General features: G+C 36.7%; 7 protein-coding genes and 2 long non-coding RNA genes across 9 annotated transcripts; 3 read left to right on the top strand and 6 right to left on the bottom strand.

Annotated features, from left to right (window-relative positions):
- Positions 1-54,612: 54,612 nt before the first annotated feature.
- On the top strand, positions 54,613-55,913 carry LOC132314115 (uncharacterized). Its single transcript, XM_059813014.1, has 2 exons — positions 54,613-54,768; positions 55,317-55,913. Exons 1-2 carry the CDS (start codon positions 54,613-54,615, stop codon positions 55,911-55,913), a joined length of 753 nt encoding a protein of 250 aa, XP_059668997.1.
- Positions 55,914-80,077: 24,164 nt separating this feature from the next.
- LOC132311538 (uncharacterized) lies at positions 80,078-85,874 on the top strand. Its single transcript, XM_059809462.1, has 3 exons — positions 80,078-80,871; positions 84,005-84,168; positions 84,640-85,874. Exons 1-3 carry the CDS (start codon positions 80,229-80,231, stop codon positions 85,732-85,734), a joined length of 1,902 nt encoding a protein of 633 aa, XP_059665445.1. The 5' UTR covers positions 80,078-80,228; the 3' UTR covers positions 85,735-85,874.
- A 1,194-nt stretch (positions 85,875-87,068) lies between these two features.
- On the bottom strand, positions 87,069-89,907 carry LOC132311537 (pentatricopeptide repeat-containing protein At4g14170-like). Its single transcript, XM_059809461.1, has one exon. It carries the CDS (start codon positions 89,809-89,811, stop codon positions 87,343-87,345), a length of 2,469 nt encoding a protein of 822 aa, XP_059665444.1. The 5' UTR covers positions 89,812-89,907; the 3' UTR covers positions 87,069-87,342.
- A 551-nt stretch (positions 89,908-90,458) lies between these two features.
- Positions 90,459-91,886, bottom strand: LOC132314114 (uncharacterized). Its single transcript, XM_059813013.1, has 3 exons — positions 91,375-91,886; positions 90,846-90,903; positions 90,459-90,527 (listed from the first exon to the last, which is right to left on the bottom strand). Exons 1-3 carry the CDS (start codon positions 91,884-91,886, stop codon positions 90,459-90,461), a joined length of 639 nt encoding a protein of 212 aa, XP_059668996.1.
- Positions 91,757-96,857, bottom strand: LOC132311536 (uncharacterized). Its single transcript, XM_059809459.1, has 3 exons — positions 96,512-96,857; positions 95,891-96,388; positions 91,757-91,886 (listed from the first exon to the last, which is right to left on the bottom strand). The coding sequence occupies exons 1-2, from the start codon at positions 96,815-96,817 to the stop codon at positions 95,960-95,962; spliced, it is 735 nt and encodes a 244-aa protein (XP_059665442.1). The 5' UTR covers positions 96,818-96,857; the 3' UTR covers positions 91,757-91,886; positions 95,891-95,959.
- A 2,268-nt stretch (positions 96,858-99,125) lies between these two features.
- On the bottom strand, positions 99,126-102,582 carry LOC132314862 (uncharacterized). The gene is made up of 2 exons (XR_009483527.1): positions 102,491-102,582; positions 99,126-99,353 (listed from the first exon to the last, which is right to left on the bottom strand). It is a non-coding gene; the product is annotated as an uncharacterized LOC132314862 (long non-coding RNA).
- A 13,749-nt stretch (positions 102,583-116,331) lies between these two features.
- LOC132314113 (protein ALP1-like) lies at positions 116,332-117,591 on the top strand. The gene is made up of 2 exons (XM_059813012.1): positions 116,332-117,064; positions 117,146-117,591. Exons 1-2 carry the CDS (start codon positions 116,332-116,334, stop codon positions 117,589-117,591), a joined length of 1,179 nt encoding a protein of 392 aa, XP_059668995.1.
- A 1,319-nt stretch (positions 117,592-118,910) lies between these two features.
- On the bottom strand, positions 118,911-129,794 carry LOC132314111 (uncharacterized protein At2g29880-like). The gene is made up of 3 exons (XM_059813011.1): positions 129,659-129,794; positions 123,598-124,056; positions 118,911-119,258 (listed from the first exon to the last, which is right to left on the bottom strand). The coding sequence occupies exons 1-3, from the start codon at positions 129,698-129,700 to the stop codon at positions 118,911-118,913; spliced, it is 849 nt and encodes a 282-aa protein (XP_059668994.1). The 5' UTR covers positions 129,701-129,794.
- A 4-nt stretch (positions 129,795-129,798) lies between these two features.
- On the bottom strand, positions 129,799-133,574 carry LOC132311535 (uncharacterized). The gene is made up of 4 exons (XR_009483039.1): positions 133,285-133,574; positions 130,322-130,475; positions 130,165-130,233; positions 129,799-130,001 (listed from the first exon to the last, which is right to left on the bottom strand). It is a non-coding gene; the product is annotated as an uncharacterized LOC132311535 (long non-coding RNA).
- Between the last annotated feature and the right edge of the window lie 10,605 nt (positions 133,575-144,179).

The following is a 144,179-nucleotide window of genomic DNA, read 5'->3' as shown; positions in this document are numbered from 1 at the left end:
CAGTATTGTTTCACTCAGTTGAACAATGTCTGGGTTATATGCCCAAGACTAGATGCAGGGAGTGGGGGCTAGATGATGAGATCAGGGAGGATCGCCGACGATTGGACGCTGAGGCTAGAGGGGTGCCATATGTGCTAGATGGACCATCTTATCCACCTCCACCTATTATTCTTTCTACCGATCCTACAGATGCGGCGGTAGCAGAGGAGGAGGATGAGGATAATGATGAGGCCATAGAGGATGAGATGGATACCTCTGATAGCCAGGCCCCACCGGGGAGGAGGCTAGTTCCCGCAGTACAGCCTGAGAGTTCTTTTCAGGTTGAGATCAGAGAGTTACATGCCCGAGTGGCAGAGTTGCAGGATGGACAGACAGTGCTGAGGCAGATACTGATGGAGCAATAGAGCATTCTTGCTAAGCTTCTTTGCTGTACTCCGTCTGCCGCTACTTCTACTAATCCTCCTCCACCTCCTATGGATTAGCTGTCTAGGGTTTTTCTGCATTTTGGTTTATTACTTCGGCACTTTTGGAGACTAGGGCAGTATTTTTGATGTTTTTATTTTTTATGCTGTATTTTTGCCATAAGTCTGTTATTTAAAAGCATTATACTGATTTTGATCATTTATATATATGTTTTTTGCTTATCTTATCCTTGTGTTGATATTTGAGCTACATATGATATTTCTCGGTTATTACTCCATATACTTGATACTCTGATGTGTGTTGGAGTTCATTGATTTTGTCAGGTACTACATACTAAGTTTAGGGGTGAATTCTCATTTGACTTCTATGTTTCATGTTGGTATATATACTTGCTGGTCTAAGGTTGTAAGGTAATATCTTTCTAACTCTCTTTTATTTTCACACATTGAGGACAATGTGCACATTAGGTTTGGGGGTAAAGGGACAAATTCAAATTTTTGATAACACAAGGTCCTGATATTTGTTGTTACAAGCATGATTTTGAGTCTGTTGATTGTCATATATTCTGTTTATAGTCTGATGTTGGTTAGAAATGGTTTGTATGTCCTAATAATGTGAAAGGGATTCTTGATTTTTTTTTTAAATCAGTTGGTAGCCTGTGGTCTGCTTTGTTAGCATGATTATTGTTTAATGATATTGATCTCTGAAATGCTACACTTTGCACATATTTACACTTGCATGAATTCTATGGGGTAAAAACTTGAATTCTTGTTTTGTTTTGAGTTAAACTGAGATGAGCAGGTGGATTTGATAATTTTGATAACCAAGGCATGAAAAAAAAAAAGAAAAAAAAGAAAAGGAAAAAGAATAAAAGGAAGGAAAGAAAAGGTACGTATGCAATAAATGAAAAAAAAATTCTTCACTAATGTAAATGAAAGAAAAAAAAAAAAAGTGAAGAAAAGAAGTAAAAAAGGGTCAAGTTCAGGTCTGTACCTAGATTGCTTGAGCAATTAAGTACTTAGGGGTGTGTTATGACACCTAATGTCTTAAGACCATCTGGTATGGGAGTCATTGGCTGACCGCTTGTTACATAAGGGGTTTAGGTTGTCTGGATTACTTGAATAATTAGGTCCGAAGGGGTGCTTTATCACTTAAAGCCCTAAGACCATTTGGTCTGGGAGTCATTGGTTGAAAATTCATTACATGGGTGATTTAGAAAGCTTAATAGACATGAACATTGCATATTATCCTTTTTGAAAAATGCATACCTTTAGAAAAAAATAATAATGCTTTGGGAGTTGAAATTTGAAAAGTTTGCCTGTGAATTGAGGAATAGTAAGGAATAAATGCAAGCATGGACAGTAAGCCACATGTTTGATTGTAAGATCACTTTTAAAGAGTTTTGGAGATTGAGATTGTTGAATAAATGATTAAACTGACATATGGGGACCATGGCTGCTAAATTGAAATTGGAAGTTAAAAGTTTTTCTGATTAATATGATTGGTTGCACTTGTTATATTTGATTGATTGATGAACTGCGGGGATATTATGATTTGAAAACAGGCTTGAATGAGCTTATTGTGCAAATAAGGCACTATTTGAGATGTTTATGGGTACCATCACTGTAAACCCTCGCGAGACTACAACTCGTCCACTAGGGGTAACCTAGGGGTTTAAAGGCTTGTTGTATAAGCTAAATGCAACCATGATTCGTACGAAAACAACTCTTTAGTTCTGTATTGCTAAGGGACTAGCAATATGTAAGTTTAGGGGTGTGATGAGGGCTGAATATTGCATATTCGAGCATCTAAATATACGTATATTAAGGCCTAAAGTGATACTTCTATCCATTGTTAGACTGATTTATGTTTAATGTGTGTTTATAGGTACTTTCCCAGATAAATGGTTAAAACCAGGACTTTATGATGAAAAGACTGATATCGAAGCTTACAGAGTTGTTGCCTGTTATCCAAAGCAAACTGAGAGCTTAAATGATGAAGTTTGGAAGAATTCAAGAACTAAAGCTTAAGCCTAAGTCCTGAGGCTCGAGCCTAAGTCCTGAGGCTCGAGCCCTGCAAGGAAAAGAAGAAAAATCAACAAGGCATTAAAGCTCGAGCCTTACTCAGTAGTGCTCGAGCCTAACCTTAGGGTGCTCGAGCCTTAGCCTTCAAGCTCGAGCATAAGGCGTTGAAATTTGAAGAGTTGATTTTAAAGAAAGAACCAAGCTCCCAGGGCCTCGTGCCAAACCTCAAGGATCGAGCACCATCATTCAAAACTCGAGCCTTGAGTACCTAAAGCTTGAGCTTAGGACTTAAAGTTCGAGCCCTATGAAGCTTGGATCGAGCAATGTTAAAAGAAGAGAATCCCAAAATATTCTAAGTGTTGAAGGAAAAAACGTTTCAGAAAATAGTTCAAGAAATTTGACGAAGTATGAAATTGGAGATCGAACACCATCTTCTGAAGCTCGAGCAATAAATCATTAAAGCTCGAGCCTTGTTCCCAAAGCTCGAGCCTGAGCCGAAAGCTCGAGCTCTACTTCCTAAGCTCGAGCCTTTCATGACATATCAGATTTAAAGTTACGGGATTATTCTTTTCAAAGTCGTATTTTCACTCTAGATGGGCCAGAAGACATAAATGCTCACCAAACCTTTATTTTCTTCTATAAAAGAAGGCACATGCCTTGATAGAAGAAGTCCCTTTTTCTCGTATTATTTAGAAGGCTGATACTGTGATGGCGGCTTTTAGGGTTTCCTTAACTTTGGAAAGTGAAGATCCTGAGAGGAGAAGTGTCATCCGTGATGATGAAGACGACTACAACACAGATGATATTCGGCATTGTCATGAGTAGCTAATTCCTCTCTTAGGACACTAATGTAACCCAATCTAGTACTATTGTTTGATTGCTTTAACTCTGAGTTATTTTTAATATATATTATGTTTCTGATTACATGACTATGAGCAATTGAGATAACTCAATTGGATTTTAATGTTTTAAATAGTTGTCGAATTGTTATTACCTTGTCTTAGATAGAACTATTCGTATTCTATTCTCAACCCATTCTTATTGGACGGTATCTGGCGAAGTCCTGCCGAACATAAGAATGGAGGTCATATAATAGTATTCCAATGTTTTTTATAAATGAATGTTTTCATAGTCTATGCTTAGGAAGGATGGATTGTTTACAAAATTAGTTAAAGTAGTTAGAGTAAGTAGGTGGATAGTCCATGCTAACCGCAGATAGGTGATAGTTAACTGCAATTTATAAAATATCTTTCTTTAACAACTAAATTGAACGAATGTTATTGAGTTCAATTAATCTGAAATATAATTTGTTAAATCCCTAGAGTTGTAATAGTTAACCATAGTATAAAGGTTGTGGTGAAGTCAAAGCCCTAAGACATTTCTCTCTCTGATCACTTTAGTTTAATTTTAGTTTATAATCGTGACAACTAATCAATCAATTCAACCAGTTACTTGTAAACTAATAAAGATTAGTTAAAAATAAAACAAAAATACACTCATCTCCCTGTAGGTTTGACACCCTCTCTATGGTACTATCCTACAAAGATTCGTGTTATTACGAGTGGTTATTTATTATTGAAGTAAAAACTGACACAACACCTAGCCGTGACATTTTTCAATCCTTACAAGCTTTCCAAGGTTAACAAGTTCATGACATATACATAATAACAATGCATGAAACTACCTACCAAGCACAAGTAGGATGAAACCACACAAACCATGTCCTATTGTTTCATGTCTACAATGGCATACACCATGTCGAATCTTCAATGTGCGATTCATCATACATACAATGATATACAATTTGTTGAATCTTTAATGTGCGATTCGTTAAACGCTAAGATTATATTATAAAACAACTAAATCAAGTTACCATTTGCAAGCTACAATTACTAAGCATATAATAACCTAGAAATAAGCTCTCAAGGTAAAAATAATTAATATCCTACAAGAGTTTATTATCTCAACAAGACAAATCTCTAGGAATTAACAAGTTGTTGAATCAAATAACTTTTCTACACAATATTTATAAGCTACACATGCTTTAAATTTCTAAATATTAATTAAATCAAGTTACTATCATGCAAGCTACAATTACTAAATATATTACAATCTAGTAATAAGCCTTTTAAGTAAACATAATTAATATTATTCAAGATTTCATCATCATAACAATAAAATCTCTAGAACTTAGGAAAGTAGTAAATGAAACAATTTATTTACACAAGAAATATATACTATACATGCTTTGAATTGTAAAACCCTAAGTCAAACATATAATTTCTACCTTTATATGCAATACAACAATTTCATAAGCATGTAATCAATGTATACTAAGTCCCAAATATATTTAAACCACAAAGGAAATAAACATACAACAACCCTTACCTTAATAGAGAATTGAATCTCTATAATCCAAGGCAAACCAAAGAATTTCAAGAAACCGTTTTAGGGTTTTGTAGAGGAGGATGAGGGGAAGCTTTTACCTTCCAAAGGTTAAGCCAAAAGGTGAAGGGAAATAGATCAAAACAATGGTGGTAGGTCTAGAATTTCAAAGCTCCTTCAATGGTGGAGAGAGAGAAAGTGAGGAAGAAATGTGCACTAGCACTACCTCTCTCACACACACTTTCCAAAACTGCACAAAAAGTCCCTCCCACCTTTGGAATTTGCAAAAAGGCCCCTATTCCAAAATATCTTCAAAAAAAATTACAAAATGGTCCTTCCTCTAAATATCTCACAAATTATATTATACAAAAGATCCCTAAGATGAAAAATAATTACAAAATTTAATTACACATTTACCCAAAAAAGCCAAAATGTTTCCAAAGAAACTATGCACCCATGCCCTTTACGGAAAAGTAAATAAGTAGCATGCTTTTCTACAAAAGTAAAATTACACATTTCATCGAAATCAAATGTAATGGATGCATGTAAGGCTGGAATCAAATCCTAACACAAAAAGTGAGGTTACGCAAAAGGAAACGATAAACGGGAAAAAGACGAAAAAAAATGCCGAAAAAAGAAAGAAGAAGATGGTACGGCCTTTACAAGGACGATACCAATCTCCCAAAAGGAAAAGTGTCAGGGACTATTCCCGAGCACTCACAACAACCCAAAGGGACAAGACCTAAACTAAAAAAAGATAACATTAACGGAAAAAGAAAATTCGTAAAATCAGGAAAAAGGAAAGGAAGGAAAATGACCGAGTCATTACACGTGACATTTGCCTGTCCCACAACAAGTGTGAGAAAAATACCAGAAGGATGCTGATATGAGTTTTCTACTAAACTAATTGTAATTATAAAATTTTACAAAATTATAAAGGTTTATAATTACCTTGGTGCAGTTATTTTTCCCTTTATGCATATAGGGTCATTGGTTAATGTTTGTGGTGAACTATCAGAAAAAGACAGTGGATTACCTTTGTTCAAAGGGAAGACCCCGTACATATATTCCATATGTTAATTTATTGGTAGGTATATTGAGTTTTAGTTGATGTAATGAATTATTATTGCCATTATATTTATAAAATCTTACTTTGAACAACATAAAGAGTTTATTGCGATTGTGTTGAATGGAGATTTGAAAAAATATCGTGTGAATATACTGACTATAATACCCCATCAGACTGGCCACATGATCTTGCAAAATCTATAAGTTCCAGCAACTACTTGCCCTATGTGATCACGAACCCAAAGGTTTTGTTCGGAACACTGATCAATCCATTCTGTGATCGTACCATGAATTCGTTCGAAAACCAGAGTAATGCCTCCCTTTATTCAGTTGTGCAAGAAAAAGAACCTTATCGCTTTCAGATTTCCCTCAAATCTATCCAGTATCTTCTTCGTCTCTCTTGCCGCATCTCTTTTAAATGGTTTAAATCTTTTGAAGGATACGAACTTGTAACTGGCCATGGAAGGATTTGTATCATTACTCAGCGAACAACGAGCATTAAAATAGTCTCGTTTGGCCAATACACTCACATCGCGGTACAAATCGCCGCCATTGGAAAATATTCACAACTTATCGGATGAGATCAATGGGTAGATGAAAGAGAGATAAGGGCAACAATTGTCTGAAATGAGGAGATGACCAATGTCTGTGTTTTAGTTTTTTTATTAAGGGTTTAATTACTAATGGTTATACCATCAATCACTCTTGCTTAACTGATGTGAGCTACTAATGCTTGATTGATTAATAATTTTAAGCTTATTGAAAATAATAAATGCATTAATTTATTTTACGCCTATTACTTGGGCATCTACCTTAAAATTGTATTTTATCATAATTCCCACAATTTTCCTTTTAGGGGTTTTTGTTTAGATGTAAAATATTTTAAGCTTAATGAAAGTAAATAAATGTGTTAGCTTATTTTACGTTTAGTACTAGGATATCCACCAAAAAATTTACCATAATACCCACCATTTTCTTTTTAGGGAGCTTTTGTTTGGATGTAAGATTTTTTTTTATTTTTTTGGTGTTTGGTTATCGTAAAATATTTACGAAGAAAAAAAAATTAAAAATTAATAAAAATAACTTACTCATCAATTTTCAGCAAGTTATTTCATACGGTCCACTCGATGGACTCAACCTTGACCTTGAGCTTTGCCAAACAACAAAAAATAGAAATAAAAAGAATATTTTATTTGAAAAGGAAAAATATTTGTCGAGAATATTATATTCTTCTATTTGATATAGTCGATTTTTGGAACATGGCATTTTTTGAGGTGGAATGTTATTATGAAATTGCTTACTGGGGAGCATGTAATAATAAAAAAATGATACATCTCCTAAATTCGTAGCATGCAGTGAATGTTGTTCGAATATATTTTATATCATTAGTCGTGATTCCAAAAGTACACTAAATCTGTAATTACAGTTCACAATGAAACTCACAAAAGTCATTATCGTTATAATTGCCCACCACCAACATAGGATTTAGAAAAAAATAGCAAAGACTAATCCTTAACAATTAACAATTACAACACTGTTACCAAATAAAAATAAATTTATTCTCAGCTTAAAAATACAATGTTACATGAATAATGAGAATTAGTAGTACAACAATTGATCGTACAAAACAACTTACCATCCCTTGAATAAATTTTGCATGTGTGTTATCACTGACAAGACACATGCAAAATAATTTACTACCCCCTCGTTGAATGTAAACTTTATGCATTGATGAAAAGCTCAGACGCCTTGGTACACGCTTGTTTGTGCAAACTTTAAATAAAATTTCAATTTGATAATATTAGACTTTTTTCACTACATGCAGATCAAAAATTTTATTTAAAGTTTGCACAAACAAGCATGTACCAAGGCGTCTGAGCTTTTCATCAATGCATAAAGTTTACATTCAACGAGGGGGTAGTAAATTATTTTGCATGTGTCTTGTCAGTGATAACACAAATGCAAAATATATATGTATATTTTGATCTGCATGTAGTGAAAAAAGTCTAATATTATCAAATTGAATTTGTTATAAAAGCATACAGTAATGTGTTAGTGGGTATGTAAGATATATATATATATATAACAATAGTGTGTATATAAATAGGGTCAAGTGTAAAAAACACTCTTATAGTATGCATATAGTGCATATTGCACCCCACCTGTGCAAAAAACACCCATAAATTATGACATTTGTGCAAATGGATCCTACTTAAAAAAATTGGACTAAAATGCCCTTAGCAACACATTTTATTATATATATATATATATATATATATAGATACACGTCGCCGGGGAGTACAGGAGAGAACTGGTCTGTGAATGGGAATCGGCGATGCGCGATGTCGGTGAGCAATGGGATCAACGCTCTTCGCCTTCTTCAGCCCCTTTTTGTTAGGAATTGGAATGGGGAAGAAGCATGAAAATCCGGCGATGTCTCCGGCGGACAACTGGGTTTTCTGGTGACCTTACACAATGTCACCTATTGTCTTCGAAATGCTTGCTCAACAATTCTGCCATTTTGAGAAAGTCATCAGTTTCTTTTGCATCAAATAGTGTCTTACATCAGAATGAAGAATTCCCTCATTTTTGTGTAATGCAAAGTGCAAAGCATCATTAAAAAATAGACCCAACATTACTCTTCATGGTTTTTCCCAATCAACGGCCATGTATCTTCACACCAACTACCAAAACATTCTCTGTTTCCGAGACGGCACAACACAAAAATTATAAATTAAAGTACATAGCAATTACGAAACCCATTTGCGCCCCCTAAAGCTCCAAATCAACTCTTGTAATTTTATATAAACCCGCCCCAAATTTCCTTGGAAGACATCAAAACCAACCAAAATGATTTCTAAAGAGTTCCCAAAATTAAAAATCAGGCATGAATCAAGTAAGATGAACCACAAATTAAGAATTTCATTTATGAGGAAGCATTAATGAGGAATTTCACAAATCTGGCGGTTATGAGGAAGCATTAAAGCCTAATTAAAAATCCGGTTAATACCAAGTATAACCATTTATGAGGAATTTCACAAATCGATGCTCGTATAGCTCATGCAACAAAGATATTTTCAAATCAATTCATACTTAAAAATCAATTTGTAAGGTCATCTTAAGTTCGATGTACAGGCTTCATGAAAATCCGGTGGCGTCTCTGGCAGACAACTCAATCGACGTGGCAGGGGAAACCGCCATTGGAGGAGACTGATTTGTAGCGGCGGAAGGCCATAAGGCGGCGAGGATATGGCGCGATTCCGGCGATGAGGTTGCTCGGCGAGGAACCACGACTGATCTGAGGTCTGGTTGGTACTATCTGAAGAGCGAGTATGAAGAGCCCAGGCCGGAGTTGGGATCTGGGCATGGGTCAAGGCCGGAGTTGAAGTACCGTTCAGGGAAAGTTAGGGAGAGGCGACAATGATCCGGCGAACTGCACTTCCTGTTAAAGGAAGAGAAAGACAACATGGAGAAGGTGGCGATTGGTGGTTATGTTCGCGGGAGAGATGGGTTTGTCGCCCATCTGTTAGAGAGAGAAAGAGAGGAGGTTATAGGACCTGGTTCAAAGAAAAAAAAAAAATAGGCTACTGAGTGCTAACAGATATAATCTATAATCAATATAAACACATATACATATATATACATATATATATGTGTTTATTTATATAAACACACATATATAAATAAACACATATATATATGTATATATATGTATATGTGTTTATATATACATATATATATATATACATATACAGTAACTCACCTTCTGACCCACTTCCTTTCCGGCAGTTTTCCCGATCGTCTGCAACATCTGTGACCTTGGCATCAACAAGATTGGTTTGGTAGGGATATTTTTGGAAGAGTAAAAGGGTAAAATGGACATTATATTAATTGAGGGGTGTTTTCGCACAAATTGAAAAGAATAAGGGTATTTTTTGCACACCTTTTTAAATAGGGGATAAAAGTGCTATGAAATGTATATTTCGAGGGTGTTTCTTGCACTTACCCCTATATAAATATTGTTGCATTCGTAACAAGTCTTGGCATGACCTAGATGCAACAACACTAAGCACTTCGGTAAGCAAGTTTAGAGGAAGATTGTCCATTTAAATATTAAGTATCGGGAGATCTGATGCAAAAATAGATATTTCAGTGCTAATAGCAAGATTGCCATAAATATTGTCCATTAATGAAATAAATGAATGCACATATTATATGTCTAGCCAACCAACTACCTAATTAATATGATATCATTACTCATGAAGTTGTGTTTACAGATACGACAAAGTCAATATCATTACAGTGTGTTCTCACGAATATAGATGCCGCCGTTAGATTGCAGCGAAGGATTTCGGTCATTGGAGATCGAAGCTACCATGATGTGAATCTTATTGCTCTGTCCTAATATATATATACCGAGAATAAACCTGATGCGGAGGATCCCAACCTATATAATCTTTACCCCTATTTTGACTTAAAGGAATCTGGAGAATAGGTTAATTATCTCCATAATTGAAAAGTCTCTTAATTAGCTCTTGATTCCAAGCCTATTGTTACTCAAGTATTGACCCTAGAGGGGGTGTGATACTCTTGGATTTTCGAATGCGGGTTGGCCAGGCCCACGCCCGAACACCCGGGGATATAAAAAATAAATTGGCAATAAACGAACACATAATACCAGAAGATAAAAAGAATAGATAAAATGCTGAAATGAAAACTAAAATGATAATCCAATATAATTAAATTCCCAGAATAAAATTTCATTAAATAATAAATTCTTTTGATACAACTAATCCTCCAAAATACAACTCGAAAATCCATATTGTGTGGACCCCTAGAAAATCCCAAACTGGTATAATAAACCAACAATTGTCTACATCTAAATATTGAAACATAAAGTAAAATCCTATATAGATTATCCAGAAGAATGATGATGATTGGTTCCTACTCTACACGATCAAAATCTACATAGACTTGAAAAATAAAGAGTGGGTCAAGCCCTCGAACAAGTCCTTTCTATGACAACCCAAATAGAGACCGGAGAAAACTAGACATCTATAGCTAACTCATGCAATAACTATATAGTCCATATATATATATATATATAGACATACACATACACACTAAAAGGGCTCCCACTGGTCTATAGGGCAACCTCAACCTGAATAGTAGGCAACATGCAAAACGCACATATAGTGGGCATGAGTACCTATACCTACCAGGGCACATAACAAACCACTATGTCCAACTTATACATCCCCAATGTAATATATGCTCTCTGACCTCTGATTATGAGACTCAAGCTCATATCATGACATATATCTATATGTATATAAAATCCATCATATCTCAAGCATAAAATAAAATAGTTAATAGGTAGGACTTAACTTATTAGTTAATCTGTCCCTAATAAACGAATAGGTAGGACTTAACTTCTTTTGGTTAATCCATCCCTAGAATACACAAGTAGGTAGAACTTAACTTTTCTATTAATCTGTCCCTAAAATGCCCCCATCCCATAATGGTGCATTAACCCATGCAATCTATAAATGATGCACATAATAAAATTATACACTAAATAATCCAAAACAAAACCATATCCTAACAATGACATCCATAGAACCAAATTCTGACATTAGTTCTCACACAAATCCAAAACATAAATATAATATGTCTCAAGATTATAAAATGCAGATATGCATTGGATTATAATCATTTCATCTTATAACAGCATAAAACATAATATCATGTTACCAAATCATAAGAAAAACTTATAATTTAATTAAGCTTCCTACATCATGTACCTCACAGAAACTGTGACGACCTTGGATTTTTCAACCCAGCGTGTCCTGTGACGACCCGAACTGGATCCAAGATGCAGAAGTAAAAGAAACAAGACAACAGTCTTTCAAGGCACAGCACACCTATAAGACACTTTGATGACCTTCCATGAGGTTATGGAACACAAATGAACCAAACAAATGAAGCAAGAATGCCAACTCGAAAAGAAATGAACCAAGGAGAAACTGGTCATTCCAAACTGAAATGGGTGCCACTGAGCACACCACTGGAAAGACAACAAAAAATGAACCAATTTAGACTCAAGAATCGCCTGATTCGGAGTCCGGACGGAAAAGATATGAATTTAAAACAAACTGGCCTCCTCCGTTTAGAGTTACCACGAACCTACCTCGCTAGAACTGGAATAACTCTCACTATAGATGGAGTTTTGATGAGTGGTTGATACCATTGGAAATCTATCTTCAAGCTCTTGAAGATAGGCTCAAGAATGACTAGATTTGAATCAGAAATGAGTGAAATATGATCCTATGAAGTCAATGCAAGAAAACTGTCCAAGGAAATTGGAAGGAGAAGTTTCCAGGGAGGATCGGTCGACCGAAATACAACCATCAGTCGGCTAAACCTCAAACGTCGATCGGCCAGAACCCAATTATCAGCCGGCCAAAATAAGGTTTTTCCTAAAAAGCCTACTGGAATGGTCTCGAGGGAAACGTCAGCCGACCGATGAAGCCTCATCAGCCGACCGACACATCTGCTGCAGCTATGAAAAGCTGCTGCAATGTGTGAAAATGGTGCTTGAGCTAATCCTAAGGTTCTACATGCTTTCTACATGATCCAAACATGTTTTAAAATATTTCCTAGCCCCGTTCAAGCGTCTAAAACTAGCCAAAGTGAGGAGGAACTCAAAATGACACCCCATGGATGAATTTTCATGAAAATTCATAAAATTGCCCAAGAATAGGTCAAAAGTTGAAACTTAAGGGTTTTGTGAAATGTGGACATGCACGCAAATGTAGAAAGACATTTAAGACGCGTTCCAATGGTCCGCGGCTTCAAAATGCCAAGAATGCAAAAATTGACCTCTCAACGGCCAAAAACGCCTAAAAAATGCTATAAATGAAACCATAATGCGAAACTTAGAATGAAATGGTGTTTGGCCCTTGGCCACATCTCATACACGATTATAGAAACCCTACGAAAAAAAAAGAATGGAATTCCCACACCCGATGCAAAAGTTATGAAGAAAAGACTTACAAATTTTTCAATGTTTTTATAGTAACTTTGAAAGTAGAAGTACGTAGAATACATATTACATGTCATTGGCCTCCGGCCTCATCTTATACATGTTGAATACAATGAAAAGAGTGTACTTATGCACACTTTACATATATGGAATCAAAGAATACAAGTTTTATATATAAGGCTATGAAATGATATTCCATGCCAACACTCGCATGAAATAGAAACTGAAAAACTAGAAGCCATCCCTCTGAACAACAAGCATCACGAACCAAGTCTTCATACCTGAACAAATCCCCCAGTAACTTCGGGGTGAGTAAACAAGTTTACTCGTAAAGAATGAGCATGCATGACTCGATTTCTTTAAGATTTTTAGACAACATGAATCATTTCAAAAAGGGATCATGTCACCTAACGTCTATGTCAAAGGTTAGACTCATGGAGCATCCTAAGCTACCATGGAGCAATATCAACAAGAATTATGATACATATACATATATGAAACGAATCAAGAATGGAACAATCCAATGAATACAACAAGTTTACAGTTAACATGAATCACGCTATTAATGTAATTAAACAAGGTTTACTATAATCTGTATAACATGATAAGGAGGATACTTAGATACAAGTTAACAAGAATTACATTATCGATGCAATTAACATGATTAGTACATACCAATTAACACGACGAAAATAACACACGAAACCAAGAGCAAGGCATAAAATCTATGCAACTTAACATGATTGGAGCATTCCAATTAACACGATAGGAATAATACATGAAGTCAAGAACAAGACATAATATTTATGTGATTAAACAAGATTGGAGTAGTCCAACTTACAAGATATGAATTATACTGTAATACCCCTACTTTTACAAAGGATAGTCCTGGAATTTCATTATTTTTACAAAGGATAGTCTTGGAATTTCATTCGTTATTTACTTGAAATTTTTAAATGATTAATTGTTTTTCCTGACTTGCTTGATGTATTTGCCCTAATTGTGATTATTTGTTTTTATTTGAATTACTTAGTATTATTTGAAGTAATTGTATTAATTGTTTAAGTTGATATGTAATTATGTTTTTGTTTAATTGTATTTCATTATTTGTTTTGCATTAACGTGTCTGTTTAGTGTTGCACACATATAGTTAAGTTAGGTTTACAGTTTTCAGTTCAACCGACCTTGGATTATAACCTAGGTTTTATGGGCCGAGTGAATTGTATTAGGGTTTAATTGAGCCTAGGGTTAGAGTGGTTTATAAATACTCATCTAAGGGGTCTGTCTAGCATTTTAGAATACCATTACGACACAGTAAGGTTGTGAGAAGTTTTAGAGACGGCTAGGAGGAAACAGAGAGATAAACTAAGGTTTCGCCGGAGAATTTAGACGGGAAAAGGCTAAAGGCAAGTTCTAACTTCATCTCTTTCCCTTTTACTCGTGTTCTTTGCATGCCTACGTAGTTCCAGGAAATCAATAAACGGAATAAAATTGACTCTGCATGTTTAGAACTCATATTAACAGTATGTGCTGAAACTTGTTACAAACTGTGTGTTCTATTTTCAATTGTGCAATTGTTCTTTTAATTTACTGTTAATAAATGTATGAAGGGGGTAGATAGGTTTTCTCTGGGTAGGTTTGAACACAAACAAAGGTGTTAGAAGCTGTAACAGAGAGAGACGGAAGTAGTGCAGGCAAACGGAGAGGAAACAAACGAACAGAGGAGAGAGAGAAGTGGAGGTGGCTCCAAAGGACCATGGAGCCGGCTCTACCATGGTCTGGAGCCAGCTCAAGCATGGTGGAGGCGGCTCCACCTTGTGGGAGCCTGCTCTCCTTGTGTGTTTTCCAGTTTTTGAGTTTTTTGCTGGTTCTGGGCTACTGCAGATAGATTTATAAAGTTTTGAATTGGTTTATGGGTTATTCTAGGGTGGTTCAATCTAGTTTAAACTCATACTAATGTCTCAGAGACTATGGTAGTACAGAACACATCATTGGGAGCAAGTATAGGACATAGTAGGAGACCTTCCAGAAAGTTGATGTTTTGGTGTAGAGGTGAATGATTCGAGCTGCTCATGGTTTACTGAGCAAGTGCTTTAGGGAATTTTATGATTTAAATTGTGTCACAGTATTATGGAAAAATAAGCATGACAAGTATGATAACTTTTTGTTACATGAGACCTTTGTTGCTAATTTCACAGTAACGGATCATGTAAAGTTTCTGGAGGTTGTGGAATGGTTTTGAATGAACATATTAAATTTGATATTGTAAATTTTATACTCATAGTGGAGCATAGGATGGATTATATCTATTCTCGGTAATTTAAAATTATTGAAGAATCATGTATCAGTAGGGCAGACCAGCTTGTTATATATTTTTTTGTAGACCTGTAATGAATTCTGGTTGCCTGTGTTATGGACTGGTTGATAAATATTTTCATTGTTAATGTTATCAACTGTGGAATAGTTTGGAACAGTTGGTATTACAATTATTACCTGTGTTGTCAACTATGGATGTTGGATTATATGCACCGGTATGGAACGGTGGCATGCCTAGGTTTGGATTAGTTTCAAAATACTAAATCCTACCTACACGGAATAAGGGAATGCATAATAACATAAATCCTACTTATAATTGAGTCAAAGAAGCTGCATAAGCTGAATAACTACTCGGATTACTCGTAAGTTATGTTAAGTCAAAGAAGCTGCACAAGCTGAATGACTAACTGGACTTTATATGGATGGGACGGACTTTAAATATATATATTATGTTACTGCGATCTGAGCTTGAGTCTCAGAGTCATCGGTTAGGGAGCGTATATGCAATAGGATGCGTAGCTGGATATGAGAGGTTGAGGTGTACCTTGTTAGGTCTAGGTACTCATGCCCACCTTTGGGTGCGTTTTCGCATGTTGCGTTCTATTCAGGTTGAGACCCCCTCCATATTCCCGTGAGAGTCCTATAGTGTGAATATACTTATGTAAGGACTATTAGCTATTGTTGCGCTTAGGATGTATATGCGTATCGAGCATCTGCTTGGATTGTAGAAGGTTAGAACTTGTTCGTGGGCTTGACCCACTTCTATTTTTCAGGTACATGACAGTTCCAGACTTAGACGTGTTCGTGTTGAGTAGAGGTTTTTATTCACTCTTCCGACGATGTAGGATTCTCTCCATAGTTTATTTCTGGATGTTTATTTCAGTTGTTTTGTTTCAGTCTGGATGTTTATTAGGGGTCCATTAGAGATGGATTCCCGAGTTGTAAATTGATGGAGTTTTGGAGTTTGGATTTAATGGATTTCAATAATTATATTTTGAGGATTTTATTTTAGTTTCTTTTAGCTTAAACTTCATTTCTTAATTCGATTTGTATTCTGTGTTCATTATAAAATATTAATTATTTTATATTCCCTCGGGTTTGGGCCTGGGCCTGATCAACCCGTGTCTCGGATTCGAGGGGTATCACATATACATAGAATCAAGAACAAAGCATAAAATCTATGTGATTTAACAAGATTGGTGCATTTCACATAACACGACAAGTTTAAATCTTCAAGGAATAGCAACTTGAAATTTAAAGAGCGAAATCAACCAATGTGAAAACTCGGATGTCGCCCGGATTAAAACCGTACTCTTGAGATCACTTCAGGGCTACTAACCCATGGGTACCTTTCCCCTAGTGCGCACTATAGTGTAGGAAGACAATCCCCCGTACTAGAACAAAGTCCTAGCCATGATAATTCTTGATTGATATCCCAAGTCCCAAAATCAACAAGTTATGCACCCAAGATTATATCAAATACAATAAATGCGTTAACCACGTTTCATGCATAACTAAGATTTTGGAACACACAAGTCATGCCCTAAGTTCATCAACTATCATGGCATGTGAAATGTCAAGAAATTATAGTGTGCAACTATATAAACAACAACCAAGATACATAGCACATGGAGTTTATTGAAGTAAATATACCACAAGTATAAGATACATGATTTAATTACATTCTAAGCAACACATGTGTAATTAAACCATTCCAAGACAAATGTGCATGTTTGTTAAGTACATTAATGAGATCAAGATACAAGTGTTCACGATGCTTGATAAAAAGAATAAAGTCCATGGAATTCAAGTCAAATTCACAAGTCTAACAAGAATTCACTAACAAGGCATGATTAACTCGATGGAAGCATATAAGGAAATTTAATCTACTCAAGGATTAAATTATCAAGATTTCAAGGTGAGTGAAAATGTTCCACGAGCAAGTTATTTCAAGAATCATGTCAAGGCCAAGTTCATTGTCAAGTTACAAGTTCATTTCATACACGACACAACCATGTGAGTTAAGTTCCATACAAGAGAAATGAATAAATATAAGTTTCAAAACTTATCCGATTATGCTCAATGTAATACACGTGAAGGAACTTATCAAAGAAATCATGAATACAAGGTTAGAAACTTAATCAAGTGCATAGAACCATCGAATGAATTTTAATTATTTCATTTAATTAAAATCCCTAGATTTTGAAACTCGTCCAATTGATTTCAGATTAATGTATGTTATTAAACATGTCAAGACTTGATTTACTAGCACGATACAAGTGACTTCCATGCAATGTACGGCCATGAGTATTAAATTTTAATACTAGAAAAATAATAATTGAAAGGTTTCAAAACCTAATCAAATATTCTATATTTAATATATGTGAAACCATATGCCATGCCCATCAAGAATTTCAAGTCAGAAATCCAATGGGATGAATAGTACACTTGGAGTAATTTAATTAATCTAATTAATTAAATATTACTAGATTTTAAAACACTTCCAATTTATCTCAAATTCACCTATGTTGAAGAGCATGCCAAGGCCTAATATAATATGCTAACACATATTGATTTCAAACTAGTTAAGGCCACATGATTTAATATTTTATTCAAGATAAATATTAAATAAAATCTTCAATACTTGTCCAAATAATCTAGATTTAATATATGTCAATCAACATATCAAAGGGTAATATTCTATCATGCCACATGTTTAAATAAAGTTATGGACAACCGGGAAAATTAAATCCTTCACAAGAAAAATAAATAATAAAATCTCTAGATTTTGTTATTCAATTAAGTAATCAAGTTGTATTAGCATCACAAGCATGTAATATAATAAGAAAGTAAATTATAACACCCCCTACCTTAATTTGAGATGAAAATCCCAAATCCCCACCGGAAGAAAAGTGTTCTGAATCCGCCGAAACCGAAGGGTTTTGTTGGGGACAACATGATCTACATGAATCCGAAGGAAGCCCCATGACAATCACAACTTGACTTCAAACCCAAACTCAAGAAATGGTCAAAAATGAATTCTAATAAGGGGGAATGCTAGAACACGTCGAGGGGAACAAAAAACGTGAATGCCGAAGACTTTTCACTTAGGAAAAGTAAATCAAAGGAGGAGAGAGAAGGTGGAAGCTCCATGGACATCCATGGCTGCTTCAGGTCATGCAAGGGGAGTGGGGAAGATGAAAAATGATATATCTCATCCCTCTTTTATAGAAATCTCAAAAAGTACCCCGAACGGGCCCCGCTAGGTCCGGAAAAGTGGATTTTTAGCAAACGCGCTCAAACAGCAAAACTCCGTGAATGAAAAAGATTCAAAATGAGAAAATATGAACAACAGAAGAAACAACGTCAAAAACTGAGTCCCGAGTAGAGAGTTATGCCCCGAACAAGTTCAGCGGCAACCGGGTCTAGAAATTCTAAAACTGGAGAAAAACGACTAGAAGGAAATTCTAAGAGTCCATGACTTGATGAAATGTGAAAATGAATTCCGTACGAGGATCCAGGCTCCAAATGAGACATTTTGCAATAACTTTCGTTAATTGCACAATGGCCCCTACAAAAAGGGTTAACTGCGAAATTGCCCCAGAATGAAAATATCTTCCAAAAGATATTTTCTTAGATACCCCTGAAATAAAATATCTTCAAAAGATATTTACAAAAAATACCCCAAGAAAAGAAAAAGATTCTGAAGAATTGTGCATCCATGCCCCTATGGACACCAGGAGCAACCAGAGTATTTTCTTGCAAAAGTAAAGATACGTATTTCGAGGAAACCACTGAAGATGTAGACACATGAAGTCAAAAACTAACTCCGAGCACGAAAAGTGAGGTTGTGCCAAAAACTGACAAACGGGGAAAAGACAGAATAGGGAAAAAGACGAACTAGTGCATAGTGTCTGAAAAGTGAGAATGCAGAAATGACTCAGCCCTCAAAGGAAGTTGTCAATCCATGGAAAAGAGTCTTAAAAACCATTTCCGAGCACTCGAGAAGACACTACGTGACAAGAAATAGAGCTCAGAAAATAAAATTAAACGGAAAAAATTTATCCGTAAAATTTCAAGAAAAAGGAAAGGAAGGTAAATGACCGTGTCATTACATAAACTGAATCTTAAGCATGCTGATAATTTATTTTACAGCCAAGTAAACATTCTCTAAATACATCTTACTACTAAACATTTAATCTTCATTGTTAAAACAATTTAAAAGATTAAATTCATCAATTCTTTAATTAATTCAAATAACATGCATCGTGGGGTCAAGCTTATTTAAAATTCATTTAAAATCATCCCTAGTCCCTATTTAATATTTTGGACCCTTCATAATAAATTTAGGGTCAATTTAAGCACTTTTGTCAAAATTCACCAGAGGGTGGTCTATCACCCTCCCTAGGGTAATCTATCACTGTTTCGTCCTGAGGGTGATTTATCACCATTTCATCCAGAGGGTGATCTATCACCCTTTCGTCCTGAGGGTGGTCTATCACTATTTCGGGAAACAGCCCGAAAACTCCCTTTTAAGCCTTATTCTTTATTATTAAGGGTTGTAAAACATGCTACTAAGTCCCATCAACATACAAGCATGAAAATACATCATTATAACATTTAGAAATCCATAAAACAATTAAATCTAAGCCATGAATTTATCAATTCATATAATAATATGATACCCCTCGATTCTAGAGCCACGGGTGATCAAGTCCGAGCACAGATCCAAGAACACCAGACAATTAACAAGCATGAGTATAAAAGAATTTAATGAATAAATAAATAAGCTGAAAAGAATTCTAACTAATAAATCCTTAAAAGTTAAAAATCCAATATTTTCAAAACCTCCGATATTTAAAACAACTCGGGAATCCATCTAGTGGACCCCTAGTAAACATCCCAACTGAAGATAAACTGAACTAAAAAGAAAATCCAAAACTAAATATAAATAGGAGTCCTATGTAGTCGGAAGAATGAGTGACCGTCTCTGCTCAGCACAAACAAGCTCTAAGACTGGAATCGTCCGATACCTGAAAAATAATAGTGGGTCAGGCCCACGAACAAGTTCTACTCTAACTACAATCCAAACGGAGACCTAATACGCAGATACATCCTAGATAACTCAATAATAACTATCCAGTCCATAAATATATATATCCACACTAAGGGACTCTTACTGGACTATAAAGGGGATCTCAACCTGAATAGAAGGCAACATGCAAAATGCACCTGAAGTGAGCAGGAGTACCTAAGCCTAACAGGGTATACCTCAACCTATTATAGCCAGCTACGCATCCTACTGCATATACGCGCCCTAACTGATGAGCGCTGAAAAGTGCATATTTAAACCCCTTAAGCTTAAGCATTCTAGTACCTTTATCTATCTTACTTTATCATTTTAGATTGATTTCGTATTATTTCCATTTTCAGGCACTTATCCTGAAAATAAGCTAACTCAGCCAAATAAGAGCTTAATTGAGGTAATTCTGGGATGAATCAAAGAAAGGAGCCAAGTGGAAGCAAAAGGAAGAAAAAGGTGGAAATCAACATTTTTGATTGATCTCAGATCAAAGTTCGATCGATCCAACATGATCGATCTCAGCACTTCAAGATGGATCAGAGCCATAATGACATTTTCAGAGATCGCAAAAGTTCGATCGATCCAACACCATTTTCCGATCGATCAAACTGCTTTGTCCTTATCCAAATGATTGATCTTATCTAGTTGTACCACCCTACCAACCACTTTTGTCCTTTTTCCAAAAATATCTTCAAAATATCTAAGATTTGTCTTTATCCAAAAAGCGCCACCAATGAAGATCGATCCAGCCTAAGTTCGATGGATTTCAGCCAAGTTCGATCGATTCAAGTCCAAGGTTCGATCGATCGAACTTCCTCCAGTGCGAAAAAGTTAAATTTCCAGCTCATTGAAAGTTGTCCATTATCCAATCATTGGGGAATATGCTTTGCACAACCCCAGCTCATTTTGTGTGTCACTTGACCTACCTATAAAAGGAATATGATGCACTTTTTGAGGGAGACACTTAGCATTTGGTAGATACAACTTTAGAAGCTATTCTTAGTGTAGAAGAAAAGAGGAGGAGGCTAGAGACACAAAGGGGGGAGTTCTTCATCAACAAAGAGCAGATTTCTTCCATGGAGTTAGCCATTGAGGGTTGGAGCAACATCACCATGAGTGGCTAGACATCCTCTTGGGGCTAGAGTTAGCCCCAAGCATGCTTTCTATATCTTAATCTTGTGTATTATTGAGGGATTAGTGTTGTAATTAATGTTTTGACACTTTGATATATATATAGATCTTGGTTATTCAATGATTTATGTGGTTAAATGCTTTCAATTGATCATTTCATTCTATCCATATGTCTATATATGTTAGAATAGATGTTCATATGCTTGTCTCTAGATTTTGTGTTATTGATGCATGGCTATGTGTATTGATGCTATAGATTTAGAGATCGTCAAAACATAGTGCTTAATGGAATGCTCTTGTGATTTTCTTGATGGTTCATGCTTATTCTTTGATGGATTGTGCCTCTCTCCTAGTTTATTTTCATGCTAGTAGTGTAGATGTAGAGTAGTTGTAGTTATAGTGTAGTGTTAAATGGGAGGACAATCAATGCTTGTTGTTTGATGATCCATGCTTTTGAATGCAAGTAGCGTATGTCTCTAACCTTGTGTTGTATTTGGATTATGAGCTTAATGAAAGGATTAATGAATTGTTTTGATCTATTGTGCTTTTCACATGTTGTTTAGATAATATATGCTTTATTGCTTAGATATATTGTGCCTTTCACCTGATGTTTAGACAATACATGTTTAACTAGTCATCCTTGCTTGTTGAATCAACCAAACACACACACACATCAATATTATAATACACCATTTGCCCTCATTAGTCACTTGTCAATGGTATAGAAATGCATTGCTTGGTCGTGATCTCTAAACCCCAAGACTAGTTTCTCTCTTATTTGCTCTTAGTTGCATTCTTTTGTTATCACTTAGTTTAATTTAGTTGCTCTCTAGTCTAATCAACCAACCAACCAATTGTTTGATCACTCGACCTACTAGCCCTAATAGTGATTCCACAACCTTGTTCGACCCTCACAATCCCTTGGGATGATCCCTACTCGCCCTAACTATATTTATAATGAATGGTAGTAGTGGCTTTTATAAATGTAAAACTCTTGGCCTTCGCCTAAAATTCACACTCTCAAACTTGATGGTAGTGCGACAGACCAGTCAGTTTTTGGCGCCGTTTCCGGAGATTGATTTGATTTGGCAACATCGGAATTGTGGAATCAATTAGGATTAGTACTCTTTTGATCGTGTCTTTAATTTATTTTTATTTTTCTTTTTGGTTACTTATTGCGCTGTTCTTACTTGACTAGGTGCATTGTTGGAGAGGAAGCAAGCAAATGAGCATTCAAGCAAAGCAAAGAAAGTAAAAAGCTAAAAATTTAAAAAATTTGCTAAGCTAAGCTTTAAATTTGGAGTTAAAGTGCTAAAAGACCTTTGTGAGACTTTCTTTACTCAATCCCTTAGTTAAAACGTGAGCCCGCGTGGAGGCTTGTTTTTATTTGTTCTTTACATCATTGTTGTTAAAGCATGGGAGTATAAATTAAGTGTTTGTGGAAGAAGTCTAATTGCATTGTTGTGAAGGCATAGTGTTTATCATTCTTTGTGCTTGTTATGTTTTTCATTGTGCATGCATGGTCGTCGTTCATTGAGACCAACTCTTGTCCCTCTTGATTTGCATCTTAAATCTATCGTTAGAAATCCTAGGGGAAGAGGAAGATCAAATAGAACCAATCTATCAATGGATGACCATAATGATGATCACGTTGAGGACCTTGGTCACATAGACCAACAAGGTATTCTTCATCCTAATGTACACAATGAGAACATACAAGTACCATTAGGCATGCCTAGGTCATACATTCACCAACCACCACAACAACAAGTCTAAGCTCCATATGGAATGCCAAGGCCAATGTATGCTCCACAACCTCCCATCATCAATCAAGAAATTCAAAACCAAATTCTTGAAAGACTTGTGCACCCAAAAGCAGAAGAACAAGAGCCAAGCACCAAGAAAAGTGGTTTTGACCGAGTAAGTAAGCTCAATTTTGCAACATAACACTTTGCCAAAGTTTAAGGACCCCGGTTCACCTACTACTTCATGCATCATTAGTGATCATATCATTAATCAGGAGTTTCTTGACTTAGGAGCAAGTGTTAACCTTTTCCATACTCGGTTTATGTCAAATTGGGCCTAGGTGAATTAAAACCGACGTCGGTAGTTTTGCAACTTGCCGACCGATCTATCAAGAAGCCTAGGGGTGTCATTGAGGATGTTTTGATTAAAATTGATAAATTCTTCTTCTCGGTTGATTTCGTTGTCATAGACACGGAACTGGTCCCCAATCCTAAGAGCCAAATTCTCGTTATCCTTGGCCGTCCTTTCTTGGCAACCGCTAGTGCCAACATCAATTGTAGGACGGGGATAATGAAGATCTCATTTGGCCACATGAAGGTGAAATTGAATATCTTTAATCCCACACCTAATTCATGTGACAAATATGAAGGAGAGGTTAATGTTGTGGATAAATGTCATAATCTTCAATGTCAAGGAAGTGAGCTTTTGTGTAAGACCAAAACTTCAAAGGGATCATCTTCAACCCTGTATTCTCAAAGTTTTATTTCAAATTATTGCTTTGAAAGAGCATGGAAGCCCAAAGGTTGTGATTGCATAGACAAAGGATCAAAAGTTTCTTTTGAGCTTAATCCAACAAGTTCTTCAAAGAACCATTTGTTGGGTGGAGTTCAAAGCATCTATCACTCCAACAAGGAGGGGATGCATTACAAGATCTTTGATCTGGGCTAAAAGAGCCCAATGTCTTGCTAGAGACGTTAAAGACTAGCAAAAACATTTCGTAGGGTGTAAAAACCCTATTCCTCCCTCATTTCTATCTTAAATTTCATTTCTTGCGAAGTCTAGATACTTATTTTTGGTTCATATGCATTGCTAGGAATTGTGAATTAGGATTGCATGAATTTTTGTGTTGTACTTGAGCATTTTGCATAAGTTCGATTAATCTCAAATGAGAGTTCGATCAATCGAACTTCCACCTGCATCCAACATTTAGAAAAAATTTTGACCTTCATCCACCTGCATCCAAATCACCTCTCTGTCCCATCGTTCGAATTTATTCTTAGATCGATCAGGAGACCTTCGATCGATCCAACTTCAAAGTTTGATCGATCTCATGATCCAACATTTAGAAAAATTTTGAGCCTGCATCAACCTGCATATTTCAGCTCTCTGTCTCATTGATCGAAAACATTCCAAGATCGATCTGAAGTTCTTCGATCGATCCAATTTCAAAAGTTCGATCGATCTTCAAGTTCCAACACTTAGCCAATTTTTTAACCAAAAACTTGCATATTTGTGCCCTTTGTCTAATCGATCGAACATTTTGTTCAGATTGATCTCAGTTCTTCACTTCTCTATTTTGACCCTTGTTTAACTTTATTTGACTTTTTAATTTTCAAAAATCCAAAAATATTTTTATTTTATTTTATTTTCCAAAAATTCAAAATATTTTCTATTTTTTAATTTTAATTTATTTTATTTTTCAAAAATTCAAAAAAAAAAATCCAAAAAAATTTTATTCTATTATATTTTATTTTATTTTACAATTTTTTTAATTTTAATTTTAATTCTAATTTTTAATTTTAGTTTTTCATTTCTCAAAAATTTTAAAAAAATACTTTAAGGAGAGTTCATCTCAGTTCGATCGATCTGAAATCTCAGTTCGATCGATCGAACTAATAGGGAAATGTTTTTAAAAATAAAACCGAGAGTTGTGAGATCGATTACAAAGATCGATCCAACAACTCCCTACCCTACCCCTTGTTTCTCTCATCGTCGCCGTGAACCCCAATCACCCTCTCCATCTTCCGCATCTCCGGTGACACCTCCGGCGACATCATGCTCACCCCGAATCTCACTCCCTCTTCATCTCCACTTCTCTCCTTCAGTTGAGGTAAGATCCGAGGCACCATGCTTGATTTCGGCTTAGATCTCATACTTACATGCTTTGCATGTTCAATCCATGCCATTTTCATGATAAATCCACTATTGATGAGCTTGAAGCATGTATGTATATATGTGTATATGCTTTGTATATATTTGTGTATTTAGATTCAATTTTGGGAGTACGAGCCTTGTTTGGGTGATGGTAATTGATGATTTGTTGTGTTGATGGGCCCACGACCATGTCGTGAAGGCCCCCGTGCTTCCAAAGTCACAGATCTGTGACCTTTGAGTTTTCACCTTCGCACAGTTCAATCGATCGAACTTCAATCTCAGATCGATCTTGAGAGATCGGTCGAACTCATAAATCAAATCGATCAAAGTTTTGAGATCGATCTCAAACCTTTTTGTGATCGATCGAATTTCACAGATCTCACACACGCACTCCATTCATCATGCCTTATGTTCATGCTATCTCATATATGCCCAATGCCTGTGATATTCCATATTGGATGCATTTCATACTTACATTGTTTAGCATGTTTCATATCTTGTGACTTGCATAGATACATGTCATATATGTTTTGTCTATCTTATTTGACATGCATGTTTCTCTTTCGTGCTTTCAATTCTTAATTCTGGTACTAACTCCCCTTGCAAGTTTTTAAATTATTTTTCAGGCTATGGCTAATGCAAAACTATTGCCAAGAGGCAACACGGGCCTCAGAGACATATCAGACCACGGATAGAGGAGTCAGCAGAGCCTTCTCATGTACAGGAGGAGCCAGTACAACCTACTCCACCTCAGTCACCTGCTCATGAGGCTGAGGATGACCATATTCCATCCACCTCTGTAGCTTAGGCTACATTTACACAATCACCATCTCCACCACATGCTGGAGCTGAGCATTCACCAGTACCATCTCCATCAGGCCAGCCAGCTCAGGAGCGTGGTAGGCTCGCGCTTAGATTTGCACATATGGCAGTAGACCATGAGTCGGTTTTCGACACAGGCTTTTTCTCCAGATCGGTGCTGACCTGATCAGCTTACCATGACATCATTTAGAGGGGCCTTGTAGCTATTTTTGCCTCAGTTACAGAGCCAGTCTACCCGTGGCTGGTACAGTTGTTCTTCCAAAACCTCTGACCGTCCTCGCGTACCACAGCAGAGTTGGTCACTTCTATAGATGGCCATCAGATCACTATCACTGTGGACTCGCTAGCCCACTCTTGCCATTGTCCACACAGATGCCCTCTGTAGCTACAGAAGCTATATCTGAGGCTATACGGGCCTTCTTATACCAACATGGCAGTATTTCTTACAGGTCACCATGCTGATGGTGAGACTTTCGCCACCCGCACATTCTTTCCAGATGACCTATGGTTCTTCGATTCCGTTCTTTTTCGGAATATATATATGGCCAGGCACAAGATCAAGCGGAGAGGAGATTATCTGACAGCCTTCTACGCATTCTACACAGGCCACTGGGTATCTATTCCCGCGCTCATCTGGAGCGTGATGAGGAAGCTATTTGACGAGTATATTAACAAGGAGAAGCCCAGAAGGGTTAAGTCTCTCCCATTCGGCCACCTCATCACCCAGATTCTGATCGACCAAAGCTACCCTATTCATCCTCGGGAGCACCCTAAGAGAGGTTCCTGTCACTTCTTGAAGAAGGACTGGGATAAGAGCTACACTGCCATCATTACTAGACTGCAGGACCACGCAGTAGTGGCTGCAGAGGAGCTAGAGGCTGAGGAGGCAGAGGCAGCAGCTTAAGCAGCAGCAGATCCCGCAGCGGACGATGTACCAGTAAGTCCAGCTGCCGAGCATATAGACATTGATTTGGAGTGACTTGTAGATGATGCAGAGCAGCACTCTCCAGCCAGGTCTCCAATACATGAGGAGGAGCAGACTCAGGATCTTTCTTCTGACTTTTCTATACCTGAGGCTCCAGATTAGACCCCCAGCTTTGGAGTACGCCTGCAAACTCTTGAGGATGCTGTTGTTGCTATACGAGCTTATCTTACGGCCCACAGAGCTGATTTTGCTACCTTCCGTATGGATGTCGCGACTATGTTCCGAGATCTATCTAGAGATATCCGCGGAGCCTGACCTGCCCGTCCTACCTCATCGTCCTGAGTTCCTAGTTCCTTCTATCTTTTGATCCATCTCTGATCTCTGATTTCTATTTTTGTCACTGTATAGTACTATTATTTTTGCAGCCGGTCTGTCGGCTTTGATATTTCTGTTGTACCTACACTTTATCTATTTTATATATCTATTTTTGCTATGGATGTCATGTGATTATATTCTCATATCTGTATGTTTAACTCCATCAGGTGCATCATAGTGACTTCAGTGAGAGAATGCTACCCGATTTTTAGGACCACCCTTATACCTTTCTCATCTCTTTATCTGTTTATCCCATTTACACTTGTATGTCCACTGTGCACTAATTATCCCATTTTGTTATCTGATGAGTTTATCCAAGTGCCAATTTTCAGTACCACAGTTCATCCCAAGTTTAGAGGGGGGGGGGGGGGGGGCATGCCACCCACTTTGGATACTTCAGTCCCGATCATTCTATGCCTTAGTTGCATTGGTATACTCTTTCCTTTGTTCTCTTGCACATTGAGGACATTGTGCCATTTAAGTTTGGGGGGAATGATGCTTTGTAGTGTTAGTTTTAAATTCAAAATTTTGAGCATGACTTGTGTATTTGAGGGATATTTTTATGATTGGTCCATATCTAGCTATGATTTTGATCTTTTGAGGACTATATTGCTTAAAATTTAAAAATTGCTTGACTTGAGAGTCTAATACTCCTTGTATGCCTTATGGATGCCATTTAGGAGTAAATTTTTCGAAAGATTGATATCCTGCTTGCACTTGTGGTCCACATTATCCTGATTTTGTGATTGTTTTGAGATTCACTCTAGTATTCTACACTAGCACAAGCGTACACTAGCATTCATTTTTGGAGTACATGCTTTGTTGATTATTGAATTGGTTATATCCTAATTGAGCTAGCATCCCATTGAAAGCTTTCATTCTTGATAAAGGTGGATAACAACCCCTTTTCACTAAGTAGCCGGGATTCTAGCCTCATCAAGCACTGAATTTCTCGCGCCAAAAGGTGGAGGGCCCAAACTCTAGGGTAATAATTGATTGTTCAATGATTAAAAAAAAAAAAAAAAAAAAAAAAAAAAAGAAGAAGAAGAAGAAGAAAAAAAAAAAAAGAAAAAAAGAAGAAGAAGAAAAAGTTGCAAAAGTAATAAAAAAGTGAAGACTTCTCCCAAAAGGTGAGAAGTGAGAAATGATTAGATGGTTGTTGTCTTGATTTGTAGCCTAGTTGATTTGAGCTTGTAAGTCCGTAGGGGTATTTGAATGCCTAATGCCCTAAAGCCGTCTGGTTTGGGAGTTATTGACTTAACGCTCGACCTCATGAATCACTAGAAAGCTTAATAGATCAACACATTGCACCATGCTTCCATCTTTGATCCTATAAAAAAAATCAAGTGAAAAGAATAAACGCACCTAGATGAATAAAGCTTTAATAAAAGGTTCACTTTTTGTCTTGATGATCGGTATTAGATTTGTGTGCTAGTTTGAGGGTAAGGATGTGATCATTTCTCTAGTTGGCTAAGATAGCAACACATTTGATGCCGGTCCAATCAAAAAGGATTCTAGAGTTGTTTTGATTTGCATGATCATTTGCTTGGAAATGTTTGAAAAATTGCATACTTGAGGTAGTTTTCTCCCAATGCTTGTTTGCAATATTGGTATCTCTTTTGAAAGAATGAGCTTAATGTTTGTGGGTATTATTTCTGGAAACCCTCACGAGACTTCACTCGTACACTAGGGGTAACTTAGGGGTTTAAAAGGCTTGTTGCATATGCTAAGTGCAATCGTGTTCCCTACGAAAGTGGTGCTATCCATTTATTGTTTTCTAGATTCATACTTGTATAGTTGTTCATTTCATTCATTTACTTTATAGTTCATTGCTAGGGATTAGTAATATTTAAGTTTGGGGGTGTGATGAGCGCTAAAAAGTGCATATTTAAACCCCTTCAGCTTAAGCATTCTAGTACCTTTATCTATCTTACTTTACCGTTTTAGATTGATTTCGTATTATTTTCATTTTCAGGCACTTATCTCGAAAATAAGCTAACTCAGCCAAATAAGAGCTTAATTGAGGCAATTCTGGGATGAATCAAAGAAAAGAGCCAAGTGGAAGCAAAAGAAAGAAAAAGGTGGAAATCAACATTTTCGATCGATCTCAGATCAAAGTTCGATCGATCCAACATGATCGATCTCAGCACTTCAAGATGGATCAGAGCCATAATGACATTTTCAGAGATCGCAAAAGTTCGATCGATCCAACACCATTTTTCGATCGATCAAACTGCTTTGTCCTTATCCAAATAATTGATCTTATCTAGTTGTACCACCCTACCAACCACTTTTGTCCTTTTCCCAAAAATATCTTCAAAATATCTCAGATTTGTCTTTATCCAAAAAGTGCCACCAATGAAGATTGATCCAGCCTAAGTTCGATGGATCTCAGCCAAGTTCGATCGATCTAAGTCCAAGGTTCGATCGATCGAACTTCCTCCAGTGCGAAAAAAGTTAAATTTTCAGCTCATTGAAAGTTGTCCTTTATCCAATCATTGGGGAATATGCTTTGCACGACCCCAGCTCATTTTGTGTGTCACTTGACCTACCTATAAAAGGAATATGATGCACTTTTTGAAGGAGACACTTAGCATTTGGTAGATACAACTTTAGAGGCTATTCTTATGTAGAATAAAAGAGGAGGAGGCTAGAGATACAAAGGGGGGAGTTCTTCATCAACAAGGAGCAGATTTCTTCCATGGAGTTAGCCTTTGAGGGTTGGAGCAACATCACCATGAGTAGCTAGACATCCTGTTGGGGCTAGAGTTAGCCCCAAGCATACTTTCTATATCTTAATCTTGTGTATTATTGAGGGATTAGTGTTGTAATTAATGTTTTGACAGTTTGATATATATATAGATCTTGATTATTCAATGATTTATGTGGTTAAATGTTTCAATTGATCATTTCATTCTATCTATACGTCTATATATGTTAGAATAGATGTTCATGTGCTTATCTCTAGATTTTATGTTATTGATGCATGTCTATGTATATTGATGCTATAGATTTAGAGATTATTAAAACACAGTACTTAATGGAATGCTCTTGTGATTTTCTTGATGGTTCATACTTATTCCTTGATGGATTGTGCATCTCCCCTAGTTTATTTTCATGCTAGCAGTGTAGATGTAATGTAGTTGTAGTTGTAGTGTAGTGTTAAATGGGAGGACAATCCATGCTTGTTGTTTGATGATCCATGCTTTTGAATGCAAGTAACATATGTCTCTAACCTTGTGTTGTATTTGGATTGTGAGCTTAATGAAAGGATTAATGAATTGTTTTGATCTATTGTGCCTTTCACATGTTGTTTAGACAATATATGCTTTATTGCTTAGATATATTATGCCTTTCACATGATGTTTAGATAATACATGCTTAACTAGTCATCCTTGCTTGTTAAATCAACCAAACACACACACACATCAATATTACAACACACCATTTGCCCTCATTAATCACTTGTCAATGGTATAGAAATGCATTGCTTGGTGGTGATCTCTAAACCCCAACACTCTTCTCTCTCTTATTTGCTCTTAGTTGCATTTTTTTGTTATCACTTAGTTTAATTTAGTTGCTCTCTAGTCAAATCAACCAACCAATCAACCAACCAATTGTTTGATCACTCGACCTACTAGCCCTAATAGCGATTCCACAACCTTGTTCGACCCTCACAATCCCTTGGGACGATCCCTACTCGCCCTAGCTATATTTATAGTGAAAGGTAGTAGTGGCTTTTATAAATGTAAAACTCTTAGCCCTCGCCTAAAATTCACACTGTCAAACTTGATGGTAGTGGAACAGACCAGTCACTAACCATCGACTCTGAGACTCAAGCTCATATCTTGGTACCATAATTATATATTTAAATTCCATATAAAACCAAAGTAGTGCCACTCAACTGTTCGTTGCCATGACACCAAAATATAAGTAGGATTTAAATGTTATAATTAAATCCATTTCCTTAATCTAAAATAGGTAGGAGTTAGCTTTTTGATCTAATCCGTACCTAGTATGCCACCGTCCTATACCGGTGCATATAATCCACAAAACAATTCAATAATTGCTAAAATAGAATAAGCAGTTCCTCTATTAAAATCCAGAATATAAAGGAATTAGCGTTTTGATCTAATCCATCCCCAGTATGCCACCGTCCCATACCGGTGCATACAATCCATAAATCCACTAATTTGATGAAATACATAATTAGTCTAACATCAATTAAGTCCAAACAGTTGACAATATAGATAATAAATGTATAAGTCAACTACTCTACAATATGCATAATAAAAATCTGTAAATTAACATGCTTATGTAAACGTCAAGTAAGCATAATAAAAATTTGTAAATTAACATGCTTATTTCATACCATTGATACATGATTAAACAGTATAATCATTCACTAAAAAATTGCTAAAATAGCAATAACAATTTAAATCGTCCATGCCCAATAACAGTAAATATATTTGTTTAAGAAAATATATACTGTTCAAGCTATACACTTAGTGGTTTATTAAACCATAATACACACTTCGGGAGAAATCTGCATCCTAAGAACCATTTTAATCCTTCCTAGAAGTTCTTATTACTCTCTAGAACTTCAAAATCCAAGCCCTGTGGCCCAGAACCACCCAGAAATACGTCAAAACTACCAACCAAGCAAAGAGCCGCATCCCCCATGGAAGGAGTTGCCTCCACCAAGCATGGAGCTGGCTCCCCCCTCAAGGGAGCCACCTCCCTTGCATGTAGAGCCAACTCCCTTCCATGTGGAGCCGCCTCCCTTAAAAAAGGAGCCGGCTCTCCTCATGTTTTCCCCTCTGTTTCGTCTCCGGCAACGTTTACACCTCTCTGTAATTCTCTGCTAAAGTCATCTATGTCCCAAATGATTCCAAAACTCATAAAAACCTTAGTATGAATCATTACAACAATCACAACACAACAGAAGCAACAATTGATAAAATAAATCAATTTCTCTTTACAACACGTAATACAATTAAAATTCTGAATTAACATGCAAACATGATCAGTTTTAAATGTCCGATTAAAAATCTTGAAGTTATCTAAGCATGCACAGAACATAGGCCTAAGAGAAAGAATTAGAGATAGAACTTGCCTTTGAGATTTTCGATTAAAATCTCAACTGTCGTCTTTCTAAACTTCTTCGGCAATTCCTACTGTTCTCAACTCCTCTGGAACCACCCACGAACACACTCCTTCGTTCTCTCCTAGATTCAGCCTTAGTCTCTGCCAAACCTTAAATTTCCCCTCTCTGTTTTCTTTCAAGTCTCTCTGTACGTGAATATGGTTCTCAACCCTAGACAGACGTATAAAGGTATATATACACGCCTCTACAAACACAAACCCTAATTCCAATTTCATTGAGAGAAGGGAAAAGAAATATAATTAGTTATATAACTAAGTCAGCTAATTTCCTAACGTGACTACCCAAAACAAAAATAAACCCTAATTTGACATGATTAAAATTTTATAATTAAATTACCCTCATAACCTAATTAAACTATTAATGATAACAAATAAACAAATTAATAAAAACAACGAAACAAATTTCCACATAAGCATGTAGATTCAATTAGCAAATAAATCAATTTAAACATATAAAGAAATTTCACTTAAACGTATAATTAAATTAAAATAAATATGAAATTTAAACAATTAAGCAATTAGGCAAATAATCAAATCAACAAATAAAAATGCAATAAAATGATTAATTAAATACCGAGACTATCCTTTTAAAATTAGGGGTATTACAAATAAAAACAACCATGAACATAATTCATAAAACCTATGTTCTAGATTAGTTAAAACATGTGTTGGCCTAAGGATTTTATCTAAAGGTCAATCTTATGTTTTGATGATTACAAATCATTAATGATGATTAAGTACTAATATTTTCATTGAGTGATGAATAGTTGATCAATATTCAATCCTCAATGATGAGCTAGAAGATTCATTCCAAGCATTCCAAGCACTCAAACAATGGTCAAAGAATGAAGAAAAGGGTAGATAGGATGGTGAGAGCTTAAGATTCAATGTCAAAGTCTTTATGAATACATTTGAAGCTTATCTCTATAGGACCATGCATATCATACATCATTCATATGCTCCTATGTCCATTTGCAATAGACTATGCACTTCATTCATATATATTTAACATATGAAGTCTTTGCTAAGAATGAGCTAGTTTAAGCTTGCATAAGCTTTGAAAGAACTCACAACTTAAGCTAGAAATGCTAGGACTATGCACATTAATCATAATATTTATTTTGGTCTCTAGAAAGAAAAGGAAAACGCATTGAACTTAATATTTCATCTTTAAAGCCTTTGTTATCCTAAATTGGTAGATGACTCTAGGACACAATGCACTAGAAATAGGTCTTGAACTAAATTGAACCTTTCATCAAAGTCCTAGGTGCTAGAAAGATGGATATCTCAAAAGAAGCAATTTTCAGCCCACAAAAATTTTAGACCAGCCTGTACTAAAACTGCAATAACTATTTTTGTAGTTGGATTTTTTAAGTAAGTCTAGGTGCATTAGAAATCTGACTTCGAGCTCTTGAGTTTAGACTCAAATTACACCTAAATTGGATTTAAAATTATTGAGATATGAGCTTCACAAAATACATGTTTCTGGTCTGTGAAATTTCTATCCAGGTTTCACTAAAATGACCATAACTATTTCTGTGTTTAGAATTTTTGAGCAAGGCTAGTGGCATTAGAAAGCTGACTTCAAGACAATAAATTTAGACTCAAATTTCACCTCATTTAGAGTTTCATGGACTGAGTTATGTTCATTTGAAGTCATGCACTTTTTCTGTCCAATCCAATTTAGCAGCAGCCTTCATGAAGTAAGAGCCGCCTCTATAAGAAATAAAGCCAGCTCTCTCAAGGCCAATGGAGTAGGCTCTATGAAAGATAGAGCAGGCTCTCAAGGAATAGAGCCTGCTCTGTAAAAGACAGAGCATGCTCTCATAACTCCAGTAGCTATTTTTCAACGAAAAATGAATCTTCCAACCAACGAACAGGCTCCCAAAATAGGGAGCAGGCTCTCAGAGGTTAGGAGCCGGCTCCATGCAATAGAGAGCCGGCTCTCAAGGCTAGAGAGCTGTCTCCTCTTGTTTTACAAGAGCCGGCTCCTTCTTGGGTTTTGAACTGTAACGGAAACTTTTTCATTTATTGATCCCCAACCACTTCTAATAGCTATATTGAGGTACGAACTTCTATGTATATATACAGAGGGCTTGTCTACTAAAATATGCACCATTTAAGAGACATTATAATACATTATAAAGAGAGATTTTGTTCTCATCTTCTCTTCATCTCTCTCATTCACTCTTATTCTATCTTGAGAGATTCTAGTAAAGATTAAAAGGGCTTTTGCTCTTGTTTTAATCTTCATAGAGTTTTTGCTCTATTATACACTTGAGAGATTGTATTGAATTCATAGGAGCTTATTTTCTTCACATATTTCATCTTCTCTCATTCATTTCTTTCATAGAGTTTGAGCTTCATTTATATTCATTAATACTCTAGTTGTGAGCTAAAAATTGTACTACTATTTTTGAGAGATTCATTGTACACTTCATTTCTATTACAAGTTGTTGTAAAGGGTTGGTGTGACCCAAAAGGAAGCCTAGGAGAAGGGTGTTCTTCTAGCAAGAAAAAGAAGCAAGGTTTTGCTTCAATTGAAGGTTTGCTTTCCATCATTAAGGAGAAGCTTTAAGGAATTTGGGAAGTCTCAAGAGGGATCTTGAGCCAAGGAGTAGAAGTTTCCGAACCTCGCAAAAATCGCCATGTTATTGTTTGCAATTTCTCTTTCCTTATCTCTTTTACAATTGTGCTAAATTGATTACTTTCATATCTTGATTTCATATGTTGATTATTGCATAATTGGTTATATTGTTGATTAGAAATTGTATTTCTATAATTTGCGAAAATTGGCCATTGACTCTATTCACCCCCCCCCCCCGGGCGCTCTAGAGTCAATTCTTGGGTAACAATTAGTATCAGAGTCTAAACTCTATTAAATGACTTAACCATCTTAGAGTACGATCATGGCCAACAATGGTAGTATCACATTCTTAGAAGGACAACCCAATGATAAACTTCCTTGTTTTGATGGAAATGATTATATTTATTTGAAAATTAGAATAAGGGCCTTCTTAAAAAGTATTGATATTGATTTTTGGAAAGTTGTAAAATGTGGTGATCATATCCCAACTAAAGTTTTTGAAGGAAATGCAATTCTTAAATCTAAAGAGGAATGGTCTGAAAATGAGCATAGATTAACTCAATGCAATGCTTTAGCTATATGTTATCTCTATTGTGCATTAAGTAAAGATGAGTTCAATAAAATTATCCTTTATAGAACGGCTAAAGATATTTGGAACTTTCTTGAATTTACATCTGATGGTATATGTCAAGTTGATGAATTAAATATGTACCTTAATGAATATGTTTCTCTTAGCATCAAAGACAATGTATCTTATCATGAAATGCATTCTTATTCTCCTAACATCTCTAACCATTTGAATGTCTTTGATAGAACTCACTTGTACTCCTATAGTAAAGAAGATGGAGTAACTCAACAGAATAATATAGCTCCTCAAGTTTCTAGCAAAGAAACAAGTGCCATCAAAGAGGAAATTAAAAATCATAAAGATGATGCCTTGTGTTTTATGGCCTCCGAAGAAGAGGTAAATTCCAACTATAATTCTTTTGATTTAAATGCTACCTATAATGAGTTAGTTGATGAGCATAATATCTTACATGATACGTTTAAAGAGTTACATGGTGTGCTAGAAAAAATGATTGTGAAATGTGCTTCTCTTAAAAAGGAAAATCACAATCTCTCTCAAAGACATGAAAAATTCCAAATGGAAAATGATTCTTTGAAAATGGAAAACCATTATCTTGTGCAAGAATTACAAAAGATCCAACTTGAAAATGAGTCATTGAAAAAGGAAAAGGATGATGTACTATCTATAGAGCCACCATCAATTGATTGTGTTTCCAAGTATAATTTTTCAAAGGAAGTCATTGATGATCAAAATGGCACTTTAGCAAAGATAACCAAAGGAAAAGAAAACTTAAGTTCTATGCTTGGAAATTAAAGAGATGTCTATTTCAAAAATGAGATAAGATATGATCCTCACACTGAAGATGTATGCTTGTTGAGAAGAAGAAAGCCTTTGTATGATCATTTTGCCAAGAGTGGTACCCATTCCTTTAAATGCAATTATTTTAAGAGGCTAGGACACAAATTCATAATTGTCCATTTAGAAATAAGACAACAACTAAAAGAATTTGGGTTCCAAAAGGAACTTATATGCCATTACCTAACTCATATGGACCAAGAAAATTTGGGTACCAAAAGAAGAATATGCAACATTTTCTTGTAGGCATCTTTTTCAATCAAGGATTAGGAAGGAAACATTATGCTTGGGAACAACCCCAAGGGCAAGTTTTGGGTATCAAAGAATGCCACTTGAGTATGTTTTGTAGGTTAAAGACCTCTTATTTCAAGGACAAGTGGATTCTCAAAAATGGATTACTAAAGTGCATAAAGAGAAATCAAGTCATGATTTCCCCTTACTAATAAAAGGATGAAGGATACATTACATTGAGAAACCATACAAAAGCTAATGGAATTACTTGCTTCGGTAAATTTCCCCTTCTTCATCATATGTGTGCGTTTAGTTGATAAGCTTAAATGTGACTTGATTATGCTAGATAAAAGGTAATACAAGATTATTTTCATGGCATAATTAATGTGGATGGTAATCTTGATATAAATGCTACTTGATAATAAAATATTTATGGTATAGATTTTGATAATCCATATGAAAGTAGTATGTCATTATGCATTGTTGATTCTTAATGCTACTTCATTTAAAGTTAATCGAATCTATTAAAGTGGCTATGTCTAAGAAAATAAATTATAAGCTTATGTGATGATAATTGTTTTATCTACATTTTATTAGCATCGCTCCTTGCATATATGAAAATGAGGTTATTCATCTTGAAAATGTTTAGATGGACTTAAGAAATGATAAATCATATAGGTCCTATCTTGAATACTTAAAGGAACAAATCTCATTGGAAGAGTCATCTCATTAAAATGAAGAATGAGAATTTATAATGCCTTCCTAAGAGTTGAAGTGTTCATCACTATCCAAGTGATCATTCATTGGAGAGCATTCTATATGTGCTAGATAAACGAACTAATTCTCTCTTATAGTTGTAAACTTTTATCTATGTTTCTTTTCATTCATATCATGATAATCAACATGTGTCATCATTGGAAACTAGGCTAGAATATCTCTCCATGTCTTCAACCTTGAAGAAGGAATTAAATGAATGACTTTGTGCACATGTGTCTTTGATTAAAGGAACAAAAATGCTACATGTTTTTACATGAAATGATTTTTATCAAATGCATTTTTAAATGACTTTAAATTCAAAGGTCTCTAAAAATAAACCACCCGGATTTAAATTGCATATATTTTGAACTACATGTTTAAAATGATCTATAGCCTATATGGTTAAAAATAAGCTCCTAGAGCCCTTTTCAAAAGGATTTGTGGTTATCTCATGGATGTGGACAGAATACCATTCATTAGCCTAAAGTTTGCAAGGCATTGCTTATTTACACATATCAATATCTGTCAAAGGCTGCTAAATAAGGTGCTTTCAGCTGAAATATACAAGGACATTGTAGTCCTTTCTCATACTGGAAGATCAGGTGTATTTCCTCACTGTGATAGGTGAAATATAGCTCAGCATTATCCATAGTAGGGTTGGAAGTGTGTGGTCTATATAAAGGCTGTTATAGGAAATTGAAAGGGTGAACCTCAAAGTAAAAAGAAAACCCTAGAAAAGAAAGCTAAATGAGAGTGACTCGAGAGGCCATATGAACACATGATTTTCTGAGTTCTTAATCAAGAATGAAAGCTGAATACATTCTCAGAAATCAGTGAGCAAATGTAAAATACATTGAAGTGATGATAGATGCCTAATAAACTAAAAATCTGGTGCAAAAGGTGACCGGAAGGACTTAAATTTGCTGGAATCACTATCTTAGCTTGAAGAAGGTTTAAACAAGCTCTTGTATCATGTTTACATCTGTAGAAGGTGCTCATTTGAATAAAGTTGAGTTGAAGTAAGTTTTTCATATCCCTAACCCTCATTTAAGCTTATTTTCTGGTTCAGCCTCTGATTTATGTAAGGAAGTGTTAATATCTTGATGTGATTCATATGTCAATCATTCTAGCAAGTGTCTGTAGTTGAATAGAGGCTAGTGAAGTTACATCAAAACTGACCAACTTGAAGTTTGGCCTAGTAAACCTAAGCTGTTAAGGTTTAAGGCTTGAAAATCTGGGATTCAAACTATAAAAATTGTATACCATGCTTATCTTGATGTAATTACTGTCTGAGAAAGTGTATTTACATGAAATATGTCTGAGGGCTTTGAAATCAAGGCAGTGGTGCAGTGATTTTACATCTTTGTCCCTGAGTGTAGAGTTTTTACAGAAACTGGTTTATAACTAATTTTGAGGCTAAAATTAAATTATGAAATGAATTGCTTAACCTCTGAGCTTTTGTGAGAAGGTGAACCAAGTATGTGAGAGTGTATTCCAGGCCTAAGACCTTATAGAATACCATTTATGGTATTGATTCAGAGGCATCATAGTGGCTACAAAACTAATTATGAGCTGAACTTTTTTATTATCGATTATGTGCTGAAGCAAATTATAGTAGAGCCAGCTCTATTCAGAGGAGAGCTGTCTCTTTGAAGAAAAAAGAGTGGTCTCTACACAAAGCATAGCCTGCTCCACAAATGGTATCAAATTGCATGTTCTCGGGATCTCAAGAATTTTAAGAGAGAGCCAGCTCCTTTACATAAAAGCAGACTCTATAAACTGAGAGAGCAGGCTCTATAAAAACAAGAGCCGGCTCCCAACTTAGACCAAAACCTGCATATTACTTGCTGCTCTTGGGATCTCTCTGCTTATTTCTTGGTATCAACTAAGAGCCGGCTCCATTCACTAAGAGCCGGCTCCATAAGTGCTTAAATTCTCAAGCTCTCGGGATTTTCTAAGGAACCAGCAAGAGCCGGCTCCATTCATGCATGAGCTAGCTGAATAAAAGGTACAGAGCTGGCTCAAAACCTATGAGAGCCGACTGCTTATCAGGTGTTCCCTTCTTTAAAGCCTTGGCACTTCACTGTTGGCTAGATACATTTAATAGATCTCGGCACTTTATCTGGAGCATTGTAGTTGATGTTTCCAGTGGCAAGAACTCAAGGCTGTCTTCATGCGAATTGGGCATCCTACCAAGTATTTCTCTCTCTCACATAAAAGATTCAATCATTCTAGTGAGATTTGCTTAAATCTATGGTTTTATTGCGTCTTTTCAAGTATTTAAGCATAAACTTCTATCCTTCCTTTGTTTAACCTTTTAAATCCCTTATATAGAGATCATATTTTAGAAATATACTGCATTCTGTTTATTATCAAGCCCTATTTGTTCTTGAATTTATCTTTAATAGTTTAAACATCTGTCTTCTATGGGTCATTTGGGCAGTATTTGCAAGGTTCTTTGGATTTTCTCTTTTAGACTGAATTTATCACATTTTCAAACCCTAGACATTATTATATGAAAATTATTTTGGTGGTTTTCAAGCATAAATTTTTCTTAGCACTTGGTATCAAAATTTTGACTGGATGAGAATTTTATACTAGGGTGTTTTATTATCTCAAAATCCTTTTACTCATCACTATTTATCTTTAGTCAAAATTGATTTGAGTTTTGAAATTATCAGTGAGTTTTCATTGGATTTTTATTTAGAGAATTCTATTTGTAATTTTCAGTTCAAAATTTAAAATTATCCATGGCTTCTATATATGTAAAATGAAAATTTGCTTCAAATTTTTTCTTATTTGTTTAAATCTTTCAAGTTTCTTATGTACTACTATTTCAAAATATGGCAAGAAACTATATTATCCTCCCACCTTTTTGAGATGACAAAGGGGGAGAAAGATGTGTGATTCATTATGCATGTTATGTTCATTATGCTTTTTATGCTTATGCGTATGTTGCCTTTCACTTATATTTTTAAACGCAAATTGAAACGGGAAAACTTATACACTTTAATGTCTAAAATATCTGTTGTTGATATAAATTCAATGTATGCATATCGATAGGGGGAGCATTCTTTCAAATGCACTCCACCTAGATAATAAACACATTAATGTTTTGTCATCATCAAAAAGGAGGATATTATTGGCCTAAGGATTTTATCTAAAGGTTAATCTTATGTTTTGATGATTACAAATTATTAATGATGTTTAAGTACTAATATTTTCATTGAGTGATGTATAGTTGATCACTATTCAATCCTCAATGATGAGCTAGAAGATCCATTCCAAGCATTCCAAGCACTCAAGCAATGGTCAAAGAATGAAGAAAATGGTAGATAGGCTGGTGAGAGCTTAAAATTCAATGTCAAAGTCTTTATGAATACATTTGAAGCTCATCTCTATAGGACCATGCATATCATATATCATTCATATGCTCCTATGTCCATTTGCAATAGACTATGCACTTCATTCATATATATTTAACATATGAAGTCTTTGCTAAAAATGAGTTAGTTCAAGCTTCCATAAGCTTTGAAAGAACTCACAACTTAAGCAAGAAATGCTAGGACTATGCACATTAATCATAATATTTATTTTGGTCTCTAGAAAGAAAAGGAAAAAGGCATTGAACTTAATATTTCATCTTTAAAGCCTTTGTTACCATAAATTGGTAAATGACTCTAGGACACAATGCACTTGAAATTTATCATCTTCATATGTCCTTAGACTCTTAAAAATAGGTCTTGAACTAAATTGAACCTTTCATCAAAGTCCTAGGTGCTAGAAAGATGGATATCTCAAAAGAAGCAATTTTCAGCCCACAAAAATTTCAGACCAGCCGGTACTAAAACTGCTATAATTATTTTGTAGTTGGAGTTTTTAAGTAAGGCTAGGTGCATTAGAAATCTGACTTCGAGCTCTTGAGTTTAGACTCAAATTACACCTAAATTGGATTTAAAATGACTGAGATATGAGCTTCACAAAATACATGTTTCTGGTCTGTGAAATTTCTGTCCAGGTTGCACTAAAATGACCATAACTATTTATGTGTTTAGAATTTTTGAGCAAGGTCAGTGGCATTAGAAAGCTGACTTCATGTAATAAATTTAGACTCAAATTTCACCTCATTTGGAGTTTTATGGACTGAGTTATGTCCATTTGAAGTCATGCACTATTTTTGTCCAATCCAATTTAGTAACAACCTTCATGAAGCAAGAGCCACCTCTATAAGAAATAGAGCCAGCTTTCTCAAGGCCAATGGAGCAGGCTCTATGAAAGACAGAGCAGGCTCTCAAATAATAGAGCCAATTCTGTAAAAGATAGAGCATGCTCTCGCAATTCCAGTAGCTATTTTTCAACCAAAAATGAATCTTCCAACCAAAGAGCAGGCTCCCAAAATAGGGAGCAGGCTTTCAGAGGCTGGGAGCCAGCTCCATGAAATGGAGAGCCGGCTCTCAAGGCTAGGGAGCCGCCTCCTCTTGTTTTACAAAAGCCGGCTCCTTCTAGGGTTTTGAATTGTAACAGAAACTTTTTCATTTATTGATCCCCAACTACTTCTAACAGCTATATTGAGCTACGAACTTCTCTATATATATACATAAGGCTTATCTACTAAAATATACACCATTTGAGAGACATTATATTACATTACAAAGAGAGCTTTTGTTCTCATCTTCTCTTCATCTCTCTCATTCACTCTTATTCTATCTTGAGGGATTCTAGTAAAGATTAAAAGGGCTTTTACTCTTGTTTTAATCTTTATAGAGTTTTTGCTCTATTATACACTTGAGAGATTCTATTGAATTCATAGGAGCTTGTTTTCTTCACATATTTCATCTTCTCTCATCCATTTCTTTCATAGAGTTTGAGCTTCATTTATATTCATCAATACTCTAGTTGTGAGCTAAAAATTGCACTACTATTTTTGAGAGATTCATTGTACACTTCATTTCTATTACAAGTTGTTATAAAGGGTTGGCGTGACCCAAAAGGAAGCCTAGGAGAAGAGTGTTCTTCTAGCAAGAAAGAGAAGCAAGGTCTTGCTTCAATTGAAGGTTTGCTTTCCACCATTAAGGAGAAGCTCTAAGGAATTTGGGAAGTCTTAAGAGAGATCTTGAGCCGAGGAGTAGGAGTTTCCGAACCTCGCAAAAATCACCGTGTTATTGTTTGCAATTTCTCTTCCCTTATCTTTTTTACAATTGTGCTAAATTGATTACTTTCATATCATGATTTCATATGTTGATTATTGCATAATTGGTTATATTGTTGATTAGAAATTGTATTTCTATAATTTGTGAAAATTGGCCATTGACTCTATTCACCCCCCCTCTAGAGTCAATTCTTAGGTAACAACATGGATTCCAATTTTAATTATCCTTTAAACATCCCTAAAATTATACTAGAGATATAGGGAAAAGTGTAAAACAAAAAACTTGCCTTAAACTTTCGGATCAAAAGTTAAACTCCTTCTTCCTTGTTCTTCTCCTCTATTGGTCATTCTTCTTCTTCTTCTTCTTCCTCTTTCTCTTCCTCTTTCTCTCTCTCTAGCTTTCTCTCTCTCTAACTTTCTACCTCCACAATACGTGAATAGGGTTTTTCCAATCCTTTGGCAGACACAACATATATATATATATATATAACTATATCTAAATCCTATTCATAATCCAACTTTACTTTAATAAAAGTAAAGGAAAAAGAAAAATAGAAAATACATAAATGTATGCTAAGTTTATAACTAGCATGATTACATATATATATATATATATATATATATATATAATATCATTTATAACTATATAAATATACAACATTATACTATATATAATATTCTGACTTTAGTTATTAATATTAACTATTTATAATACTAATTGATAGGAAAAAATAAACCTAACCTACCTTGACCTAACGATAGAGGCAATTAAATGTTGACCAGCCGCCAGACCTCTTCGACTTTCGAACGATGATATTTTCATTGGATAAGAATGATAATATTTTATCATCAAGGATAATGAAAGATGACGTGGTTCAACAGGGTAAGGATAACCTTGGCACAATTTTAGGAAGTCAAAGGAGTAAATCACATCCCCGACAAATCTGGCAACAAATGGATCTCCTCTGATCTCGCACAAGCTGATGATAAAGGAGACCTCAACCATTGACATCGGCGGAACCAATTTGATTCCAATCGACAGCCATAAATAGAGCACCAAGCCGTTAAAGAAGGTACGGGAAAAAACCCCTGAACAAAAATTACATAATTATTATGTGATACGATTACAAGTATTGACTTGATCGCCGGAGGGTCCTCGGCTGGCACCCCACCGGTGCCATTCGAGGTGACGTCCCTTTGTTTTGTAGGTAAAAGCCATCGTTCTGAGTCGCGAGGATTTTCGCATCAACAGCTAGCGCCGTCTGTGGAAATGATTAGTTCTCTAAATAAATAATAATCCTGACGCGACTTGGCTCTGACAGCAAGAAGAAAGTTTTTTGATCATGGAAACCATCCCAAAGTCATCAGTTGACATCGGGTTTCCATATTCTTATATAAGGATGGATCTCTACATCATGATCACCCGTCCATCATATTGGGGGCAAAATAGTGGGTTGCGTGATGCCATCCAGTGTTCGATGACAATAATCAAAATTTGGCACGTCGACCTAGGCAGTCCAATGTGGTGTTTTCCATCTAGCGATGCTTGGTCCCCTCACTACTGAGGTTTGGTCGTCTAAGACCAAACTCTATCTCATATCTGGTAGAAGCCAACTACCAAGGCTTGATCGTTAAAGACTAAGGCCTAGTCCTTCTATGCCTATATAAATGAGTAGGTCTCACCCATCACGAAGATCACTACTAACAAGGGGGTCTCTACCTACTAGTAAAGCCTATACCACTGAGGATGTCTCTAATAACGGAGTCTCATTACTCCGTCTGTTCATGCAATCAAGGTGGCCTTCTACACCCAAGAATGTATCGAGGCCTTCAGGTCCAAGAAGGTCCAATGTCCCTTAAGATCCCATGTCCAATGAGGTCTGTATTCCCAAGGAGGTTCCTAAGTTAAGGGCGATCATTGGACCCAACAAGGTACTGGTGGTGCTATATCTACCAATAATAATCAACCCTTGCAATAGCACAAATCATTGTAAAATAGGGCTATCATAGGGGTAAGTCGAACCATAAGACTGCAAGTTTATGGTAACCAAGGTCTTTAAAATCACTTTGTTTGATGATAGAGGTGTAAGGTTTGGTTTTGTTAGTCATTTAGAAACTAGAATTGAAAATTGCATAAAACAATAATTTAAAGGAATTTAAGAGGAGAAGAAATTAGGTAGAGAGGGCTAGGGAAGTGAATCAACTACCAACCCTATAAACATGCTAGCTTATGATTAATATGGGGAACAACTTAGGTACATGGCAAACATATATAGCAATACAAGATTACTACATTATCTTCAAGAAGTTCATAGACTCAAGAATTAAGTATAATCCCTCAAAGTTTAACATGCTTGAACTACCTAAATTAGAGTGTAGCTATGACATGCTCACTAAGCTAAATACTATTAAACCCCTCAATAACTATGGTAATAGCACATAAAGTCAAGAATCAAGAATAATCTATCAAATGGAGGCCCTAAGCTATGAACTAACAAGCTTCTCATACAACATGCCAATAAAAATCATTTCACAATCTCATTTTCATTCTCACTATGAAAATGCAAGCTATACAATCATAAGAAAGTAAAATCTAAGACAAGATAATAGATTTAACATGATCATTTATAGAATTTAAGATCCATTACAACATGTGTAATGCTCTAGATTATGAAACCACAACATACACATTTCATTCCCCAAATTAAACAAAACTAAAGCATGCTTACAAGGAAGGGCTTCATCACCTCCCTAGAAAGGGAGTTAGTTACCCATGGAAGCAAGGGAGGAAGAAGTTGAGATAGGCAACCCCTCCATTTTCGCACCTAGAGGCAAGCTCTAACCCAAACTTTCAAGAACCCAATGTTTCTCTCTCTAGAAATCCTTACAAAAATGGGATATGTCTTTACAACCATATAAGCCCCTTTTATGAGCCAAAAATCCTACCTAAATCCATCAATTTCGTGGCTAAAAATCCATAGAAGAGTGCAGAGCCATTCATTCAATCAAGGGGACAGCATTGGGTAAAACAATGGAGTTGGCAACCTGCTGTCTGTAGCTTGGCAGGCGCCTGCGGGGTGTCAAAGATGTCCTCTACGCACTATAAAAGGGCACCTGAGGCTCGGCTGATGGTAAATGGTGGGCGCCCATAGGAACTGGCAGGGGCCCGTAAAAATTGAAACTCTCTGCCTTCAGGAGCCCACGGAGCTGGCGAGGCCCTGCGAGATCTGGAGGCTCTGCCCGTGGGCGCCTGCAGGATTTGCTCATGGATGGCAGGCGCCTGCCATGGCACTGTCCTGCTTTAAAAGCCCTTCTTGAATTAGGCCTTGCTTGACCTGATGATGCTATCTTCCTTTTTAGGCTTTGCAGAGAGTACCATGAGTTCAATGACACATTTTAGCTTGGAAAAGCTGAAGATCCCCGTCTCGGCATGCTTGTGATCTTTAAGAACTCACCAAAACCTCAATTTTATTTCTTTTTGAGGAACAAACCTGAAAATAAACAAAGACATGCAAATGAAGATGACCTATACAATAGAACCAATTAATGGACTTAACTAATGCAAATAAGGGCGCTTGATATTCGGCGCTTATCACACCCCTAAACTTACATTTTGCTAGTCCCATAGCAAAACCAAAATAAAGTACTCAATGAAATGACAACAATTGGAATACTACCCAAAAATGTCAACCATAGTGCAAGAAGATGCACAAAGCTCATTTGCAACTTAGAACAGAGAGAACATTGGAGATGGAATCATTATGAAGACTACCTTGTGTAGATGAAGCCTTAATATAACAAAATGGCTAAACATATTTTAATTCTCATGCATCAATATCATAGTCTATATAAATACTTTAATTGTCACATCTGTAATATAAATCAACTCTAGCTTCATTAAAAGTGAACCTGATTCCCAATATGTGGTTTTTACCTTCTTTTTCCCATTTCAAGAACATAAGTCTTCAAATCATCGAATTTCCCTTTTAAATGAGTTCTCTAAGGCATGAATTTATTCAAAATACAACTTTTGTTGTTGTTGTTATTGTTGTTGTTGTTTATATATATATATATATATATATATATATACATATTATTGTCGTGCAATGTCGAAGTTCCTTAAGCTTTCTAACTAACCCATGTAGCAAGTGTAAGGCCAACAACTCCCAAACTGGATGGCTTTAGGGTGCTAAGTGTAAGGACACTCCAAAGGCTTAATAATTCGAATTAGCAAGGCTACGAACTCAAACTAACCATATTTATTTATGTTTATTTTTGTAAATGACTGTGTAATGCCTAAGTCCCTTAAGCTTTCTAACTAACTCATGTAGTAAGTGTTAGGCCAACAACTCCCAAACCGAATGGCTTTAGGGTGCTAAGTGTAAGAACACTCCAAAGGCTTAATAACTCGAGTTAGCAAGGCTACGAACTTAAATCAGTCATTTTCATTATTCAAGTTTTTTTTTAGATTCATGCCAAAGATATCCATTCATTAGAGTCATCAATTCAAATCAACTGAGTCATGGTCAAGGTAAATCGGGTTGTATACCTCACGATTAAGTTTCTGGTGTGCATCTGTGAAGTGTGAAGCATGTAAGAGAATGAAATCCGACGAAAATCTAATTGAAGCATTTATACAAACCAGTTTGAATCAACATGATCATTTCAGATTTTTTCTTACTTTAAAACTATCATTTGCCTCTATACACAAAGTATTAAACACATGCTTCAATCTCCAACAAGTTCTAAGATTACAAGATCATTGCTTCCCAAAAATTATTTTATCAATTTACATGAGCAATTTAGCACATGCAAACAAAAATGCATACCAAAAATATAACCCTAAACTTGAATGTCACATTGTCCTCAATGTAGGAAGACAAAGAATGAATAATGAAAAATAGAGAGGGTAACAAGAGCAGTATTACCAAGTACAGGAGGAAAATCCGTGGCGGTGTGACAACATGCCACCATGTGAATTCCAAAAGCCACGCCCCCAAACTTGAATCTAAAAACCTGTCAACAATACAAATATATACAACAAGCGGATACGGAACATAAAAAGATATAAAAATAAGCAACTGTAATTTTATTTAACCAAAAACCGAGTATCCATGCAAAATAGCAAAAAGAATTGCAGGTATAAGTTCAAAATAGGAACTGAAAGGAATGCCAAACGCGGCCCAAAGTAAAGCAAAAAGTACTACTGAAAAGCAAAATATACTGAAAGCAAGAAATCACTCAATCATCGAAGTAGAGGATGAGCCACCGGCTCCGCCTGGTGGTCGGTTAATCAAAGATTGCAGCATGGCCTACAATACTGCTGTCCCTCCTGAGTCTCCTTACAAAAATCCGTAAGGGTGCCCTCTATGGTCTCAACTCACAGCTGTAATGTGTCAAGACGGGTACTAAGAGAGTCATAATCAACACGGGTTATGACAGGAGGAGGTGGCGTAAAAGGTGTTGGAGCAGCCGGTGTAGGAGCAATAGGGACAGCCGGACCACCCCAATCGAACACATCACCAATGCATGCTTGATGAGATGTCTTAAGCCGGACAGTGCTGGACTTCCATGCACTGAGGTCATAAAGAAAGACATCTATACTCTTATCCTCACAGTATGGCTTGAGCCTTTTGTTCTTGAGCAGCCTGGTAACCAAATAAGGAAGCGCCCAAGTCAGTGCATTATCCAGCTGCGTAACAAATTGATCATTATAAACCTTGAGAAGTTGGTCCCAGATGAGCTGCGGGACACAAAACCAATATCCCTTCTCAGTGGCATAAAGGGTGTTCAGAAAAACCCCTTTACGTTCAGAGTGCTTAGGGACGGGAAGGACATTTTTGGCAAGGACGGAGTCCAAGAACCACAGCCGGCATGGAAGGTAGGACTTGTTCATGCTGGTATTGCGACTGCCGATATAATTATTGTGGGAAATCTCCTGGACAATGTAGGGCAGAGTCACATCTGGAAAGCACCGTAGAGAGGCTGGTCCTCCTCATCCAAAGGAGATGTCAACGGACACTCCAAAGTTATGGCAAGGTCATCGATGGTAAACACAAAAGGCATGCCATCAATGGTTGTCTTAATGATATTCGGCTCTGCGCATAAATAGAACATGTTGGAGTAGAATTAGCGGACTGTACGCGGATAAAAAGAGTTAGCGTATGGTTTGAACAGAGCCTTAAGGCCACGGTCCTTCAATTCTTTGACCTCCTAAGCCGTTTCCGGGTTTTCCTTAAACTCGTCCTTAATGATAAATTTGGCTTCAGTTTCAATGGGCCACTCAGCCCAATTTGGAGTAGGAGCTTCCCCAGATGGTCCTTCAGAGGAACGAGCATGCTTAAAGAAAGTTTTGGGAGCCATTTGGAAAGAGTTGGCTTAGGCAATTGATCGAACACCTGGCGTGCAAGAACAAATTTCAAAAGGCAAGAATTGATTAAAATGGTGAAAACCCATAAAATTTTGACTTGCAATCAAGATATTCAAGCCCCAAACAAATATTACACCTCTACTTCATCAATCCCATCCTCTATTAATCCAAAAATTGAAAGAAAGAAAGAGTAGAAGAAGCTTACCCAAATTAATGGAGAAACCAACAAAATCCCTCTTGCTTGGTGGGAGATGGATGGAATGATGAGGGTGTGAGATGTGGTTTGATAGAAGGATGATGGAGATGGGAGAGGAAGAGATGGAAGTGAGAAATGAAGGGTTGAGAGAAGCAATGAAGGGTTTGAGTCGCTGGAATGAGGGAGAGGGAGATATAAGATTTGAATGGGCCTTGGAATGGCTGATTTAAAAGGGGGCCCAAAGCTTGGCGGGCGCCCGCAGGATGTTAAGGCTTGGCGTAGGCCAAGTCTGGCATGCAGCTGCGGGTGCCTGTGGCACTCAGCGGGTCCCTGTAGAATTTGGCGTGCGGCTGCGAAATTGGCCAGGAACTATTTTTTCCTTTTGGCGGAATGGAAGCTGTGTCGGGATCCAAAAATTTTCCAAATAGAAACTTAAGCTCCTATGGACCCTAGACACCTTGTACAACTCTCGGAACGAGAATCGGAGCTCATTTGCAAATGTGCTAATTTTGAGGTCCGAATTTTCCGTGACTTTTTTGGATTTCTGGGAAAATTGCCGAAACGACACTGAAAAATTTCGAAAATGGTAACAAGACCTTAAAATAACGAAGTAAGCCTAAAGTGACTTTTGGAACACAATTCGAGATAGTTTCGAAAAAGTTCAAATTTGGGCTATACTTAGCTAATTTCCTAAAAATTTCTGGCAAAAGCAACTTTGGAAGAGGGAAGCTTTGGAATTGAAAGAATTGCTTCCCAAGAGTGCTAAATTTAATGTTGATAGCTAGACGAACCATGATTCTGCATCAGTCCTCGTATATTGGGTCCGTTAATAGGACTTTTTCTACTTTTCGAAGCGGTACGATGCCATTAACATAAGGCTTAAGCCGTTGGCCATTAACCTTAAAGAGAGATCCATCAGTACGATCATGAAGTTCAATTACACCATAAGGAAAGACAGATGAGATAACATATGGACCATCTCACCGTGAAACCGGGAAAAAGTCGTAACTTAGAATTGAAAAGCCAAACTTTTTGTCCGGGGGCAAAAGACTTATTGACAATATGCTTGTCATGAAATGCTTTAGTCTTTACCTTATAGATTTTGGCGCTTTCATACGCATCATTGCGAATTTCCTCATGCTCATTGAGTTGTAATTTGCGAGTAGAGCCAACTTACTTAAGATCAAAGTTGAACCGTTTTATGGCCCAAAAAGCGCGGTGCTCTAACTCCTCTAGGAGATGACAAGCTTTGCCAAAGACAAGTCGATATGGTGACATGCCAATGGGCATCTTATACGCTGTCCGGTAGGCCTAAAGCGCATCGTTTAGTCTTAATGACCAATCGTTGCGGTCCGGTCGAACCATTTTTTTCAGAATATGCTTGATCTCACGATTAGATACTTCCACTTGACCAATCGTTTGAGGTTGGTAAGGTGTGGCAACCTTGTGAGTGACAGAGTATTTGAGATGGACAGATTTAAGATAGCGGTTACAGAAATGAGAACCTCCGTTACTGATGATGGCTCTAGGAGTACCAAATCGACTGAAAATGTTCGATTGAACGAACTTGACCATAACTTTATGATCATTGGTTTTGGTAGCCTTTGCCTTAACCCATTTAGACACGTAATCCACCGTTATGAGAATATACTCATAGCCATAAGAACATGGAAATGGTCCCATGAAGTCAATTCCCCACACATTGAAAATTTTTATGATTAAAATGGGGGTCAGGGGCATCATGTCTTTTCTTGACATGGATCCGAGCTTTTGGCAACGCTCACAAGACTTGCAGAAATTGTAAGCATCCTGAAACAAAGAGGGCCAATAAAATCCGCTTTGAAGGACTTTGTCAACGATTTTCTTGGCATTGAAATGTCCTCCACATGCAAGAGTGTGGCAGAAATTTAGGACACTAGAGAATTCAGTTTTGGGAATGCATCGCCGGATGATTTGGTCTAGGCAATATTTGAACAATTCCAGATCTTCCCAAAAGAAATTTTTGACTTGGGAGAAGAACCGGTCTTTCTCTTGTTTGGACCATTTGGACGGAATTTTTTCTACCACAAGGTAGTTGACAATATCCACAAACCATGGAAGATTTGTATGAGAAATCTAAAATAGTTGCTCATCCGGAAAGGAATCGCGAACCGTAGCAAATTCAGAAGATTTTTCAACGAGTAAACAAGAGAGATGATCAGCGACAACATTGTCTGTCCCTTTTTATCCCGAATTTCAATGTCAAACTCTTGGAGTAAGAGTATCCATCGAATTAGATGGAGTTTGGTCTTTTTTTTGGCGAGCAAATGCCTTAGAGTAGCATGGTCTGAAAATACAATGACCTTGGATCCAAGAAGGTAAGAGGGAATTTATCCAAGGCATACACCACAGCTAGCAAATCTTTTTCAGTGGTAGTGTAATTCAATTGAGCATCAGAAAGAGTTTTGCTAGTATAATAGATAGCATGTGGTAACTTGTTCACATGCTGACCCAAAACCGCACTCAATGTATAATCGGATGCATCACTCATAATCTCAAATGGGAGAGACCAGTTAGGCGGTTTTATGATTGGGGCTGAGGAGAGAAGAGTACGAAGCTTCTTGAAAGCTTCTAAACAAGCTTCATCAAAATTGAAGGGAATATCCTTGGTAAAAAGATTACCCAAGGGCCGGGATATTTTGCTAAAATCTTTGATGAAGCGGCAATAAAAGCCGGCTTGAGCAAGAATAGAACGAATTTGTCGAACAGAATTTGGAGGAGGAAGGTTAGAGATCAATTCGACTTTTGCTTATCAACCTCAATTCCCCTTTTAGAAATAACATGTCCCAAGATAATGCCTTCTTGGACCATGAAATGACACTTTTCCCAATTTAGAATCAGATTTGTCTCCTTACATCGTTGAAGCACAAGGGATAGATTATGGAGACATGAGTCAGAAGAAGATCCAAAGATGAAAAAATCATCCATGAAAACTTCCAAAAGCTTTTCAACCATATCGGAAAATATGGACATCATGCACCTTTGGAAAGTTGCCAATGCATTGCATAGCCCAAAGGGCATGCGTCTGTAGGCAAATGTTCCAAAGGGACATGTAAATGTGGTCTTCTCTTGATCTTGAGGATCAATTGCCACTTGGTTATAGCCGGAATAACCGTCAAGAAAACAGTTGTAGCTTTAGCCGGCAAGCCTTTCTAGGATTTGATCAATAAATGGGAGTGGGAAATGATCCTTCCTAGTGGTAGAATTGAGTTTCCAGGAGTCAATGCACACACGCCACCCGGTGGTGGTGCGTTGTGGCACGAGCTCTCCCATTGAATTTTTAACAATGGTGAGACCGGATTTCTTGGGAATAACTTGAGTGGGGCTTACCCACTTGCTATCATAGATAGGGTAGATGATTCCCGGATCTAGTAGCTTGATCACTTCTTTCATGTTTGGATTCAACCGGCGTTGTACCTTTCTAGAAGGTTTTGCATCGTCCTCCATATGAATGTGATACATACAAATAGAAGGGTCGATTCCTTTCAAATCAGCCACTACCTAGCCAATAGCTTCTTTGTGCTCTTGTAGTACCGCTAAAAGGCTATTTTCTTGGTCCTTTAAAAGGTCCGATGCAATGATGACTGGAAGATTTTTATTTGCACCAAGAAACATATACTTGAGGTGGACCGGGAGCGGCTTTAACTTAAGTTGTGGTGGAGATTTCAATGAAGGGACTAGAGGAGTAGTTGAAAGTTGAAGAAGTGGTTCTCTTGGCACTTTCCAAGGAGGATAGTCCATGATAACACTAATGTTGAGCAAAGAATTTACTTCTTAGATAGATTGATTGATATCAAAGTTTGCAAAGTCAAAGTGAGATATGCAAGTTTCAAGAGGATCCTTGCTCAGAATGAAGGGGAGAGATTCTTTGACCACTTCATCGACCACATCAATGAGAAAACAATCATCCTCTTTGGAATGATGTTGAGTTGCATGGAAAATGTGGAGTTTGACTTACATATTTCTAAAGGCAATATCCATCACCCCGGTTCAATAATTTATCGAAACATTAGCCGTAGCTAAGAAAGGCCTACCGAGGATCACGGGAATATGTTTCTTTAGATCATAGACCAGTTCCGTGTCAAGAACCACAAAGTCTATCGAGAAGTAGAATTTGTCTACTTTGACGGTGACATCTTCAAGAATGCGCCGTGGGTGCTTGACCGATCTGTTAGCAAGCTGCAAGACCACAGAGGTTGGCTTAAGATCCCCCAACCTAAGTTGTAAGTAAATTGAATAAGGAATCAAGTTCACACTCGCTCCTAAGTCAAAAAGGGCCCTTTCTATCTTGTTATCACCAATAACACATGAGATTGTCGGGGCACCTGGATCCTTATACTTTAGAGGAGTGCTGTGTTGAATTATCGCATTCACTTGTTCAGTTAGTCTTACGTTCTTTGGTAAATGACTTTTAGAAGTGCGTTTTTTAGTACAAAAATCCTTGAGAAATTTGGCATAGGGAGGAATTTGCTTGATAGCATCCAAGAGAGGTAGGTTGATCTTTACTTGCCTAAAGACCTCCCACATGTCCTGAATTTTACAGCTTTTGTTCCCAAAATGTGTTGATTCTTGGAGATGTTGAAGAAACGGAGCCTTAGGCTCATAAGAAGTCTCTACATTTGGGGTCATAAGCTTAGAATTTTCAATGTTAGACTTTGGATTATCAAAAGTGAAATTTAGATTAGATGTGTGGAGGGAAAAAAAATCACGCCAATCGCGAAACAACACGTAGCAACAAAAGGCAGCCCACAACAAAGTTAAAAAAAGTTGGAAGCCCATAATGAAACATAAGCCCAGCGAAGGAAGGCCTACTTAAAACAAAGGTAGAATGAACAGGCCCAACTCTGACAAGGCCAAAACTCTATAACGCTCGCAATAATGTCAAATACATGATCTATATGCATAAATTACCCACGTTTGGGAATAAAAGCCAAGAAATGGCTCCATGTAAATTCCTAAGCAACACTTATAAATAGAGCCTCAACAAAGGTGAAGAGGAGGAAATTATGAATATTACTACTATCTCAAAGATTTGTTTGCTCCCTTCTTAATTTTTCTATGTGCTTTCTGTAGTCAATCTCTTTAGGTGTTCGGGTGTAAAAAATTGCACCCACACTTTGGCGCCGTCTGTGGGAAAAATTGCACCCACACTTTGGCGCCGTCTGTTCCCTATCCCTTGTATACAACATCACTCCAAAATGGCAATAGAGCTAGACACTGTTCAACCGCAACAACAGGAGACCATGCAGAAGATACGCGAAGAGATGCAAGCGCAACTAGACGTCCTGCGACAAGCAAATAAAGCCAGCACTAAGCAAATCAATATGCTAAGGCAGGCTCGAGAAACCAGCGTGGTACAAATCAGCACTCTACGCAGAGAAAACGAAAGATTCTGAGGCAACGCTCGACGGAATGAACAGCCGAACGACCCCGGCCTAAACGTCAGAATGAAGATCCCTAAAACTAACATGTCAGAGCTGAATTCACGGGCACAAAACTACATCAGACTTAAAGAAAATGAAGTAACTAGGCAGCGAGAGCTATACTAATCACAGTAGAGAATCGATCGAAGGAGCGATCGAGCACCCCGAGGGCCCATCAGGAACCCCCGACTATTGAGGGACGAGCCCCTGAAAAGAAATCCCGAACAACCGAAAGGGTCACACCGCTTAAAGTAACACTGGCCAAACTGTACCAAGAGACCAAGGCAAGAAACATCTTCCAGATCCCACCACCAATCAGACAGCCAATGGAGTAAAGAGACCAAAATAAACACTGTGCATTCCATAGTGATTTTGCTCACCTAACCAATGATTATAGGAGCTTAAGAAGACAGGTGGAAGAGTTAATAGCCAAGGGCGAGTTAACTGAATACTTGATTACCCCGGGGAAATAAAGGCAGCAAAATCGAGCCTGGGCAATTCCAAAAGCCGCAGTAGATAGCCATCCTATCCGGGTAATTAACGCAATTCATGGCCGTCCGGAAGAAGACGAGCAATCGGGAAATTCCTACAGGATCCAGCTCAAACAAGCCCATAAGCTGTGGAGGATTGGGGAAATCAATACCGTCGACTGCAAACCCAATCCAGCACAAGTTTTGTTTCATAAAGGGGATCTCAGAAGGGTGCAACACCTGCACGCAGACCCATTAGTAGTTAGTCTACTAATGGCCAACTGTCTGGTCAGACGAGTACTGATTGACCCCGACAGTAGAGCTAATATCATGACAAAGTGGACGTTCGATCAGTTAAAATTGGCTGCAGACCAGATTTGTCCCACTAAAAGTCCTTTGGTAGGATTCGATGGGAGAAGAGTGGAGCCCACAGGTGTGATCACGCTATCAGTCACTGTTGCTAAAAGATCCCTAAAAGAGAACTTCGTGATTGTGGATATTCACCCGACCTACAATTTGCTAATGGGTCGAGGATGGATCCACTACATGGAAGGAGTCCCATCAACCCTGCACCAAGTCATGAGATGCATAAGCCCGAATGGTTAAGAGATCATCGATATCTGGGGGGACCAGGTAACAGCAAAGAAGTGCTACCACACGACGGTTTATCCTTCCGAAAAAGGTAAGAAATTGTTGAAATAGCAATTACTGAGCTCTTCCCCTCCAAAAGAGACAGAGAAACCGAAAGAAGAGCATCTTACTGTAGAACCCCTAGAAGCCATGCAGATAGTCGCAGGGGACGAGCGCAAGCTGACCTACATAGGGACTCTCCAGTTAGTTAAGGAGAAGGAAGAACAGGCAGAAATCCTAAGGAAGAACGCAGACATCTTCGCTTGGAATCACTGGAACATGCCGAGAATTGACCTACGGATGGCCTGTCATAGCCTGAATGTGGACCCCAGCTACCATCCGGTAAAACAAAAGCAAAAAAGGTTTGCCCCCGAAAGGAATAAAATCATTGCCGAAGAAGTCAATCGACTTTTAGAAGCAGGGTTCGTTAGAGAAGTCCAGTATCCTCAACGGTTGTCAAACGTGGTGGTTGTCCAGAAAAAGAATGGTAAATGGCGAGTGTGCATTGACTTCACCAACCTGAACAAAATGTGCCTAAAAGATAGCTTCCCACTCCCCAAGATCGATTAGATGGTAGACGCTACGATCGGATATGAAAAACTAACTTTCCTTGATGCTTACTCGGGATACAACCAAATCCCGATGAACCCTTCGGACGAAGAAAAGAGTTCTTTCATCACCGAACAGGGACCTATTGCTACAAGGTAATGCCCTTCAGGTTAAAAAATGTAGGAGCAATTTATCAAAGGCTGATCAACAAAATGTTCGAAGAACAGATCGGCCGAACAGTCGAAGCTTACATAGACGATATGGTTGTGAAAAGCAAAGTTAAGAAAGATCATCGGCAACACCTACAGGATGTGTTTGATACTCTCAGGAAACATAGAATGATGTTAAACCAGCAAAATGTTCATTCGGAGTGTCCTCGGGACAGTTCCTCGGTCACCTGGTAAGCAAAAGGGGAATAGAGGCAAGTCCCACTCAGTTGGCAAAATTGCTACAGGGTCAAGAGCCCCGAACCGTGAGGAAAGTCCAAATCCTCACTGGGAGAGTAGTGGCTCTTAGCCATTTTATATCCAGATTATCAAATAAGTGCAAACCGTTCTTCGACGTAATCAGAGCTAGAAAAAGGAGATATCTGGGGGGCAGAGCAGAGAGAAGCTCTCGTGAAACTCAAGGAATACATGACAAGTCCCCCAATTCTATCTGCTTTAGAACCCGAAGAGCCGTTGTACCTCTACTTAGCAGTATCTCAGTCAGCAACCAGCTCAGCCTTAGTAAGAGAAATGGGAAAGAAGCAACACCCGGTCTTTTATTCCAGTAAGGCCATGACTGACGCAGAAAACCTGTACTCAATGGCAGAAAAAATTATCCTTGCTCGAATTCAAGCCAAAAGGAAACTCCGACACTATTTTGAGGCTCATCGGATAGTAGTTCCCACGATACATCATATTAAAGCAATTCTCAGTAAACCAGACATCTCAGGTCAGATCACCAAATGGGCAATTGAATTAAGCTCCTTTGAAATCCGGTACGAATCATGCACTGCCAAAAAAGGGCAAGTGGTTGCGAATTTTCTCTTGGATATTGCCCCAGGGGAAAAACAGCAAACCACGGAAGAGCCTTGTTGAGAATTATATGTCGATGGTTCTTCGAGTCAAAACGGAGCTGGAGCAGGAGTAGAGATAAGAACCCCCGATTGCTTAGACTGCTAGCATGGCTTAGATTGGCCAAGGAACTCCAAGTAAAGCACCTCAAAGCCTATAGCGGTTCGCAGCTCATCACAAGGCAGGTGACGGGAGAGTACACCACCAGAGAGGGCAGAATGAATGCATACTGAGAAGAAGTTGAAAAAATGATAAAGTACTTTGATACAATCAAATTTTAGCAGATCCCTAGGGAAGAAAACCCGATAGCTAATCGTTTGGCGAATGCAGCATCCCTAGCGGATGAGTCCCTTACCAGAGTCATCCCCATTGATGTCCTAAAAACACCGAGCATCATAAGGGGAGTGCAGGTGTTGGTCATCCCATGGGAACCAAGTTAGATAGATCCAATATTGACTTACCTTGAGAGAGGAGAACTCCCCAATTCTAAGGAAGCAGCCCGGCAGCTAAGGATAAAAGCTGCTAAATATTCTATGGTAGGAGGACAGCTTTTCTGACGATCGCATTCCGGACCCTACCTCAAGTGTCTGACCCCAACGGAGTCCCGAGAAGTTCTAAAATAGATACATGAATAGGAGTGTGGGAATCATTCTGGGGGCAGGTCATTGGCTCATAAAGCTTTCACTCAAGGTTATTTCTGGCCTTACATGGCAAGAGAAGCAGAAGAATACTCTCGCAGATGCGACAAATGTCAAAGGTATTCCCCCCCTCGTCCATCTACCCCTGGAAAAAATACACACCATGAGTAGCCTATGGCCATTCGCACAATAGGGAATGGACGTGGTAGGACCCCTACCAATGGCGGCCTCGCAGAAAAGATTCAAAATCCCAAAATCCATCATCATGGACAACGGGCCAAATCTGGATAATCAATACACTCAACATTTCTTCAACAAGTACGGTATCAACCAGAAAGTGTCAGTTGCATACTAACCCTAAGGCAATAGGCAAGCGGAGATAACGAACAGGGCGATCTTTGCCTGCATCGAAAAGAAGCTTGAAGATAAAAAAGGGAAGTGGTTAAAAGAATTGCCAAATGTCTTATGGGCATATAGAACCACCTTGAGACGTCCCACTGGTGAAACCCCTTTCTCTCTAGCTTACGGCATCGAGGCCATAATCCCCACCGAAGTGGTGGCACCCACCATCCGAAGCTTAGCTTGGAACCAGGAGTCAAATAATCAGTTTCTGGAACACAGTCTGGATCATTTGGAAGAAAAAAGGGAAGACGCAGCCATCCGGCTAGCAGCCTACCAGCAGAAGATAGCAAATAGTTATGACAAAAGGGTCAGAAGGAGAAGCTTCAATCCGGGAGATCTGGTGCTCCTGAAATTAGAAAAGTACGTCAGCAAATTGGAACCTAACTGGGAAGGGCCATACCGAATATCATTTGTGATTAGAAAAGGAGCTTACAGACTTCGACACTTGGATGGCACCGAAATGACCAAGCCGAGGAATGCAATGAACTTGAAAAGGTACTTTTAATAAAGCAAATCGTACAGTGTTTTCCAGTACTTTGCTTTTTGAACAAATAAAACTGCTAACAGCCTTTTTTCAAATGTCCCACATCAAATAAAAACAAAACTTGTGAATATTATTTAAAGTGGAATAACACGATATCTAAACAGTAGAATGGACCCCCTGATGGTAGGCGACCCATAACGGGACCCACCATCAAAGGCCTCCACTTCACATTTTTTATCTTTTATCTTACCACAAATAAGGTCTTATCACCTGCGAGAAACGATGTCCCACATCGTTCAAAAAATGGAATCTAACCCTTTTTTTTATAAGGATCCACACTTACCTCCTATCAATGTGTGGGACCCATTGACAATGGGATCCCACTTACGACACTAAAGTGCCCCATTGTCAGAGGTCTCCATACACTCCCCATATATTTTCTCCTTTTTTGAGAAAGTACGGTCCCACATCGACAAAAAAGGAAAAGAATCCCTTATTATTATAATATAACCTGCCGGGTATACAATCAGCGGGTGAGGGCCCTAAATTACGAGGCCCGTGGATAGTCTCAGCCCATTATCAGAGGGGGTCCGTAATGTAGGGTCTTCCCTACTTTCTTTTGGGATAGGTCACTTCTCTTCAAATCCCTATCTCACTTTACACAGAAAATTGGTTTTCTATAAGACAAAAATCATTTAAATTTTAAACATTAGCAAGGGAACACCCATACAAAGAAGGCCCAATAAAAAGGGGTTAACTCGCGACGACACACTCAAGACGGACTTACGAATAGGTGAAGGCCCCAAGAGCCTAACGCCCGAACAGGCTTGACCAGATAAATCGCTCAAGCCCAAAAAAGCTAAACAGCCCCAAGAGCCGATCACAAAATATGCGAAGGCCCCAAAAGCCTAACGCTCTAACGGGCTTGACCGGATAAACCGCTCAAGTCCAAAAAAGCCGAACGGCCCAACAGCCAATCACAAAATATGCGAAGGCCCTAAGAGCCTAACGCCCGAACGAGCTTGACTGGATAAACCACTCAAGTCCAAAAAAGCCGAACGGCCCGAAGAGCCGATCGTAAAATAGGCGAAAAGCCCCAAGAGCCTAACGCCGTAACGGGCTTGACCGGATAAACTGCTCAAGTCCAAAAAAGCCGAACGGCCCTAAGAGCCGATCGCAAAATAGGCGAAGGCCGTAAGAGCCTAATGCTCGAATGGGCTTGGCCGGATAAACCACTCAAGTCCAAAAAAGCCGAACGGCCTCAAGAGTCAATCGTAAAATAGGCGAAAGCCCTAAGAGCCTAACGCCTGAACGGGCTTGACCGGATAAACCGCTCAAGTCCAAAAAAGCCGAACGGCCCAACAGCCAATCGCAAAATATGCGAAGGCCCTAAGAGCCTAACGCCCGAACGGGCTTGACTGGATAAACCACTCAAGTCCAAAAAAGCCGAACGGCCCCAAATGCCGATGGCAAAATAGGCGAAAAGCCCCAAGAGCCTAACGCCCGAACGGGCTTGACCGGATAAACCGCTCAAGTCCAAAAAAGCCGAACAGCCCTAAGAGCCGATCGCAAAATAGGCGAAGGCCGTAAGAGCCTAATGCTCGAACGGGCTTGACCGGATAAACCACTCAAGTCCAAAAAAGCCGAACGGCCCCAAGAGTCAATCGTAAAATAGGCGAAAGCCCTAAGAGCCTAACGCCTGAACGGGCTTGACCGGATAAACCGCTCAAGTCCAAAAAAGCCAAACGGCCCTAAGAGCCGATAGCAAAATAGGTGAAGGCCCCAAGAGCCTAATGCCCGAACGGGCTTGACCGGATAAACCACTCAAGTCCAAAAAGGCCGAATCGCCCCAAGAGCCGATCACAAAATAGGCGAAGGCCCCAAGAGCCTAACGCCCGAATAGGCTTGACCGGATAAACCGCTCAAGTCCAAAAAAGCCAAACGGCCCCAAGAGCCGATCGCAAAATAGGCGAAGGCCTCAAGAACCTAACGCCCGAACGGGCTTGACCGGATAAACCGCTCAAGTCCAGAAAAGCTGAACGGCCCCAAGAGCTGATCGCAAAAATAGGCGAAGGCCCCAAGAGCCTAACACCCGAACGGGCTTGACCGGATAAGTCGCTCAAGACCAGAAAAGCCGAACGGCCCCAAGGGCTGATCGCGAAATAGGCGAAGAGCCAATCGCAAAATAGGCGAAGAACCAGTCGTTAAATAGGCGAATGCCCCAAATGCCTAACGCCTGAACGCTAATTGCAAAGTAGACAAATACATCGAATCACAAGCAATAATGTAAGCAAAAGTAATCCCAAAGATTGTCAAAAGAAAACCTTCATGTTCTTACAAGTGGGTGAGGGTTTTTACAAAAGAGGCAGGGCATACCCAACACCTCTAAAAAAAAAAAAAAAGGGAAGGGAAGCTACGCAGGGTCACCATCAGGCACAGCTCCACCCTTTGCATTGAACCTCTGCGTAAACGCATCAACCAACTCTACTCTGGCTGGAACTAAAGAAGGGGTATCAAGCAACAAGACAGGTAATCCCTAAGAACCTGAAGGGTAATGGAGAGGAGGCCGAACCTCGCCAGACACCTTACCCTTCAGTAGAGCAGCAAACTCTGTTTCTCTAGGGCCAGCCTAAGGCTCGGCATACTCACCTACAACCAAGAGCCCCTATTCGGCATCATACTCATCAACATCACCATAATCTCTCTCCTCAGAAGGAAGCTGCCCCTGAGCAAAACCAAGGCTGAAGCCTTTGGCATAGCAGAGATTCGCAATCTGGGAAAAATGGTTAAACATCTCCAAACCCCCATCCTTGCAGGTTTGAATAAGAGAGTTTGCCTTCCCAAGCTGCAGGTCAAGCTCAACAGCTTTGTCCTCAAGCTCCCTAGCTCTTTTGCCGAAATACTCAATTAACTTAAGCTGCTGAGCTTTTTCCCTCTTCTCCTCGACAAGAGAAGCCTCCAAAGCACTTACCCTCTTCTGAAAGGCAATAGACTGGTTCGCATGAAGGGAGTCAGCTGAGAGCTTTTTCATAAGAGCAAACATTAAGAATGAGCTCTGCGCAAAAACAACATGGAATTAAAAAAAAAAAAAAAAAGAGGGATGAGAAAGGGTTACCTCCATTATGGATTTGGGAGCAAAGGACAATAGATCATCAACGCTCATCTGTTGTTGTAAAATTTCATCTCTGGGAGGCCACATCCCTCTAGCCAAACCCATCAACGTCTCCGGGTCTTCAGCTCCAGAGTCACCAATGGTGATAGGGGACCCATCAGACTTCATCATTTCGGGGAACCACTTACATTAACAGCGCCAGGAATCAAAGCACTTTTTCCTCCGAAGTCCCCAGCCATTAACTTGGGACGCTTCGAAGAAGAATCATCCTTTGCTGATGGATGCTTAGTCCCTGACTGGGCCCTTTTTTGCTTTTGAGAGGGAGAAAGCCTGCTCGCCTCGACAAGAAGGTTCTTCCTTTCTTGTAATAACTTAGCAGCCGCCTCCCTCTCCTTCTTTGTCGTACAGGGTTTTAGAGGAAGAAGTTCCATCACTGATTGAGAGATGGTAAGAGGGGCAGGCTATAAGATAGTCTTAGAGTCAGAGGCGTCAAGATCAATGGGCTCTTCAGGATTCAAAGCAATTACTGGAGGTTCTCTTGAGATCACCTCAAGAAGAGAAGAGGAGAGAAAGATCTTGGCAGAAGGAACGTCGCTCCAAACTCTTTCCTGTAAGTAAACAAGACGACTGTCTGCAAATTTCGAAGAGAAAAAATCAGTTTTGTGACCTAGGAAGTCATATATATAACAAAAATGCTTTACGACACAAACAAAGCACGAAGACTCGCCCGAATCATCAAATGCGGGAACAGATGAGGCATGAAAGCTTGATCGGACGAATAAATCCCGAATAGAAGAAGACCGCCACACCCCTCTGACTTTAACAATTTTGTACTTCCACTCTTTGTCAGAGGTATTAAGATGAGAGAAAAGAGTTCTACCCGATCTAGAGTGAAGGTGGAACCTACCCTCACCTCCTTTTAACCTATCAAGCGAGTAGCAAAACAGAAGGTCGGCAAGATTCAAGGTTAAACCTCGAACCCTGTTTAGAGCAAGAAGACAGGAGAGAATACAGAAGAAATTAGGGTTAACCTGAAGAGGAGCCAAATTCAACACCGACAAAACCCAAAGATAAAAAGGATTTAAGGGGAATCGAAAGGCGGGAAAATGCAAAGCTGAGAAAAGCATTCCGCCCTCCTCCAAACCCTCATCTATTCTAAAGTTCAAATCATGGTCGTACTCCTCAAGGGTAACGTCAAAAGGAACACCATTCTTCTTTCTCAACTGAGAAATTGAAAAGGACTTCCTTTCTACAACATCTGCAGGGAGGACTATTGGACCCTCAGCATAATCGCTCAGACTCGCCGCCACAGTTCCCGGCTCAGAATCAGACATGTGAACACTATGAGTTCATTCACTACTTTCTTGACTCATAATATAAGAAAGATGGAACGAAAAGAAGACTAACCTCGGCGGATAGAATGAGATGTCGAAGCAGTTAGCAATCGGATTCTCGCCAAAACTCAGAAACAAAATCATAGATACAGATGCCCAAATCACGAAAATGTAGTATATAAGCTGAAAGGGGCGGATAACGGAAAGGCAAACACGAAGTCCCAAAATTGACAGCACGAACGGTAATAATCAGCAGTAACAGCCGCGAAAATTTTTCCACTTCCCGAAAACGATTACAATTCCTTTTATGAATCAAATTCATAAAAAGGAATCGGGGGCAAAGTGTGGAGGGAAAAAAAATCAAGCCAATCGCGAAACAACACGTGGCAACAAAGGCAGCTCACAACAAAGTTAAAAAAAGCTAGAAGCCCATAATGAAACATAAGCCCAGCGAAGAAAGGCCTACTTAAAACAAAGGCAGAATGAACAAGCCCAATTCTGACAAGGTCCAAACTCCATAACACCCGCAATAATGTCAAATGCACGATCTGTAGGCATAAATTACCCACGTTTGGGAATAAAAGCCAAGAAACGGCTCCATGTAAATTCCTAAGCAACATTTATAAATAGAGCCTGAACAAAGGTGAAGAGGAGGAAATTCTGAATATTATTACTATCTCAAAGATTTGCTTACTCCCTTCTTAATTTTTCTGTGTGCTCTCCGTAGTTAATCTCTTTAGGTGTTCGAGTGTAAAAAATTGCACCCACAAGATGAGATGGGATTTGGATTTTTGGGAGGAAGAACTGTTCCATCTTTTCCTCCATCAACCTTATTGTCCATAATTCGACTACTCCAAAGTGTGGTGATTGCTTGAGCATGTTCATGATAGGCCCACTCGGAGGAGGGGCTTCGTCAATCACATGAATCCCTCTAAGATTCTCAAATGGTTGAGAGGGAAGTTTTCCCTTATCTCTTTAAAGAAATTGGTTCATTGAACTAGCTATTTGTCCCCACTTGATTCTCAAGTTTAGCTATTGACTAAGTATGTGAATGAACCATTTAGAAAGTGGGCTGCAATGATGTCAAGAGTTGCTTGTTAGATTCTAACATTTGCTTGTTAAGGGATTCCATCATTTGCTTACTTACAGCAAGAATCTCATCAGTTGGAAACATAGGAGGTGGAGTAGCAATATTTGGATTATAAGGTGGACGGTAACTTAAAGAGGCCTGAAATTACCCATTTGGAAATTGAGAAGAGGGCTGATTTTGATGCCCTTGATTTTGAAATGTCGAATTTTGTGGGGCGGGTTGCCTCCACGAAAAATTCGGATGATCTCTCCATCCCGGATTGTAGGTATTGGAGTAAGGATTATTTTCGGGCCTGGAAAATATAGCATTTACTTGCTCTTGATTGTTACTAGGAAATTACTTCGGTGTGGGGTAATCTTCTGAGAGATGGAATGGGCTAGTGCATAATGCACACACCGCACTTGCTGAATTTTGAGACAAAGAAGGAGAGAGATGTGGTGCCATTAATTGGTAAAATTTGTGAGTTATGGCATCCACTTGAGAAGATTCTTCCCTCATTGTCTTTGGTTGACATAGATTGGTGTTCTTTGCATCGGTTGAGGTTGGAGCCCTATGAGAATTATGTTGCAATGAGTTTTCACTCAAATTCTCGAGTAAGGTCCAAGCCTCATCCCCATTTTTAGACATGAACATCCCTCCACATGATGAGTCAACCATGAGTCTATGTGGTTCAGTTAAACCATCATAGAAAGCGTGCACCAATTGCCATTTTGGAATTAGGTGGTGGGGACATTTCCTAAGGAGGTCTTGAAGTCTTTCCCAAGTCTCATGGAGTTGTTCCCCATCGATTTGGGAAAAGCTAAGAATGGAACGCCTCATTTGATTGGTTTTACTCACCGGATAGTATTTTTTTAGGAATTCTTGTTGCAATTGAGCCCATGTAGTGATGGAATTTGCAATAAGAGAGTTCAACCAATATTTTGCCCCATCTTTTAAGGTAAATAGGAAGAAACGCAAATGGAGTGCATTTTTAGGGAAGCCCCTCAACTTGATGGTAGAGCAGATTTCAAGGAACTCATCAAGATACTTATAGGGGTCTTCATTTTCAAAGCCATGAAAGGATGGAAGCATTTGAATTGTGCTAGATTTGATCTCATATTGGGTTGCATCGATGTTTGGCATCACTATGCAAAAAAGTGAGGCATAAGTGGTGGGGATGAAATGGTCCCTAAGAGTCATAGGTACCACATTTGAAATTTCAGCCCTTTCATTATTGATTTCCTCATTCCCTATATTTTCTTCATTTCCTGCCATTGTATTAAGTTCAAGTTCAATTCCTCTTATATTTTCAGATTCCCTAAGGTTTCTTCTAAGAGTCCTTTCAAGTGAATTTATGTCAATTGGTGCTTCAAGAGTTAGCAAAGATAATGATCTACGACCCAACATCAACAGCACAAATCACGACAAGCACAACACCCCTTCACCATAACATCCACATATAATGTTCCCTTTCTCTTCAATTATCAACAAGACAAAAAATAAATGGCCACGACAAGGACCGATGCTTTGCAGTACAGTAAAACAGGAATAGCCTCGATAAGGGCTTTACACTCAAAAATCACTAATTTAAAGACATGAATGATATTCACAATACAGAGACTAGAACTTTGAAAAACTTACCGGGAGTCCTCTCGACTTACGATTTTTCAGTTTTCCCTCAGCAAGCCTTGAGTCCCTAGAGTCTCACAAGAATACTTAAACAAAGAAATCATCAAAACCAAAGTGAAAAAAAAAATATCCACAAATCACAATATTCACAATCAAACCAAAGTTAATCCTTAAACCTCGGTTACGAAATCGTTTGCAATCCCCGGCAACGGCACCAAAAATTGGTGGGTCACTATATCTACCAATAATAATCAACCCTTGCAATAGCACAAATCATTGTAAAATAGGGCTACCATAGGGGTAAGTTGAACCACAAGGACTACAAGTTTATGGCAACCAAGGTCTTTAAAATCACTTTGTTTGATGATAAAGGTGTAAGGTTTGGTTTTCTTTGTCACTTAGAAACTAGAATTGAAAATTGCATAAAATAATAATTTGAAGGAATTTAAGAGGAGAGGAAATTAGGTAGAGAGGGCTATGGAAATGAATCAACTACCAACCCTATAAACATGTTAGCTTGTGATTAACATGGGGAACAACTTAGGTACATGGCAAGGATATGTAGCAATACAAGATTACTACATTATCTTCAAGAAGTTCATAGAATCAAGAATTAAGTATAATCCCTCAAAGTTCCACATGTTTGAACTACCTAAATTAGAGTGCAGCTATGACATGCTCACTAAGTTAGGGACTATCAAACCCCTCAATAACTATGGTAATAGCGCATGAAGTCAAGAATCAAGAATAATCCATCAAAGGGAGGCCCTAAGCTATGGACTAACAAGCTTCTCATACAACATGCCAATAAAAACCATTTCATAATCTTATTTCCATTCCCACTATGAAAATGCAAGCCATACAATCATGAGAAAGTAAAATCTAAGACAAGATAATAGATTCAACATGATCATTTATAGAATTTAAGATCCATTATAACATGTGTAATGCTCTAGATTATGAAACCACCACATACACATTTCATTCCCCAAATTAAACAAAACTAAAGCATGCTTACAAGTTACCCATGGAAGCAAGGGAGGAAGAAGTTGAGATGGCTAACCTCTCCATTTTCGCAGCTAGAGGCAAGCTCCAACCCAAGCTTTCAAGAACCCAATGTTTCTCTCTCTAAAAATCCTTACAAAAATGAGATATGTCTTTGCAACCATACAAGCCCCTTTTATGAGCCAAAAATCTTACCCAAATCCATCAATTTCTTGGCTAAAAATCCCTAAAAGAGTGCAGAGCCATTCATTCAGTCAAGGGAACAACATTGGGTAAAACAATGGAGTTGTCAACCTGCTGTCTACAGCTTGGCGGGCGCCCGTAGCGCAGGGTGGGCGCCAGTGGGGTATCAAAGGTGTCTTCCACGAGCTGCAGAGCGGCACCTGAGGCTTGACTGATGGTAAATGGCGGGCGCCGGCAGGAACTGGCGGGGGCCCGCGAAAATTGAAACTCTCTGCCTTCGGGCGCACGCGGAGCTGGCAAGGCCCCACGAGATCTAGAGGCTACTGCCCGCGGGCGACCACAGGATTTGCTCATGGATGGCAAGCGCCCGCCATTGCACTATCTAGATTCAAAAGCCCTTCTTGAATTAGGCCTTGTTTGACCTGATGATGCTGTCTTCCTTCTTAGGCTTTAAAGAGAGTACCGTGAGTTCAATGGCATATTTTAGCTTGGAAAAACTGAAGATCCCCGGCCCGGCATGCTTTTAATCTTCAAGAACTCACCAAAACCTCAATTTTATTTCTTTTTTGAGGAACAAACCTGAAAATAAACAAAGACATGCAAATGAAAATAACCTATACAATAGAACCAACTAATGGACTTAATTAATGCAAATAAGGGTGCTTGAATATGCAATATTGGGCACTTATCAACTGGCCACCAGACCATCATCTGTCAGCTGTTAGGTACCATGCCCCCATCCACCAGGCATTAAGCCAATCGCTGGACACCAAGCCTCCATCTACCAGACGACAGTCGTCACCTCTCTTCCCTTGCGGGAATTGCCTATCGACTTCAGATTATGCAGAATTTTAGATTGATAATCCATCGCAAGTTAATTTTCAGTAATCATTTCTAACACAATCTAATATTTTTAGACAACTGTAAATTGTTGTAGCACCAGGCACCCCGTCCGCTGTATAAACGTCTATAGAATGGGTCATCACCCAAGATCCAACCATCGGGGGCAGAATAGTGGATCACATGATATCAATCGTCGATCTACATATGATGACAAGGTTTAAAAGATTGACTACCAACCTTGGTACATCGAGCTAGTCGGGTTTCTAGTCTCTCTCCTTTAGCGACCCCTTGGGGGCACTAGGGGGCACTAGTCGTCCAAGACCCATGCCCGATCTTCCGAAACCATAACCTGGTAAGTCTCTACACACCGGGAAGGACTCTAAGTCCAGTGAAGTTTCTACAACCAATGAGTCCACCGTGTCCAAGGTAGTCCCATGAGTTTTTAACCATCAATTACCAATGATGGTCTTTTCTACCAGGAACCAAGCTTAGTCACATGCACTTCAAATTTGACGGATCACTACCACTATAGCCATAAAGCAAGGCAAGCATAAAGGATAAGTCCACGAAAGTGAAAAACTTTGACTCCCTTATTAAAGGGCAAACATATAAGGCTTGGGCAAAACATCCTCTTATTAAAGGGGCGAGCTGGGTAAAGCTCGTAAAAAATAAACCTTTATTAAAAGGGCGGGCTGAGTGAAGCTTAAAATTATTATTTCCCTTATCAATAGGGCATGCTGAGTGAAGCTTGAACATATTACAAACCCCTTACCAAAGGAGTAAGAACGACTACTTCCCTTATTAAAGGGTCGAGACATCAATGGTCAAACAGATCTAAATACGACTCTAGAAAGAGAAAATAGTTTCAACACCAAAAGTTAGATCATAAGGGTACAACCCTTGGCTATAATAAATCAAGGCTTGGTTATCCGAAACCAGGGCCTAGTTAACCAAGATTAAGAATTGATTGCCCAAAGTCTACAAAGGCTCGGTCATCCAAGATCAGTGCCTGGTCACCCCAAGTCTGGTCATCAAAGACCAAGACCAGGGCCTAACTAACAAAAGTATGTTCATCAGAGATCAAGACTTAACCTACAAAGGTTAAGTCAAAAAACGATCCTCCTCACAAGTTCCTGAGAAGTTCATCTTTAAAGAGACGATGTTTATTGATCGGTAATTTATTGTTTTAAATGGAGGGTAGCTCTCTCACGTGTTATGCATATGTGGTAATTAATGTTTTACAAAAAGCTAACAAAAAACCTAATTCCCTTACTAAAGGGACAAGCTGAGTGAAGCTTGTAAAACCTAATTCCCTTACTAAAGGGACGAGCTGAGTGAAGCTCGTAAAATATAATTCCCTTACTAAAGGGACGAGCTAAGTGAAGCTAGTAAAACCTATTTCCCTTACTAAAGGGACAAGCTGAGTGAAGCTTATAAAATTTAATTCTCTTATTAAAGGTGTGACGAGCTGAGTGAAGCTCGTAAAATTTATTCCCTTGCCAAAGGGATAGGCTGACTGAAATCCATAAAGTTTGTAACTAGTATATTGGATTTTCAAAAGAAAAATCCAATTTTACATCACTAAGAGTCATTGATCATGGGTTTGAATCCATGCCCTTCCAAAACAGAACCTTGATTTGGTATCTGTATTAATTCCACCATTAGAAATAGTACCCAAGGGAACATTACCCAAAGGAAGAGTACCCAAGGCAAAAAAAAAAAAAAAAAAAAACCCTGTTCAAGTGAATAGTACCGGCGGGCACTTTTCTCGAGGGAACAGTGCCCAGGGCAAAAAAAAAAAAAAAAAAAAGCTCTTAACAACCGATATGGTAATTAAACCTTCGGGTAGTTGTTGAGAAATCAATTGAACTTATAACATGAATAATAATGACACTTGTTATTACCAAGGAAATTAAGGAGCTCAACTTTAAATATCGGAGCTGACTTAGTAGGTGTTACCTTACTCAGATAGAGCTTAAGGTACTGGAGAAGGATTAGTAGTTTCTGTAAATGATGTCGGAGTGAATGAGATGTAAAATTCGTCAATTTTTCTCGATGCACTCAGACGATTATAAGGTACATCAAGACATCGAATGTCAGTTCTAGTGAACAGGTTTGGGTAGAGACATGTACATAACTGTCTATAAGAGTAACACCTATTAGAAAGGTGGAAACTTAATAATTGGATATCATTGCAGATTTTTGCCACTTCCTATCTCAAATTAAGACTAGGACTAATCAGGACTGGATGGTCGGTAGGAAATATTGACATTGAATTAGAATTTTAATTCCATATAGGTTAAAGAATGGTGAATCGAATAAGTTCTCTTATGAACATTATTCGAGTATTGTTCACTTTGGAGCTTTATATCAGTTCTACATCGCACTAATAGTTAGAAGGAGCTTTATGAAGATTTTGGAGTAGCAATTTTGCTCCATATCTCTAGACGAAGGGTTTGATCGAGAAATTAAATTTGATCATGGAGGATATGCTTGGGATATATACCCTAGGTTTTCATGGATAATTGTAAGTGTTTACTTCGCTTTTTAGATTTTTATCTGTCATATTATTGGCACAAGGATGTTAGTGTTACAACGTTTGAGTTTTGTATATTATATAGTGCAAACCTCTCACCTGTTGGTTTGAAATGAAAGCAAGGGTTGTACAATCTAACCTTGACTTCATAAAATTCTATCTACTGTTTAAGTGAATAGTACCCGCGGGCACTCTTCTTGAGGGAACAGTGCCCAAGGCAAAAAAAAAAATCTACTGTTCAAGTGAATAGTACCCGCAGGCACTATTCTCAAGGGAACAGTGCCAGAGCAAAAAAAAAATTAAAATAATATTAAAATTTCACATTCCCAAAGCTAGATGAGCAAGCTTGGGAATGGGGGCAACTAATAGGGAAAAATAAACATAACCTACCTTGACCTAACAATAGAGGCAACTAAATGTTGACCAACCGCCAGACCTCTTCAACTTTCGAACGATGATATTTCCATTTGATAAGAATGATAATATTTCATTATCAAGGATAATGAAAGATAACGTGGTTCAACAGGGTAATGATAACCTTGGCACAATTTGAGGAAGTTAAAGGAGTAAATCATATCCCTAACAAATCTGGCAACAAACGGATCTCCTCTGATCTCGCACAAGCGGATGATAAGGGAGACCTCAACCATCGACATTGGCGGAACCAATTTGATTCCAATCGACAGCTATAAATAGGGCACTAAGCCGTTAAAGAAGGAACGGGAAAAAACCACTAAACAGAAATTACATAATTATTATGTGATACGATTACAAGTACTAACTTGATCGTTGGAGGGCCCTCAGCTGGTACCCCACCGGTGCCATTCGAGGTGACGTCCTTTTGTTTTGCAGGTAAACGCCGTCATTTCGAGTCGCAAGGATTTTCGCATCAACACTAATAATTGTAATATCCTTATATACATATATACCCATATATATATATACAACTATCCGTAGGTAGTTATCCATACCCATCTAGCCTCCCATCCAAGTAGTCTATTAGATCCAAATGGTTGGTCCATTACTACTATCCAAATCCATAAAAATAAAATAAACATTTAAATCAGTTAATCTAATAATTAATTACAATTAAACAAACACATCATTAAGCATGTACATCAGTTAACAATTTAATTAAAATAAACCGTTTAAGCACATAATTAATTTAAACAAATAATTCAATTAAAAACACATAAACAAATAGCCACGTCATCAAATAATCAATTAATCAATTAAAAAAATGAAATAAAATAATTAAATAAATTCCGAAACTATCCTTTTAAAATTAGGGGTATTATAGGGGGAGTGTGAATAGGGTCCTTGAAAAACGATGAAACTTATTCGATTCAACTTCTTTAACCTTCTTATACTTATCCCTTTTTTCTCACTAATAAAATAATTCATTAGTCTTTCAAGGATTAAATAATAACTCTTTTCAATAAACACAATATAAAGGGTACAAGACATATCACCTATGGACAATAGTTAGATACTAACTCTTTCTTTTCCCTAGAGCAAAAGATGAATCTTTTTAATGAGTGCTCTTTTCTAATGGGTTATATAGTGTAAATGTTTCTTAACAATATGAATGTATAACAATTAGCTTACTACATTTGATGAGTATGTTGCCTTAGCAAATGATCATCTCATTTCATTCTTTGAATCATGCATATGTAAGTTATATAATTAAGCATGAGCATCATTGAATTCAAATTATAAATGAGATTACTTTAAGCACCAGTGGATGGAATTCAACTAACCAATAAGAACAAGCATTTGCATAATATTGACGCAAATAATGTTTAAGGTACAAATGTCATGAAAATCCTTATTATAGAGTTTATAAGAAATATATCAAATACTTTGCAAGCATTTAAACTCTAAATGTGAAGGTTAGGTTGAATATACATTTTATCAAACACTTGGTGTGCAATGACATTTAGCTAGTGAAGAAATATATTCATGTATGATTTCTTCAAGCAACTATCTCAATACAACCCACTTAATCCAAGCATACATCTCATCCTCTTCTTAAATTCAAATTAAGATGTCTATCTCATAGCATTTATAAATAAAGCATTAAGATTATGGCATGAAAAATGCTAGGGAAATAAAGAGAGTAAGAATTACAGAAATTGTAAACCATAGGACATGCAATATACATTGTTCAACACAACCTCGGCCTACATCCATGCCACTTTGGCACCTTCTTACAGGTGGAGAACAAATCTTCACAAGAAGTATGACCATGTTTCTCCTTGCTAAGAAACAACCTCATCTTAGTCTTCCTTTGGATTACACCAATCCGGTGGGTCAAACCAACCCTTTACAATAGCTTCAGCAAGCTTTCCCTTACCAAGAGCACCTCTTGGTCTTCTTCTCTCAATAATAGATATATGATGAAGCTTACAATTAATGTCTCTCAAATAGATAACTATACAAATCAAAGCTCTCATACTTAGAGTTACAAGTGAAATAATCAAATGAAAGCTTAACTCTAAGTTTGCAAGATGACTCCATGAATGATATGCAATGGATGCTTCAATGGTGATTCCTATAAGAGATTTCTATCATAAATGATAATTAAGTTCCATCCCCAAAGGGATGTCTCTCTATGGCTCTCTTGCATACCCACAATGTCCATATATTATGTATTTATAGCCCCTTTGAAGAATATAGCCATTTGGGGGCATTATGGTAAGTTCCCATGAAGTCAAATGTTCATTATAGCCATTGGGAAGCTTCTGGCCATTCATCTAACCGGTTAAATGAGTAATCTAATCAATTACTTCAGATCCAGCCTTTATTTGATCGATTACATGAATAATCTAACCAATTACTTCAGATCCAACCTTCATCTGATCGAGTACATGGGGCCATATGATCGAGTACATGGTTATTTGGTCGAGTACATGGATGATTTGATCGATTAGATGAGATTACAAACTGAAATGCTTACTAGTTTAGCTATCTAGTCGGTTATATGAAACCATCTAACCAGTTACATGGTTATCTGATCGAGTACTTCAGAAAAAGTGTTCCAACTTCAAAAAGTTATAACTCAGACAGTAGTTTATCTTGATAGATTTTCTGCAAAACTTCTACACACATTATTTCCATTTTAAACATTTAAGCAAATGTTTTATTTGTCTATTTACTTTAAGTTTACAGTGTAAATAAGGAAGTACCCCCTATTTAAATTCAATAAAAAAAACATAAGGAAATTGAGTTCCCACTAAATAAAAAAGTAAAAATTCAATTTTAGTACAAAGTAAGGTTCCCGATAGTTTTAATAAAAAATGATTCTCCATATAGACCAATGTAAAATTGATAATAAAATATTATAAAATCACATTTGGCTATTTTACGTATAATGAGTAAATACCAGAAAAAATTATTTTGAAAATATCATTATTTCAAAAATTCAATTTTCATACTTAGCTAAAAAATTGGTTTATAATGAGAGATGCAAGGGTCCAAAAGTATTTTACCAAGTCATGGTAACAAAGGCTTTGTGGATGAATAAATAAGTTCAATGCCTTAACCTTTACTTTCTAGAGACCAATATGAAACATATGATTGATGTGCATGGTCTTAGTATTTCTAACTTAAGTGTGAAGAGTTCTTTCAAAGCTTATGCAAGCATGAACTAACTCATTATTTAGCAAAACTTCATATGTAAATATATATGTAATGAAGTTCATAGTCTATTGCTAATGGTTATAGGAACTCGTGAATGATATAATGATATGCATGGTCTTATAAGAGATGAGCTTTCAAATGAAATTACTTTAAAAATAACTTTACAATTTAAGTTATCACTCACCAAGCTATCTACCGCTTTCTTTAAGTTTTGTCCATGATGGTTTACAATTAAAGCTTTATTATTGATTTCTTGCTTTCTTTGAGTTGCTTACTTGTTCATTATTGTCTAAGCTATCTTTAAGTGGACTTGTTGTCTCTTTGTATCCATTGTTTTTCATAGATGTGATCTTGAGTAATGGAATACTTGGAATGATCTTTATTATCTCATTGAGGTTCCTCTTTGAATATAAATCATCTATAACAATTAATGTAAACATTAATTCTTAAACACCATTAATAGTTTATAATCATCAAAATCACTAAATTTTCCTTTGATAAAATGTGACGGCCCAAGTTTTTACAAACCTGGTGCATCTGTGATGACCCGAAAGTTGACCCAAAAATGGATCCGAAATGCGGAAGCGAAAGAAAAAAAAAAAGTATCTAGAGATGTATATTATCCCTAAGACACCAAAATGACTTCCTATGAAACCACAGAACTCAAATGAACCAATTGCAGAAAGGAAGTTTTGAAAACGGGTAAGTACAACCCTAGGAGTAAAATGGTCTTTTTACATATATATATATATATATATATATATATATAGGTGCTTCAGTGTACACCATTGAAAAGACAACGAAAAATTAATAAAGTTAGACTCAAGAATCGTTTGATTCGAAGTCCGGATGACAAAGATATGGAATTTGAAGTTTTGAAATAAAGTTGAAAATGAAATGCTCCTAGGCGATCCATCGCAACCATCTACGATGGATCGCAGCACCTGCGAAGGATGATAAAAAGGCCTTGCGATGGATCACCGGAATTTGGCGATGGATCGCCGAATTCTGTGATCTATCGTGGATTGTATAAATAGCAGGCTGCACCAAAAAAAGTACGGCTACGAGTGTTTTTCGGTGCCAAAACGGATTTTTTTGAAAAAAAAGTTGTAAAGTAACCCCCTTTAAAATGTGATTTTCTACACAACCATGTCAAAACCAAATCTTATTTTTCACATAAAATACCCAAAATGCCCTTATGCACAAACTTTGCAAAAACATAAACATGCTTACAACCAAAAGTATACATTGCATAAAATTAAAGTGTTTGGCCCTTGGCCTTAAGTCATACATATAAAAAGAGTCTTGAAGAGTGTACTTACGCACACTTTACATATCCAAAAATAAAAACGACATGTCAAAACCTAGCTATGCGTTACAACTTCGACAAGGAAATTTAAACATGCTAACACTTGTATGTATGCAAAATTACACAAAAGTACACCCAAGCTACCAAGCCAAATTAGGGATGTTGTGCATCCCAAAACAAGGTCTCCTTACCTGAAAATATCCCAAACAATTAGGGTGAGTAAACAAGTTACTCGTAGGAGATGAGTATGCGTATATCCTATAGTTTCAATGGCCTTTGCATGCATAATATAAACCGTATTCAAATTGATCATGCTTTATAACGTCTACATTTTAAGGGTGAGCTAAGGCAACATCCTATACTATGATTAAAACATATTGAAAGCAATCCACTATAGGTATAAAAATCAAATAAAATGGGATAATCCATGATATACAACAAGTTATAACCCTAAGTTATATCAACTTGTAAAATAAATGCGAAATCATACTAAGTGGAAAACTTAGAAGCGGCTTCCGGTATGAGCTCAACAACACAAGTCAAGGTTATGAACTCACACCATAAGACAATAAAAGTTGTTTTAGGGCATTAACCCCCAAGGAATTACCTAAGTGAGCACTATATTGTAGGGAGAACTCATATCTCCCGTACTAGGGTCAAACCCTAGCCATGTCACGTTTTCTTTGCCCTAAGTATATCCAAAATCAATAAGTTGTCATAACAATCACAAGTGTAACAATGAAATTTAAACAACTTCCATGCACAACCAACAATGATAATCACACATAGCCATGCTCTAACTCTCAAGGCTACAATGGCATGTAAATGACAAGTTATAATGCAATAATAATTATACTACAACAAGGTTACTAGACAAGGGATTTCATCCACATAACATAGTAAACCTAAAACCCTAAATACATACAACAACATAGTATATATTCTATAACAAAATCAAGACAAAAATATGCTAGAATTTCATAAGTACAAGACATGAAATACTACAACAAGGTTACTAAACAAGGAATTTCATCTCCATAACATAGTAAACCTAGAACCCTAGATACACATTACAATATAGTATATGTTTTCAACACAAAATCAAGGCAAGGAAAATACTAGAATTTCACAAGTACAAAACAAGAAATCTCTAGATTATTTTCTTTACATAAAATGAAACTACAACTATATGTAAGTTCAACCATACACAAGTCTCATGCAAAGTGAAACCCTAGGTTAGATAAAAGTCAAATTCCATCAATATACAACCCTAAAATATCACTAATCATGCATACAACTTATATTAACTACAAAGAGCACATAATACACATAGAATATAAACATAATCAATCCCCTACCTCACTAGAGAATAAAATCTCTAGAATCCAAGAAAAAGGTAAGCAAATGGTGAATCCAGGAACAAGGTAAGCAAGAGGAGGAAGAAGGGAAGGTTTTGTCTTTCAAGACCTAAGCTTAAAAGTGAAGGGAAGATGCTCAAAAACCAACAATGGAGGTTAGGGTTTCAAGAAGCATAAATGGAGGCAAGGTGAGAGAAAAGTGAGGAAAAAGAAAGAGTTAGTGGAGAATGGTGTATTCCTCCACTAACTAAAGCACTTTGTGCTAGCACTACCTTTCTCTCTCTCTCTCTATCTCACACACACACACACATCTCACCCCTCCACTTGTCACCAAGCTAGGTTTCCCCACAAGATCACATCCTAGGCCTACACTTGTCACCATCTTAGGCCTCCCCTCAAGGCTTAATCCTAGCCTTACACTTGCCCTCATCCTAAGCCAACAAATTTACCAATCATAGGCCACCAAGTGGGTGAATCCTCACCCTCCGCATGTCATCATCCAAGGCTACCAAGTGTCAACACTACAAGCCGACAAATGGACCAATGAGAGCGCGACACTAGTCACACTTTCCAGAAATTGCAAAAAGGTCCCTCCTCAAAATATCTCACAAAATAAATTACAAAATGGTCCCTAAGACAAATATATCAAGAAAATTAAATTACGCAAAGCACCACATAAAGTGAAAATGTTTCCGAAAAAACTATGAACCCATACCCTTACGGAAAAAGTAAACAAGTAACATACTTTTCTACAAAAGTAAGACTATACATTTCATAGAAATCAAGTTAAGTGGATGCACATGAAGTCAAAGATCAAATCCGAGTTCAAAACCGAACTCAAAATCCTACCTTGAGTCTCCAAAACCCTAAGGTAATGCAGAAAATGAATAAATCAAATAAAAAAAAAATTACTGAAAATCGAAAAAGAAAGAAATGACAGAGTCATTACATAAAGTCTTAAGGTCAACACTTTTGACCTGGATTAATCAAATCTGTCACCAAGTGAACATTACAATTCAATGGAGCTCTTCAAGGCACAAGAGCCTTATAAAGATTCGGCAGCCAAGGGTCACACACACCTATATATATATATATACACACACACACACACACACACACACACACATATGTATATATATTTGAGTATATTTAAAGGATTTTTGTAATTTGAATTCATTCATATTTTGTATTAGAGTTAATTGCAATGACACCCCTTGAGATTTGCATTAATTACAGCCATATACAAGTTAACCTCTTTTTGAACAATGACACCCCTTGTTAGTTTTATATCAAATTTTGCCAGTGAAATGTCTACATTGCCCTTCAATATTTAATGAATATGTGTGAGAAAATATTAGAATTGTAAAATGACTAAAATGCCCATCTTAGAAAACCTAACCACCACAACTCTCTCTGTCGTTTCTCTCTCTAACCTTTCAACTCCTCTATCACCTTTCTAACCCCTACAGATCTCACCTCTCTTATGTAACCCTAGCCTTATTTTCAACCGACATAATCTCTTTATACATTAACCCTTAGATCATGACAAACCCTCTCAAAATCTGACTGACTGACGACGACGACCAGCACCACCGACCATCGTCGACGATCAAATTGGCAGCGATGATCTTAACGTCTTAGCCAAGGTGATCATGGCTTTGGTGTTGTAAAGATCATGGTCGGGGACTGGCTGGCTGAAGACGAAGTTGTCGGGGATGAAGACCTGGTCGTACGGTCCAGATCAGACGCTTTCCACATCATGTGCTCTGCGCACAACCACGTGATCCACCGAAATCGATCCCATGCTCTGCGCACACCACCTCCCAGAACTTGGTTCCGATGGCGATTGCGACGGGCTGAAGTGGCGGCAGCGGTGATGGATTGAATCGGCGCGTAGATGATGGATTGAATCGGCCCGTAGAAGAACTGCGGCTGAAGTGGCGGCAGTGTTCGACGATGACGTCGTCGTCAATAACAGCGGCGGGGAATTTGTGGCAGTCGGCCGGGAATCGTCGCAGTCCATGGTGATCTGCGTTTTCTTCTCCGATCACAGCCGCCGCCGCCACAACACCACCGCTGCCTCCACTAGATCCATCTCCTCCTCCAACCACAACCCCCGCCGCCGCCACAACACCACTATCACCTCCACACACGACTTTACCCACTTCCGCAATCACCATCGTGAAAATCAGATTGGAGAAGGTTGTTGATTCATACGGAAGTGGGGCAACTGGACCGTACTTACCATCATGCCAACACCACTGCTAGTCAATGTTGCCAGAGCATCGTCACCGTTGCTGGAGCCCGAGAGAGAGAGAGTTGCAGAAGTATATGGGCTTCTCGTTGAAAGGATAGAGTTTAGGCTTTATTAACTAATCGTTTGATATGGATGAATTGCTTAGAGTAAGTGAATGTAAGTCACCGAGCTCGGCAATGACAGTTCCGGTGAATTTAGCATCTGAAATAATGAGTCTTGAATCAACGGAGATAAATTCAAATTCAATGGAAGTTGTAAAGGGACTGATTAGATATTGATTTTGGACTTGGTGGGTGGAGAAAGATAGGGAAGATGAGGGTATTTTTGTCCTAAAATGGCATTTTGATACATTTTCTTATTTTAATTAAAAAATTAGGATAATTCAAAGTCAAAGGATAATAACGTCATTTTAACTTGTGTCAGAGCTAGTAAGAGTGTTTTTGTTAAGTTTATGAAATCTGAAAGGGGCCTCATTGTTCAAAAAAAGGTTAACTTGTATATGACTGTAATTAAGGCAAATTTTAGAAAGTGTTATTGTAATTAATCCTTTGTATTAACATGCATTAAAAAAAAATGAAGTAAAATGGTCAAATCGCTTATCTCACTTTAAAATATTGGGGTGTAAGTGAAAGTTAAAAATATTTATTCACGTAAGATTTGATCTAATATGAAGGGGCCTGTGTAACAAAGGTCATTACAGTATTATTTACCCTATTATTTATTTTATTTCCACAGAACAAACTGCAAATGCAGACAGTTCTGCTTGATGCTCTCTCTCTCACTCTCTCTTTCTCACTCCATCTACAGCTGTAGTCTGCCAACTCCAATCCAAACCCTAAACCTTCAAACAATGAAACCTTTCTCTCTCAAACACTAACCCTAAATGGCACCAAAGAGAAGCTTCGTCCCTATCTTCCTCCTCCTTTCTTTCTCCGCTCTCATCCTTTTTTCTCTCCACCAATCCTCTCTCCCCATCTCCTCCTCCTCCTCCTCCTCGAACTCCTTAGATCACTCTTCCCCAACCTTCAATGCTCTTCCAAATCGTCAACCCAACACGCCCAATTTCACTCTCACCATCAAAGTCCTCGCCTTCGACCGCCTCGCTTCTCTCTCCCGCTGTCTTCTTTCCCTTGGCAACGCCGATTACGTTAATGACAGGGTCAATCTTCATATATTCATCGACCACTTCAAAGATCTGGATTCGAGCGATAATGGGTCTGTGAATTTGGACCTGAAATTGAATGAATCGCGTGAAATTTTGGATTTTGTTGATGGGTTTTCTTGGAAATTCGGTGAAAAGATGGTGCATTATCGAACCGGGAATGTTGGGTTACAGGCGCAGTGGTTGGAAGCGTGGTGGCCCAGTTCGGATGACGAGTTTGCGTTTGTTGTAGAAGATGATTTGGAGGTTTCACCGTTGTATTACAGATTTATTAGGGCTTTGATTGTTACTTATTACTATAATGCTTCGAATTTTAGTCCTTCGATTTATGGAGCATCACTGCAGCGACCAAGGTTTGTCCCAGGTATCATTACTTGATTTAGATTAATGTCTTACCCTATGTTTGATTTCTGAAAAATGTAGGAACGGCTAAATTCTTACTATTTTGACCGTTGATCTTTTTCATTGCATATGTCCTAAGAAAACTTGAACTACCATTGAGACTAACATGACTTTTTGGTTTTGTTCTGTGATGTTTTCTTGTTCCAGCAACTGAAACATGATGAAAAATAAAAAATAAAGTTTAGGTTTATGTTTTTTTGTGTTTCGTTTGGTTTATAGGCTAGCAGCAGGGGAAATAACTGAAACATGATGAAAAATAAAAAATAAAGTTTAGCTCTATGTTTTTTTGTGTTTCGTTTGGTTTATAGAATTTACTGCTTTTTATGTGATTTGCTACCTCCACTTTTACAATACTAGTATAATTTACTTTGAAGTTTTCGCCAATCACAACTTTGTTTGGATATTGTATCTTGACTTGGAAAGAAAGAATGGTGTTGCTGATCAAAGATGCTTTTGGAATTTTTCAAAAATGTTTGAGGGTTCAAACCTAACAGTTTGAGGGGAATACAGTGTGGTGAAAGTTTAGTTTCACTATCTGTTGCTGTCATTTGGGTGCTACTTCAGTATCATAGGAGAATCTCATGTTTCTCTAAGTTGAAAGTCCTGGTAATCACTTTCAAATTCTTCACTACCGAGGAAAGAGAAGTATAAGTCTATTTAGAGTAAGGGCTGCTATGATGTAAGATAGTTGTCGAATTCAAAGAAGTTGAATTTTCTATTTAATTAAGGGGTGGGAAGAGTAAATTAGTTGAATGGTATGTTAAAAGTCTGAAATAAGTGTGATATATATATATATATATATATATATATATATATATATATAGTTAAATATTGTATGAATCAGCAAATAGCTTGATTAAAGTTTAAACCACAACAATGTAGTGCTTAGTATGCTCCAGATTCAGAACTTGAACTTTGATAAGAGATTCTCCTGGAAGGTGAAATGCGTTATGGATGATTATTTAAATAGATAAAAATATTGGTAAGAGAAACAATAAGATACATATTTTGATGGCACACTAGAAAGTGTACATTGTTTCAAAAATGTGACATGAGGAACCCTAGCCTGGAACTCGTCATATTATGTTCTAAGTTTACCTTGATGATTCCAAGTTGATACTTGACTTGTCCTGCAAACTTGTTCTCTAGTGGTTTGGCTAAACTTCTCTCTAATGGAAGATCCTTCGACAATTTGGGATTCACTGGTTAGTGGAGGGATGAGGATGACTTTGTTTTTGTTTTGGGGAAGTTAAAGCAAACACACACACACCCATTATTCACAAAATGTCCCTAGTGGGACTTGAACTCTCAACCTCTCCCTTTAGAGAGAAGAGATTGTACCATTGGGCTAGAGGCCCTTTGGTAGGATGACTTATGGTTGTTTGGCTATCTTTATGACATGGAATGTAAAAAGAGCCTCCTGAAGACCTGGAAAAGATGTTATCATTTAGACCTGGAATGAATTTCTATGACTAATGAAGTGCTAGTAACTTAGTAGGTGATTGCAGAACCTGGCATTGCACAATTCAGCATTCCATGTGAGTGGGAATATATGTGCTGACTGCTGAACCCAAATAAGGACATAAGTGGAGAGCATAAGAAGGGAACTTTTTTCTGTTCAAGTTATGTGGAAGTAGGAAAAGTAATTCAGCTAATAAGTACTTTGTTTCTGATCAGTACATGTGGTTCATTTTAGAAGTTGGATATAATGAAGAAAGCAACTTGATTGAGACGAGTGAAATTTAAAAGAGAAGTATGCTTCTGGCCGAAATTTGCCATTAGTTAGGCATTCTCATTAACTTTTGGATTTGAAAGAATTCCAGTGGATTTCAGATAGTATTTGCTCCTCCTCTAGCCTTAGACCCCTACAGGTTGACCCTATATTATGAAGGAAAAAAAAAAGTTACTAATTTGAGGTATTTTGTGATGATTAGTATACCTTTTTATTCTCTTTGATGACATCATTTTCAAATTGAAAAAAGATGACAGGGTTCAGAACTATTTCTATACCTATCTTAACTTCAATTTCCACTTCCAGACCTTAGGAATAGTCATATGTGTCATGATGTAATCTAGTTAATTAAGAGCAATGATCAAGTATCTTTAGCATCGAATACTATATGATAGTACCTGTGACCTAAGTAGGCATGTCAAACTACCGTCTCCATTGGAACTCTAATCTGATGCATTTTCCAGTGAGGAGTGCTAATAGATGGGAAATAAAATAATCCAAAAAAAAAAGTTGCAAATTTGAGGTATTTTGTGTTGATTAGTATTCCTTTTTATTCTCTTTGATGACATCATTTTCAAATTGAAAAAAGATGACAGGGTTCAGAACTATTTCTATACCTATCTTAACTTCAATTTCCAATTCCAGACCTTAGGAATAGCCATATGTGTCATGACGTTATCTAGTTATCAAGTATCTTTAGCATCGAATACTATATGATAGTACCTGTGACCTAAGTAGGCATGCCAAACTACCGTCTCCATTGGAACTCTAATCTGATGTATTTTCCAGTGAGGAGTGCTAATAGATGGAAAATAATCTGACTTATTAGGCAAATTGCAATCCACATCTCATTATCAGTATTCTTTGGAATTCTTTACAGTTCCTGAATAATAGAAAATTCCGGACATTGGTTGATCACTTAGTAGATTTGTTTTGCTCTCTTCTCAAGTGGAATATGCCTACCAGAAGTCATTTCTTATGTGAAAATAATTATATATTCTTCACATCCTATTACTCTATTTATGTGAAAATTCTTGCACTTTTCAACTTCTGTTATGTTTTTTAGGCCTAAAATCTCTCATTCCAAGCTAGTTTTCTTTACCAGGCATCCAAGTTGTTGTCAATGTAAAGAACGTTCTTGAGGCATGCTTGTTAAACAGTCATCTTTTGCTTTTGTGTCCCTTCTTTCTCAAAAGACTAATGCAATTATATTTTTCTGAAAATTTGTTAACTTAAATGATCAATAGCCGCGCCCAATACTATTGGCAAGGCTGGGGTAGGCATGTTATTACCTAACTGCAGCCATGTTCCGTCAGCTTTCATCTATCATAGTCCAACTGATTAAATTGGTTGCTGACTGCAGGTAAACATGGAAACAAAATTCAATTGGATAGCGGAACACAACTTTTCTTGTACCAGCTGGTTGGCACTTGGGGTCAGCTTCTGTTTCCAAGACCTTGGAAAGAGTTTCGTTTGTGGTATGACACACACAAGGGCAAGGGCATCAAGCCATATCTTCAGGGGATGGTAACTTATTTTCCCACTTTACTCTTAGCCTTCCCTTTCCTCTCATCACTTTTTTCTTCTTCATCACTTTTTTCTTCTTATTGTGGGTTTATTGGTAACTATGGTACATGAGCTCCGCTATGTTTATCAGGTGAAAGATGAGTTAAACTGTCAGATCACCTTGAATTTCAAATGTATTCAAAAGTCGGATATTATACTTAGACATGTTGTGCACATTTGAAATCATTATATGTTAGATAGTAGTGTAATCAATGATATTAATTATTTAAAGATATATTTAATTAGAATCTAAGTTAAATAGAATGTAGAGAAGGAAGAAGATTTCATTTGACTCTGAAGTAAGGAAACCCTTCCTTACTATCAAATTTGACTTTTTTAACGTAACACAGATTGGAAATCAATGCTTGATCATATATTTGAATTCAGTTTGTTAGTTATTACTCTTACTTAAGAACTGTATTCTGTTTTCAGGTGACAACAGGATGGTACAAAAAGATGGGGGAGAGAATATGGACTCCTTGGTTCATAAAATTTATTCAATCTCATGGGTATTTTAATATATATACCAATTTTTTACATGAGAGAGCTCTCAGTGTTTCTCATAGGGATGCTGGCGTTAACTATGGAAAAACAGCAGGGCCAGATTCATATTTACTGGATGACAGTTCTCTTGATTTCAACCTTGTAGAAATGCAGCCATTGAATAATCTAAAGTGGTATGATTTTTGTTTCAGAGAAGTACTTCCTGATAGGGTTGTAAGGAGTTTCGATGAACTTGGCTCTGTTCTTCACTCTGTGCAGAAATTGGGGACTATTATACTCGTGAGCCTTCATAACACATCAGAGCCTGCCACGAGGAATATGCTCTGCCACTTTGAGAGGCTAAATATTCGAAACTATATCTTCGTGGGCCCAAAATCTAATTTTCAACTTGATCTTGCAAGAAGGGGGCATCCTGTGATCGATGTGGACCAATTTTTTGAGAGTATCAGGGCTCACAAGTCAATAGGTTTCCCAGAATCCACTTTGGAGCTGATCAAGATGATTTTAGTGAAGACCTATGTAATTAAAAAGTCTTTAGACCTTAATTATAATACCTGGGTGCTGGATGGGAACATGCTTCCAGTCAGCAATGATTCATTTCTTGATTCCATTCATAGCAGCTATGATTTCTATGTTGGGAAGATCTCTGAACTTCTATTTGTCAGGAGATCATCACTTGCTTGGAAGATTTGGGTTCACGATTTCATGGGCAAGGTTGCAAAGATGGCAGACTCTTCGATAAGTGAAGAATCATTTTTGAGGGATGGCAGGAATTTTGTGTATATGGTGGCGAATCTTTTGGAACAAAAGGGTGTGAAAATTAAGGGGGTTGATGATATGAGCTTTGATGTGAATGCTGATACCGATAATGTTAATGAAACCTTTCTGGTAGACGGAAAGAAGATGGTCTTCTGGTCTTATCAGATGGGTGTTGATGTAATTCAGAAACGACTTGAAAAATTAGGTATGTGGATTGTAGATGGTGACTTTTCTTGTACTGCTGTTGTTTGTTACCAGTCATAACATTTGGTGGCAATTGTAATTTTTAGCCACTGATTGATGAGTTATTTTATTTACAATTTTCTGCCAAACATCACCTATTTTTTGGCACCTCTGGTGTGCTCAGAGCCTGTAGTAATATAAAACTACTAGTTTATTTTTAAGGTATTTAGTAAAACAGTTTTTAAACTTTTGGGGTTCTACTTTTCTTGGAAGTTAAAGGGAGTGTGTGTTCTAGTTCTTTCTGCTAATGGAAGCAAATTTTGGGGGAGAAAAATTAAGAAGTTGTGGAAGACACTATTCCAATCCCATCATCAAAGTGTCTATCCCATGGTGGCTTTCTTCCCTGTGAAATTCCAAGTGTCTTCCAATTTAGTTGCTCTCTCTTAATGCTTTACTTCCCAGTCTTTGCACTGTAGATCTTCTCATACTTGGTTGTAAATCCGGGCACGAAATTGTAGCTGTCATTTTGCTGCAGTTGCAAAACCTCCGGGTACGAGTAATAATAGAAGGGGGCCTCTCACCCTTCACAACCAATTTGGAGCGACCAAGTTGCATCCCTCCTTTCTTCCTTCCTCTCTTCGTGACAAACAAGGGATAGCATCTTCCTTCCTTCCTTCCTTCTCTCTGTCAACAGAACATTACATTCACCTTAGAAATTCTGTATTTCATTTCATCCTTTTTGCAAATTCTTTTGGTTCACTGTATTTTTTAATGATTTCAATTGATGTGAAACCAAAATTGGATCCTTTTCATTACATTGTATGTTGAGCAGTGCCTTTGATCCCAGATTGCAGATCAAAACAGTAAATGGTAGACTGAATGAAAGGAAGAAAAAAACAAGGAACAATGCAATAAGCTGCTAAAATTTGAATGTAATGCAATGCAAGGTTATTTGAGTCGTGTGTGGCAAAATAAAATATTTATTCAAAACGCTGGTTATAATGTGTCAACTATCATGAGTCAACACGTATTATATCATAATACATTTGTGTGTCATGGTACATTGTGTTCCGTTGGTGAGTCGCTCCTACATTCTTTAGCCGAATGGCATTACCTTATAACAATAGGTCCCTTGTTCGGTGACGAAGAATGTCTTTTCTTCGTCCGCTGGGTTCATCGTAATCTAGTTGTAGCCCGAATAAGCATCGAGAAAAGTCAGCCTTTCATATCCGGTTGTAGCGTTTACCATTTGGTCGATCTTTGGGAGTGGAAAATTGTCCTTTGAGCAGGCTTTATTCAGGTTACAATCATAAGAAATTGGAGATGAGGATCAACGAACAGACGACAATCTTTCAAGTTCAATCACACATCTAGGTTCAAGTAAAGATGAAACCATTTATGACTTTGATATGGTATTTAAAAGCCTCAAAACGTTGTTTTAATTATGTTTCTCAAAATCAGGGTTTTCATCTTAAGATCTCAAAAATGAAATTTTGAGCATGGGATTGTTACGAAAACGGTAGTTTGATCAAATATTTGATCAATAGAAACCTGGACATAAGCTCCTCACGAATGAAAGCTTGATCGAAGCAAGCAAAACTAGAGTCATGTGATCGGAGATTCAATATATTCTGTTTTCTCAATTATCCATCATTGTATAAAGAATTCAACTTCAGAGTGATGATTGTCTTAATAAGATTCTTCAAGCCACAAATCCAAATCCAATCCCTCTATTCTCTCCCCAACTACAAAAGCATGCATCTGGTCACCAATCTGAACCCAACTGCATCCAGGATTCTTTTTCGCACCCCTTGACTTCATCAAGTCTCGAATTCTATCTGCCTCTTCCCATCTCCCTGCTTCTGCATACATGTTAGAAAGAAGTATGTAGTATCCACAGTGCTCCGGCTTCAGCTTAAAAAGATGCTCTGCTGCCCAACAACCCAACTCTATATTGCCATAGATTCGGCATGCCCCTAGCAGGGCACCCCAAATATTTGCATCAGGCACGATTGGCAGGCTTTTAATAAGCTCTGCTGCCTCTTCTACAAGACCAGATCGGCCAAGAAGATCAACCATGCAAGCATAATGCATCTGTGTGGGCTTAATTCCCTGAGCACACATCTGATCAAAATAATTCCTTCCCTTCTCTACTAACCCTCCATGACTGCAAGCTGAAAGAACTGCAATATATGATACCGAATCATAATCAACGCCATCCTCACGCATGGCTTCAAAGAAATTGATTGCAGTATCCAGTTCACCTAGCATTCCAAAACCCAAAATCATAGCGTTCCACGAGGCTACATCCTTCTTAGGGATCTGATCAAAAACCTTCACAGCAAGATCAATTCGTCCACATTTGGTATAAAGGTCCAAAAGTGAGTTCGCAACAAAGAGATGCGTATGGAACATCTTTCTCACTAAAAATCCATGGATCTCCTTTCCTTGCTTAATTGCTGCAAGATTTGCGCAAGCTGAAAGTACTCCCACAAAGGAAACAGTATCATGCTTCATCCCCATCATCCCCATTTCTGAAAATAGAGTTAAAGAATTTGAGCAATCACTCATTTGGGAGTAGCCAACTATTAGTATATTGTAAGATATATTGTCTCTGAGGGAGATGTCAAATACATTTTGAGCAAAGTTTAGACGTCCACATTTTGCATACATGTCTGCTAAAGCATTTGAGACGAATAAATCAAAGGCAGATCCTGTTCGGATTGACTGTGCATGGATTTCCTTTCCCCTGCTAAGAGAACCAATTCGTGCGCAAGCAGGAAGAACATTTGTCAAGGTCACAGAGTTGGGAATTTCACCATGAGTTTGCATTTGTCGAACTGTTCCTATAGCTGCAGACTCGAGACTATTTTGAGCAAAATTAGCGATCATGGAGTTCCACGAAACAATATTTCTTGTATTCATCTTGTGAAACACTATGGAAGCTTTGGTTGATTGCCCTGATTTTGCATACATATCAATCAATGAATTGGAAACGAAAATGTCAGTTTCCATACTCATTCTTATACTAAAACCGTGAAGTTCTTTTCCCACAGTAAAACGTTCTAATTCAACCAATACTGGCAGCATACTAGAAATGGTGATAGAGTTCGGTCTCACCCCTGCATCAATCATCATTTTAAGCATATCCAATGCTTCTCTGTTATGCTCTGTATGAGCAAAACTAGTAATGATAGAATTCCAAGAAACCTCATTCTTCTCAACCATTTCATTAAAAACTTTCTTCAAAGCCCTGACGTTCCCGCATTTTCCATATGCATCAACCAAAGCATTTCCAATAGTCACTTGAGCATCCAAACCAACCTTCACAACATAACAATGAATCCTGCTTGCCGTTACCTCATCCTCAAGCTCCGCGCACACCGGCAACACACTCACCACGGTTACAGAATTTGGCATAAATCCAGACCTCAATTTCATCTCCCAAAACAAATCAAGAGCCTTGCCATAACACCCATTAACCGAATAAACCCCCACAATCGTATTCCACGACACGACGTCCCTCTCAATCATTTCATCAAACACCCTTCCTGCATCCTTCAAACCACCACAACCACCATAAAACAACAAAAGGGTATTACCCACAAACACATCAGAATCAAAACCCAATTTGAACACCAACCCATGAACCTCTCTACCCTTTCGAAACTCCGAATAATCAGAACACATCTTGAGAACAAAAGGGAACGTATGATCATCAAGCTCGACACCATTCCTAACCATCCCATTGTAAATTTCGAACCTGTCATGAACTCCACCAATGGAATAAGCTCGAATGAGAGTGTTCCACAAGAAGGCAGTGCGGCAAAAGGGGACGGTGTGTTCGAAGAGGATGCGAGAAGCTGTTGGGTCTCCGAAGGTGGCGTAGCGGAGAATGAGAGAGGCACAGACAGAGACACTGTGAGGAAGTAGACCATTGACAAGAGCAATGGCGTGGGCTTGTTTTGTTTGTCGGAGAGATTGTGTGGAGGAGCAGAGTGGGAGTACATTGGAGTGACTCTGAATTGTTGATGTGGGATGATGAGTCCATTCTGTGGTGGTTGTGGTTGTGGAGAGACAGAGGTTTTGAGTCTGGGCTTGTTTGCATTTGTAGGCAAATGTGGAAGCTAAGCGAAGAGTACGAGCATGGTAGAACATAGAAAGATGGCGGTGTTGGCTTGGTGTTTGAAAACACTATTGTCACAAATATATATATATATATATATATAAGTGTGTGTGACTGTGTGTAATAGTGTAATACACACACATAAACAAACACATGCAATGAGCCTTTGAAGTTTGGCAAGATGTAATAAAATGAGAAAAGACAAATTTCAAAGTAATTGTGGTAAAATTGCACACTATAAGATGACGAAAAACACCTTCAAGCTCTTATTTCAAATGATAAAGCCAACACACACTTTTGCCCATGTTTTGATTTCATCACTTCACGAACGAATTATCTTCCAGCAAAGACTATTGGTGGGAACTCCATAACAATTTATTGATCTGAATTTGAGTTGAGCTCAATGAATTAAGGAGGATCAAAATGTATTTGTTTGCTTTTATCTCATGAATCAATCTCGAGCTAGTTTAGCACTCAGCTCATGAAAATTCACTATTATTTCGAATTAATTGCCGGATAATAGGGGATAGAAAGGAAGCAATACATGAAAGTGCAGCACACACCACAGAATCTGAAGGAGTTCATCACAAGAAAGCAGCTAAACCATACAGAAATATTACCAAAACTAAACAGAGTAAAAGGAGAAAAAGTGTAGCCTAATCTGCCGATAACACATTCTTCAGAAATAGTACTCGGTGGAAAAAGAAAACACAGATATCTTCGCAATCTCAAACTGAATTCTGCTTACCTGCAACTTGGTGAACAAGATAAAAGCAATCCGAAATTAGTGCACACGTGTAAAATTTTGATCGGCAAACAAGAGCTCCAACTCGGAAATGGAATCATGGCCTGCGCCAGACTGCTCTAAGAGAAGCCACTGCAGATGGCATGGGCACAAAACCTGTCCCTTGTGTCATGCTTTCAGACTCCATCAAGGCTATACTAACCACTCCATTAGTTTCTTACCGAATGCTCTCACTGTTATGAAGACAGCCGGAAACCTCACTATGTAAGGAGAATCTCAATGAATGTGGCCAATGTCAGTCCCATTTGGGGTCAAAATTACCTGCTGGCTGCTTATCTCACTCAAAGAAGAGTAATTCACAGGAAATTTCTCCAACCACCTATAAAGCCGCAAGATAGCAAGAAAATTTATACAAAGCAGTTGCAATGCTAATGGTAAGTCTTACCAATCAGAACTTTGTGTGCAAGTGCTGCCTAGTTGCACTCAACACAATATTGAGTTTCATAAGGATTTATGTAATTGTAAAAAAAAAAAAAAAAAAAAAAATGAAAAAGATAAGGTACAATCGTCATAAGGCACCTCCATCAATATATTCTGTATCCAAGCTTGGATGAACCCCAGGTCTCCCAAGACTTGGCCAACCAATTTAAATGAACAAGCCAAGGCAACTGACATCTAAATTAGCAAATCAAACCAAAGGGGGGAAAGGTGAAAAAATGTATTTGCATTTCTACCATGTGAGTCTGTCCAAACTAATTTTGACATTTACAAACATGTACAAATTTCCAGGTAAAACACAGCATTCTAACTGTGACCACGCAAGCATTTCAACAACCATAGTTTTCTTAACCTCTCATTCAATTTCATGAACATCATTGCCCTCTTGTCATCGAAAGAAAGAAATTCACATGCCTCAATAATGAGATCATCATCAAAACCTGGGATATTCTTCACCATTGCAAACAGTTCATCCAAGCACAATGACTGGTGGCTTCCTGTCAAAGCATCAGCAATCCTACCAATATTTGCAGCCAGGGCACTCATCATTTCTACCAGAACATCGTTATAACGTCTCTTCTTAGAGGGCTCTTCGGAATGTGATGATGTAGAAGGCCTACCTTTAGTTCGCTGGGATGAACCTTGTGTCCTATCACCAGTATTATCCACACTCCTTTCTTCATCAACCAACATATTCTGCAATGGGGTTTCTACATGCTGTTCACTGTTGGAAATGGGATTTAAATCACCTTTGGCACCACTTGTAAACCAGCAGCCTTTTGCATGATTGTCGTCAATGATAGCACTCAATTCATTATAATTCTCAATGGATCTTGCCCGTAAAGATTTTGCATCAGGATGCATCTGTGGAATACATAACAAGTTAATTTAGTAAAGTGCAACTGAAGACCACTACAAAGGATGAAACAACTTTAAGGATAAATCACTTCCATGTTCCACAAATTCGTCTATACACTAAAATATCACAACTTTTAATGGATCTCTAAGGCCACGTCTACTCTACGGAATGGAATAAAATGGCAATTCTAGCTCTTCATTCTTTTTGAATGCCTATTCAACCCCTCTCCATGGAGTGATGGATGGCCATTACATTCCATCATTAGGGGAAAGAAAAAAAAAATCAACAGATCAACCACATAACAAAGGCCTCTCTCTGATCTATTAAAAAGGTCCCGCTTGTATCACTCATGTCAAGTTAATTTGGATAGGGTTTGATATATATGGTAACAGCCGTTACTCTAACTCAAACATCAAACCATTAATTAAATGGGTTGAAAAGCTCAAAACATAACCCGGGCCACGTAAAATTACATCAACCAAGATACAACCCTTCTAGCCTTCAACTCAACAAAGCCTTTTTTCCCAACTACTTGTGATGGAGAACCGGGCCTGGCCCGAGAGACGTGGAGATGTGGGAAAGAAAGATAGAATTAGGGATTTTGCTTTTATAATTATCATTGAATTTTAGGGTTTTATTTATGGTAATAGGAATTTTAGGGTTTTTCTTCGAGGCCTATTTATATGTTGGTTTAGACATTGTGAAAGACAGCTTTGATGATTGATTATTGATTATTATTCAGAAATTATTGTGTTTCTTCTCCCTCAATTCTGATTTCTCCCTCTGTGATACTTCTCTTCTCCCTCATTCTGATTTCTTCCCCTATTAGTCTTATTCTATATCTCTCTCAATCTCTTTCTTAACCTCTTTCTTATTTACTTGAAATTCTGGTTTTTGAATCGCCCCTACCCACCTGATGCATCAACTTGGGGTTGGCTACATGAATCCTATTTTTTCATTCTGCTCCTTAGTCAAACCACATGTTATTATATCCTTCATGTTACCATACTCAGGTAAGTGTACCCCATGCGGGTATGAGTCTAAGTGTGGGACCTACTTGAATTCCAAAAATTAGGTATGGGGATGTGTACCCAAAAGTTTGATATGGGTATGTAGAGGCGTACTATGCATTTAAATACATTATATGATTATTATAGTGTAATGTTTAGTGTTGCAATAACATAAAAATATACTCAATTATTACTCAAATTAAATGGAAAGTGATAAAAGAAAAGGATTTCCTTATATTTAATAGATGAGAATCTCATGTCTACTACTGAATTTGAGTTTCTTTTTCCTTCTTCAATCATGCCATGTGAAGGATCAGGGTGTCCAATTTGGGTTCGTGTGTAAAACACATATCCTATAGAACATGACATACCCATGGAATGTTGTGTCGACACAGGTACGTGAAAGGAAATAGGAGAGTCCAAAGAAAGATATCATTCCTCACTAATTCTACTTGCGCTAACCTTGGCCATTCCCTTCGCCCTCCATTAACTTCAACATGGACCATGTTACTCTTCCTAATTGGCGCATTTAATTGTCTTCTTTGCACATGTAAACCATCTTAATCGAATTCTCTCATTTTATCTCCAATTATCGCCACTTCAGCTACTCACAAATATGTTCATTTGTAATTCTATCCTTTCTTGTCCTTCCGCACATTTATCCCAAGATTCTCAGGCTTTCTAGCATTATTTATGGATAATATTTTTCAGAAAAAGTCAATATAAACTGTATCACAGAATTTATTTAAAATGATTTATAATAAAAATCATGGTTAGGAAATATGATATTTGCACTCCAGAGAAGCAAGCTCACGCTATACTTGTTGCTTAAAAAGGAAAATTGCACAATTAACCTTAAAAGGATTCTCACACTCCACAATAGTTTCAAAAGGAAGTCTTACACTCCACCTTTATCAATTCCCTTTATTTAAATAATCATGCAGTGTGATACCACTTTTCGGGAGTCAATATAACTTCTCATTATAATTTGAATAATATCATAATAGTATCACAAAGCCATAAAAACTAGTCAAGTTAAAGTATAAAAAAATTGTAATAAATATTTATATTGTATTCATAAATATACATGTCTGACCTATTTAAATAAAAGGATCCCTAATGCCTAATGACAAGTTGGTCATTTGAGTTAAAAATTTCCATTCAAATCCACGTGAGCTTTAATCTGCCTTTCTCTTCCACCTTGCATCTCTTGAATTATATCTTAAACAAACTCAAATCATTCCAATATCCCTTCGTTACTTATTTGCATATCCCTCGCAATCCCCTGCCCCCGCAACCCCCCCCCCCCCCCCCCCCCCCCCCCCCGGTCAAAACCCCCCACAGAAAAAAGGAGCCAATTCAACCCATAAATCTATTCAGCTTAATTTTACCAAAACCCTATAACAGATGAAGGTATTTTAAATATAAGAAAAAGTATGAATTCCATTGTATTTTAACATATAAATCAATTTAACCAACACATGGGAATATTAATACTCATTCCATTACTACATTATTACCAAACAATGGAACAAGAATGACCATTCTTCTTGCGTCATTTTCATTCCATTTCTTCCATGTCGCATTCCATTCATGCTTTATATTATTCCTGTGAACCAAACATAAGGTAAAATCCATTTTCTTATTGTTAATCAGATTTGTGAAGGTGAAAAAAAATATTTAGACGTTTCGTTCATTAAATTTACCAATTTCAATTGTAGATGTGAAATGCAATTTACTTCCTTTTTCTGATAAGTAATAATAACATAAAAAAGGCGTTCAAAAGGGGAACGCGTCCCTTATACAGAAGTGGAACCAGGACTAAGGCCCCAAAGAATTTCCTCAGGTTATGTTAAGGATGATGCTAAAGAATAATGGAAGGTAGACTTGGGACATTCAGCTTGAGCGTAAGTAGCAGGATTTGGAGGTGGAGGAGGTTGTGGAGCTATTGGCTTTATTTGTATGATCAGCATGTGGAAGGGGAAGGGGGATGATGAGTGGCATTGGATGGGAGCTACACATGGGGCCTTCAAGATGAGGTCATTTTTATCGGAGTTCAATGGAGCCACTGGGCCTTTCACTCCCTTGCAAGTTTATTTGGCATACTAAAGCCCCTCTCAAGGTGACTATTTTTGGTTGGACTCCTTTTGCATTGTCCGGTGTCTAGAGACATTCGGTCTATCACTTTCCCTATATTCGGTATCCACTGGTTTTCACAGAATTGCACGAGAAGCATGCTCGAGGCTTGAAGAGGTTGTATAGTGGGTGCTCAGATCCGAGATGCTTGGAGAGTTCACCTCCTTTGTTTATGGTGGGGGTTGTAGAGAGAGGAATAGGAGACCTTTGAAGGGGAAGAAGCTCCAATTGAAGCGCTAAAATATTCTATTTTGAGTTCTTTATTTTTTTAGGTTAAAAGGGCGTCATTGAAAATCCATGGAGGATATGGTAGAGTTTGTGGATAATTTGAGAGCTTAGCAGTTTTTTGGCATTTTTAAAGTTGTGCATAGGCGTGCTCCCCATTTGAGCGTTCTAATATACTTAAATTGTCGACACACTCACAAAAAAATAAAAACAAAAAAAGAAGAAGAAGAAGAAGAAGAAGAAACAAAAGAATAATTTATTTTAAACTCAAGACCATGAAGATAATTGCATAGTTAGTTAATGTAGTAAAAAATAAAATAAAAAATCCTTATGTAGTCATGAAAAGGACGACTCCTAGAAGAGGATTCCAGAGGCAACCAATCCAATTTTTAATATACTTCACTTGTCAAAAAAAAAAAAAAAAAAAAAAAAAGAAGAAAGAAGAAAGAAAGGAAATAAAGAAAAAAGCATTTTAAAAACACATGAAATAATTGCATAGTTAGCTAATGTAGTTAAATATATATATATATATATATATATATATGTATATATATATCCTTGTGTAGTCATGAAATGGACTCCTCCTTGAAGAGGATTCCAGAGACAATCATGCCAATTTTTAAAGACATAAAATGTACCTTAATGTACTCATTCCACACTGAGTCAGGTGCAACAACCATCTTTTGTTCCTCATTCCACTCGAATCCTCAATGAGAGAGGAGCTCCTTCACAAGTCCGTATAATTTCTTCCATGTTTTCAATCGGCTCTTAATGTTCTCTTTTGTTACATTGAGTGCAAAATTTTCATTTAAAACGGTAAGAGCAGCTGCGAATGATACAGGCTTAAATTTTTTCTCAAGCTTATTCCCCTGCTTCAATTGATCAACAAGAATCTCTGTTAAGCAACGGTCCATCTCATCCGTCCATATGATGTACTTCACTCTCTCTTTTGCATTGTCACTTCGATTCTGATATACAATTTCAGTCTCCACATCTTCATTCTCAGTATCCCAGTCTAAGTCAGCTTCAGAATCATTTGTAGAACTCTCAGTTGGATTAAAGTTCTCAATGATATAACATAACTCATCATAGTTTTCTATGACCTGTCCTTGAAGAAGCCTCGCATCAGGATGCATCTGTTTGACAAGAGAGAGATTAACATACAAAAATTAATTAAAAGAAAAGGATCAGCATGCGAATTATAAATAAGTTACCCTTTGAATAAGTCATCGTACTAACAAAAAAGAAGTCAAGGGTACCTTAATGTAGTAATCCCATACAGCATCATTTGCAATCACCATCTTTTGTTTCTCATCCCAATGAAACTCATTCTGATCAAGGAGCTTCTTCACACTGCTGTATAATTTCCTCCATGCTTTAATTCGATTTTTAACATGGTCTTTTGTGAAGTTGAGCTGAAACCTTTCACGTAAAGCCGATACGGCAGCAACATATGCTGCAGGCTTAAATTTGTTACTCGATTTTCTTTTTTTTCCGAGATTCACTTGCTCTAAAAGAATCATGCTGAGGCACCGGTCCATTTCACTTGTCCATCTCATGTTCATAGCTTGGTATTGAAAACCGTCATAACACTGAATTGGAGAAACATTAGGGTCTGTTTGTTATGTGTTTTACTTTGGTGTTTTTGTTGCAGGGCTCAATTTCAGGCCCAAAAACATGTTTGGTAGCCCTTGTTATGTTTTAAACAGTACAAAAATATTGTTTTAAACAGTACACAATTTTGGCCCAAAACTGAAACACCGAAATGGTGTTTTTGTTGTTTCTGAACTGTAGCCCAATAAAAAGAACTGTAGCACTTGAAGTAAGTTGGGTCTTGAACTGTAGCGGAGGAAGTAACTTTAAAACGTCGTCTGCAACACTTTGGCCCGATCTTTTCTCTTTCCTCTGAAACCTAGAGAAGGCGATTTGGGAGGCGAAAGGGAATCTGAAACCCTAGAGAAGGCGATTTGGGAGGCGAAGGGGAATCGCAAGCACTAAGTCTTTGAAAAGCACAAAATCGGAAGCACGAACTGTGGTGAGTACTCTCTCTTCTAACACTCTGTCTTCGATTTAGTTGTGAAACAAGAAGACTGCGCTTCTCATGTAAGAGTGCTTGACACAGTCAATGTTAGAAAAACTGGTTAACTCTTGCTTGTTCAATTTGAATCAAAGACAATTAATTTAGGATTTTCAGCAAAATTGATGAACAGAAATGAAGCTAAAATCGAACATACGTGTGGAATTTCCAAATATGTGATGAACAATGAAAGGGGTAAACAATTGCTCAAGCAATTATAGGCTTCATTCAGAATAAAATTCTGTTGTGTACCCATCTTAGGATACACTAATTTGCAATCTACTAGAGCTGGCAGGAAAACTAATTTTTTATTTTTTAATCTACTATTCTCAGCTCAACTAATTCTTCTTTGGAGTCAGTTATGTTTTTATCATTATTCTTTGTTCCACATGTGTCCTAAATATTTCAACCCATATTAATTATGGGTTTTTACCAGTAGCACTACCTTCAATGTGGATTGTGCCACTCTTCCTAATTGGTGCACTAAGGGGTCTTTACCGTACATGTTTAAAACCATCATAATTGGTTTCACTAATTTTATCTCTGATTTGCTCTACTTGTACCACCTCAAGAGTGTTTCTGTCTAAATCAACATTAGTATTTGGATTATGCTCATTTTATGATCACATTGTTTCTTAACTACCTAACACTTGGGTCCGTAGAAAGCATGACTGGTCTTATTATTTTCAACTTTATGGGTATAAGTTGGTTACAAAGCACACCAAAAGCACTCCACGTTGCTCATAGCGTCTTAACTTCATTAGCAACATTCTCCCTCTAGTTTTGTATGATCAAACTTTGGTAGTAAAAATTGTTCCCTTTTTGGTTCTTTCTTGCTCTTCAATCTCACTATTTTCCCCATGTATTTTGCTAGAAATTACACATCACACACTCAATTTAGTCCAACTTTTATTGATGTCTCTTGATTTCAGAGCTTCTCTCAGGACTTCTAATTTGGCATTTGCCTTATTCTAATCTTATCAGTTAAAAACAATATCACTGAAAAAAAAAGCACACATTTGAACCTTATAGTGGATCCGTCACACACTCAATTTTGTCCAACTTGTATTGGTTCCTCTTGATTTCAGAGCTTCTCTCAGGACTTCTAATTTGGCATTTACCTTATTCTAGTCTTATCAGTTAAAAACAATATCACTGAAAAAAAGCACACATTAGAACCTTATATTGGATCCGTCCATTTCATTCATTAACAAATATGTGAAAATGATAAAAATATAATGCTAATCTTTATGTAAACCATAGTGAGTGAGAATTTACTCGACTCTCATGTAGTTGTTCTTACTATACTAATCCATCATAAATATCTTACATCATGTGAATATATTTAATTGCAACGCTGACCCTCCTCCCCCCAAGCTACATAATATCTCGAGGAATCTTAGAATAGCCTTTCTCTGAGTCTTAAAACAGTGCATGGGGATCATTGTATTCTCTTTACACCTTTCTATTAATCTTCTGTTTGTATTGAAATTTTAAATCCTGTAGCCAAGCTAGTATTTTACCACTGTTTGTTTCATGTCTAATTCATTACTCGATAAACATCTCCCTAAGACTCATTTGTTTATACAGTGCAGATTTTTATATCTACTTTTTACTTATTATTATTTTTTATATGAGTCCTGAAATACTCTTTTATCACACATCAGATTGTAATACCCCCTAATTTCGGAACACGGGTTGATCAAGTCCGCGCACAAAATCAGGGGATATCAAACCAATTAAAGTATTTAAACAAGCACGGAGTACAAAATGAAATAAAGAATAAAATAAAACGCTGAAGAAATCCAATTAATAGTAAATCCATTAATAACTTCCAAATGGTTACAACTCGGGAATCCCGTAACGCAAGGACCCCTTAACCAAAAGTTACTATTTAGAATTTCAACCAAATAAGTACTAATATCAACTGAAACAAAACTAATATCCTACTTTTAAGTAAATAGAAGGAATGGATAAGTCCTCCAGCTGCGGATCCTCAACCTTGAGACTTGACCTTCTACAACCTGAAAAATAAATCGCGGGTTAAACCCTACGAGCAAGTTCTCTCTACCAAGTCTCTGAAAACCAATAAACAGATCATCTTTACCAAAACCATCCCTAATTAAGCTTTAACTTTAATATACGATGCTACAAATATATATAAATACTTATATATATAGTGCAAGAATCCTACTAGTTAATAGGGCATTAAATTGTCAAAACCACTCACCAATAATTAATTATCAGACATACCTAGACCAAGCCCCCCCTTTATAATATTCTCATAAAGTAAACCCCACTCACCTTAACTCCATCCTAAACAGTAATTTAGTCATCTAAACATATAGCAATTTAAATATGCACCAGTAAATCAACCATGCCTTTTATAAATATATTTATTTATATATTAGCAATTCAACCATGCTTCCTTCCGTATATTTACTTTTGCAATTAATTAGCAATTCAACCATGCTTCCCATATATGAAATTTAGTCATAACCAATAAGGCAGTATATCAAAACCTTTGGCAACTCATCCATGCCTACAATTCAACCATGTACTAACTTTAAACTTATAGACTTCACATGCATATAATAAGCATGTCCTTAATTTAATAACCGTGTATCTATTACGATTTTAAATCAACCATACCATCCACGAATCAAGTCATACCAAACAAGATTTATAATATTTAATAATCTTAAATAATATATATACACATATATTTTATAATATATATATATATGTGTGTATCACACATTCCATACCAATCGTTGACTATTTAAAATCATATCTACATATATATATACATATATACACCTCCTTTCATTGCAAAAATATTTATTTAAGTGTATTTATACCACTAAATGCTACTAGGTATCTTAGTAACACTCTGAGGCTCTCAGAACATCAAGAACACACCCTCTAATGATTAATTTTAACCCTAACACGCTTAAGATAAATACTGAAAATTCACCGGAGTCTCAAACAACTTTCCAGGACCTCATACGCATCCCCACGCGCCTCCACGCGCCACCACATACCCCTAGACTACTCCCACGCGCCTTCACGCGCTTCCCCTTACCGGCAGGCGCGTCCACGCACCTGCACGCGCCCTCACGCGCCTGAGCCACTCTCGGCGCGTGTGTGGCTTGTTCCTATTGGCCAGCCTTCTGCGTTCTAGTGTATTTGCTTGCACTGGATCATTTTCCTGTTGACTGGACCACATCTATGGTCCAGATTTAATGCGCACATAAATTTTATACAACCGCGACACACTGAATCATCCTACACCCATTATCTTCATCTAACGGCCCAACCTAGCAAGTGCAACCGTTTCTCATGTAATCATCCACATTGGATTATTCTCTTGTTATCAGGACCAAATGATGGTCCTGATTTGGGCGCACAAGAAAGACTGTGTGTTGCGCTGCACCAAATCCAACCCCTTTTTGTGCATGCGCCGATTTGTATGTTGCCAGTATATATACATATATATATATATATATATATATATATATATAACCAAAAATTATACATAATAGTGTATATATTTTACCAACAATTTTATCAAAGGGAAAAAAAAACTAAAACAAATAATACGAATCATATATATAAAATATCCAGAAAATTTCAGAAGCACTCAAATACTATATGTAATATTTTAAGGCCAACATTAACATATATAATAATTTAACCACCATATAATATAACTAATCATGCTACCCATCATTAAATCAACCTTTAAAAATTTCAGAAATTAAAATTAGAAAATCCTAATAGCACATACATGTATATAAAGGATTAAAGCTACATATATACCAACAATAAATGTGATCCCAATAATCTGATTACTAATTTATTTTGATTCCACAAAATAAAATAAAACTATAATTTTGATAATGAAGGTGATAGACTTATGAGCCCTAAGAGGAGAAGTAGAAAAGAACTTGCCTTTTCTTTTCCAAATCTGGTCTCCTCTTATGTTCTTTGATCCGGCCTCCTCTTCATTAGCCCTTCTTCTTCTCTCTTTAATTCTCTTATTTTTCTAACCTGGAAAAACTCATAACCCTAAAGTCTTATGTGTCTATTTATACACATCCAAAAACCTACATCCTTTTCCCATTAGGATTATTATCATATAAAATAAATAATATTTATCTTTTAAATAATATATATACATACATATATTTTAATATAAATAAATAAATAAATATATATATATATATATATATATATTACCTTCCATATATAACCATTAGTATAAATAGATTATATATACCTATATATATCAATATATAATTATATTGACATATATATCCCTCCTCATGATTTAATAATGAATTAATATACACATGTAATTATATAGGTATAATTATGCAAAGATAATTATTAAATATCCTCCCAACCACGGGCCTTTACCAATTAACCCAACAAGGCTTCCTTCAAGCCCAATACCACATCCGTTGGTCCAACTTCCTTTAATCCCAATCCAAATAACTTAAATACCTAAAATAATGAAATTAAATTTAATAGCTACCAATAATTAACAATAAAGTTACACCAACATAAAATCACGCAAATCAAATAAACACTTCACTAACTAGCATTCCACAAATCAAACACCATATAAATTTAACAAATAAAATTACAAAATATATAATTTAATTAAAACAATACAATTTACCTACGCACTTAATTAAATAAAACAAATCACAACTATCAAGCACCTAATTAAATAAAACAAATCACTTAAAAATAATAATAATAATAATATAATATAAATTAATTTAATTAATAAATCCTTTTTAAAATATCGGGGTATTACATTCTTCCCCCCTAATAAAAGGAATTTCGTCCTCGGAATTCACGAATCCATGAAATGAAATTTTGATTATTTGTCCCAAACTTTCATTTTCCCTTATTCCACTGTTTGCCATGTAAGATATTTAATATGTAAATATCTATAATAAAATGCTCACAATTGTGTAAATTACTTAAACACTTAGTGGTATAATATACTAACAGTCAATGATTTGTATATATATGTATAAATATATATCACCATCATAAGCCAAAACCATCCAGATACTAATGAACATGATGCACTTATATCTACTAAGTCATTTCTACATCTACCTTGAAATAAAAAAAAACATACCTCAATTCTTCTGAGGTACCCATGCATTGCAAGGTGTGGCATTGTACACCATACCCTGATGCAACTGCTGTATAGGCTGTCCCTGCGGTGGCGGTGGTGCTGCTAAGGCCGGAAATGTCTGAGCCTGCACACGTGGAATCTGTGGAGTAGGTAATGGTTGCCACTGTCCCTGTTGCCCATGCTGTTTCCGAGCCAACCCAGGACACCGTTTGGCTGAATGCCCATAATCTCCACACTTATAGCAATGACCCCTAAATATACTTGACTGCCCCTCCTGGTGATTACCCTGTAGCTGTCCCAGTCCAGTCTGAGGTGCTCCAGTCTGCTGAGTGGAAACTCCCTCTCTCTGAACTTCTGAAATACCCTTGTGCTTCTTCCAAGGCTGCTGGCCCTGGAATCTACCCTTGTCATTCTGTCGGTTCCCATTATCATTCACTTTCGCAGCTGGCTGATTAGCAAAGTCTTTGCCACCCCGCTTCTCAGCCCTAGTCTGTCTGAAATCCTCATTCAGCTGATAAAGCTGCAGAGCTGCGTCCACCACTTGAGCATAAGTAGTGTAGGCTGGACTACCAGTAATAGCTCTCTTGATAGACCACATCAGTCCCTTGACAAAACTGTTGCGCTTCTTCTCCTCTGTATCCACCTTCTCCGGTGCAAAGAGAGATAAGCGTGTGAACTGCTGTTCATACTCCGCCACTGTCATGTTCCCTTGCTGCAGATTAAGAAACTCAGTCTTCATGGCTGCCCTAACTACATAAGGGAAATACTTTTCTTCAAAGCGTGCACTGAACTCATCATAAGTCAATGCCATCCTCTCCTCTATGGTGGTAACTGACTCCCACCACTGCAGTGCATCCCCAACTAGCTTGAAGGTAGCCAGCATCTGCTTCTGAACCTCCGTGCACTGAACCAAGCAAAGATGTCGCTCAATGTCCAGTTTCCACTGGTGAGCTGCTCTCTTATCCTTGGAGCCCGTGAACTCAGGTGGACTCCCTTTTGTGAAAGAACTCCTGGCCTTCTCCCAAGTATCAGTCTGAACAACCGGTGCTGGTACCGGTGCCGGCTGTACCTGAGGCTGATTCCGAAGTACAGCTGCTACCCCAGCTTCTATAGCCCGAGCAATGAGGCCATTGATGTGAGGAGGATACTCTGGATCCCTGCCCTGAGCCGGAGCCTGAACTTCCTCTTGCTCCTCCTGAAGCTGACCCTCATCCTGAAACCCAAGTCGTTGCCGCTCTTCCTCCATTTGCTGACGTTGTAGGTGTTCTTGCTGCCTACGTGCAGCTTTCCTCTGTCGACGGTTCAGATTCTGTCCTCTTCCAGTGTTAACCATGATGTTAACAAAGAACGACAGACATCAGTACGATTTTAACGGACCGTAAAGGAATACAATGTATCCTAAACTTAAGCTCTAAAGAAACGAGTACACAAAGCGGAATTCACATAACGAAAGACACCCTAGGGACACTTGAACCTGGAGTGCTCTGATACCAACTGTAATACCCCCTAATTTCGGAACACGGGTTGATCAAGTCCGCGCACAAAATCAGGGGATATCAAACCAATTAAAGTATTTAAACAAGCACGGAGTACAAAATGAAATAAAGAATAAAATAAAACGCTGAAGAAATCCAATTAATAGTAAATCCATTAATAACTTCCAAATGGTTACAACTCGGGAATCCCGTAACGCAAGGACCCCTTAACCAAAAGTTACTATTTAGAATTTCAACCAAATAAGTACTAATATCAACTGAAACAAAACTAATATCCTACTTTTAAGTAAATAGAAGGAATGGATAAGTCCTCCAGCTGCGGATCCTCAACTTTGAGACTTGACCTTCTACAACCTGAAAAATAAATCGCGGGTTAAACCCTACGAGCAAGTTCTCTCTACCAAGCCTCTGAAAACCAATAAACAGATCATCTTTACCAAAACCATCCCTAATTAAGCTTTAACTTTAATATACGATGCTACAAATATATATAAATACTTATATATATAGTGCAAGAATCCTACCAGTTAATAGGGCATTAAATTGTCAAAACCACTCACCAATAATTAATTATCAGACATACCTAGACCAAGCCCCCCCTTTTATAATATTCTCATAAAGTAAACCCCACTCACCTTAACTCCATCCTAAACAGTAATTTAGTCATCTAAACATATAGCAATTTAAATATGCACCGACAAATCAACCATGCCTTTTATAAATATATTTATTTATATATTAGCAATTCATCCATGCTTCCTTCCGTATATTTACTTTTGCAATTAATTAGCAATTCAACCATGCTTCCCATATAAGAAATTTAGTCATAACCAATAAGGCAGTATATCAAAACCTTTGGCAACTCACCCATGCCTACAATTCAACCATGTACTAACTTTAAACTTATAGACTTCACATGCATATAATAAGCATGTCCTTAATTTAATAACAGTGTATCTATTACGATTTTAAATCAACCATACCATCCACGAATCAAGTCATACCAAACAAGATTTGTAATATTTAATAATCTTAAATAATATATATACACATATATTTTATAATATATATATATATATATATATATATGTGTATCACACATTTCATACCAATCGTTGACTATTTAAAATCATATCTACATATATATATACATGTATACACCTCCTTTCATTGCAAAAATATTTATTTAAGTGTATTTATACCACTAAATGCTACTAGGTATCTTAGTAACACTCTGAGGCTCTCAGAACATCAAGAACACACCCTCTAATGATTAATTTTAACCCTAACACGCTTAAGATAAATACTGGAAATTCACCGGAGTCTCAAGCAACTTTCCAGGACCTCACACGCATCCCCCCGCGCCTCCACGCGCCACCACATACCCCTAGACTACTCCCACGCGCCTTCACGCGCTTCCCCTTACCGGCAGGCGCGTCCACGCGCCTGCACGCGCCCTCACGCGCCTGAGCCACTCTCGGCGCGTGTGTGGCTTGTTCCTATTGGCCAGCCTTCTGCGTTCTAGTGTATTTGCTTGCACTGGATCATTTTCCTGTTGACTGGACCACATCTATGGTCCAGATTTAATGCGCACACAAATTTTATACAACCGCAACACACTGAATCATCCTACACCCATTATCTTCATCTAACGGCCCAACCTAGCGAGTGCAACCGTTTCTCATGTAATCATCCACATTGGATTATTCTCTTGTTATCAGGACCAAATGATGGTCCTGATTTGGGCGCACAAGAAAGACTGTATGTTGCGCTGCACCAAATCCAACCCCTTTTTGTGCATGCGCCGATTTGTATGTTGCCAGTATATATATATATATATATATATATATATATATATATATATAACCAAAAATTATACATACTAGTGTATATATTTTACCAACAATTTTATCAAAGGGAAAAAAAAACTAAAACAAATAATACGAATCATATGTATAAAATATCCAGAAAATTTCAGAAGCACTCAAATACTATATGTAATATTTTAAGGCCAACATTAACATATATAATAATTTAACCACCATATAATATAACTAATCATGCTACCCATCATTAAATCAACCTTTAAAAATTTCAGAAATTAAAATTAGAAAATCCTAATAGCACATACATGTATATAAAGGATTAAAGCTACATATATACCAACAATAAATGTGATCCCAATAATCTGATTACTAATTTATTTTGATTCCACAAAATAAAATAAAACTATAATTTTGATAATGAAGGTGATAGACTTATGAGCCCTAAGAGGAGAAGTAGAAAAGAACTTGCCTTTTCTTTTCCAAATCTGGTCTCCTCTTACGTTCTTTGATCCGGCCTCCTCTTCATTAGCCCTTCTTCTTCTCTCTTTAATTCTCTTATTTTTCTAACCTGGAAAAACTCATAACCCTAAAGTCTTATGTGTCTATTTATACACATCCAAAAACCTACATCCTTTTCCCATTAGGATTATTATCATATAAAATAAATAATATTTATCTTTTAAATAATATATATACATACATATATTTTAATATAAATAAATAAATAAATAAATATATATATATATATATATATATATATATATTACCTTCCATATATAACCATTAGTATAAATAGATTATATATACCTATATATATCAATATATAATTATATTGACATATATATCCCTCCTCATGATTTAATAATGAATTAATATACACATGTAATTATATAGGTATAATTATGCAAAGATAATTATTAAATATCCTCCCAACCACGGGCCTTTACCAATTAACCCAACAAGGCTTCCTTCAAGCCCAATACCACATCCGTTGGTCCAACTTCCTTTAATCCCAATCCAAATAACTTAAATACCTAAAATAATGAAATTAAATTTAATAGCTACCAATAATTAACAATAAAGTTACACCAACATAAAATCACGCAAATCAAATAAACACTTCACTAACTAGCATTCCACAAATCAAACACCATATAAATTTAACAAATAAAATTACAAAATATATAATTTAATTAAAACAATACAATTTACCTACGCACTTAATTAAATAAAACAAATCACAACTATCAAGCACCTAATTAAATAAAACAAATCACTTAAAAATAATAATAATAATAATATAATATAAATTAATTTAATTAATAAATCCTTTTTAAAATATCGGGGTATTACATTCTTCCCCCCTAATAAAAGGAATTTCGTCCTCGAAATTCACGAATCCATGAAATGAAATTTTGATTATTTGTCCCAAACTTTCATTTTCCCTTATTCCACTGTTTGCCATGTAAGATATTTAATATGTAAATATCTATAATAAAATGCTCACAATTGTGTAAATTACTTAAACACTTAGTGGTGTAATATACTAACAGTCAATGATTTGTATATATATGTATAAATATATATCACCATCATAAGCCAAAACCATCCAGATACTAATGAACATGATGCACTTATATTTACTAAGTCATTTCTACATCTACCTTGAAATAAAAAAAAACATACCTCAATTCTTCTGAGGTACCCATGCATTGCAAGGTGTGGCATTGTACACCATACCCTGATGCAACTGCTGTATAGGTTGTCCCTGCGGTGGCGGTGGTGCTGCTAAGGCCGGAAATGTCTGAGCCTGCACACGTGGAATCTGTGGAGTAGGTAATGGTTGCCACTGTCCCTGTTGCCCATGCTGTTTCTGAGCCAACCCAGGACACCGTTTGGCTGAATGCCCATAATCTCCACACTTATAGCAATGACCCCTAAATATACTTGACTGCCCCTCCTGGTGATTACCCTGTAGCTGTCCCAATCCAGTCTGAGGTGCTCCAGTCTGCTGAGTGGAAACTCCCTCTCTCTGAACTTCTGAATTACCCTTGTGCTTCTTCCAAGGCTGCTGGCCCTGGAATCTACCCTTGTCATTCTGTCGGTTCCCATTATCATTCACTTTCGCAGCTGGCTGATTAGCAAAGTCTTTGCTACCCCGCTTCTCAGCCCTAGTCTGTCTGAAATCCTCATTCAGCTGATAAAGCTGCAAAGCTGCGTCCACCACTTGAGCATAAGTAATGTAGGCTGGACTACCAGTAATAGCTCTCTTGATAGACCACATCAGTCCCTTGACAAAACTGTTGCGCTTCTTCTCCTCTGTATCCACCTCCTCCGGTGCAAAGAGAGATAAGGGTGTGAACTGCTGTTCATACTCCGCCACTGTCATGTTCCCTTGCTGCAGATTAAGAAACTCAGTCTTCATGGCTGCCCTAACTGCATAAGGGAAATACTTTTCTTCAAAGCGTGCACTGAACTCATCATAAGTCAATGCCATCCTCTCCTCTATGGTGGTAACTGACTCCCACCACTGCAGTGCATCCCCAACTAGCTTGAAGGTAGCAAGCATCTGCTTCTGAACCTCCGTGCACTGAACCAAGCGAAGATGTCGCTCAATGTCCTGTTTCCACTGGTGAGCTGCTCTCTTATCCTTGGAGCCCGTGAACTCAGGTGGACTCCCTTTTGTGAAAGAACTCCTGGCCTTCTCCCAAGTATCAGTCTGAACAACCGGTGCTGGTACCGGTGCCGGCTGTACCTGAGGCTGATTCCGAAGTACAGCTGCTACCCCAGCTTCTATAGCCCGAGCAATGAGGTCATTGATGTGAGGAGGATACTCTGGATCCCTGCCCTGAGCCGGAGCCTGAACTTCCTCTTGCTCCTCCTGAAGCTGACCCTCATCCTGAAACCCAAGTCGTTGCTGCTCTTCCTCCATTTGCTGACGTTGCAGGTGTTCTTGCTGCCTACGTGCAGCTCTCCTCTGTCGACGGTTCAGATTCTGTCCTCTTCCAGTGTTAACCATGCTGTTAACATAGAACGACAGACATCAGTATGATTTTAACGGACCGTAAAGGAATACAATGTATCCTAAACTTAAGCTCTGAAGAAACGAGTACACAAAGCGGAATTCACATAACGAAAGACACCCTAGGGACACTTGAACCTGGAGTGCTCTGATACCAAGTGTAATACCCCCTAATTTCGGAACACGGGTTGATCAAGTCCGCGCACAAAATCAGGGGATATCAAACCAATTAAAGTATTTAAACAAGCACGGAGTACAAAATGAAATAAAGAATAAAATAAAACGCTGAAGAAATCCAATTAATAGTAAATCCATTAATAACTTCAAAATGGTTACAACTCGGGAATCCCGTAACGCAAGGACCCCTTAACCAAAAGTTACTATTTAGAATTTCAACCAAATAAGTACTAATATCAACTGAAACAAAACTAATATCCTACTTTTAAGTAAATTGAAGGAATGGATAAGTCCTCCAGCTGCGGATCCTCAACCTTGAGACTTGACCTTCTACAACCTGAAAAATAAATCGCGGGTTAAACCCTACAAGCAAGTTCTCTCTACCAAGCCTCTGAAAACCAATAAACAGATCATCTTTATCAAAACCATCCCTAATTAAGCTTTAACTTTAATATACGATGCTACAAATATATATAAATACTTATATATATAGTGCAAGAATCCTACCAGTTAATAGGGCATTAAATTGTCAAAACCACTCACCAATAATTAATTATCAGACATACCTAGACCAAGCCCCCCCTTTTATAATATTCTCATAAAGTAAACCCCACTCACCTTAACTCCATCCTAAACAGTAATTTAGTCATCTAAACATATAGCAATTTAAATATGCACCGGCAAATCAACCATGCCTTTTATAAATATATTTATTTATATATTAGCAATTCAACCATGCTTCCTTCCGTATATTTACTTTTGCAATTAATTAGCAATTCAACCATACTTCCCATATATGAAATTTAGTCATAACCAATAAGGCAGTATATCAAAACCTTTGGCAACTCACCCATGCCTACAATTCAACCATGTACTAACTTTAAACTTATAGACTTCACATGCATATAATAAGCATGTCCTTAATTTAATAATCGTGTATCTATTACGATTTTAAATCAACCATACCATCCACGAATCAAGTCATACCAAACAAGATTTATAATATTTAATAATCTTAAATAATATATATACACATATATTTTATAATATATATATATATATATATGTGTGTATCACACATTCCATACCAATCGTTGACTATTTAAAATCATATCTACATATATATATACATATATACACCTCCTTTCATTGCAAAAATATTTATTTAAGTGTATTTATACCACTAAATGCTACTAGGTATCTTAGTAACACTCTGAGGCTCTCAGAACATCAAGAACACACCCTCTAATGATTAATTTTAACCCTAACACGCTTAAGATAAATACTGGAAATTCACCGGAGTCTCAAGCAACTTTCCAGGACCTCACACGCATCCCCACGCGCCTCCACGCGCCACCACATACCCCTAGACTACTCCCACGCGCCTTCACGCGCTTCCCCTTACCGGCAGGCGCGTCCACGCGCCTGCACGTGCCCTCACGCGCCTGAGCCACTCTCGGCGCGTGTGTGGCTTGTTCCTATTGGCCAGCCTTCTGCGTTCTAGTGTATTTGCTTGCACTGGATCATTTTCCTGTTGACTGGACCACATCTATGGTCCAGATTTAATGCGCACACAAATTTTATACAACCGCAACACACTGAATCATCCTACACCCATTATCTTCATCTAACGGCCCAACCTAGCGAGTGCAACCGTTTCTCATGTAATCATCCACATTGGATTATTCTCTTGTTATCAGGACCAAATGATGGTCCTGATTTGGGCGCACAAGAAAGACTGTGTGTTGCGCTGCACCAAATCCAACCCCTTTTTTTGCATGCGCCGATTTGTATGTTGCCAGTATATATACATATATATATATATATATATATATATAACCAAAAATTATACATAATAGTGTATATATTTTACAAACAATTTTATCAAAGGGAAAAAAAAACTAAAACAAAGAATACGAATCATATGTATAAAATATCCAGAAAATTTCAGAAGCACTCAAATACTATATGTAATATTTTAAGGCCAACATTAACATATATAATAATTTAACCACCATATAATATAACTAATCATGCTACCCATCATTAAATCAACCTTTAAAAATTTCAGAAATTAAAATTAGAAAATCCTAATAGCACATACATGTATATAAAGGATTAAAGCTACATATATGCCAACAATAAATGTGATCCCAATAATCTGATTACTAATTTATTTTGATTCCACAAAATAAAATAAAACTATAATTTTGATAATGAAGGTGATAGACTTATGAGCCCTAAGAGGTGAAGTAGAAAAGAACTTGCCTTTTCTTTTCCAAATCCGGTCTCCTCTTACGTTCTTTGATCCGGCCTCCTTTTCGTTAGCCCTTCTTCTTCTCTCTTTAATTCTCTTATTTTTCTAACGTGGAAAAACTCATAACCCTAAAGTCTTATGTGTCTATTTATACACATCCAAAAACCTACATCCTTTTCCCATTAGGATTATTATCATATAAAATAAATAATATTTATCTTTTAAATAATATATATACATACATATATTTTAATATAAATAAATAAATAAATATATATATATATATATATTACCTTCCATATATAACCATTAGTATAAATAGATTATATATACCTATATATATCAATATATAATTATATTGACATATATATCCCTCCTCATGATTTAATAATGAATTAATATACACATGTAATTATATAGGTATAATTATGCAAAGATAATTATTAAATATCCTCCCAACCACGGGCCTTTACCAATTAACCCAACAAGGCTTCCTTCAAGCCCAATACCACATCCGTTGGTCCAACTTCCTTTAATCCCAATCCAAATAACTTAAATACCTAAAATAATGAAATTAAATTTAATAGCTACCAATAATTAACAATAAAGTTACACCAACATAAAATAACGCAAATCAAATAAACACTTCACTAACTAGCATTCCACAAATCAAACACCATATAAATTTAACAAATAAAATTACAAAATATATAATTTAATGAAAACAATACAATTTACCTACGCACTTAATTAAATAAAACAAATCACAACTATCAAGCACCTAATTAAATAAAACAAATCACTTAAAAATAATAATAATAATAATAATATAATATAATTTAATTTAATTAATAAATCCTTTTTAAAATATCGGGGTATTACACAGATATTTTCTTATAATGTTGCTTTCTTTTTGATAAGTAGGATAAAAATTCTATGAAAACGAAAATCCTAGAATGATAGGAATCTACAAATAAAGCTATCTCCTTATTAAGCTGGTAGAATAACGAAAGCACAATTCTTTCGAAAAAGAAAATTATATAATGATTGGAACTTCATCTAGTGATTCAAAAACTCCTTAGGATCCCTTGAATGGAACATCCTTTCCAACTGACCAGCATGTCATCACCAATTTCTCGCTTAGTCTATACTAATTCCAAACAAGATGAGTATGACCACTCTTTCTTACACATACAACACCAATCACTAATGACTTAGATCGCTCTTTCTTGAATATCAATTGACAAGATGGCTTCTAACGTTGTTTTGTGTGCAAAGAAAGCTACGTTTAAGGGTGCCTTTGTTCCCATATTACTTTCAAAGGAAAGGACTGCTTGTTACCACTAGAGAGCCTATGGTACATTTTCAAAATAAATTCTTGTTCCAAGCACCATCCACCTAATGGAGTATTCTCCCTCCAAATAACTAACTAATGCAATCAGCTATGAAAGAAAACAAATAAATCTGAAGAAGGGAAAACAGAGAGCTAATTCAAGCTAGAAAATAGCTTAAACACCCATAACTCAATCCCAAAGAAAGGGAGAGGTAAAAGGCTGCTAAAGAAGACTGAAAATATTGATAATACGTCAAAAAGCTGCTGAATACAACTTGGAACAACCTTTTATAAGACACAAGGGATGCCCTAGCAAGGAATTAATCCTAGCCCTTCGTATAAATATAATCTAATAGCTAGAATTCTATCCAGCAAAATAAAGACGCTAAAATGACAAAATAGTGCTTAAGTGGTCACATGACTCGCTTAAAAAGGCACATGACTCGCTTAAAAAGGCACATGACTTATAAAATAAAAACTAAAATGACAATAGTATCCTAAACATGAAATAAAGACAGACTTAAGACTTATATAAATGACTCTAGACCAATAAACAATCACACAATCTGATCACATCATCAGCTGCCCTTATTAATGGAAACACATCATAGTCTTCTTGGATCTTTAACTGTTTGAAGAAAGTCCTCTTCCATTTGTTATTGACAGAAATGTGCACATATGGACGTGGTAAATGGTGAACATAGAAATGTGAGATTAGTTATAATGCCAAAATGTGGCGTGCAAATTAGTGAGCGTACCTACTTGTGCTAGGAACAAACCTTTTTACTCGGAAGAATCTCAGTCAATTCGTTGGAAGGGGAAACATCCTTTAAGTTTCCTATGAAGTGGAAATTGACTGTTTTAATATTACTCTCACTAGGTGTCTTGTTCCTTAGAAACATCTAATTGATTCCCATGCAATGAAGGAAAAGAGTTTGAACAGATTTGTACTCCCTAACCTTTACATACAAATTTTAACATGTACAAATGATTATATTGTGGGTAATAGTGTCTGTGGTAGAATAACAGACTTGTTTTTGACTTGGACAAAGTTACTTTTCTTCTATTAGAAAAAGGTTCTTTGAAATGTCAATTTCATTCTTTTGTTTGACCTATATTTCATAAAATGGTTGAATGCAACACACATAATTTATATAATTCCCTGTAGTTTGGAAGAACATATTATTTTGGGAAATACCAATCTCCAAAGAAAGCAGAGGCTTCTGTGGTTTAACCTATCAATTGATCATTCTTTAATACTACTTGTTTGTTTACTACAGTGACATGCATGACAAACCTGTCTCAAATGTCAAAGTACTAACATTTTAGGGCGAATTTCACATACACCCCTAAGTTTGGATTACAATATCATTGAAACTCCTTTGAGTTTGGACAAATCTCACCCAAAATTATTAGTGAAATTTTGTGAGTAAGAGTGCTTCCTTTCTCCTCTCACGTATGTGTACTATTAATTTTTTTTTTGTTATTAATTATTGTGTTGTTATTAATATGTTAGATGGATATGAATGTTGAGAATGTGGAACAATGCAGTGATTCTCTCACAATTGAAGAAGTGACTGAAGTTACGAACGATGGAAAATTGTTATGGGATGAGTCACTCATTGAAAAATTCGTGAATATTATGGTGGAAGAAGTTAAGGCTAATAATCGTAGTGGCACAACATTTAGTAAAAATAGTTGGAATAATTTAGTCAAACAAATGAATGTTCACACGGGGAGAAAATTTGGTTTAACCCAACTTCGGAATAAGTTTAATGGTTTAAGGAAAATTTATACTGAGTTTAAGAAATTATTATCGGAGACTGGCGTGTGATATAACCATGAGACGGGCATGGTTATAGTTGAGGAAGAGAGATGGGACAGGTTGTGCAAGGTTAGTAATTTAATTATTAGTCATAAATATATAATAAAATCTTGTATATTATTGGTTATGTGGTTAATATTGTAACAAAATTTGTAGGTTGTTACGAATGCAAATAAGTATAAAAAGTATGGATGTAAGCATTTTGACAAGATGTTGACTATATTTGGGGGCACATATGCAAGAGGGATGCATGTGTAACGACCCTCACCCTGGCAGACACAATATTGTCCGCTTTTGGCTCACCCAAACCAGAGACTTCCTAGGGGGTCACCCATCCTGGTACTACTCCAAGTTAAGCACGCTTAACTACAGAGTTCTGATGGGTTCACGGCCATCATGGCTTTAAAACGCGTTGTGTCATAGAAGGGTATTGAATCTACATATAGCACTTGCCCCATCCACACCCAGACGATGTGGGATTGTGCACCTGTAGCTCGCCCAGTGTGGTAGCCTACTGGTGCCCCCTGCACACGCTCACACACACCCGCCCACAAGGTCGCCACAATCACCCCCCCTTTAGGGCCCAACGTCCTCGTTGGCCACACTTCCGGCTGGGTCAGGCTCTGATACCATTTGTAACAACCCTCACCCTGGCCAGACACAATATTGTCCGCTTTTGGCTCACCCAAACCAGAGACTTCCCAGGGGGTCACCCATCCTGGTACTACTCCAAGTTAAGCACGCTTAACTACAGAGTTCTGATGGGTTCACGGCCATCATGGCTTTAAAACGCGTTGTGTCATAGAAGGGTATTAAATCTACATATAACACTTGCCCCATCCACACCCAGACGATGTGGGATTGTGCACCTGTAGCTCTCCCAGTGTGGTAGCCTACTGGTGCCCCCTGCACACGCTCACACACACCCGCCCACAAGGTCGCCACAGCATGCCCACCCATCCACTACAGCACCACCCACAATCATTTTGCCCACTCCCAATGATGACGATGATGAGGAAGAGGGTTGTGAGGTCAGTCCCCCACCTTTACGTAAAGGTAAGAAAGCCAAAAGAGATGCTTTATCTCCTGGTATAGCTGCACTTTTGTCAAACATGAATGAGAATTCTGAGAGGAGAGCTGAGAGAATGGAAGCTGCAATAGAGAAAGGAGCTAAAGCATATTCTACTTCTACTCGTGTATCTTCATGTGAGAAAGGAGATGATGAAGTTCTCTCTCCCTCAAAAAAGGATAGAGATTATGAAATGTTTGACGCCTCCATGCTCCTTTTACAAAAAATACCTGGAATTGAGATGACCCAATTCGCTAAGGTATCGAAGTTATTACATGATTCTGAGAAGTGGCAGAAATTTTTTCTTTCGGCACCTGAGGATGTAAGAATTGGTTGGGCACTGAATGTTTGAGTTTTTCTTTATGGATGATTGTGTTTTGTGTCATCGTTTAACTTATTACTATCTCACATTTGGATGACTGTAATAACTTAAATACTTTTATTATCTCACATTTGGATGACTGTAATAACTTAAATATTTTTATTATCTCACATTTGGATAACTGTAATAACTTAAATACTTTTATTATCTCACATTTGGATTAATGTAATAACTGAAATATTTTTATTATCTCACATCTGGATTGCTGTAATAACTTAAATACTTTTATTATCTCACATTTGGATGGCTATAATAACTTAAATACTTTTATTTCTTGGATGCCTGTTAGTACTCAAATACTTTAATACCATTATTTAAATGTTTGTTTTATTATTTAAATGTTTTGTTTATTATTTAATTGATTTGCTTATTAATTTAAATGCTTTGTTTATTATTTAATTGATTTGCTTATTAATTTAAATGCTTTGCTTGTATTAAATCTTTAAATAGGGCAATGGATGTGTGGAACAATATAAGAAGAATAATTCAATTATCTGACGATGAGGAGGATAATGAGAGTGTCTTAATATTTGCTGCTCTTTTAGAAGAGCAGAACTTCTATCAAAAGAAGCGTTGTAGGGATTCCATTTTACAAGGGGAAACATATGTTATGGAGATTTTAAACGGCCATAGAGAAAGATGCTATGAAAATTTTAGGATGTACCCTGAAGTTTTTAGAATATTGTGTAGTACCCTGAAAGGTATAGGGCTGAAGGATTCTAAATTTTTAACTGTTTATGAACAAGTGGCAATCTTTTTGCTCACTTTATCTCATAATCAAAGGAATCGTGTTTTAGCAGAGAGATTTCAACACTCCACTGAAACAATTTCTAGACACTTCCATGCCGTGTTGCATGCAGTATGTCAGTTGGGCACCCATATCATTACCCCTCCTAATTTTTCTGTGATTCCGAATAAGATTAGAGAGTCTTCTAGGTTTTACCCTTACTTCAGGCATTGTGTGGGAGCTATAGATGGAACCCACATTCCTGCAACTCTGCCAGCAAGTACACAACTTCCATTTCGTGGTAGAAAGGGTTATACCACACAAAATGTAATGGCTGTATGTGACTTTGACATGAGGTTCACATATGTGCTAGCTGGGTGGGAAGGCTCAGCTAATGATTCGAGAATCCTAAATGAGTGTACTGAAAATGAGGCAATGAACTTTCCAGCTCCACCAGCAGGTAATATTTTTTTATAAATTCACTTTATATATGGTTAGTTTATCATACTGTATATATATTTATGTATTCTAAACATGGCAGGTAAGTATTATTTGGTGGACTCAGAGTATGCCAATAAGCCTAGTTATTTGGCCCCATTTCGAGGTCATACTTATCACTTTCAGGAATACCGTAGGACTAGACAACCTCGTGGTCGGGAGGAAGTGTTCAATCATAGGCATTCATCTTTGAGAAATATAATTGAGCGATGCTTTGGGTTATTGAAGATGAGATTCGCTATTTTGAGGGCAATGTCTCCTTATAAGTTTTCAACACAAGTATTGATTGTAATGGCTTGTTGCACATTACATAATTTTATCAAAAATCAGCATCAGCCTGATGACATATTTGATGGTAATGATCATCCTCAAAGTGATGGTGAAGATGATGAGATTGCTGAGCATGTGCCTTCGGCTCAGCTTCGAGAAATGGATCAATTGCGTAATACTATTGCTGATCAGATTTGGAATTCTCTTCAGCATTCTTGATCCTTCTGAAGGTGATGGTATATTTTTTCTTTTATATGTAATATACTTGTTGCTATTGTGAGCTTGCAATATATATATGTAATATAAATATTTTTTGCAGATATATAATTCAACTTAAATGCTATTAGTGCAGATATGAAGTGTGTTGATGCTCTCTTGAAGGCCACATGTGCTGTTATGAAGATGATGTGTCGTTGCCATTGTTATCCACTTTATGAACTTCTTATTAATTTTTAGTGACAACTACGTATTGTTAATGCTTTGTTCCAAACATTTTATGTACAACTTAAACGTGTTTAATTTGTTGGTTGAATATTTCAGGACTTGTAAATGTTATACACTCTATTTCAATTATGCTTTCAATTGAGTTTGTTTTTATTTTAATGTTGTGTTGGACTATACAGGTATCAGGATAATCAAAATGAAGCAGGTTATTGCAAATAACTTGTAAATAGGTTATTGCAAATTTTTTTTACAAATGTTGACTCTCATGTAGTATAATAAAATGTGACTAGAGATTATTTATTTTTAATATTGAGTTGGACTATACAGGTATAATGATAATAAAATTGAAGTAGGTTATTGCAAAGAACTTGTAAATAGGTTATTGCTAATTTTTTTACAAATGTTGACTCTCATGTAGTATAATAAAATGTGACTAGAGATTATTTATTTTTAATATTGAATTGGACTATACAGGTATAATGATAATAAATTTGAAGTAAGTTATTGCAAATAACTTGTAAATAGGTTATTGCAAAAATTAATATATATATAATTTGGTGGGGGTTTACATTTTTTTACAAAAGAGAAGGCAAAAATCTGTATTTTGGAGTTAAATTCCCACCAGTGCAGACTTACAAGAGTCGAAAATTATTATCAGAGCTGTGTTGTATTTTTTTTTCTTCTTTCGCTAATGCGAAAAATGAGCAAAATGAATGAAATACAAACCTATGGACAATCATCACCAAAGGAACAAACTATACTAAGAAATTTCAAATAACTTGAAGTGCAGTTTCAGATCAAGATAACATGCAAAATGGTTGAAATTATTTGTTCAATTATTAGAACTAACATTCTACATTTTCGCTAAAGCAGTTGCTTCTGTAATTACACTTTGGTTATATATATATATATATGTTTGTGTGTTCAAATTTCAATAAATTTATTAAAAATATATAGACTATTTATATAGAAATAAATTTATAAATAAATTTAAAATTTATAAAAATAAATTAAAAACAATGATAACCAAACATATTTTTTATTTCTGTTTTATTTTGTTTACAACAGTTGGAGTTACCAAACATGTTTTGTTTTTAAAATTCTTGAAACGCATGACTTACCAAACGTGTTTTGCATATTTTTGTTTCCGACATTTCTACAGCAAAACATCGTTCCCAAACGTGCTTCCGATTTTTGCCAAAACACTCTAATAGTAAAAACGCTATTTCTGTTTTAGCAAAAAACAAAACGCCTAAATTAAAACGCATGCCAAACGGGCCCTTAATAGCTTCCACACCCTCAGAATCACAGGCCAAGGTGTGGACTACATCATCAGCAGTTCTTGAATTGCTAGCATTTGCATAATGGTTGCCAAAGATAATGCACAAATGATCATAGTTCTCAACAACCCTTCCTCGAAAAAGATGGGCCTCATGGTGTGTCTGAGATGAAAATACGATTTCTTTAGAGTATAAAGAGCTTCCAATTTAAAATGTCGAATAATCAGACTCAAATTGAGGAAAGAAATATATTGAATCTAAACTTGATTCTTTTTTGGAAAATTGTGTCTTCAAATCTCAGATTTAGAAAAGAGTGTATACAACAACAAACGAATAAATAACATATAAAATAAAAATGATGAACGATGAATTCATCCATTGAGAGCTCCATCATTCAAAAAACCTTAATTTTATGAGTCAAACATTACTAAATTTGTGCAATATTCAACCGAACCGCTGCTGTTTTTCTTTTCTTTTCTTTCTTCTTCTTCTTCTTCTTCCATTTTTTTGTTTTTGTCTTTGTTTAAGTAATATTTGACATGCATTCAAATTTTAGAATTTAAATTTCAAACTTAAATTCCAGAAGTCTAATTGATTGAGTCAAAGGATCATTTTACCAAGTGAACCAAAAAAATGATATCAAACGGACTGTTGTTACCTTACTATTTTTCCTCCTTTATTTTATTTTTTATTTTTTATAGCAGTGCAATATGCACAAGCACAACTCGACAAGAAAATATAAAAGTTACTCTCATGGGATATATGTAACTACCAACAAAACCTTGTCCAAGATTTTTCAAGTCTGCTTCATGAATCTCATTTTCTCATTCAACTTAATCCAGTGTCCTAACTACAAATACATATGCTTTTAAATAAAAGAATTGCGCTACTTTGCAAACAATAACCATAATGGTATAAAAAGAATCAAAGTACAAGAATGAGAAAAAAAGAGGGGCTAGTTCTTGATGGCATGCGCCGCAGGCTAGTACTAAATATTTATTGTCTTTCCAGCAATATTTGGATATGAATGCAAAAATGCTGTCATATTTTGACATAATTTTTAAAGATGATACCAAATGCTGGTGAAGACGTTACACAAGTGCCACTCTCTCGTTCCCCATCCTTCTGTCTGTTTAGCCTTCAGATTTGTTCGGATCTATTAAGATCTAGGGCACAGATGTGTAAAGCTCTTCTATGTAAGTAATTATTTTTTGTGTTCTTGGTTTGAATATCCATATATCTATATATCTAAAGAACCATTTTCTATTAGAATCACTTCATGAGATCCCTTGAAAATACTTGTGCTAATGACTCAATATTATACTCTGATCCTGTTCTATTTTTATGAGCTGCTACTGCTAGTAGAGCATTTTTGCATCTTGAAAATTCATTGCCCTCCATGAAGTGATATGCAATTGAAGCCAATCAAACTCTATCCAATAATGCCTGGAACATTAAAGGTACAAAATTACAAATATTGGTGATTGGACTTACAGACCAAGTAATATGGCATTTATGAAATTGTGCTATGTTGACAGGAAGGATTGATTTCATTTTTGGTAATAGAATAAATTATTATAAAATGATAAATAGCACAGTTTAATGGTTTTGATGTCTTTTAATTTTATAAAATTCCGGGGGTATGAGAACTAGTTAGATTCTTTTTGATACTTAGTGTTATTATTAGCTATTATTGAGTGCAAATTTTGTGAAGTTTCCATGTCATGAACTAATCACGCTACTAATCCGACACTTTCAATCTTTAAGATTAAGTTTTATTGAATGACTCCAAAACTTGGGTTCTCAAGATTGAAATTTCAAAGTTCTCAGTAACCCACGGAAATCTTCTTTTAGAGTTTCTTGAAAACATGAATTTTTTTTTTTTTCAAAACTAATTATCAAAAATGCATATTTCAGATTTTATGTTTTAACACTTTAAAACTATATCAAACAAGAAGGAAACGAAAAGTAGAAAACAAGAAAAAAGAGAACCTAATTGTTCTGTTGGTTATTCCCAATAGATATCTCAAATTGCTCATCTTACCTTTTCGCTTTTGATGACTTCTTTCTCAACAAGGAGAGTTTCTTGGTGAGCTTGTCTGAGATAATATTTTTTGCTCTTATCCAAATTTGTCATGGTATATGGAACAAGAAATAAAAATATATCTAAAGTTGTTATGGCATGAGAGAAGTAAAAAGCAAATTACAGTAAAGAAATGTTTTTGTGTTTTCCATAAAAACAAGAACTGGAAGACGATGTGAAGGTAGAGGAAGTTCAAAGGCGAGGCAGAGATAGTATAAAGAAAGAGAAAACCACAAGTTTAATTTATTAAAATCGTTTTTATTATATCCAACATTTTGCAAAACATAGACGTGTAAGAAATTGAGTTGAGCAAAACTCTGACAAGGAAAAAGATGAGTTTTGCCCATATTCATGAACCTAGACAAGTCAAGCTCATTCTGTTCAAGCTCAGCTTGTTAGTGAGAATACCCTTAAAGATGGGATTGGGCTTGTCGCAGAGTGTTCATTAAGTGAACCGAGTTTAATTGAGCACATTGCCAAGCCAGGCCAAGTTTGTCGCAAACAGCTTATTTCATTTGCAACTTTAACTGGGATAGAGTGAGGTGGTACAACCAAACTTCTAATCTATCATAAACCTTGATCATGTTGACAATTTCAATCCCTTTCCCAACCCTACTCACTATGGAAATCCTGTTCCATCCCATATTGTAGAGGCAGAGCAGCTGACCTAATTGAGCAGTACCATTGTCATCACATGGATCTACCAGAAAGTAGGAAGGTAAAAGTTAATGATAATGCTCCCCACGTGGCTTGTCCCTTTTGCAAGGACAATACTTGGGTCCGACACAGTTGGATGAAATTCATCCAACCTGATTACGTGGACCAATCAATGTAAGACACGTGTCCAAAAATAAAATTAAAATTAAGTTGGGTATTACCCAACTATTTGGGTTTGACCCGTTACTAACATTTTTAAAGGGACCAAAATATCCCTTATCTTCTCCCTCTTCTTTCTCTCTCTACTGGTGGCTTGTCTAATTCAGTGGAATCTGAGTGTGTTGTGAAGGAAACCCCTCCAGGGCTGTTGGCTAAGCAAGGTGAAGGAGAGGGAAGAACCGTAAGGGCAAGGGATGAACAAACTGTGAAGCGATTCAATCATGTGACTGGTTTTGGGTTCATCGCTCCGAGTGTTGGCAACGACGATCTCGTGGTCTACAGGTCCTCGATCCGAGATGGGGGCTTTTTCAGTCTTGTGGAAGGTGAGTCGGTAGAGTTTTTTGTCGAGTATACCGAAAATCATATCAAAGCCGTTGACATCACCGGCCCAATGAAGTCGCTGACCCAAGGTGCTATCCGCCGCGGCGGTGATGGGTATCCCTTCAATGAGGGAGTTATTGGCGGTAATTAGTGATATGGTTGTGTTTGGGTTTGTAATTGGCAGAGGAGCTCTAATTTGGGTGAAGGTGAGCTCTGATTTGGGCGAACAGGAACGTTGATTTGGGTACGATCTTGGATTAATTTGGTCTTGTTTATAATTGGTGATGAGGTTGTGTTTGGTGGGTGAGCAGTGGTGGTAATTGGTGTTGGTTGTGTTTGGGTGCGAAATTGGCTTCAGTGTGTTTGATGGAATTATTGATGTTGCAGAGAATGGAACAAAGCCTGAATTAAAAAAAAAATAGGGTTTCTGAATTCAATCCAGAGAAAATTAGGGTATGAACAAATTCTGGGTTCTTCTCTTCTCTCGGTGCTATATATGCCTGCCTGTGTGCGTACAGCTGTGTGTATGTGTGTGTCTATATATGAAGATTAGGCTTTTGAGCATAGTTGCGGCTACAGGTCAGAGGAGGAAGGAGGCGCAGATTGGAGAGAGAATGAAGAGGTAGAAGATAGGGATATTTTGGTCCCTTTAAAAATGTTTTAGTAACGGGTCAAACCCGAATAGTTGGATAATACCCAACTTAATTTTATTTTTATTTTTTTTGACACGTGTCTTGTCCACGTAGCCAGATTAGATGAACTTCAACCAACTTAGGTTGGACCCAAGTATTGTCCCTTTTGCAATTACTTCTCAAGTCATAGAGGATTTTATACTAAATTATAGGCATTCTATGACCTCTATTTTAATTATGTGATGTTTTGCACAGGAAATCCGGAATCTAATGAATTTGAAATGTAAATGAAACATTGTTATGGTAAATAGTACACAATAAAATGCATAATATCACTAATTAGTAAAGATTAGAGAATATTAGTCAATCGATGGAACCTAGTTGGTTAATTGGAAAAATGACAATCTTAGAAATTATTCCCTGTAAAATATCAAGTATACAACAGCATAATTTATATGATAAAGTTGTGTGTTGATAGTATGAAGAAATAAAAATAAAAAAATGAGCCAAATTTATTTTTATTTTGGTATTTAAACTCTTAAAGTTATTAAAAAAAAAAAAAAAAGACGAAACATAACAAGTTACATACCTTGATGTAGTCATTCCAGTCTGAATCATCGCCAATCATCTTATTTTGTGTTTCATCCCATCTGAATCCAGTATGAGAAAGGAGTTCCTTCAAAATCACGTACTGTTTCTTCCATGTTTTAAGCCGATTCTTAATATGGTCTTTGGTTATATCAGGCCTGAACATTTTGTTTAACGCTGCAACAGCTGTGTTGTATGCCTCAGTCTGTATAACATTATCCACTTTATGCCCCTTTTGAACTTCTTTAACTAGAACTTTACCAAGGCAACGATCCATTTCTTCTGTCCATCTCAAATTTTTTGCCTGCTTGTCATCATTCTGAGTTACAGACACAATTGCAGTCTCCATACCCTCGTTGTCAGACACCAAAGCAATATCAGCTTCGGCACCAATATCAGAAGTCACTAGACCTTGATCATTGCCGAAAATAATACACAATTCTTCATAATTTTTTATTGACTTCACACGAAAAAAATTTGCATGAGTATATGCCTATTGGGTGCACAATATTATATACCAAATAAATATAATCAACATTTAAATTTTATGACTAACACAATTTGATCAAAACAACAAATCAGAACTTTCAGTATGACACAGTGCCAATGGGAGACTTAAATTGTTAGTTAGTTGGGAAATATTGGGAAAATAGTGAGTAGCCAATGGCAATCAGTAGAAAGCAAACTATGCTACATAAAAATCTTCTAAATGTGTCAAACATGCATTTCAGACACCACGTTTCCCACTTCAAAATTTGAATTTCTTTTTATATATATATATTAGAACTCTACTTATCCGTCAATTGCTGTTGGGAGTATTTTAAATTTTTTGAAACTCTTATCTTCCCAACTACCCATATATATAAAATACATTAATTATACATAAGTCACTCCCAACGGCAATTGGGACTTTTATATAAATTAATTAGGACAATACTTGCTTACTCACCAGTGAGTAGGAAGTTCTTACCACCGACGTGGCATAAAAATGAGGTGACACGTGTCTCTGCAATTTAAATAAAATATTTGAAAGGATACCGGGTTATACACAATAACAATACGGATCCAAATTTAAATCCGTAATTCTCTTCCCCCTCCCCAAGCCCTAGACGAAGAACCACCTCAAAAGACCCAAACTTTTATTATTTCCGACCACCTCCACATTTCCGGGCAATTTTGCCACGGTTATAAATCCAGAAGTGTCCATCACGAAAAATAGCATTACCAATCATACAAAATCTCTTGAAAATATCTTCATCAATCATTTAGTTTTGTCTCTTTCTAAAACACTGAATTAATGCTAATATGGGCAATCACTGGTCATTAATCTTCAAATGGTTTTATTTGATTTTAGAGAGAGAAAGTAAGATAAGAAGGAGATATAAAGAACAAATGGGTCTTGCACTCTGGCCTGATCTAGGTTTCAAAAAATAGAAAATAGATTTTGTGGTTGCAGACAGTGTATTGTTGAGTTTGCCCTTCATCCCTCTGTACTTACACGGTCCAAAGTACATTTCTGTCCATTGAGTGCAGAGAATATAGAAAAAGATGGGTAGAAGTTAGGGATGAGAAGATAGATATATAACACAGTATGGGAAAAGGATTAAAGTGAAAGATAGATATAATAACAGCATGAGAGAGAGAGAGAGAGAGAGAGAGCGAGAGAGGGGGGGGGAGGAACAGAGAATTAGGATTTAATTTGGATTTAGTTTGTCATTGGGTTAACCTAAATACGCTTTTAAAACTTTTATTTTCATTTATTTAAATTGGAGAAACACCTGTCACCTTATTTTTGTACCACATCGGTGGTAAGTAAAAATGCCCCACTCACCAGTGAGTAGGCAAGTATCGTCCAATTAATTATATGGATCCGTGAATTTTATATAATTAATGTATTATATTGATGTCCTTTCATGAAAATTTTCAAAGGCAGGTTTGTTTTCTGTTTTTTGTTTTTTTGTTTTTTTTTTTTTTTCTGCTAATGATTTAATAACCATCTTTGTAGCTCCAGAATGTTACTCTTTAACACCAGCTTTGAATCCAACACATGTTTTGGTCTTTGTTTGTGGTGGATAAAACCCTCCATAGAATTAAGAATTCTCAGAGACTTTTATATAATATATGTATTATACATACATACATTTATATATATATATATATATATATAAATGGGTAGTTGAGAAGAAAAGAGTAATAAAAAAATTAAAATACTCCCAACGGCAATTGACGGATAAATAGAGTAATAAATATATAGATAAACGCCAAAGGGATTCTTTTCAGGAATTTTCAGGCAAGTGAATCTCTCCTTACCTTTTTGCTGAATGTATAATAGTTTAAAATAAATGCAAAAGTCACCATAGTCTCCCGTAGCATTTATAATGTTATATATGTTAGATTATCCCAATTAGAACTCTGTTGATTAGAAATAACTTATGCTCCGTTTGGTAGGAAGAAAGGAAGAGGGGTGGATGGAAGACAGGAAAGAAGAAATAAACTTCCTTCATTTGGTAGAGAGAAGGCAAGGAGAGAAGAGAAAAAAGGATGGATGAGTCATCCTTCCTCATTCACAAATTTTCTTTCCTCCAAATATGTACAGAAGACACGAAGGAAGAAAGACAATGTTATTATAACTGTTTTTATATTACAAAATTTTCCTTATAATTAGCCATTTCTATTTCATTCTCTCCTAACAAACAAAATAAGGTATTATCTTATTCTCTTCTCCTCCATCCAACCAAACAAAAAGAGGGAAGTACATAATCTCTTCCTTAGGGATGTCTCATTCATCTCTTCTTCTCTCTCTTCCATCCAATTTTCTTCCATCCTACCAAACGGAGTATTAGACTTACTGCCAGTTAATGACGTTCATTACTTCATCTACTGTTGTTACTTGGATTAGAAAATTACCCTCTGTGCTATTAGTGTTGCTGAATATGGATTGTGGACTTACACTGAAAACATGTTATATATAAAACATATCATGTATATATACATTTAATTTGACTCTCTAAAAATTATCATAATAATTTGTCATTCATAACATAATCCCTTAGTGTTATCTTGTGAAAAATTCATGCAAATGGACAATTTTATTCCACACAAATATCAAGAACATCCAATACCAAAATGAAACCAAGTATATATACAAAGAGAACTGGATTTGAGGTATTGGAGGATACTAAAACAATATATAAATATTTTTACTATTTAATGGGTTTACATAAAATACATGTTAGATACATATATACTCACTGTTATGAGAAAATGTGAGCATGCTATATATGTAACCCTAGGGATAAACATGGAACATGACCCTATGGATAAACATGGAACGTGTTCAGAATTGGTAGCTTATATATTGAGCTGCATTGGGAATAAAATAGGATTACAATGAGTCGTGAACTAGAACCCATGACCGATCCGTTGCTGAGGAATTGATGATTTAGATATTGTTTAAGAAGAAGAATTAAACCATGAGTCAGATAGACTGAATATGGTGTTTACTAATGAGCATATATATATATATATATACTGCTACAGGAAAGATCCCAATTGTCCCATAAATATCATTATGATTCTTGGATTTTTGGGGTAATAGATTGGGAATTAAGAATTGATTATTAACCATATCGTTAATCTGATGTTTGATTATGGAATGAGGTGAAAGAGTTGGCAGAAGGTTACCCATGGCTGAAAAATTAAGGATCGGTTCTCTGGAAGTTTAAAAGGGAGAAGAGGATGATTGTAGCGTCAGACAGCCCACGCATGGCATCATGCGCGTGGCGCGCCCATCTGACATTTAAAAGTATTTTAAATAAATTTAAGCATGAAAAATGAGGGGAAATAGAAATAAATCTTAGAAAATTTTCAAAAATTACTAGAAATTATCATGTGAAGTAAATTTTCGTATTGTACTGGAATAAATTTATTTAGAGTGACTTTAGGTCCATTTGCAAATTTATTACCCTAAAAAGTGGTTTTGAGTACTTAATTGAGAACGTGGGGGAAAGTTAAAAATAAAATAAATTAATTATTCCTATTAGGTTACAAAGAAGTATTTGAGGATCAAATTTAGTTAAATGAAGTGTATCGTTTGCAATTCGCAATTGGAAAGTGGAAGTGGAACACACACACGTATAAGTAACGATAATGGGGAGGTTAATTAATTGTTCGTATAACATTTCAGTGGATTATATCATCTTGATTATTTTAGTCACACTTCCTTTATTTTTGTTAGAGGAACTTGTTTACGATAAATAATGTAATTATGAACATGTGTTCCCTGTTAATAGTATTCAATACTATTGATCATAATTTGTAAACCATTGAGTTTGTAAATGTAAGAGTTGACTTTATTCAGTTATTGTTAATTCATTCACATATTGAATTGAACGGTGGTTTAAGTGAGTTCATGTATGAAAGATAATTATAATCACGCCAAGGGTTAGAATGTTGGACTAGTTGTCATTGAAATTGAAATTGGGGCGTGACAGATGATATTAGAGCCAATCCCTAGCCGAAAAAGGGGGAGCCTGCACAAGCCCATGAGGGTCAGGCTAGCGAGGACACTGGATCCCAAGAGATTGTTGGCCCTTACACGTGTGGGCATCTCCTAACTATGTAGACACGTTTTGAAAAACGTGAGTACATAGAGTGTGCAAAGTAGACAATATGTACACAACGGAATTGGTCGTGACAGAACCAATGTGTCAAAGACCCACAATGTTGCCCTGCCAAATAGGATCCAACCCTCGATTATTCTTCTAGAGTATTTGTCAGCATATCCACTTCCAAATCATCACTAACATCCTTCACTCAATCACCAATATGGCTTCTCTTTGCACGGCCATAATTCACCTCTCCAATTGATAGTACCACATCGGCATAGACTTTGGAGGGAACTGCTCAATATTTTTTCCTTCCTCACTTCCTTTCTCGATTCTCTTTTGCCTCTGTTTCATCATCTACATATAATGCAACTTACACTACAACTTCCCGTCAAAGCTCTTGCTACATCACTAACTTAGGCCTCCTTGTCGCTTGCATCAGTGACTTTATGAGAAATCCATATATGCTGATCAAATTGTCCACCGCTCAAGATTGATTGGAAGCTATCAAGAAAGATCCACCATTTGATTGGACCAGTAATCAGAGAATATTTTTATGAAAAATAACCAAATTCGGCCTTGTGTTGTGTCGATGTAAAAATGAGGAGCGGCATGATCATGAAGAAGATGAAAATGTAGAGAAGATAGAGAAGGGTAGAGCTAGCAGTGATGAAGAAAAAACAATGTCAGCTTTGGTTGTGTCCTCCCCTTCTCCCTCTTCTGTCCTCTTCGTCACTCCGGCTTCTCTCTTCTATTTTCTCTAGCTGGAAAGATGGTGTTTACAGACACCTATATATATGAATATATGCAGCAAAAAGGCAAAAAGGGGAAGAAATTAATTTAGGTTTTTCACCCTAATTTTTTGTTGGTTTAATGGAGAGGACCGTATAAAATTTGAAAGAGTTCCATATCTGGGTATATTTTGGTAAAATATTGCTCAATAAAGGGGCATAATAGTTGTACCATACAAAATATGCACCATTGCATCGCACAGGACTACATTGCCATACTCTAGTTATTGCCCAACTGACGGTTAGGGGGTAATTTGGTCTAAATTGTAGGTTGCCAGAATAAAATGATAGTTCAGGGGAGTTATTTGCATTTGGTCCTAAAAAATATAAATATTTAGCCGCATTCCCGTCCTTGGATTTGGGGATTTGATAAACCCGACAAGGGAACAAAAACCCACATCAATACCCATCCACGAGTCCTTAGAAAAGCAAGAACTTCAGTATTAGCTCTCAAAATATAAATCAACATTAAGCTTTAGCAGGAAAGCAATACACAAGACAAGAAACCTAAGTTAGCATCAAGAATTATTCAAGATTCTTTACAACAATATAATATTAAATTCATTGGTTATAGACATATAACTCAATAAAAACCAATAAGATTGAATTAAGAAAGGGCCGGACTCAAAAGTTAGAGAATTTTGTCAAATGCATGCAATTGTACCTTTATGTAGTCATTCCAAATAGCATCATCCGCAACAACCATCTTTTGTGCCTCGTCCCATGTAAATCCCTTTTGAGCAACAATGTCGTTCAAAACCCCATACTGCTTCCTCCATGTCTTCAGCCGATTCTTGAGGTCATCTCAAGTCCGAATTTTTTGTTCCAAATTGCTAGTGCGGCTGCATATGTTGCAGGCTTTATAGTGTTATCTAATTGATTTCCCTTTTTTACATGCTCTACAAGTATCTTGGAGAAACAGTGGTCCATTTCATTGGTCCATATCATGTATTTCACCTTCTCTTTAGCATTGTAACTCCGTGTCTGGTATACCGTATGAAACATTCCTGAGTAAACATACAAAAACAGTAACTTATCCCCAACAACAACAATAGAATCTGATAAGAGTTTTATCATCATGATTAATGTTTTGGCCACAATTATATTTGTTCTTAAAAAAACATGCTCTTTCCATTAGTAAAGGTATATTAAAAGAAGAGGAGGTGTTACCCATGTGCAAACAAGGTATCAAAGCCTAAAGTTAAAGTCCTGCCAAAAAATCCATTTGACCTATAAAATCTACAAGAGAATTTGAAGAATTAGGGAGTGACCCTAAAAACCAAAAATGAAGGGAGTTCAGCATCAGATGCTTTAGTTTAGAAATTACCAACTTCACTTCCTCGATAGTAGATCTATTCCACTCCTTTAATGTACCCTGTTAGGCACAGGGGCTCATCTTTCAAGGCATGTTTGGTTCTCCTAGCAGCACAAGCCCCTTGCTAACCCCCAAGCATCTTGTAAACCAATTAGAGCTTGACCCACTGCACTTCAAACATGGACAATAAGATAAAAGGAAAAAAAGAAAAGGAAGAAAACAAAGAAAATAAAAGAAACAAATGGACAGAGTATTTGATATTCTAGTTAATTTTCGCCCAAAGTTGTGTTTGGTTCAAGGAATTGCAAGTGGTTAGGGGTGGGATTTGAGCCCTAAATACAAATGCTTGCGTTTCGGCTGCTGTCTTTGGTTTGGAATCAAAATTTTACCTAAATACGACTACTAGTTATACAATGAATAAGAAAAAAGATTGCAGTGAGAGATATCATTAGCATGTCCTGATGGCCAAGCATCCCAGCCCAAAATAGTAATTGTCACTACCACTTGGAGCAACATGACCACTGCTTTTGTTATAGCCGCAGCCCAACCTCCCACACCAACCCACATCTGCCACCAACACATGTACCAAGACCACCCACCATTCCCACTACTACCACCATGATGACCTTTCTATCCATTTTCAATACCCTCAATAAACATCAACACTATCACCAGCATCAACCTCTTCCACCATGACACCATTGCCGCCGCCACCAGACAATCACCAAAAAGTTTATACCAACTTCAAAGACTTGTAACAACCACCACTATCCAAGATATAAAAATGAAGCTAGCATAACAGTATTGCCAGCCAATAATATTATTGTGGGCCGTCCTATTTGCCCTGATGAAATTCACAAGAGTAATGATCTTTACCGAAGCAAGTGTTAATTTATTTACCTTCTAGAATAACATGCTATTGGAATAATTTTATAATCTTCTATAGGATTTTAGGAGTAAAGGGTATTTTGACCATTCTAAATTTCCAAACCATGGCTGTAATACTGGTTTATGGATTTGTCTTATCCATGGCCAAAATAGCATTAAGTTCATGGTCAATATAGGATTAAGTCTCTATATGTGACTACTTGAAGCAAGGCTTCGAATCCTCGATGCAACAGGGTATAGCATGAGTAAGGTACCAACTGCGGCCATCACAATCATAAAAATTTTCTCAACCCCACACAACTTGACCTATAATGCACCAATATGCAACTTTAAATCTATAATCCAATAAATAAATGCTTTTAATGAAGGATTTTGATGGATATTTGGTGATTTAATGTAATTTAATATGAAAATTGACCGATACATTGAACTATTAGTCGTTACATGCAGTAAAAGCTTGCTAGTTTATGCTTTTAACTTAAATTTATAGCCACGAATGAAATGGTACCAAATAAAACACGTTAAGAATGGTCTAGCATATCAATGTGATACACAAGAGAAACAAGATCTGTGTAAATATTAACCAACCAAAGTTTCTGATACATGTTAAACACTATTTTTACTTGAGATAAATAACATAAAATAAAAAATAAAAATTGTGTACCGGAATATTTTAATTTAAGACTTTGGGGCTCAAAGACTGGGAAGCATGGACATTTCGCATAGGGGTGTTGTGGTGGCATCAGACGTGTGCGGGACACAGTCTGACACATGTCGAACACAGTTAGAAGTGTCCTGAAATTGGAAACGGATGGGACACAACTGAGATACTTTCAAGACACGACGGGAGATGTTGTAATTATTTTTCTTAGACGAATGGGATTCGATGCAGTTTAACATATAATGTGGGCTAATTAAAAATAATAATATAAAATTAAAAACAAAAACCAAACATGTAGTTCTAAGCTCCAAATTAGTGATTTCATTCATGATTATTTTTATACATATAATAATATATTATATTATTATTTTTTGACATGTCACTACTGTATCGTGTACCTATCGTGTCGTATCCGTGTGCCGTATCCGTATATGTGCTTCGTAGCTCAAATCTTGTGAATGTCGAGATTTGGAGGGTAGATCTAGCTCGATTGTGATTAAAGGCATGCATATATCGTTTCGAGGAAGGAAGAAATATAAAAGATATTAAAAAAATATTATCTTGCAGCCTACACCTTCAACGAGAAGGATTGTAGATGAAGATTAATCAATAAAAACTTGGTCACTCTCAAGTTTTACTAGGAGATTACTATTCTACATAACTCGATAGTATACCAAGTATAAAAACAACTTTTATCACTGGCACAAGTTCAAAACTCCAAGCAGTCACTTCAAAATATCAAAGTTAGGTCTATCTTGAGTCTTTAACTCATAGGATTCTGCTCTGGCGGGACCAGAACTGGGAAATGTCCCCTTATACAAGGGCTTTTACCAATCGGTAGCATTGCTGTTTATTTGAGTTTTCTCCCAATTCAAACTAGTTTATTATCACAGGTACATCAAGAACAAGTTTAACTTCAAAAATGTAAGTCAAAATCACAAAGGAACAACATTTTACTTCCTTGGAACAAAATTTTAATTGTTACACCACTTCTTATTTCGTTATTAAAGGTACTAAACAATCAAACAAAATATCCAAATCAATCAGATAAAGGAAATGCATCTTAATTCAGGTTCTAATAATTAAATAAATAAATCAAACAGTTATAGTACTGTATCTACATTACCCTCGTCTGGTTGCTGATAATAACGGGTGAAAACAAAGGTTTTATGGTTATAACTCTATTCCACTAAGGCAACCCATTTTAATAGGCTCTTCTCAAGTGAGAATATACTATGATTTAAATTTTCCCAGGAACCAAACAGGGCTTTGTTATCCAAGCAAAAAGGTAAAGGGAATTGGGGACAGATCTTTAATTATTCAAAACCAGTTACTCAAACAAGTTATTTATGAATCAATAAATCACGCAAATGAAGAGAGAGAGAGACCGCCTTTGGTTATGATTAGGCAAGAAGTAGAAGAATACCTGAGATGACAAACAGGATGAAACAGTAATGGTGGTACGACGGGGGACGGCGGAGGGCGGTTGCATCCGAAAGCCGGTGGCGGCGGCTGTGGTGGTAGTTTTTTTTTTTTTACTCTTCTTTTCTTTCGCAGGAGTATATATTATATGACAAATTTATTTTCCTTATTTTTATATATGTTTCTTTAATTTAGAGGGTGTTTGGTATTTCTAATTTTCATTTATGACGCACACTTTATATAAATATTGTTTCTTGATTTACCCAATACTTGATACCATAAATTATCAGTATATTCAATTTTATTTAAACTTATCTTCCCGCAAGTCCCATCAACTAAAAACAATGTCATAATATATAGAATGGCTTTTGGCAACAATAGTAAATTTGAGATGAATGCCTATAAAACTAAAAATGATAGAATTAAACATGATTGGGAGATGGTTGGAATAGCACTAATTAGTGATAAAATAAGTTAAAATGGTTTGAATATCTGAAATGAATATATTTAAGTTCTTCCAAAAATTGACATAGTTTAAATCGAGAGTGATATATTAAATGAAGGGAATGACTGAAATTACATTAGGTAGGGTTCCTAAAGACAGATATGATAACAAGTTGATTAAGTAAAGTTACGGTAAAACATAGAATTTATGTAAGGTTCGTTTGATGAGCGTGAAGTAGTTAAAAAATTAATAAATAAATAAAAAAGGAAAAAATTAAATTTGTTAAGGTTCGTTTGGTTGGTGTGAAGTAGTTAAAAATAATAATAATAAAAAATAAAAAATAAAAAAAATTAAATTTGTTAAGAGTTTAATTAGAGTGAAAATGAAAAAATTTCGTAGGATTCTCACTCACAATGGACTATTTTTTCCCAGAACGTGTTTGCACAAAACACACCAAAATAATTTTTTCACATAAAAGGAGTGACTGGTTCCTATTTTACTAAAGGTAATTTACACCGACCTCTCTTATAGTTTGCCCTAATTACAGGGACCACCCTTACTGTTTCGGAAATTACGCAAACCTCCCCTACTTTTGAAAATATCCTACACGGACCTCCCTTCTGTTAGAGTCAACGATGAAAAATAATGACGTTAGCTACATATTTTACTAAAATCCCTAAAATACCCTTCTCAGAATGGTTCCATATGTGTATTATTTATATATATATATATATATATATATATATCATACTTGTAAGAATATATGTGTGTGTGTGTGTGTGTGTGTATTACCTTTCTCAAAATGATTCCCATTATACTTGTCGCAAAGGACTGCGGTAATGCTGTTGCCAATTGACATTTGTTCAGAAGTAGAAGTGATCAAAGGCAGAATCCATCTACTAAGCCATATGAGTTCATTAAAATATAGTCAGATACATTCCTCTATCCATAAAGGGCATAGATGAACTTCCTTTTCACCTGATGGTTCTTTAATCCGATCTCCTCTTCGTGTCTTGAATGCTCGAAAATAGTTTCTGTGACTCTTTCCTTTGGATTGACAACTTTCTTTAAGGATCGAGTTATAATACCCCTAATTTTAAAAAGGATATAATTGAAATTTAATTATTGTATTTTAGGTGTTTATGTGAATATGTGTTTATATGGTTTCATGTTTATGTTTAATTGACTTATTTGTTTAATTGTATATGTGTGCTTAAATGTTTTGTTATATTAAGTGTTGAATGAAATTATTTGTTATTTGATTTTTAGGTGTTTATATTTTATTTTATGTTTTAAAAGGATGGATTTGGATAGTAATAATGGACCACTCACTGGGGTCTCATGGACTATTTAGATAGGAGGTGTAATGGGTACGAATAATACCCATGGATGGTTATACATATATATGTGGGTATATATGTATACAGGGTTAATTTAATTATTAATTATTATTAATGATTACATTAGTATCATTATTCATTAAATATGTATAATATAATTTAAGGTTTTATATATAAATTATAAAAGCACGTTGTGGGATAGCCGACTTATATAAATATTTATTTTATATTTTCTTGTCTTTTCTTTTCTTTTCCATCTCCTCATATAATTAGGTTTAGGGTTTTGATAAGACTATATAAATATAACCTTATGTATCTGCCAAGGGTTTAGAACCCTATTCACGGAGCAGTGGAGGCAGAGAGAATTACAGAGAGGTTTGAGAGAAAACTGAGGGGAAGAATTAGGGTTTTGGCTAGGAACAAGGGGCTGAACCAAGGAGAGGCTATTGAGGCTTGCTTGTGGGTTGGACCTAGGGCAACAAAGGAGTTGACGACAATCAGAGGTCGCCGAAAAGTTTAGGCAGAGGACGGTTAAAGGTTTCAAATCGAAACTTTAAAAGGCAAGTTCTATTTCTTGCTCTTTCCCATTGACTTGTGTTCTGTGCATGCCTAGATGATCTCTAGGATTTTAATTAAACATTAAATTAATCTTGTATGCTTATTAAATCAGAATTAAACTGTATATGTGTTGTAAATTTAAATTGATTCTTCGTAACAATTATTTTTTTTCTCATATGTATTCTAGATTTCTGTTAATGATGTACACTGGAGTTTATATGTTTTCTGGGTGACTTTGGGACTTAAATTGAACCTTAGGAAAAGTACTAAACATTACAGATGGTTTTGAAATGTCGTCAGAGGTGAAGAAGACGAACCAGAACAGTTTACGGCTCTTTGTGGGAGAGAGAACCGACTCCCTAAAGGAGGGAGCCGGCTCTTTAAGTGAGAGAGCCTGCTCTCCATGGGGGAGAACCGGCTCCATGAGGGGGAAAGCCAGCTCCTTCTTTGGGAGAGCCGGCTCTCTTGTTTAAATAAATCAGTAAGTGTATTTTTTGTGTTTTTTTGAACTTTAGGGGCTGAAATGGAATTCTGGGTTTTAAAGGGAGGTTTTAAATGATTTAAATCAACTTGTTAAAATCCTAAAACAGTTAGTATATGCTAATATGCTAATATTACTGGACATCATAAAATTTAATTATTTATTTGCATGTTGTCAGTGAATGTTAAATACTTAAATGCTTGTTGTAGTTCTAGCAAGTTAAATGGATTAGTGTGATTATACTTAAGTATAATTGAATAAAATATGCGCAGTTAGATGTCTGATTTATATTATATCATTCCTTGGATTATAATTGATGCACTACTATTTTCTGTTTTATCAATTATTGGACTGCCTTATGGATTAATTGAAGTTTAAATTAATTGCTTAAATTGTCAATTACATGAATTTTGTTTTGGATTTTAATTGATGAACTATTAAATGATGTTCTGTTAATGGATATTGTTTTGGATTTTAATTGATGAACTAGTTATTCCTATTTTGTCAATTATATGGATTTTGTGGAGTGTATGCACCGGTATGGGACGGTGACATATTATGTACGGATTAGACCAAAACGCTAATTCCTATCTATTCAGGATTTTAATTGATGAACTGATGACGAGGCCGCTTGTATACGCCAAAATAATGTAGTGAATGTGCGGTTTAAGAAAAGTCTTTTTGGCCAAGTTTAAATTTATAAAAACCACTACTACTAACGTAGCAATAGTGAATAGGGATCGTCCCAAGGGATTATACGTGTTGGAATTTAGCTTCGACTCTAATGTATCAAAAGATTGCAAAGAGAGATTGATTGTTTGATTAAACTAAAATTTAATTAATCAAAATGAAATTAAAATTCACTAAGTTGAGATAGAGATTTAAGAGATGAGAAATGAGGTCTTGGGGTGCATTGGAATTGCCACCAAGCTTGTTCACCAAACCACACACTTTCAACTAATTTGGGAAAACCTTCTTGTGAACAAAATGAGACTACAATTGCAATATTAAGCATGGACCATCAAATTAAAGAATGAATTGTCTACCTAACCGACAAATAAACTAAGTGTAGCACAACTCATCAATTCTAAAAATGACCCATCAAATTAGTCACAATTATAACACACATCAATTTAGAGAATCATGAAATTTGCAATAATAAGCAATGGAATATTAAATCAAGTATAGATTGTCTACCTACTTACAAATATGAATTAAATTGTAGAACAACCCATCAAGTATAAGAATAATCCATCAAATTAATTGACAAAACCCATCTAATAAAAACCATGTCTAGCCATCACTAGATTCTCAATCAACCACACATAGATATGCAATCAATATAGAAAAACTAGTGTAGAGATCAATTCCCAAATAATCATACATAAGACAATATGTAATCACAAAGAGAATCAATAGGAAGAATTAAACCATATAAATCATGTGAGATATAATTCCCAATTTACTCATGCATAGACATGTAAATAAACTAAAGAATTAACAAGAACAATTAAACCATAGAAATCATAGAAATATACCAAGATTCATTAAATTCACAAGGCTAGAACATTAATCATAAGATATTATTTCCCAAAAATTATGAAAAAGATAGAGGTTTAGATTACAAACTTGGGACTCATCCAAGCCCCAAGGAGAAGTCTAGCCAATCATGGAGGAGGTGGGTGTGATCTTGGAACCCTCAAGGGCAATCCTCAAACATGGCTCCATCTTCTTCCTCTTCTTCTTTGTTGAATTCTAGAGAGAGAGAGAGTGTGTAGATGTTGAGATGTGTTCTTGGTGCCTCCACTCTTCTCTTTTTTTCTAACCCTAATCTCTAACTTTTCTTGAGAGAAAATAAAATTACAATAAAATAAAATTGAAAACTAAAGATATGATTCCTTACAAAAATGGTTCAATTCCCTTTAAATATAAGATCCTTTTCTTAGTCACTAAGTCAGAAATACAGTCCAAAAAATATCTAATCCCGCAACTATGTGGTAGGTAGAAATCAGGCGTGTGGGAATAAAATAGCTCGCTACCAGCACGTTTTCGATTGATCGAAGTGAACAGTGTTCGATCCATCCAAATTTTCAGCATTTTTGACATTTTCCCAGATTTTCTGAAATCTTCTAGGAACCTTTACTTGACTCCAAAAAGGTTGTAATACACAATTTTTAGCCCGTTTGAATCTTATTGACTTGAAATAGATAAAAACACAAATAAGTATTAAAACGGAAAAATAAAGATAGATGAATGGACTAAAATTGTGACGACCCAAGATTTTTCAACCCAGTGTGTCTTGTGATGACCCAAAGCGGATCCAGAATGCGGAAGCAAAATAAAAACAAGTCCATAGAGATGTACGTTATCCCTAGGACACAAGAATGGCCCTTTGAGGAAATTTGAGACTTAGCGGAAGCAAAACGAAGACAATGGTATCAAAACTGTACCAAAAGAAGGACTAAGGGTAAAATAGTCATTTTACCCTAAGAGGAAGGTATTTGACTTCCAACAAGTCAAATGAGATCAAAAACATCCAAGAACATCCTTGGGTAACTTCACATGAAGTATCAAGGCCAAAGGTAGTGAAATCCCAAATGAACCCTATCTCGATTCGAACCAAAACTGGCACCCTCTCACTAAAACAAGGATATCTCAAGCTATGAGAAGAATCTGAAACTAAAATTTATACCATTGGAAATATAACAAAAAATGAATGAAGTTAGACTCAAGAATCACCTGATTCGGAGTCCAGACGAAAAAGATATCAAGTCCCGAAGTCGAAGAAAGGAAAACCCTATCCCGGTTAGAACCAAATTCTGACACTACCTTACTAAAAGATGAATCACTTGAGTGACAAATGTAATCTGAATCTCTAATTGGTACCATTGGAAAGCTTATTTCAACGCGGTCAGTTTAGACTCAAGAATGGACCAATTCGGAGTTAAAACGAGTAAGATATGGCCCGTTGAAGAAAGGTGTCTGGAGTAGGAACAATACTCGCGGGCGCCCGCCCAAAAGCTACGGGGGCCCACCAATTACGGCAGAAACCTGCGGGCGCCAGCCCAAAAGCTGTGGGGGCCCGCCAAATGCTGCAGTGGTGTGGGCTGGAACCTCAAAAAATGCAGAAACAGTGTTTTTAGCAGAAAATTGAACTTGGAGATCGGTTTATGAGGTCAAGATGACATTTTTCGGAAAAACACGAAGAAGAAACTCCCCCTAAAATCACATTTTATATGTGATGGAGTCAAGAACAGAATTTATTTCCCAAAGCAAATCCCCAAAATGCCCTTAAGGTCAGATTTTTCAACAAGTGGGTGAAATGAGTCCACAGAAGGCTTAAAACACAAACGAAAGGGTTTCTCATGAAAACGATCATGCACGCAAATGTAAATAGTGATTTTGAGCGTGCGGGAATGGTCTGCGACTTCCGGAAATGGCCGAGTCAAAATCCGACCCCTCAACGGCCAAAAAGGCGAAAATGAACTTGAAATGGAAATTTTGAAATCCAAAATTATAAAATGGTTTCAAATGACCGTTTAGCCCTTGGCCACACTTCATACATTACAAATGAGATCCTACAGAAGAATCAAAATGGAATTCTCACACCCGATGCAAACATAGGGAGACAATAACTTAACATTTTTCAATAATTTCATAATATTTCATGAAGTCATAAATTACATAGAATACAAAATACATGTCATTGGCCTCCGACCTCATCTTATACATGTCAAATATATTGTAAAGAGTGTACTCATGTACACATTACATATCTAGAGTCAAATAAACACATTTTTACATATAAGGCTACAAGTGGCATTTCAAGCCAACCTTTACAAGAGTTAAGGCCTTCAAGTCTACAATCATCCAAGTTATGATGAACATCACGAACCAAGTCTCCGTACCTGATCAAAACTCCCAGTAACTTCGGGGTAAGTAAACAAGTTTACTCGTAGGGAATGAGCATGCATAGACTCGATTTCTTTAGAGATTTTTAGACTAACATGAAACAGTTCAAAATGATCATGCCACCTAACGTCTATGTCGAATGTGAGACTCAGGGAGCATCCTAAGCTACCTTAGCTCATTTCTAGCATAATTCACACCCTTCATACAATTCCAAACAACATAGGGACATACGATACAAAAGCAACAAGATATAGATTCTCAAGGTTATCAACTTGAAATCTAAAATACAAAAACGATAAAAATGGGTCATGTTACCTAACGTCTATGTTCTAAATGAATCTATAGGATCCTTCTAAAGCTACATTTGAACATCTCTAGCATAAATCACATCATGCATGCAATTCCAAACAATATAAGAACATGCTATACAAAGCAACAAGATATAAATTCTCAAGGTTATCAACTTGAAATCTAAAAGTGTAAAAAAATAACTAAATATAACAATTTAGTATGGATGTACTTAACAACATCAATTCGCCAATAGCCAAAACCACAAGTCACAATTAAACATGATTGTCAACTTGGAATTGAATGCAAATCAAATAGTGGAAAACTTGGACATCATGTCTCGGACTAAACCAAGATCAAAATGGTTATTCCAGGCATTAACCCGCTGGGAAGACTACCCTAGTGCGCACTATCTCAATTGGGGAGAACTCATACCTCCCGCACTAGAGCCAAACTCTAATCATATCATTTGTAACAATAATGTCCCAAGACTCCAAAATAAACCAAATAAGTTCACAACTTATACATAAGTTATATAATGCACGAAATCACCTTCTATGCACAAGTAGGTTGAAACCATACAATCCATGCCTTAGAGTTTAAATTCTAAAATGGCATATATAATGTCAATTACGAAGTGTGCAATTCATTACACAAGGCGACAATATATTCCATAAAGAAAATATGTTCTCATGAATATAAATATAACAACAATGTTATCCAATGCTCAAAACACAACTAAGTGAATACACAACAAGTCCAAGTCTATGATTTGAATATAGAAACAACTTCTAAAACACAAATAGATCCATAGAGCCATTGGATAGAATTTAATTAAAAAAGATGATTAAATTCTCTATATTTCAAATCAATTTCAAATAATCTCAAATTAATATATGTTAAGCAACATATCATGGTCATTATATATATCAAATCAAAAGTGCAAAGTGAGCAAGATACTATCATGTAGAATTTAATTAATTTAAATCAATTAAATCTCTAGATCTCAAAAGTTATTCAAATGACCCCAAATTAATATATAGCAAACACTAAGTCATAGCCATACCATATATCAAGTCTAAAATGGAATACAAATAAAACACAATTAACTAGAATTTAAATCAAATTAAATTCATCAAATCTCTAGATTTGAAAACTCATTTAAATTTTCCCAATTTAATATATAACAAAGATCAACTCATGGCCATGCCATTTACCAAGTCTAAAATGAGTTATATGCAAGCTATAATAAATCTCTAATTAACAAACGTCATGCATACAACTTATATTTCATACAACAGCAAGTAAAACAACTTGGAAAATAAATTATAACACCCCCTACCTCACTAGAGAAGTGTCTCTCTAGAATCCAAGGCAAATCAACACAAGATGGCAAACCCTTCAAGGGTTATGAAGAGAAGGATGAGGGGAACAAAAATTATTCCCAAGGTTAAGCTTGGAAATCAATGGAAGTCTCCCAAAAATTAAGGTCAAAGCTTAAGGCTTTAAGCTCCATTCATGGAGGTTAGGGTTCTAATGAGGAAGAAAATTACATAATGTGAAAATAGGTGAGTGGAGGAAATAGAAATCCTCCACTCACTATGTGTTCCTACACCATGGTCAACACACACATCTATAGTCAATTGCACAAAAACCCCTCTTTAAAACCATAATCCCAAAGTGGCCCAAAAATAATTGCAAGACTTAATTTGGAGTATACACTTGTCACTCATCCAAGCATCCATTGTAGGCTTAATCCTAAGCCTACACTTGTCAATCATCCAAGCCAACAAGTGCACCTATCCTAGGTCAACAAGTGGTTAAATCTCCACCCTGCACATGTCCTCATCCAAGGCCTCAAAGTGTTTCCACACAAATGTCAACAAGTGCACCAATGAGAGTGTGACACTTGTCACACTTTCCAGAAATTACAAAAAAGGTCCTTTTTGAAAATATCTTCCAAATTAAATTACAAAATGATCCCTAAGATGAAAAATAATTACTTTACAGTAATTACACAAATGACCCTAAAAGAAAGGAAAATTCCAAAGAAGTGTGCATCCACACCCCTAAGGAAGAAAGTACACAACTAGCATGCTTTTTTACAAAAGTAAAAATACACATAGCACGGAATTTAAATATCGTGAATGCATGCAAAACCGAAATCAAATCCAAACACGAAAAGTGAGATTATGCCCATAAAGTGACAACCGAGAAAAAGACGAAAGATGAATAGTGTCGAAAAAGTGAAAATGCAGAAATGACTCGGTCCTCAAAGAAAGTTGTCAATCCAAGGGAAAGAGTCTCGGAAGCCATCCCTGAGCACCCAAGATGATACTAAGTGACAAGAAACCGAACTCAAAAAGGAAAAGATCAACGGAAAAAAAATATCCGTGAAAATTTGAGAAAAGGAAAGGAAGGAAAATGACCGGGTTATTACAAAAATACCCTCGCTTGGGTGCTAAAATGCATCACATTTGAGTGCTCATCATATCCCCAAACTTAGATATTGCTAGTCCTTAGCAATGAACTACAAGGAAAAGAAAGAAACAAACAACTATATATCTATGAACTAGAAAGCAATAAAAGGATAACGCCACTTTTGTAGGAAACACGATTGCATTTAGCATATGCAACAAGCCTTTTAAACCCCTAAGTTACCCCTAGTGGACGAGTGAAGTCTCATGAGGGTTTCAAGAAATGATATCCATAAACATTGAGCTCTTTCTCACAAGAGAGGTACTAATATACAAAACAAGCATTGGGAGAAAACTACCTTAAGTATGCAATTTTTCAACCCTTTCCAAACAATCTCCCAAAATTTCAATATCAAGCAAGCAAGAATAGTCCTCCACACATCAAGACAATGATCAAGCAAATCAAAACAATACTAGAATCATTTTTGAGTGAATCGACATCAAATATATTGCTATCTAAGCCAACTAAAGAAATGATCACATCCTTACCCTCGAACTAGCACACAAATCTAGTCCCGATCATCAAAACAAAGAGTGGACCTTTTATTAAAGCTTTATTGTTTTAGGTGCACTTATTCTTTTCACTCGAATTTTTATTTTTATTTTTATTTATTTATTTATTTTTACTATCCTAGAGGATCAAAGATAGAAGCATGGTGCAATGTAGTGATCTATTGAGTTTTCTAGCGATCCATGAGGTACAGCGTTAGGTGAATGACTCCCAAGCCGGACGGCTTGAGGGCATTAGGTGTTTGAACACCCCTAAGGACTTACAAGCTCAAATCAACTAGGCTACAAATCAAAACAACCTCCATCTAATCATTTCCCACTTCTCACCTTTGGGAGAAGTCCTCACATTTTTTATTTTTTTTATAAGTTCTTAACCTAGAGTTGAAATTCAATGCTTGATGAGGCTAGAATCCCGGCTACTCAATGAAAAGGGATTGTTATTCACTTTTGTCAAGATGAAAGCTTTCAATGCATTACTAGCCCAATTAGGATATAACCAATTCAATAATCAATAAAGCGTGTACCCCACAAATGAATGCTAGTGTGCGTTTGTGCTAATGTAAAATCCTAGAGTGAATCTCAAAACAATCACAAAATCAGGATGATGTGGACCACAAATGCAAGCAAGATATCAATCTTTCAAAAAATTTACTCCTAAATGGCATCCACAAAGCACACAAGGAGTATTGAACTCTCAAGTCAAGCAAATTTTAAATTCTAAGTATCATGGTCCTCAAATGATCAAAATCATAGCTCAAATGGATCACAAATCTCAATCATGCAATTAAGTCTCAAACTTAAGTAGAATGCAACAAAGTCACCTTACCCCCAAACTTAAACCGCACATTGTCCTCAATGTGCAATGAGAACAATAAAAAGATGGAAAGA

This window comes from Cornus florida, unplaced genomic scaffold (assembly GCF_030987335.1).
Source record: "Cornus florida cultivar Cherokee Brave unplaced genomic scaffold, ASM3098733v1 CherokeeBrave_3.0.0_Hap2_Chr06, whole genome shotgun sequence".
Lineage (NCBI taxonomy): Eukaryota > Viridiplantae > Streptophyta > Magnoliopsida > Cornales > Cornaceae > Cornus > Cornus florida.
Note: the sequence above shows the minus strand (reverse complement) of the source record. Positions and strands in the feature narration are given on the sequence as shown.

Bases quoted from the DNA above. Each gene is read 5' to 3' on its own strand.
- LOC132314114 (XM_059813013.1), bottom strand. From the start codon at position 91,886: ATGCATCCTGATGCAAAATCTTTACGGGCAAGATCCATTGAGAATTAT. The intron at 90,904-91,374 runs GTTAAGAAAACT...GCGGCTTTATAG, and splicing joins TTCATGAAATTGAATGAGAG to GTGGTTGGAGAAATTTCCTG. The intron at 90,528-90,845 runs GTAATTTTGACC...ACCAAGTTGCAG, and splicing joins GTGAGATAAGCAGCCAGCAG to GTAAGCAGAATTCAGTTTGA.
- LOC132311537 (XM_059809461.1), bottom strand. From the start codon at position 89,811: ATGTTCTACCATGCTCGTACTCTTCGCTTAGCTTCCACATTTGCCTAC.
- LOC132314115 (XM_059813014.1), top strand. From the start codon at position 54,613: ATGGCAATAGAGCTAGACACTGTTCAACCGCAACAACAGGAGACCATG. The intron at 54,769-55,316 runs GTACAAATCAGC...AAATAAAGGCAG, and splicing joins AGGCTCGAGAAACCAGCGTG to CAAAATCGAGCCTGGGCAAT.
- LOC132311536 (XM_059809459.1), bottom strand. From the start codon at position 96,817: ATGAACATGAGATGGACAAGTGAAATGGACCGGTGCCTCAGCATGATT. The intron at 96,389-96,511 runs GTACCCTTGACT...CTTGTCAAACAG, and splicing joins TATGGGATTACTACATTAAG to ATGCATCCTGATGCGAGGCT.
- LOC132314111 (XM_059813011.1), bottom strand. From the start codon at position 129,700: ATGGTTGTTGCGGATGATGCTATTTGGAATGACTACATAAAG. The intron at 124,057-129,658 runs GTACAATTGCAT...TTTCGTGTGAAG, and splicing joins TTTGGAATGACTACATAAAG to TCAATAAAAAATTATGAAGA. The intron at 119,259-123,597 runs GTATGTAACTTG...TTTTCATCTCAG, and splicing joins ACTGGAATGACTACATCAAG to ACACACCATGAGGCCCATCT.
- LOC132314113 (XM_059813012.1), top strand. From the start codon at position 116,332: ATGGATGTGTGGAACAATATAAGAAGAATAATTCAATTATCTGACGAT. The intron at 117,065-117,145 runs GTAATATTTTTT...TAAACATGGCAG, and splicing joins CTTTCCAGCTCCACCAGCAG to GTAAGTATTATTTGGTGGAC.
- LOC132311538 (XM_059809462.1), top strand. From the start codon at position 80,229: ATGGCACCAAAGAGAAGCTTCGTCCCTATCTTCCTCCTCCTTTCTTTC. The intron at 80,872-84,004 runs GTATCATTACTT...TGCTGACTGCAG, and splicing joins GCGACCAAGGTTTGTCCCAG to GTAAACATGGAAACAAAATT. The intron at 84,169-84,639 runs GTAACTTATTTT...TTCTGTTTTCAG, and splicing joins AGCCATATCTTCAGGGGATG to GTGACAACAGGATGGTACAA.